Here is a 131,166-nt window from a genome sequence, read left to right on the forward strand (position 1 = left end):
CCAGGGCGCACACAGGCTGTGCCGAGACAGCCTCACTCAGTCCCCGTGGCCTTGCCCAGCCCCTCGTGCGCAGGCCATGTGCAGCATGGAGGTGCCAGGTGTGGGCAACCCCCTCCGCACACACCGCCAGCTGCTACCACGCGGACGTCCTGCCCCGGGAGCCTCGCTCCGGGCCCACCCCACCCCGCTCCTTCCAGCCCCCTGCCCTCTCAGCCAGGGGCACGTCTGCCTGGTTTGAGGATGGGCCCTCACCCCCTCCCTGTCCTGAAGTGTCCACCGGCTTCTCTGCAGACGCGCTTCTGTCTCAGAGAGGCCCGCACACCGTGGGTGGGGCCCCTGCAGACATGGAGGCCAGTGACCCACGGGCCCCGCGGCTTGTCTGCCCCCCACCCCGTCCTGCTTAGGCAAAGGCCAAGTGGGGGTGGGTGCTCCTGGAGGGAAGGGCACGAAGAAAACAAAAAGCATCACCTCACGACCCCACTTTCGTTTAAAGAAAAGGAGAAAGTCCCAATTACAACCAGCAAAACCACACGTGACCCAGCACTGAGACGCCCACGGAAGTACAGGCCCCGCAGGAGGGAGATGAGATGGCACGGGGCGCTATCAGGGCCCGGGCGGACCGGGAGGTGCGCAGTGCTGTCGCGTGGGAAGCCCTGGCACGGCGGAGCCAGCCTCTGTCCCCAGCGTCACACCCAGATGCGCAGAATTGCGGTCAACACACCCGGTGTTATTCTGCAACTGGACAAATGGATTCCAACATCCATCTGTCAGAATAAATCTCAAGAAGTGGTGGTCAGCTTTTACAGACGCGCAGGGGGGCCTGGCCTCACCGGCTGGTGAACCTGCACGGACGCTGCTGGAGGCACACCCAGGGGCACACGCAGCCTCGCGCGCGGAGCACTCCGTTTCCAAGGCGGATCTTGGAGTCACCAGGAAGGGCGGGTGACGTCATGAATGGCGCAAGGAGGTTCTGACACCTGCCCAAGTGGCGAACGGGCTCCGGGTGGACCGGACACCTGAGGTCGTAGCCACATCTGTAACCGGATTAGAATACAAGATTGTTTCCTAAGATAAGGGCAGGGGAGGTTCTCCTAAGATCTGAAACCCAGAAATGTAAAAGAACACTGGGACTCAAGCCCGCGGACTTGAGGACGCGCACGTACGTACCAGGGAAACGCCAAGCACGAAGCTGCAGCTGCGTGGCAAGCAGGGGCCCCAGGAAGCCTCGCTCGCATCTGCAAGAAAAGACAAAAGCCACGACGGCAATTCGAGCCAAGGGTGGGACCTGCAATTACAGAAGACACACTCCTAGTCGTGACACACTCGTGCCATGTCTGATCTCATGCTACGTTTCCCAATGGAGGTCGGGAGAAGGTTCTACCCTTGTGTGCCAGGCTGACGGAAGCCCCCGCGCCCACAGCAAAGCCAGGGGGAGCCGGGGAGGGACCAGCCGCGGCCGTCCTTTGGGGACATCTGCTCCTGCTGAGGGGACATCCTCCTGGCTCAGCCGCATGCTCCCCAAGCCCGCCGGAGATGGAGAAGCACTTGAGCCCATAAGGACACGAGGACGAGGGTGGTCACGGCAGCGTGTGACCAGAGACGCAGGGGGACCCCTGTGCCCTCAGGTGAGAGGTGATTAGGAAAAGCGCGGTTGGCTCGCTCAGGAGAACAACAAGCAGACGCTGAAAAACAAAAGGTCCGTGTGGACCAGGAAGGATGCCCTTGGAGGCTACTTCCGGGAAATAACCCAGCGGCACACGGTTTATTCGCACTGTCCATGCGCCAGCCGGACCCCGAAGGCCGCACGCACGGTGGGGCGCCGCCGCCAATGACCGCGCTTCGGGGGAGATGAGGCAGCTGGGGAGCAGAGCGCGGAGGTCAGGGCAGGCTCTCCCGGCCTCGCTGCCCACCCCCCGGGCCCTCTTCACCTCGATCCCACGGCTGGGAGAGCTCCCGGTTTGTTTTATACATTTCTCTCAAATAATAAATTCAGCACACACGGGGGGACCTAGAAGTTGGTTTGAAGCTGGTGCCCGTGGGTGGCCCCTCGTCCTCAGGGACCCCCCGGGGCCTCCACTGCGCCGCATCCTCGCTGGCGCCAGCTTCCCGCCTCTGAATCCTCAAGCCGCTCTTCGCCCTTGCCTTAGGTGACAGTGCCCGGTCCCTACGCTCCCCAAACGGCAGACACAAGCGGTGGGCAGCACACTTTACAGAGGTCGGGGTGGGGCGGCGACGGGGTACATCGCAGAGCAAACTTGAAATGTCAGGGGGGACAAGTCCCCAGCCGTTTCCACCAGTGGGGAGAGGACGCGGTCTCCAGCGACCCCTCTCCTCTCTGTTCACCCCGGGTGTCAGCAGAGGAGCCCCACTGGGAACGCCAAGGCCGGCTCTTCAGCGAAGCCACTGGCCTTGCCCAGGAGTCCAGGACCCAGGAGCGACCATGGTCTGGGTCAGCCACAGGAGGACGAGGAAGAGCTGGCCAAAGACCAGACCCCAGAGAGGCCTGGAGGGGCTGCTGACCTCACTGTGAGCCTGGGCCAGAGACGACCCACGTGGCCGTGGAGTGCGGTGACTGGGCTGCACCCAGGGCCGTAGGGACAACTCCAGAGACCCACCGCTGGAGCAGGAGAGGCCAGAGGGGCACCCTAAGATTTACCTGTGTATCCTCCCCTGCCTCCCCCACCCGAAGCACCCAGTCCCTCTGCGCTTCCCCACAGGGCCCGCCTCCAGGGCCTGCCAAGGAGGCGCCCTTGTGTGGGGGAGGCAGGGGAATCCCGTTAAGAGGCAGAGTCTGGGCACAAGAGCGCTCCCAACACTCTGGGGAGCTGGCCCCCGAGTTCGATCACCCCAGGGCTGTACGAAAGAGCAGGTGAGAGCAGGACACGCAAAGTGTGGGTGCATGTGTGCTCCTGAAAGTGCAGGACACCGAGGGCCAAGAGTAGTGTGCACACAGATGTGCTCGTGTGGGGGCATGCCAGTTCAGGAGCTGCTGTGATGTCCGTGTTTCAGTGTCCACACGGGCGGAGTCTGCAGGAGCGAGCATGTGGATCTGTGCACGTGCAAGTGTGCATATCTGCACGTCTGCTGTCTGTGTGCATGGCCTCACCTCCTATCCCGGCCCCATGATTCCGTCCACTCTAACCCCCTCCGCCTCCCCACCGCCTGCCAGGTCTGAGGCACCCCAGGCAGCCCCGCACACCCACAAACCCCCAGTCCCAGCACCCCGCACCTCCAGCCCGCAGCCTGGGCTTCCTCAGAGCCCCACCCCACACCCAGGCTCAGACCCGGGTCTCTGGACCAAAAGTGAGTTTATTTCTCTGCGGAAGATGCCCTTGCAGCCAAGCTGTTGGGCTCAGCCTGGATCTGCCTGGCTTCCCCTCAGAGACCTGGGGGTCCCAGCCCCCAGCCCGCTCCCCTGGGGCCTCCTGCAGACACTGGGTTCCCTGGAGGCATCCTACTGGCCGGGACTCAGAGCTGGTGGAGAGAGGGAGGCCTCACGTCTCAGGGAGGGGCCAGGGCCAGTAAGCTCGGAGCCCTGCTGGGGCAGGGGGGTGAGGGGGAGGGCCTCAGGGCCCAGCCCCGAGGAGGGCAGGCCCCAGGCTGAGCAGGAGCCCCCCAGCCAGGGCCCAGGGACTGCCCCCCGCCCCCGGGCCGCCGTTGCACAAGTCTCCCCCGCAACAGTCCACATCCACTTTTAAGATCCCCGAGTTAATGAAGCCCATCAGATAGTCTGAGAAGAAGTGCCGCTTAACGAAGTCACAGGACGAGGCACACATCTTGTTCACGGAATGGTCCTTCCTGCCTGGGGAAGAGGTAGCAGAGCTGAGACGGCGGGACCCACACCGGAGCCCTCTCGGCCTCAGGGCCCAGCCCAGGACCCAGCTCAGGACCCCTGAACAGCAGAGCCATGTTTTCCAACCCACCCATGCCATCTCAACTATACAGAAAGAGCCACACAGGGGCCGAGGCAGGACAGGCACCTGCTCACCTTCACACAGCAGGGCAGTGTCCTGCGCACAGACCTGTGCTCTTGGCCAAGGACAGAGGGGCTCAGATATACCCCCAACCTCTCCCCACCCAGGCCCAGGTCCTGACTCACTGCTACTGGGATCGGTGATCCGGACGCTGGCACACACTGTGTCCGATGGCTGGCACTGCTTTGGGGTGCAATGGCTTGAGTTGGTGGTCAGTGTGCAGTCCTGGCACCACAAGCCATGAGCTGGGCAGGGCACAAAGATGAGCATGACCAGAGGAACTGGGGACCAGCCGTCCCTCTTGCCCCCTTCCACCCGCCTGCTGCAGGCACTGCTAGGACAACCAGGCCCCTGGCCAGGAGTGACCAGGCCAGACTGGCACCTGGAGGTCAGGCCTTGGGAGAACCTCTGCCTTCCAGGCGGTTTGGGGGGAGGAGCCCACCGCTGGAACTCTGGGAGCCCCCAGCACCCTCTGTGGCCCCACGCACACACGCACACACATGCCAGCCACGCAGCTCACACCTGCGGTGCTCTCCGGCACACCCCCACCCCCCACCCCTCCTGCAGAGTTCAGGTAGTTCCAAGCTAGAAAGGACGAGGCAGGACTTGATGGGAGGCCAGCTGGGGCTCCAGAAGCCAGGGAGGGAAGGGGCGCCCGGCAGGACCGGCGGCGCTGGGAGCCCCCGAGGGAAGTCGCTGGAAATCGCTTGCTTGCTCAGTGCCCTTTGGAGCCAGGAGGGCCCCGCGTGGCCTGGGCGGGTGCTGGAGCGTCACGAGTGAAGGCGACCGGCGCGGGGCGGCTGCCGTCGCTGGGGTCCGGGCGCAGGTGTGCATGTGACGGCCCCGTCGGAGGCCGGTGGCCCAGCAGCCCCGCAGGCCACCCCCAGACTCACCGGGCGCCGAGCACAGGAGGGTGGCCAGCAGCACCAGGCCGAGGCCCTTCACGGCCGCGGGCAGCATGCTCCAGGCGGGCTCGGGAGGGCGCGGGCTTGCTGGCGCAGGTCCTGGGGCGCGGGCCTGGCAAGGAGAAGCCGCGGTCAGGAGCCCAGCCGCCCGGCCAAGCCCCCCCGCGGCCCCCGAGCGCCCCCTCGGGATCGCAAGGCCCCTCCCCCAGCCCCTCCCCACAGCGCCCACCATCACCGCCTCCCTCCGGGGAGAGGTCCGCCGCCTCGGGCGGGGTGACAGCTCGAACGGCCCCAAGCCGCTCCTGGCACCTGTGGGTGCGGGGGGAGGGCGCGTCTCCTCCTCCCTGGGGAGCGGGAGGCGCGTCCGGAGAGAAAGGGGCACGGCCAGGTGCGAGCGCGCGGTACCTGCCGGTGGGGGAGGGGCGCCGCCGCGGCCCCCCCCCCGCCACCCCTGGGCTGGGGGCCCGGGAACCCCGCGCCGCCCCCCCCCCCGCCTCCTGCGCGCGCCCGGGCGCTCACCGCGGGTCGGGGCGTGGAGCGCGGGCCTCGGCCGGAGCGCACTCACATCCCGGGGGGCGCACGGGCTGCGGGAGGCGCGGGGAGCGGCGCCCTTCGGTCTCCCTGCGGACCGGAACCCGGGCGCAGCCTCGTCTTTCGGGGAACGCAGCCGCAGACGCGGACCCCGCGCGAGGGGCGGAGCGGAGCCGGGGCGGGGGCGCGCGGGGGCGGGGGCGGCGGGAGAGGCGCGGGCGGGGCGGGGCGCGGGGCGCGGCGGGTCGTGGTCCCGGGCGGTGCGCGCCCCTCGACAGCCGGCGCCCGGGCCGCGCGTCCGCCCCTCGGGTGCCCGCCGCCGCCGCCCCGCGCGCCCCGCCCCGGCGGCCGCCCTTCCCCCTCCGCCCGGCAGACGTCCCCTCGGAATTGCTCGGAAGAACGTTTACTGCGAAAGGAAGCGAGCGGAACGTGCGGGGACGCGGAGGGGGGGAGGCGCCAAGGTGGTTGGCGCAGGGCCTCGGCCGCGGCGCGCGTACCTGGAGCACCCCCCAGCGCCGTGGTCCGGCCTCGGGGCTCCGCGCCCCCGCCCCAGCCCCGCTGCCGGGGCCTGCGGGCCCCAACCGCGCCCGCCTTCCAGGGCCGAGTCCCGAGTGCTGGTCGCGGCGTTCAAGGCCCTCCGCCGCCGGCTCAGCAAGTTGCTCAGCTTTGTCTCTCGCCTTCCCGCCCCACAAAGCTGTTAAGCCCTGCGCCCTTGTCCTTGCTGTCCCCGTGCCTGGAATCTATGTCTGCTGAGCACTAAGCCCCGGCTGCTGTGCAAGGGTTGGGGTCGTTCCTTTCTGCCCTGCCTTCCTCCGGCCGGCAAGCACTCATGGAGGAGCCCCGTGAGCCCGCCCGCCGCTGCCCTGGGCCTGGGCCGGCGCAGTGGGGAGGCTTCTGCCCCCTTCCCCAGTCTTGCTTTACACAAACGATTATCACAGATGTGCCCTTGTGAGGTGTCGTCGTACTGTTGGCGGAGCACCTAGTGTGTCTTCTGTTCCAGACGCAGGTACTGTGTCCTCACAGCCTCACCACCCCCCCTGCTGCGAACTATTATTGACATCCCCACCTTATAAGGAGGAGACCAAAGCACAGAGCTTGAGCTCCCTGCCCAAGGTCACACACTGAGCAGGTGACACAGCCCAGGTTGGAACTGGAGCAGCTTGGCCTCAGAACCTGTGCGCCTCGTGCCCCGCCGGGGCTCCGGGGGAGCAGAGGCAAAGGACACAGACAGGCAACCCACCTGGGAGCCTGTGGTTCCCGAGGGTTCCATTCCAATATGAGTTCAAAGTCAAAATCAGCAAACATCCAAAGAAAGAGGCCTCCAAAGACACCACAGAAGCAATGAGGAGGAACAGGTTTAAGTCTCCACAAATTTTCTAATCTGAAAGTGTTAAATATAGAATATAAAATTAACCTGCCTTGTGGGTTTAGGATATATTAAGGGAAAGAACAAGGAATATCAAAACTGACAGTGCTTAGCTGAAAAACGGAGAGCCTCTGGAAACGAGAAACTTTTCACTGAAATTAAAAGGTCATCAGAAACTTTGATTAATGCTAAATGAAAATAAAATCCTTTTGAAAAACATACATGGTGTGGCTTCATTTGTATGAGACGCCCAGAATGGAAAAATCCAAAAAAGAGAGAAAGTAGACATGCGGTTGCCTCCACTGGCGGGAGGAAGGAACCGGGGCTCCCGGCTAATGGTCAAGGGATTGCTTTTCAAGTGATGGAAGTCATGCAACACGTGGATGTACTAAAACCCCCTGAATTAGAAACCTTAAAAGGGTGAATTTTACAGCAGGCGAGTTACGTTTCAGTAAAGCTGTCGTGTAAAAAACAACAAACAGCAAATGCAGGAGGCGGCATAGGCGCAAGCGAGGAAGGAGCTTGCGAACTGGAATGTGAGTCCACAGAAATGATCAAGAACACGGTGCGAGGGGCGCGGAGGGGGACACGGAAGGAGAGGGGGCACACGGCAGGCAGCACAGAGGAGAGAGCCAGTGTTTGAAGACCCTCTGCCTCAGAGCCGGTGACAGGGGGCCTGGTGGCTCAGGGGTCAAGCATCTGACTCTGGATTTCTGCTCCGGATGGGCCCCCGTCGGGCTGCACACTCAGCGGGGGAGCCTGCTTGAGTGTCTCTCCTGCCCTCTCTGCCCCTCCAGCTCATGTATCTCTCTCTCTCTCTCTCTCTCTCTTAAAAAGAGGAAAAGAACTGGTGAAAGAGCATCGGGCTCCCTGCATGGAGCCTGCTTTTCCCTCCTCTTGTGTCCCTGCCTCTCTCTCTCTGTGTCTCTCAGGAATAAATATATACAATCCTTAAAAAAACAAAAAGAAACAGCAGCTAGGCAGGCAGCAGGACTTGAGCAGCAGTGGAAACCAAGACAGTGAGGTGAGTCCCCATAAGGTGCTCAGAGGACAGTAATGGTCCATTGAGAACTTTTCACACTGTTTTCCAAAAAAAAAAAAAAAAAAAAAAGTGCAAAATAAAATTTTCAGATAGTTAACAGCCCAGACAAATTTTTTTCAGATAAAATTTTGGAGATGTTGAGAGAGTTTGCCACTAGCAAGAACTTTTATTTTTTTATTATTTTTTAAAGATTTTATTTATTTATTCATAAGAGACACAGAGGGAGAGAGAGAGAGGGGCAGAGACAAGGGCTAGGGGGGAAGCAGGCTCCATGCAGGACTCGATACCATGTCTCCAGGATCATGCCCTGGGCCCATGGCAGGCGCTAAACCACTGAGCCACCTAGGAATCCCCCTAGCAGGAACTTTTAAAGAATGTACTACAGGAGGAAAAAATACCCCAGAAGGAAGGGCCAGCTACAAGAAGGAACCGTGTGCAAGACACTGGCTTACAAGGGGGAAACTGAGTCAGCCTCGTCGTCTAGGACAGCAGGAGCTCTGTGAAGTTGGAAGACTGAACCGGGAGCGACAGCATGTGGGGCGGGCAGCAGGACTGAGTCTCAGGGTCCTGAGCCCCTTGCGCTGTCTGAGACATGGCGCGGCTCACAGGGAGCTCTAGGTCGTGCTCAGACGTTGAGGATGCAGGGAAAGTTTCCATGGGACCAGCAGAAGGGCTGGGGTGCAGCGTCTCCCGTGGGAATCCTACTTGTGCAAAGGCTGGGCACGGAAACAAGGTCGGTGTGTCTGGCAACCAGTGACCCGGGGGACCGGAGGGACCCTCCGTGGCTTTGGAATCCTGTTACGGATCGTGGACCGTGTCCCAAGCACCGTAGTGGGAAGTCTCCGAGCTACACGTCACATGATACCCATCCGTGAGTGGGATGGTCAGTTGTGTGTCTGCTTGGCTGGTTCATTGAGCCCAGATATCTCGTCAAACATCGTTGTGCGTGTTGCTGTGAGGCTATCTTTAGACGAAATGAACATTTGTATCAGTAGACTTCGAGTGACGCAAATTGCTCTCCATGGTGTGGGTGGGCCTCGTCCAATCAGTTGAAGGCCCAAATAGAACAAAAAAACTGACTTCCTCTGAGCAAGAGGGAATTCCGCCCGTGGATGGCCTTTGAACTTGAACTGAAACACTGGCTCTTCCTGACTCTCCTGCCTGTTGGCCTGTCCTGCAGATTTAGGACTTGCCAGACTCCAAGTTGACGCACATGAGCCAACTCCTCAAAATAAATCTGTCTGTATAAATATACACATCCCACTGGTCCTGCTTCTCTGGAGAACCCTGGCCATTACAGGGCGCGACTTACGCCTGGGAAGTAAGGGCTGTTGGGCCCAAGCTCCCCGGGGGCTCTGTCCCTTTCCCCTGACGCCCCAGCCCTCCTGAAAGGGAGCTGGGATGGCTTCGAGTGCAGTGGTCAGCAGTGTGGCAGGAGCAGGGCCGGGAAGGGCTGAGGCCGGGCACACACATCAGCTGACACTTTGGACGATCTGATCCCTCTGGCTGCTGAGTTGAGCGTGGCCTGGAAGATTCTAGATCAGAACGAGGGGGCCAGTGAGGATTGTGGCTCAGACAGAGGGGCGGCACAGACACGGAGTAGGGGTACGGGTTCCCAAGACCTGGTGGGGCCAGGATGCTGCCTTCGGCTCTGGCTCGGGAAGCAGGTGGGCCCAGGGCAGGACGCTTCTCAAGTGCCTGCGGGGCTCAGAGGAGGGTCTGGGGTGGAGATGTCCAGCTGGTCCCAAGGGAGCAGGTAGATCACCAGGTGAGAAGGTGGGGGGAGGGCAGGGCTACCCCATGCCCCTGAGGTCACGCCAAGTCGCCGCACAAGCGCCTGGCGTTCCTCGGGTGGATGAGCGCCTCACCGCACGGCCTTGTTGCCCGACTCCCAGCAACCCTGAGTCCAGGAGCTGTGTTTCCATCTGTTCTCCTCTCGAGGCAACCGGTACCACTTTGGCTCAAGTCCCAGCAAGGGCCTTTCCCCACTCTGGTGCCACTGTTCTGCGGAGCCAGTCCCCCCCAGGCTATGCCCCACACCTCCAAGTCCCCCCGAGCCACCTGTGCCCCCGCTGTGCCCGCGGGACTCCCAGCAAAGCCCCAGTGTCCTCCCAGCTTTGGGAGACTCCTTGGCCCCATGCCACCCTCCCCCTCCCGTTCCTCCTCAGCCCTCCTCACAGCTGAAATGCACCCCACGCGCCCCCACCCCTGCCCAGGTCTGCATCTGCATCTCGCACAGGGGTGGTCATCCCCCCTCACCGCGGCACAATCGGCCCCTTCCAGGCTGGCGTCCTAGGGGCGTTTCTGCCACCAGCATCCAGCACCTGCACGGTGCCACCTGCCACCTTCCTCTGCACCCTCCCCGTGCCAAGGGTCCAGACGATCTGAGGAACATTCCTGCAGGGGGAGGTGCACCAGCAAAGCCTCAGATGGCCGTGCTCCTGCGCTTTCCTTCCTCTCAGCCCTTGCTCGCTCCTCACCTGGAACACCCATCCTGATACCTCACACCGGGGACACCGAGGCCCTCCCACCCCGCGCTTTCTTTTTGCCGTAAACGGTTCTGGGCCCCTTCCCGAGATGGACCATCCGGTGGCCCTGGACCAATCATAGGTCCTCCCATCCCCTCCTCCAAAGGCACTGCATCTCTAGGAGCCTGCCCCTGCCCTCATCCCGGCGCGGAGCAGCTGGGTGACCCTGTCCCCCGTGCCAGGGCTCCATGGTTGTCGTGCCCAAGGCCAAATCTCAGCACGTAGAGTCTCCTCAAAGACACCTGAACTTTCTGGATGCTCAGGTCTGCTCCAAACAACCCCTTCCCACACCTGAGAAGCTCCTGGGAGCAGCTGCACCGAGGAAGCAGCTGCAAGAAGCCCTCGGGGCCCCAGGGTCCAGGATGGGAAACGGCTCCCAGGGGGGCCCAGACTATGGCAGGGAAGGCAGGTGCACTCAGGGCTCCTCACAGCTCCCCTGCTGCCTGCACTCATGCACACATGCGCCCACACGCAACGCACGCACTCTCGTGTGCACACCGATGCCTTTCCACTGCCTCTCCTGCACTGGCACACACACGCTCACTCACACGCTGAGACCTCGCTCCCGGGGGGTGAGCCCTCTGGCTCCCGACACTGCACAGGGCTCTGTACTCTCATGGGCGGCTCATGTGTCACCGTGTCACCGTGTCATTGTAGCTGGCCTGGCCGGGGACCTTTCTAGGAGGCAGAGCAGAGCAGTGGGGAGCGCCAGGCCCCGGGCGCAGATGGCAGGCGACCACGGCCAGTGTGTGCTGCTCTGGGCTCTGGGCAGGCCGTGTGCTCTCCTGAGCCTCGGTCCCTCGTCTGCGGGTGGGGCAGCGCTGGTCACCGTCTGGAAGTGTGGCAGGGATCGCACACGATGCCGCCGGGGAGTGCTCACTGGGCGTCTGGCCCAGGCCCTGGGAGGTCAGCACCCAACATGGTCATCCGTTCCCGCTGCGCCAGAGACAGTGGGGCCCCTGCCCCGTGGAGGCGGGGATGACTGGGCAGACAGAAAGGTGGCTGTGGAGCCCTGGGAGCAGTTCTGGGAGCCATCGGGGGCGGGGACAAGGCCTTGGAAGGAGACACTGAGCCAGGGCCTGGGGGGATGGGGCTGCCAGGAGCTCCCAGAGATGGGAGAGCAGGAGTGTTCCGGAGAGGAGCCAAGTGATTTAAGGGGAGGGAGGAGAAGGGAGGGGCAGGAAGGGTGGAGGGGGGAGGAAAGAGGGCCCCACTGCCCTGTCCTGGGGCACTGCCCTGGGGCATGGGCTGTACTCAGCCATTTGCTCCTAGTGAAGAGGGGACAGAGAGACAGAGGGACAGACGTCACTATGAGACAGGATTATAACAAGACTGACGCAGGCTCCCTCCCACTCCTGGACCGCTCACCCTGGGGAAGCCAGCTGCCCTGCGGAGGGAGTGAGGCTCCCCAACGACCCCCCAAGGGGGCTGGATGCTGACCCCCCCCCAGGGCCCCCTCGGATGAGACCACAGCCCTGACAACAGCGGACAGCAGCATCCTGAGGGCCCAGCGAGGCCGGGCCTGGATTCCTGGCCCTCAGACACCCACCCAGGAGCACGAACCGTATTGTCTTAAGCCCCTGAATTTTGGGGTAAGTTGAAATGTAGCAAAGGATAGCACGGGCGGGTAGGGCCTGACGTGGGCATGACGTGAGGGAGCAGATGTAGGCGTCTGAGGACTGGTGCTCTGGAGGCTGGCGCCAAGGCCTGGGTGCGGCTCTGGGCCGTTCCCCAGAGAGCACAGCCGTTGCCCTCGCCCTCCCGAGCTGGGTGGGCTTGGTTGCCAGGGAGATGCTGGTTCCTAACCCAGTTTCCAAGCTGCTCAGCTTCCTCCCAGTGCATGTGGGTCAGCTTCACCCTATCAGGATCTTTGCAAACAAAGAATAATAATCAGTCCTGATTAGCAGCTGATTAGAGAGGGCTTTCTTGGAAGAAGCCTTGAGTAAGCGCTGGGTAAGCGCCACCGAGGAGTCCCTGTGCCGCTGGCCCTGCCCTCTGGAGCTGGGGAGGCTCTGATCTCTGTCCTCCCAGCCGCACCCCCCCCAGCCCCCGGATCCTGGGGAGGAGCCGAGGCGCTCCCCCTGCCGGGCAGCCCAATCCCCAGCTTACCCTCAGGGCCAGGGTGATGCCAGTGGGCCGTCCCACAGCAGAGGCAGCTCCCAGGTCAGGACCAGGGACAGCGTCAGGAGGCACCGGAGCCCCTAAGGCCACAGAGGCAGCAGGACAGGCGACTGGGCCAGGCCCTGCAGGAGGGGCCGTTGCTGGGGTCCTGCCTGAGACAGGCTCCCAGAGCCGCCTTGTGTTTTGGCCAACCCTGTCAGAAGCCCTCCCAGCCAGCCACGGTGGGCGACATGGCTGCAGTTCCCCAAAGACTGCCCTGCCTCATGGGGAGGGCCAGCCTCTCTGCCAAGGGGCGGCAGGGACACGTGTGCCACACGTCAAGCCTTTCCCGAGGCCATCCAGCCTCAGGGAGGGAGAAGGCTGCTGACCCCAGGAGCCCCCCAGAAGAGTGGGGGCACGCTGTGTGCTGGGCTGAATGGTGGCCCCAAAAAGATGTCAAATCCTGACCCCCAGAATGTGAACTTCTGTGGGAAGGTCTTTTGTGAAGGAGAGTAAGTTAAGGACCTGGAGATGAGGTCCCCCCGGATTTAGGGTGGGCCCTGCCCCCAGCACCTGGCGCCCTTGGCCAGGAAAGGAGAGAGTTGAGGCATAAACACACGGGAAGGGTGACACGTTCTCAGGAGGGCTGTGGCCATGGGCCGCCCACCGCCTGGAGCCACCAGCTGCCTGAAGGAGCAGGAAAGACTTGGCGCATCTTTGCGGTTTTCAGGCCCCACGACTGTGATTTGCTGCGGGAAACAGACTCAGGGTCCGAGGCGCTGCATGAGGTGAGGCGCAGGGATGCCTCCAGGCCAGACAAACAGCAGAGTGAGGTCCTGGCCAGGCCCCAGCTGGGGTGAGGGGCGTTGGAAGGAGGGCAGGCAGCAGAGCCTCCACGTGGGAAAGAAGCAGGGCTCCAGCTCCGGGTGGGGGGGCTCCCCCCAGGCCCCCCGGGACCCGCAGGGCCGCCCCCAGGGCACAACCCCAGCCAGCCAGCTCTGCCCACCTAACATGGCCTCCAGTCCCCTACCAGAGCGACACTCACTTGGCATGGGGAGAGGGCGGGCCACTCTCAGAGCCCTCCAGCTCCTCTGCCCCCACCTCCGCTGCAGCCCTACCCCCTGGCTTTCCCATGGGGTCCCCCCACCAGGCCTGACCTTTCCCTGCCCCCGCCCCTGGGAGGAGCTGGCGCTGAGCTCCCCCGGGGTCCATGTAGGGACCCCAGCAGGGACCCCAGGCAGAGGAGCGTGTCCCCTGCTCTCCACTCCCCGGTCCGCCGTGCAGAAAGCCAGCACACAGGCCCGGCTGCAGGGCCTCAGCCCCCCTGAAGCTCCCAGGGGGTTCAGTGGAGGGACAATTGATGTTGAGGATTTTTGCTCCCTGAACGAGGTGCTCCAAGAGCGGTGTGGGGAGGGCAGGAGACCCTAGGACACCCTCTGAAGAACCCTGCACGCACATGTGCAAACACACACACATGCAAACACATGCACGGAGTCAGGCACTTGTCCCCAAAGACTAGAAAAGCCCACATCTTTGGGGAACACCCCCCGGTGTGGGACGGTGGGAGGGTGGCCCCAGCTGAAGGGAGAGATGGGGGCAGGGGTCGAGGCCCAGAGGGGAGACCGAGCCAGCTCCATCTGCCTGCTGGCCCAGCAGTATTCTGGGAGCTCTCCATCCATCTGTCATCCTCCCCAGGCCTCACCTGGTGGGGACTCAAGCATCCCTCACCTGGACCCCTACCTGGGCCTCACCTGGGCTCCTTGTACCCACTCCCACCCACGCCGACCCATCCTCTAGGGGAGGCCAGAGCGGCTTCGGCAAATATCCCTGTTTAAACATTTTGGGGGCTCCCGACTGTTGTCAAGATAAAGTCCAAAGTTCCCTGCGGGGCCCACAGGGCTGCAGGGCTGAACCCACTGCCTCAGCTCCAATCACAGTCCTTTTTTCAGCCCCTTGGAACTGCCAGCCTCCTCTCGCACTCAAGCCCCAGGTCCCAGAACAGGAGTGTGTGGACGGTTGCATCAACTCTGGGATTGGGGCCCAGCCCACCCCCTCTGGGGTCCCCACCCCAGTCTCACCCTGGGATCCACCTTGTGCCAGAGAGGGTGAGCCCCTCAGCTCATCGCTGTGGGCAGACACCCTAAGTCACATGGGGCTGCCCCACAGGGACACTGCGGTGCACCCTCCTCCCTGTTGGGCAGTCGGCTCTGACATATGCATTCAGGAGGCACTGTCCATGGCCAGCCTGGGTCACCCCAGGCCCGTTTCCAGTGGCTAACATGACCAGGCATCAGACTCAGAAAAACACATTGAATCCTGGGAGGAACCACGAGTAAAATAATGTGCCAACCTGTCAAGCACGAGCACCCTGAACATATGAGAACTCAGCCCAAGGACACCCTGACCAGGACTGACGTCCTAACAAAAACAAAAATAGAGGGATGCTGGGAGGCTCTGGGGTTGAGCGTCTGCCTTTGGTTCAGGTCATGACCCCAGGGTCCTGGGATCGAGTCCCGTGTCAGGCTCCCTGCATGGAGCCTGCTTCTCCCTCTGCCTGTGTCTCTGCCCCTGCGTGTATGTGTGTGTCTCATGAATAAATAAGTAAAATCTTTTAAAAATTTCAGTAAACCATGCTGTAAACAGATGACACTCATCGCGGCTTTCTTGTTCCATTGACAGGGCCCTAGGACTTTCAGAATGGTCAGTGAGCACTGGCTTCACTGAGGGTCACCAGCTGCATTAGCCCCTAACAAGGGAGTCGGCTTGTAGCGGCAGCTTTAAAGCCAGGCAGTGACGTCTCCTCTCCAACCACACCGGTCCTAGACGGCACCTCCTTCCAGTACATAATCTGTTGCTTAGTGCAGCACCCTCAGTAATTATCTGAGCCTGATCTTCTGGAGAACTGGTTGCAGCTCTGATGTCAGCACTGCTGGTTTGTCTTGTACTTGCCTGTTTGGAGACAACTTCTCACTTCTCTCCTTCAACCTCGAGAACCTCTGCTAGCTTACAGCTTTCCCCTGCAGGCTCCTCATCTCTCCCAGCCCTCCTGGAATTGAAGAGAGTGAGGGCCTTGCTCTGGGTTAGGCTTTGGTTCAAGGAAATGCTGTACCTGATGTGATCTTCTATCCAGACCAGGAAGACTTTCTTCCTATCGGCAATAAGGCTGGTTTTCTTATCCTTCATGTGTTCACTAGAGAAGCACTTGTGATTTCCTTTAAGAACGTCTCCTGTGTGTTCACAGTGTGGCCGTGTGGTGTAAGAAAAGAGGGCTGGCTCTCCACCCGTCTGGGCTTTCCACATGCCTTCTCACTAAGCTTGGTCATTTCTAGCTTTTGACTTAAATGAGATATGTGACTTCTCCTTTCCCTGGAGCACGAGGGGTTATCGTAGGATTATTAACTGGCCTACTTTCAATACCAAAATATGACACAGAATCACAAAGTGAGCAAATGCTATCGGATAAAGTGTGAATAGACTTGCTGGCAAGGTTGCCACAAACTCATTTGTAAAAAAAAAAAAAAAACAAACAAACCACAGTATCTACAAAGCCCAATAAAACAAGGTGTTCCTGTCGGTATTTCTTGTTACAAATCACAATACCACAATGCTCTACTACTGTGACTCTTGGAGATTTTCATAACGAAACGTTTACATGTGGAGCAGGGCTAGACCTTGTCCCCATGCATCTCCTCGACTGCATAAGGAAAGTAAAAAAACAAGTTACCTAAACTTCTGTCACTAACTGAATCTGTTTTCTTTAAAGTTAGTACACAGAGTCCCAGACACCAGAAAGGGGATTTTGGGACCAGTCATGGGAAAACAGGAACATGGGGCACAGAAGAGCTTGATCCCAGGGCCCCGCTCGGCTGTAATAGTGTTTATTATGCAGTTTTGACCCAGTGTTGAGTCCCGGCTGTCAGTTCCCTCTCATGGGCACATCCCAAACACATCTCTCATCAGGCTTCCACACTTCAGACTCTGGTCCCAGGGCTGGGTACCAGACAACCAGGATCTGCCCCAGTGCCTAGAGATGCCAAAATTATTAAACAAGCCAGTCTGCAGGGATCGTGTAAAACCCAGCTACCCAGCCCTGATGGCCATTCAGTAGCCACTCCTGCAGCCTCCTGGCTGGCACAGCCCCTGGTGGTGCCCCTATAAGTCACAGAGATCTGACTTCCATCTTTCCCAGTGTCACCCTCCTGTGTCCCACCATCAAAAGAACCTTTACATTTTATAAAACTGATGTAGAAGGACCAGTGTTCAGGTCCCAGTGGTTCTGCTTACCAGCTGTGTGACCTTGAGCCTGCTCCCTTGGCTTTCCCATGTGAAGATGGGAAACATGCACAGGGTCAGTACCTGCACTAAGTGAGCAGGTGCAGGTAGAAATCTTGGTAGAATGCCTAGCTTCATAAACACTTACATGATTCTTCCCTACACCCCCAGCTCCTGGCATGGAACTGCACCCCTAACCTTGCCCTAGAGGTCATGCACGCCAGCATCATTCTGACTGGACATTGGCAATGAGCACCACACCACCCCCTTGCTTCCCTGATGGCTGACTTCTCAAGGTAAAGTCATTGCAGTGGCTAATGCTCCCACTGACTCCAGAAGAGCCAGATAAATCACAGAAACCATCTTGTTTAAACTCTAGAGAACTAGGGAAATAATAAAGACAAGAGGAATGAAAATCCAGACACAGCAGATCTGCAGACCAACCCTCTAAACAGCCAGTCTCCCGAGTGCATGATGCCTTGTGATTGCTGATACCTTGAGGATTTGACCTTGGTCAAGGTCAAACCTCAGTTAAAGCCGAGGCCACCCCTGGGTGACAAAGAAACAAGCAGGCAAAGTTAGAGAGTTGAGAGGACTCCAATGTATGGTTGGTCTCATATAAATTTTGGAATCTGCTTATCAGTTTCCACACACAAGAAGTTAAAAGCACTGTGAAGCACTACTACACCCGCTGGAATGGCTACAAGTTTAAAAATTGACAATACGAGTGTTGGTAAAGTTGTGGAGCAACTGGAGCTCTCCTACAGCACCAGTGGACACAGTGGGTAAGATCGTCCCTACAACACCAGTGGCGACAATGAATAAGAACTCCTACAACATGGGTGGAGACAGTGGGTAAGAACTCCTACAGCACCAGTGGAGACAGTGGGTAAGATTGTTCCTACAACATCAGTGGAGACAAGAGTAAGAACTCCTACAACACAGGTGGAGACAGTGAGTAAGAACTACAACACCAGAACTCCTACAACTCTTACAACAATGGGTAAGAATCCTACAACATGGGGTGGAGACAGTGGTAAAAATTCCTACAATATGGGTGGAGACAATGGGTAAGAACTCCTACAACACCAGGGGAGACAGTGGATAAGAACTCCTACAGCAGTGACGGAGACAGTGGCTAAGAACTCCTATGACACCAGTGGAGACAATAGGTAAGAACTACAGCAGCAGTGGAGACAGTGGGTGAGAATCCTGCAGCAGTGGTGGGAGGTGAAAGGCAGTCCATAACACAGCTGGCACCTGCAAGTCTCAGCCCCGTGTTCACCCAGTGGACATGAGGGCTTGTCTACACCAAAGCACGTGTGCCGTGTGTGCAGAACAGCCTGCTTCATAAAAACCCCAGACTGGAAACAAGCCCAGTGCACCCGCATTAGATCAAACACCAGCCTGGAGTTCCCGCACCGCGTAACACCCCCTGGCAACAAAAATGCATGTGGACAAACCTCGGACACACGTGGCCCCAGGGTTGGTGGAAGTGGTCAGACACGAAGCAGCTGATACTGTACGAGGCCATTTACATGAAGTTTGGAAACAGAACCAACATATAGTATTCGGGGTCAGAGCAGTGGTTACCTTCAGTGCTGGACACTGACCGAGGGACCCTTCTGGGTTCTAGAATGCTCTGTTTTGGTATGAGTGGTTGTTACTGTATATACGTGTTTTCATCAACATGTACACTTAATGTTTGCACACTTAGCTGTATGAACATTTTATCACAATCTTTTTCATGTAACAAAAAGACATGTGCTAGAATGTTCACAGACAAAAACCAAAAACTGCCCGCAGCTCAGCAGCTGTAGGGTGGATATAAAAACCATGATGTGTTCCCAGGACACAGCAGTGTCCAGCACTGAAATGAAACGAAGGACATTGGGACTCCTGGGTGGCTCAGTGGTTGAGTGTCTGTCTTCAGCCCAGGGCATGATCCTGGGGTCCCAGGATCGAGTCCCACGTCGGGCTCCCCACAGGGAGCCTGCTTCTCCCTCTGCCTGTGTCTCTGCTTCTCTCTCTCTCTGTGTCTCTCATGAATAAATAAATAAAATCTTTAAAAAAAAAAAAAAGAAGGACGTCTAAGCTCCACAATGTGGATGGACCTCCCAAGCCAGACCGCGGTAAAGTCCAAACACGAAAGGGCACCTGCGGTCGGCCTCTAATTAAACAAACAGGTTTCAGATAAAACCTTGTTTTTTAAGGCTAATAGCTTACAACTTTCCCACCTCACCCTCCTTCCTGCACCCTCCTTCCTGCGAGAACCCTCCGTCATGCACAACTTCTCCCTGCTTCCCTCTACTTGCTAGACGATGGGATGGTGCCTGAATCACGCATCGCTTAATCAAGCCAGCTAGATCTTCACATTTACTCCATCGAATTGTATTTAACACTTAAAAATAAAACCACCAGTTATTAGGGGCCAGCAGGAGGCACCTCCACAGAACAAAGCAGGGGAGGCTCTTCCATAGGGAGAGGGGCAGGCTGGCAGGAAGCATAGTGGCCCCTCATCAGCTGAGCCGTGACAGTCTCTCGTGGGGTTTGGGAGGAGGACCCCTCCCTGTGTGGGGTGGTTCAGCACTCACTGCCCGTGAGGTGCACCTCTCGGTGCTGGGCCTGCAGTTGAGGAGAGAAGTAGGGCTGAGGCACCCCTGCTGGCCTCCAGGCTCCACTCTCAGGGGGAGGCTCCTTTTATTAATTTGCACACCATGCAGGTGAAGACCTGCCACCGCGGCTGCCACGAATCCACATGGGACCTCTCCGGGCCCGGTCACCCCCCTGGGGGCAGTGTCACCCCCCTGGGGGCAGTGCAGCTGCTCTGCTGCTGGGAGGAGCTGGGCAACCCGCTAGGCCTGCGGTCCGGCCCCAGCCCGGAGCCCTAGGAGGGAGCTCGTGCTCAGCCTGGGGCTTCCCTGGCTCCGTGACCCCCGCCACGTGCAGACCCCTACCTGGAGCTCCACCATCAGTGTCCGTCTTCCAGGCCCCCAGGGCTTGCACAGGCACACACACACTCCTTCCTTTGCAGGCGGTGCACAGGCCCAGGGGGGTAACTCGAATGGAAGACGGCAGCTGGGAGACCTGGGTGCAGGGTGCTGGGAGTCCTGCACGGCCTCCTGTTCCTCCCCCTTCATCCAAACAGTAGAACGTGCGCGTGCTCCTCAGCGCCTGCTGTATGCAGGTAATACTTTCCTGACTCAGGACACAAAGAGCTTCTTCGTGCCTTCATGTGGCTGCAGAGAACCCCTGCCACATTCTTTTCAGTTTTTCTTTCTTTCTTTTTTTCTTTTTTAAGATTTTATTCATTTATTCATGAGAAACACAGAGAGAGAGGCACAGACACAGGCAGAGGGAGGAGCAGGCTCCATGCAGGGAGCCCGAAGCAGGACCCAATCCTATGACTCCAGGATCACGCCCTGAGCCAAAGGCAGGCTCCAAACCGCTGAGCCACCCAGGGATCCTTCTTTTCAGTTTTTCTGTCATGTCAGCATGAGGGAGATTGATTTCTATCGAGACAACGTAAACAACACGCTCCATGTGCCCCCGACCTTAGATTTTCCCAAGGGAACCCCAATGTAAAGCACTGGCACCCCAGGCGTCTGGGGGCTGCCAAGGAGCCCCTCCGCAGGGGTGGGGGGTGGGGAGCAGGTCTCGGGGAGGCAGAGCCCGGGGTCCCTCCAGCGCCCCAGGAGCAGCGGGGCGGCCGGTGGGCAGGATGCTCTGATGGAGGCCTGTGCTCAGTGCGGTTTCACGAGACCCGCAGGCGTGCTTACACGTGAGAGGAGAAGAACCAGTTAGCCATAGCTCGCCGTCTACCCCAGCAGCTGCACCCCGACTGCCCCCTCAGGAAGTGAAGCCAGGGTCCTGACGGGGTCCCGGGTCAGGTCCGCACAGCGAGTCACCGCAGCCAAAGCCAGCCAGGGTCCCAGCACTTCCACTACAAAATGCAGTGGATCCATCAAATGGAGTATTATCAGCGTTAAAGAGGAGGGGAAATTTGCCCCACGCTCCGACCCGGGTGCACCTGAAGGCATGACGCCGAGTGACAAGAGGACACACATTCCCGGTTTCACTTCCACAAGGCTGCGAGTCACCAGGTTCAGAGACCGCAGGGAGACGGTGCTGCCCGGAGCTGCAAAGGGAGCTAGTGTTTCCCGGGCAGAGCATCGGTCTGGAACGATAGAAAGTTCCAGAGGTGGATGGTGGGGAAGGTGGGGCAACGGGAGCGCTGACAGGAGCCGCCGGGGGCTGTGGGCAGCCCTGCAGAGCTGGTGCCAGACACCAGGGACCCCCGGACCCCCTCCACGTGGGGCTCACAGGGAACGGGGAGCTGGGAGTCCCGGGGTTGATATGGGGGGCCCGGGGGGGCGAGGACTAGAGACAACTGGGGTGCGGATGTGTGCCAGGGGGGTCGGGGACACAGGCTGACCGAATGAACGACTGCAAGCCCGAGGGAACCGATGGCTGAGCTTCTGAGACCCGGAGAGTCAGCTCACAGGCTCCTGGTGTGGCCTGTCCCTGGGTCGCCCCCCACGGCTGCTTGTCTCTCAGGCCTGGGTTCCCGGGAAGAAGGGGGCTTGTGCCGCTTTACAAACCCCAGGAGCGGCCTGCCTGGATGAGAGAGACCCCCCAGGAGAGACCCCTCACGGCCCCCTGCCCGCCTGGGTGACAGGCTCTGGCCTCTGCTCCAAGAAGGAAGCCTCTTCCTCTGCTCCTGGGGACCGAGAGCATTATCTGCAGAGAGGGTGGGGAGCTCCTCCCCGGGGCAGTTGCAGCCCACACGGCCCCCCAAAGCCCCATTCCCCCGTGTCTGTGCACAGTAGCCAGCCAGGTGCCCCTCCTGTCCACACAGCTGCTAGACCTTTGCCCCTCCGTCAGAAACATTGTTCACCCTTCTCCGGGTCTGGGTCTGATTCAACGTGGGGAGGCTGAGGAGGTACAGAATAGGGACTCAGAGCTTGAGACAGAGCAGCACCGTATCCCTGAGGAAAGCAGGGCCCACGCCCCCCATCTCCTCTGCCAGGCCAAGAGCAAGTACGGCTGGCCGGCATGCCCTGCCCACGGTGACACTGAGGTCTGAGCCAAGGCTGCTGCTGCCAGGGAGAGCAGGGTGACCCGCGGGCTTCTCTCGGCTGGAGGACAGCAGGCCTGGGGGGCGGGGGAGCCCCAGACCAGCAACATCCACAAGGCCGCCCCCTAGAGCCAGGTCTGCCAAGCTGGGCGGAAGGGGCAGGGCCGGGTCCACACTGTGCAGGGCTCTGTGGGCAGGGTCTGGGGCCCTGGGGCTGCCTCTGGATGTGGGCTTGGCTAAGGGACAAGGGCTCTGAGCCCAGGGCCCAGGCCAGTCAGCATGTGGGCTCTAACATGGGCCTCAGCTGCCCGTGGGGCCACCAGCCCAGAGTCCTGACTCTGGGAGTGTCTCAGGAGCCAAGTCCCTGCATTGAGGGTCTGCAGGAGGTGCCCCTGCCCCAGAAGCCTGGGATCAGGGAGGGGCCCCTATCAGGCATGTTTTTGGACCAGAACGTCTGAAGAAGCCTGGGTCGGGAGAGGGATGGGCGCACACACACCCCGACCTGGGGGCCTGGGGTCCCAAGGATGCCAGGTGTCTGCCATCAGGGTGTCGGGTAGGGGCCCTAGCTCCCCCAGCCTCGACGGACCTCGTGCACACACATGGGCCAAAAGCCCTGGCCACCTGCTGCATCTGCATGGGCAGAACTGGACCTGCTCCTACCCTGGATGGGGCAGGGGGCACCAGAGTACCTGCAGGGGGCGGGGCTGAACGGGGGCCAGGGGGGTAGCTGGGCCTGAACCCTACAGCCCCTTCAGCCCCTCGGGCTGCTGAGCAGCAACAGCAGTTCATTTTAATCAGTGAAGTAGGCGGGATTGTTATGATCCCTGCAGGCTCCTCACAAGTGCTGGCCTGTTGGGGGGCAGGGGCACCGGGGGCACCAGGGACACCGGGGGCAGGGGAACCCCCTGGGCCTTCCTGGGAACAGCCCAGGGGCAGGGGGCGCAGCCTCCCCTTGAGGAATGAAGACGGGGGGTACAGAGCCGTGACCCCCAACAGATGGGACCCTGGCTGGGGAGTGTCCTCGGCCCCGGTGTGAGGATGGACTGGGGGCGGCTTCCTCCAGAAACTGAGGTGGCTCTGGGGACAGCGAGAGGGCTTAGCTCCCGAGGACTCAAGGAGGGACAACACCTCGGGGAAGCCAAGACTTCAGAGAAGTGTCCTGAGGGATGGAGGCAGGCGCTGTGCTACAGGCCCACGGGCACCGCTCCCAGGGCCGAGACATCCTCTGCCGACCCTGAGGACCAGGGGACCAGGGGGCGGTCCCAGGCTCAGGGGGAAGGAGCCAGGCCCCAGGGCCAGCTGGCCTCAGCCCTGCTATAGGTGGCCGCACAGAGTGTCCACCCGCCTGCTGACAGAGACAGTGGCCCCAGGGGAGCCAGGGGAGGGCCAGGCGCTGAGGCACCAAGCCCCAGGCGGCTCCCCGATAACCCAGCCCCACTTTTCCATTGCCCCCAGTGGGGGGAAGCGGCTCTCAGGACGCCTTCAGGCCTGTGCCCGCAGAGAGAGAGCTGGCAGGGGCCAAGGCGCCGGGAAGGCAGGCCCGGGGTGCACTCACTCGCAGGCAGCTTCACCCCTCCACCACCTGCTCCAGCCAGCAAGCAGCACGGAGAGAGCTCCCCAGGGCAGGGGCACCCTAAGGTGGCGGGGACAGGGCAGGGGATGGGTGATGGCTGGAAGGAGTCTGGGAAGTGACGTGTAAGCAGGTGAGGGGATGAGCCATGGGGATCTAGCCCTCCAGGCAGGGGTGAGGGGTGAGGGGACAGGGGACAGGGGACAGCAGAGGCACAGGGAGGACACCCCCTGTGTTTTCATTTCATTTCATGCATCCCTGGACAGTGGGTGAGGCTGACTGAGTCTCAGGGGACGGGTGAGTGATGTGCAACCAGAGGGTCCAGGAGGGCAAGGTCCGGTGACCACGTAGCCAGGGCCTGGTTCCCACGGGTCCAGGTTTGCTGGCCGTGCCCCCCCAGCAGAGGCCGGGCCAGCCGAGCATGCAGGGGGGCAGGACGCCCCCCGCGATGGCTTCCTGTCCCCCAGGGCCCTGAAGTCAGGGGGGAAATGGCCGTCCCTGGCCTGCTGCCTGGCACTGGGGTCAGTGTCAGGCCCATTGTTTGAGGCTGGAGCTGGGGGGGGCCTCCGGGAAGCCCCTGAGATGGCCTCTGTCCCACTTCCCACAGATCCAGAGCCCGAGCGAGAGCCGGACCGCGCAGACCCCGCAGCGCCCGGCGGGATGACGGCGCTCCCGACTGTCCTGCTGGCCCTGCTGCTGTGCGGACGGCCAGGTACCGGGCAGGGCCACCCCTGCAGCGAGAGGGGACAGCTCAGTGCGGCCAGCGGGGGCCTCGGGGTACCCGGCCTGGGGGCAGGACGCGGCATGGGGAGAAGGGGGCGAGGCTGGAGTCTGAGGCCAGAGGGAGGTGGACGTGGGTCCCCAGACCCCACCTCTTTGAAAGGCAGGCTTCAGGGTTCCCTGCCTGTCCCCCCTCAGTGTCCTTTTCTGTCAAACAAGCAGGGTTTACGGCGGGGGGGGGGAACAGGTGCTGGAAGGGACAGGCCCCCACAGCCAGTGACCGGCAGAATTGGCAGGGTCACCAGCTGGGAGCCCACGGGGAGGACAGAGTGGGGAGGAGGCGGCGGAGGGGGCGCCGGGCAGGGCAGGCGGGGACGCAGCACTGGGCCCCGGGCCAGCCGTGGGGGTTTACGGGCGTCCCTGTGTGGCACCGCACAGGGCGGGCGCAGGACAAGGAGGAAGAGGACGACGACGCAGACTTTGGGCTGGACGGCTACGACGATGACGACGACGACGAGGAGGAGGAGGCAGCCAGTGTGAACGCCGGCGGCAGGGGCCAAGGTGCCCACCCCCCCAGGGCTCAGGCACCCACCCCTCTTTGGCAACACCGACCGAGCCTCCGCCTGTGACCTTGGCTTGGGGGCCGGAGGGCAGGGGAGAGGAGAGAAGAGCCCTAACGGCGCGCACCAGCTGTGACCCTCGGCTGCCACCCAGAGCAGGGAGCCCGGAGCAGGGGTGGCTTCTGGGCAGGGAGGCTGAGCAGGAGTTCCCGGGGCAGAGACGGGCGCAGGGAGGCCCAGCACGGGTGACCCCCCCCCACCCTCGAGGCTCCGGGCTGGTGGGCAGGGCGGGGAGGGGAGGGGGGACAGGCCAGTCCTGAGGAGGGGAGCAGGAGGGCCTGGGCCTGGGCCTGACCCCCCCGCCCCCACCCCGTGCCCCCAGCGCTGCTGCGGTGCTACTCGTGCCAGTCCCTGCACAGCGGGGAGAGCTGCGGGCGAATTCAGAACTGCATCCGCAGCCACAGCTTCTGCAAAGCCGTCATCTCCCACGGGAACACGGGTGAGCCCGTCCCCTACCCCCACCCCCACCCCCACCCCCACCCAGAAGGCCTTGCACCCCGGGAGGACCTGCTCCCCATGCCCAGCCGTCCAGCCTGACGGCGCCTTTGTCGCCCCACTCCATCCCTCCCAGAGTCGGGCCCTCTGACCACTTACTCGGCGTGGTGTGCGGATGCCTGTAAGCCCATCACCAAGACGCTGGAGGGGACCCTGATGACCCTGACCTGCTGCCAGTCGGCCCTCTGCAACCTCCCACCCTGGCAGGACCCCCTGGGCCGCGGGGCGGGTAGCCCCCAGGGCGACACCGCAATGGTGGCCACTGCTCTGCTGCTCAGCCTTCTCCCCGGCCTCCAGGCCGTGGGGTCCTGAAGGGGGACCCGGGGACCCACCCCCACCCCCACCCATACCCCCACCACGGCCTGGCTCACACCCTGGACGGGTTCAACCACAGGGTTGTCCAGTGCCTCACCCACCCGGCCCCCACCCCAGCTGTGGTGAATAAACTCGGAGCATCGTGCACGGTCCCGCCAGCCCTGGTTCTGCTCAGCCCCTCGGCGTTTCCTATTTCCTGCCCCTCTGGCCTCCCGGCCACTCCTCCTCCTCCTCCCCCCCTACCACTGCCGGGGGCAGGGTGAGGGGCCAGGGCCAGGCCTCGGGGGCTCCCAGGGCAGGTCCATATAGCCCGGGTGCAGAAAATACGCATCCTATGCCGAGGAAGGCGGCCACATTCTCCTCCCACCCCTGAAACACCTCCACCCACGACTGTTGCCAGGGTTCCTAAGATGAGGACTGGGCGGGGGGTGGGGGTGCCCAGTGCCCTCTCTAGCCAGGCGGCCACCACTGGCTGCTGGGCTCGTGGCCTTCCTTGACCGGTGCCCAACAGGACCCTGGGATAGGAGGGAGGAGGCCTGGGTCTGGGCCTCAGTTTCCCCATCAGAGCAGTATTGAACAGGCTTACAGGACCCCTCGATCCCCACCAACTCAGCAGCCCCTGGGGAGGGAAGCCCCGAGGCCTGCCCTGCACATCAGGTAGCTCCGGCAGGTGGAGAAGCCTCCCACTCTCCGCTTTCTTCTTTCCTTATTAATGAAAAGCTCAAGGCCTCCCTGGGGGCAAATCCCTGGGGTGGAGGAGACAGGGGTGTTTTTCCTCTCCTTCCTCCCTCCTGCTGCTTGGAATGCTGGCTGGGGCTCCGCAGCCACTTTGCACCATGAGGCAGCACAAGAGGCTGGTGGGGCAGCATGGAGGAAGGGGTGGAGATCGCTGGTGACCAGGAGCCCCACACTGCCTACCCCGGGACCCCTCTCCCTGGGAGGGAAACCAATGGCTGTGGGGTTGAAGCCAGTCTCACGTCTCTGCCATTGCCTCCTTGCACACTGTCACACACGCACTCCTGCAGGTACCTACACTCTCGTGTTCCCTCCGCCAGGGCGCACACTCACCGACACACGCTCACCCACACAGTGCCCACTAAAGCACAGCAGATAAAGCACAGCTCGGGGGTCACCCTGTCTGGTTTAAATGTTCGTTAAGGCCACGCCCCACGCCCCCCCACCTGGGTGAGCCGTGCCCGCCTGCGCCGTGACCCAGACGAACCCCTTCACCTCCCTACGCCCCCACTGCCCCAGCTGGGTCTCCTTGTCTGCTAGGTGGCAGGTCGGTGGCGCCCCAGCAAGCCCGACACAGGGGTGGGGCCAGACGAGGGCCAGGACGCAGCTGGATCCCAGGCCAGGTCCAGCCCGAGGCCCCAGTGCACTGTCCCCAGCACGACATTTAGGCCCAGGAAGGAACTGCCGGCCGCAGGTCAGGAGGTGGTTCGTGGGGCCACTGCCTCCCAGCCAGCCGCATCCTCCCGGCCTGGGAGCACGTCCTGCTGGGTCGCCACATCCGTGTCCCAGAACTGCCATCGCTGTGAGCGCGAACCCAGGGGCCCAGCGCGCTCCCTAGGGCTCTGGAGGTCAGAGGTCTGAAATGAAGGGCCATGTTCCTCTCGGGGTCTTTGAGGGTCCACCTCATGCACTAGCCTCCCTGGGTGGAGGGAGGCCCGTGAATCAGCGTGTCTGGGACAGCTTTCCAGAAGACATTAGAGTCTGAGTAAAAAGAGGGCCCCTGCCCACGCGGGTGGGCCTCACCCAACCCACTGAGGCCCAAATGGAACAAAAAGCTGGAAAGGGCAACTCCACCCTCTGGAGCTGCCCCAGACCCCGCGGCTCCCGCTTCTGAGGCCTCCAGGCTCCAGCTGGGCCAGTACCCACGCTCCTGGGGCTACAACCTGGGACCCCTCGCCTCCACGCCCCCTGAGCCAGTCCTGCGGCCACCGACCACCCACACCTGCCCTGCACGCCCCACAGGCCCGCCTCTCTGGGGAGCTGCGCACCTCGCTCTAGGGGAGCAGGGCCTCCGGCCTTCCCTCCTGGCCGCCTGACCCGCAGCTCCCAGCACTTCCTCCACCCTCCCACCCCTCACTCCTTCTCCCTCAAATCTCCCTCCACCCCCATCCTGAAGGCCTCTGTGATGACCTAATCCAGGACAATCTCTCATCCCAAGAGACCACATCTGCATCACAGCTGCAAAGTCCCGTTGCCCGAGAGCCCACACATCCCAGTCTGCGGGGACTAGAACGCGGGTGTCAGCCAGTCATTACGGACTCCGCACCCCCCAACAGCAGACGCCCCACCGGACACCTGCCGCGCTGGCTGTGTGCTGGGCCTCGGGCCCACGGCGGGTAAAGCCCAGGCCCAGGGCCTGCAGAAGGGCTCACCTGGTCACAGGGGCCACAGCCCGAAGTCTCAGCCGCGGGTGGCCCCTAGCAGATCTCCTGCCGTCCGGACGCGCCTCAGCTACCCTTGCCTTGCCTGTTGCTAGATTCAGCTTCTAGAGAACCAGGATTTTCCAGGTTGAATATACGATGGGTCGGTGGGGGAGGGGAGACAAACCATCCAGGGGAGGGACAGGCTCCCCCACCCTGCCCCCGGGGCATGGCCCCCCTGTGTCACCCTCCGCCTGTGGTGGCAGAGTTGCCGGGGTTCGCGTGTCTCCAAGAGGCAGTCCCCCAATTCGCACACACCCTTCCCTCCACCTGGTGCGCCAGCGCCCACCCCCAGCGCTGGCTGTCGCTGAGCTGGGTGTGGTGCCTGAGGCCAACTCGTGGGACCAACCCTAACCACACCTCCCTCCCCGGAGCTCTGACCACCTGGGGACCGTGGGTATCTAACACCCCCAAGGAAGATGCCACTGAGGATGCAGGGCCCCAGGGCGGGGGTGGGGGTGGGGAGGGTGCCTGGCGCAGGCAGGTCCCAGGGGTGCAGGGGAGACAGTGACAGAGCCAGAGGGTGACAGGCCCCCCCTGAAGGCACTCCCCTTCGGGCACTGGGGCTGCCAAGGTTACCCCAGCGCTCACCCTCCCTTGGAGCGCAAGTCTGGGGAATGGGGCTGGTCCACACCTGCGGGTTGTCTCTAACTCACTGACCTCAGCGTGCATAGGCCTCCCCAGAGAGGCGGGCCTGTGGGGCGCGCAGGGCACGTGCGGGTGGTCGGTGGCTGCAGGGACTGGCTCAGGGGGCGTGGAGGCAAGGGGTCCTAGGCTGTAGCCCCAGGAGCCCGGGCCCATCTCCACATTCCCGCGGAGAAGCAAGATGAAGGAAGAGGAGAAACACAGGTGGCACCACCCCACCTGTGCCCACGCTCCCCACGGTCCCGCCCCGCCCATGCCGCCCTCCCCCCCACCCGTGCCCGCCTTCCCCACGCCACGCCATGCCCGTGCCCGCCCTCTCCACGCCCCGCCCCGCCCGTGCCCGCCCCTGAGGTCTGGGCCCCAGCAAGGGCCTTCTGGACCTCAGGCTCTGTGCTCACCCAAGAGGACGCCTTGGCTCCCCTAGTCTGCGGACTGGGACAGTCCCCAGTGCCGTCAGCTTTGAGGAGCGGGAGACCCATCTAATTGCACCCGGAAGGACCCCCGTCCTGGGAGCATGGAGCCCAGCAGCCCAAGCACCGGGGTACCCCCGGGACTCAGCAGGGGAACGCTCTGGGTGGACTCCATCTCCTGAGCAAGCGTGTGGTCTTCGTGGCCGCCGTGGAGGCAAACTCCAGCCCAGCCTGGACCCTGGGAGCCTGGGCCGCGGAGCTCTTCGCCTCAGGCCCTGGGTATTCCAGGGCCCGGTTTCCAGGTCCGGGGATTCACCCCGGGGCCCGGATCCTCACTCAGAATCCACGGAGTCGGCTCCTCCAGGGACCCCGCTCCTGGCCCGAGACCTTACCCTGGGCTGCAGCTGCCCTCCATCAACCAGACCTCAGGCTCAGGCTGGCACTGGTGGGGGGCAGCCCCAGGGGACCATGACCCCCCGAGGGGCACTGATTCAGACCACGCCTCTCCCGGGTATGCAGACGGCACTGCTGCATGTGGGGCCCTGTGTCACCGGAGTGTCAGGGGGTACCCTGCCCTGCCGGAGGCTGAAGAAGGAAACTCCAGGGTTGAGGGGTACACTAGTCAGCTCCGGCTGCCGGGAGCACCAGACCCTGGGGGCTGAAATGACAGAAACGTCCCATCCCACAGTCCTGGAGGAAGAAGGCTAGGATCAAGGTGCCAGCGGTACCGGTCCCTCCTGAGGGCTCTCTCCTCAGTGTGTAGACACCGTCTTGTCCCTGTGGCCTCACAGGGTCATCCCACGGTGCTTGTCTGCATCCTGGTCTCTTCTTGTAAGGACACCAGTGGGCGTGGATCAGGGCTCTCAGTGACTTCCTCTACCTTGATCACCTCCTGCAGCACAGTCACCCTCTGAAGTCCTGAGACCAGGACTCAGCAGATGGATTTGGGGGACACAATCCAGCCCCTAAGGAGGGCCTGAGACAGAGCTAGCTCCATGAGGGCGCACAGAGTGGCGTCAGGCCTGAGCTGAGCTTAGGGTGGTGATTGCCAGGATGGGGGAGATGGGGCCTAGTGGTGATGGCCTGGCCCAGGTGGGGACCTGCACAGAGATGGGGGGCCGGAGCACAGGAATTCAGCTCGCAAGCACCAGGCCCTACCCAAGGCCTCCTGCTGGCCTCCTCAGTACTGTCCACCTGTCTATCAGGGTGCCCAGTGACCTGTCACGGCTGCTTGTCCTACCTATAGCCCCCACTTCAGACCCCCAGCAACCCTACCCCCACCACCAGGATTCCCCAGGGTGCCCCCCCTGCAGAGTCGGTGGTCTCTACGGTGACTGGGCTGGCTCCAGCTGCAGGGGCTGTGCTGCCGTGTGCCTGCGGACCCCAGTGCTTGCCCCACAGGGGCCCCTCCCGGCCAGAACGACTTTCCTACCGGGGTCTTTCCCACCGCACCCCAGGCCTACTGAGAAAATTCGTAAAAGGAAACCTCACTAAAAGGGAAGTCGGGAGTTTGGGCAGGGGGAGCTCTCATGCCCTCCCACCCTCACCAACCACAAATCCGAACCACAAATCCGAACCACAAATCCGATGGGAATGGAGCGGCCCTCCCCACGCTACTGCGTTCCTGCTCCCTCACCTCAGGGCGGGAGGAAGGAAGGTTTCCTCCTCCCCTGGCAACAGCCCAGCCAATGAGAAGCCGTCACACATCCAGCTCCCAGTTTAGTCCAATGGGCTTTCAGTTGACAGCAGCCCCTCGGCGCTCCACTTCATCCTTTGCGGGGCACACCTGCCTGTGGTTTTGCTGGCTTTGGCTTGCAGTTCTCTGCCATTCCTGAAAAAACAAAACAAAACAAAATAAAACAAAACAAAACAAAACATTTTTACTGGTAAAATAACTGGAAAATGTATTTTATTTTTTATTTTTATTTATTTTTATTTTAAAGATTTTATTTATTTATTTTTTTTATTTTATTTTTTTTTAAGATTTTATTTATTAATGAGGGACATAGAGAGAGAGGCAGAGACATAGGCAGAGGGAGAAGCAGGCTCCATGCAGGGAGCCCGATGTGGGACTCGATCCCCGGACCCCAGGATCACGCCCTGAGCCCAAGGGAAGGGCTCAACCGTTGAGCCACCCAGGTGTCCCTGGAAATTTTACTTTTAAGCTGGAATCATGCAGAGGCCCCGCCTCTGCCCTGGAATCAGCATCACGGCACTCCCGCCCCGCCCCACCCCCCTAGGAAGGTCGTGGCAGCCGTGGGTGCTGGAGCCCCGCACTTTCCCTCCTCAAAGCAGCAAGGATGTTCAGCCTCCATCGGCACACCCCTGACCCCGCGGCTACGCCCAAAGTAGTCTGTCCTCCAGACGCCAGAGCCCCTGGTCTGGACAGGCCTCCTGGGCAAAGCGTGCCCGGTGCTGGTGCTGCAGTGGGTGACCGCAGGCACCTGCGTCAGATCCTCTTGTCTAGACTGAGAGCTGGGGGCACGAGGCACCCCTTCCAAGAGCCCTGCCTACCCGTGGACGAGGAAGGACACCTGTGTACCACAGGCTGGTAGCACAGGACAGGGAGAGGCCGCAGGGCCTTGGCCCACCTGGTGAGCCTCCAGAGCCTGCCCTTCACCCCAGGACACGTGCAGGTCCTTGAACCCCCGAGGGTGCTCCTTAAGGGCCTAATGCTGGAAACTTCTGGAGTAGATGGCATGGGTCAAGGCTCTGCCCTGCGGCTTGGATGCTGTCGAGAATCTTCCTGGGAGCTGCTAAGACAATAAGGAGCCCGTGCAGCCCCAGGGCTCACATGCTGGCCAGGCCTCACGTCGGAACAGGCCACTTCCCAGCTGGGTGATCTCGGCAAGCCACATAGCCTCTCTGGGCTCAGTGCCCTTTCCCACAAAACTGGAGGAAAGCAGGACCCATCTTCTGGGATCCCCGTGGAGGCTGCCAAAGGTACCAGCAGCCAGGCTCTGGTGCTCTAGTGCCAGGGGTGATGTGGTGGTCCCTGCTCTGACCCCTGGAGCTGTTCCTGGGAGGGGGCAGGGGGTCCAGGCTCTCACACTCTTGCCCCTCCCAGCATTGAGTCCATCCGGTCACCCCCCTCCCTTCTGCTCCCCTACAATGGCCCCTGACCTGGAGAGGACAAACAAGCACACTGGGCTGAGGGGCCCCTACCCAAGCTGTCTCACCACCCCTGGGGCCACCTCAGGGCCCTGTGTGCCCCCATCCAGTCCTGTCCCCCGGAGCAAGCCCAGGACCTGTCAGCTGGAACAAGGGGCGCAGACACTCCCTGGGCACTCTGCCCCTGCAGCCTCCATCCTCCCCAGGGGTCGCTGGGACTCCTCCCCTCTCCGGCCCACCCTTGGCTCCCTTGGGTCAGCTGCCATTGTCCACGCACCCCCCTCACCGCCACCTGGGGTGGTCTCAGGACTTCCTTTCTCCCAAAACAGGAAGCAGGTGGCCACGGTGCATTTCCTGTCCTTGTTCCCCCTATGAGAACCAAGGATGAGGTGTTGATCCCAAAGCAGGACGTCCCTGAGGATGCAGCTTACTGAACGCTGGCCCTCTGGTGACCACCGGGTTTGCAGGAGCTGATGGACCCCGGGCCCACCTGGAGCCTCCCACCTCCCGTGTGGCTCCATGTCGCCTGACACTCAGGCCTTTGGGCCTCCGGGGAGGCTCGCAGCTCAGACGCGTGTCCTGCCTGAGGGCGCACCAGGGAGGGTGCACAGGGCTCTGTGGGGGGCTGGTGGGGCGCTGGTGGCTGGCTGCAGGGTCTCAGAGAACAGGGGGCAAGGGTTGGGGGGAAGTCTCTGCATGGCTCCCCTCACCCCACATCCTCCCAGAAAGAGCCCAAGATGAGCAGTGAACACGGCCGGCCTGTGCCAAGACTCAGCTCTCCTCCCCGCCTCAGGGGACGCCCCTGAGGGGCCCAGTCCCCTAAACCCTGACCTGGGAGCATTCTCTGATGAGCCAGCTGTGGAGACGACGGCTGCAGGAAAGCCTTCCGTGCCAGATGGCTGCCGGCCACATGGTCACACAGCCCCACAGTCAGGGAGAAAGGGAAGCCGCGCAGGCGCCACCAGGCCTCTGGGCCCAGGGCGGGCCTGACCGGGAACTGGGAGTCCCCACTGGAGGGAAGTGGGCAACGCCCCCTGGCCTGCTGCCACTCTGCCAACACCCTCATAATGCCCCTCCCTGTGAGCCTGTCAGTGGGGCGCCCACATGGTGCAGATGGGTGAGCATCGGGCTCCTGATCTCATCTCGGGTCCTGATCTCAGGGTGATGAGTTCAGGTCCCGGGTTGGGCTCCGTGCTGGGTGTGGATCCTAGTGATGAATGAATGAATGAGTGAGTGAATGAACGAATGAATGTTAAGCCTGTCAGCCGATGAACACGGGGAGGATCGTGTAATTGGAGGAGCATCCTTCCCACTCGGCTTGTCCTAAAGTGTAGGCTCGAGGGGTAAACGGGTTAGCTTTTCTGTGTAAACGGGTGTGACCCATAGTGGAAGAACGTGCCCCCAGGTGAGGGACCAATGTTTCTTGGAAGAATACGAAACCTGAGGGCGCCACTCCTGGGTCTCCCCCTGCTCGGCGGCCGAGGTGTCACCGAGCCCCTGCTTGCATCCCGGCCTGTGTCGGGACAGCGGTTCTGGATGCTGGCTGCTCAGTAGAACCATCTGGAGCGCTCTCAAGTTATACCAGTGCCACTTGGGACCTCTGGAGGTGGCATCGGTAGCACCTGGAGCTCTGCGGGGGTTTCAGAGACGGCCTGACCAGCACACCTGCTCCATGGGGCCTGCTCACCGACTGCGGCGGCCACCGGGGGCCTCCACGGCCCCGGGGCAGACTTCACCCGCTCTTACAGGGCACCTGCAAAAAAGGTTTTTTAAAGGACTCTAAGATGATTCTAAGTGACCGTTTTACCGCGGTCCAGAGTGAGATGCTGTCAAACAGCATCACTCGCCACAGAGACAGCGTTCATGAAAGGAAGCGGCCGTGGACGTGGGAACCTCATTCTGCCGTATTTCAAGAACTTGCTCCCCACCCAGCTTGTGCAGAGCCTCCAGCAGCAGGAGGGCGGGCTCCCTAATAGCTCAGGTGACCGTGGCCGGTGTCAACCAGAGGGCGCCTTCTGGGACCAGGGCGTGGACATCGTGTTTTTGCAGCCGCAGGCTTCACGGACTAGAGTTCAGTGTGAACACGACCCTGATTCCCCGGGGACCAATCATTCGCGTGGCCGCCCTCACTGCGCAGGTCTGCAGCGCCACCTGCCCCACGCTCCTGGTGGGCCTGGGCCTGGGAAACCCGCTAACCAGGAGAGGACAGGGTATGTCACACACTGGAATGTGCTCTGAAAAAATTGCAGGGCGGGGTGGTGGAGTGTGGAGGCTGGGGAGGCTGTGGTGTCTAGAGCCTGCTGCCCTCCCCAAGTGCGGGCGGCACCTGCGACTTGCTTCTGAGCCAGAGTATGGCGGCGGGACAGACAAGATGTCACTCCTGCAGTGGGGTGGTGTTGTATGATGGTGACCGGAGGTCACTCCTGTAGTTATGTTGTTGTATAAGGACGGTCACGAGCAGTCACTCGCACTATGTTCTACAAGACTCCCCCTCCCCGCGAACAGCCACGCTGGGAGGGGGCCGCATGGCAGGGCCCGGTGGGGGGGGGGCCAGGGCCCACCTCAGCCTCCAGCCAACAGCCAATGAGAAGCAGGCCCTCGGCGGCGCGGCCCCCAGGAGATGGGTCCTGTCCTGTCAACCACCGGGGGAGGCGACACTCGAGCCTCCCGCTGAGACGGCAGCCGTGGCGCGGCCAGGGGAGGGCAGCCGAGCCTGGACACCCGTCCCCCGCGAACGGGGGATCAACAAGCGTTGTGAGCGGCGCAGTTCCAGGGAACCAGGAAACGAGTACACGTGGGGTGGTCCCTGGGCTCGGAGGAGCTGAGGGAGCAGGCGGGCGGCACGAGGGTGTGGGGCAGACGCGGCGGGGACGCCGGGGCACCTGCTGTGCGGAGGGGGGGGTGGGGGGAGCGAGGGGCGGGGCCTCGGGGGCGGTCCTGGCAGAAACGGAAAGGAGGCGGCGAGCTGGAGGGCGGAGCCGTCCGCGGCGTACCACCGAGAGGCCGGGCGGGGCCCCTCCTAGAGCGGCGCCGGAAGGGGCGGGGCCCCCTAGAGCGGCGCCGGAAGGGGCGGGTCCTTCCGGGGGCGCCGGGCCGGGCGGCTGGCGCGGGGGTCCAGGCTGCGGCGGCGCTGCGGCGGGGCTGCGGCGGGGCGGGGCGCGGAGGTCGCCGGTTCCCGGACCCCTGGCATCCAGCCGGGGGAGCCGCCGGTTCGTCCCGGGCCCCGCGGGGCGGCTGCGGCGTCGACGGTCCCATTGCTGGGCGTCCTCCTGGCGCCGGGCACCGGGCAGCTTGAACGGGGCCGACCGGACGAGTATCTAGGACGATGCCCGAGCAGCAGCCGTGCGGGCGCCGGCCCCTAGCTAGGGGTGCGGGGCTGACACGGCCGAGGCCCCGGGCCGCCGCCCGCCGTCCCTCGGGGCCCCGCCTGCAGGAGCCGGGAGCGCGGAGGAGCCGGCCGGCAGCGGTGGGTACGGCGTGAGGCGTCTCCGCGGCGGCTCTGCGCTTGGCTGTCTTCCTGCCGACCGGACACCGGCCTCCGGGGGGTCGATCGGGTGCCGCGGAGGGCCCCTACTTCTGCACGCTCCCCAGCCCCTGGGCCTCCGGTGCCCTCAGCTCCGGCTCCCGCCTGGTGGGCACCGCAGCCTCCCGGAGCCGGCCTGCAGCAGGGCCTGCGGGCGACGTGGCCCGAGGCCAGCCTCCCACCCCCCTGTCCCGACGTCCTGGGCTCCCTGCCTTTGCCTGCGGGAGACGAGGGAAGCCCAGGCACCTCCCCGGTGGCTTTGACGATTCAAAGCATCTATTCCTTAAAACATCACTAGGGGGCGCCGGGCTGGCTCAGTCCGTGGAGCCTGTGACTCTTGACCTTAGGGTCTTGAGGTCGAGCCCTATGTTGGCCATAGAGCTTACTTTAAAAAAAAAAAAAAAAAAAAAAAAAAGCAATGGTGTTTTCACGCACAGCAGTTGGATAGACGCAGATTAAAAAGGTGAATCTACATCACCGGGAGTGTTACTAGGGCATCACACAGGCCACGGTGCCCTTGCTGAGAACCCTGTTTGCAAGGAATGTTCGGAGGATCAGAACAGGACCGGCCTGTGGAGCTTTAAAAAAAAAAAAAAAAAAAAAGCGGTTTTTCTCAGTCTCCTGGAGATGCCTTCCACGAGCACGTGGAGAGTCTGAAGTGTGCGGAGGCCATGCTGGGGTTCCGTTAGCACGGAGAAGATGCAGCTCAGGAGCTCAGGGATGATGCAGAAACAAAACAGACGAGAGATCCCAACCAAGGAAATAGGAGCCCTGCGGGTGATGCTCCTGCGAACCCCGGGGGCTGCTGGATCCCACTTGAATTTGTAGCGGAACTGGGCACCCGGGGGGGGGGGGGGTGGAGGCGGGGCAGCGCCAGAGAGCAGGCCAGGTCAGGGTATAGGGCTCTTCAGTATGAGGGAGGCCCCTGGGGACCGCCCCTGGGGACCGGGGCAGGTACATGGTGGGGGTTTGCGGCCGCCGTACGGAGACAGGCCATGGGAGGAGGGCAGGGGCGCCCCTAGGGAGCCAGCCCCAAGTTTGGTCCATCTCAGACTCCAGGCTCTAAGTGACAGGAGGGCAGCTCCCAAAGGGGGGACGCAGGTGCATCCTGCAGCCTGTGGCTCCAGAAGCACATCATCTGGTCCCAAATACACGAAGTGGAGGAGGAGGGGGGAAATGAGGGGAAACCTCCAATGTGGGGACCACACAGAGTTGTTGGTCCCCTGGACACAGGCATGGAGACCCCGTCCCCCAGGAGAGGGTTAGGGCGAGTGTTCTGTTTGGTCACGTCCAGTGTGAAAGGCTCATGTCCAAGGGAACACACGGACAGGGAAGGGGCCAAGGTCCCCGGTGGCCCCCGTCATCCGTCCCTGAGCTCCTCCGTACCGCAAGAGCCCACAGCTATGTCCTCCCCACACACGCCTGTAATCTAACCTTCATGGTTTGGCTTCTCCGGCAGCACAAGGATTGGTGGCGTCCCCTCTCTGGTGCAAGCTTTCTGCTCCGGAGCTCTCGTTACAAGCTCGGGAAAACGAAGAGCTGTGTCTAATGGGAGAGCTTTCCGAAGAAGTGGGGAGTCCAGGCCCTGGCCTTTCTCCCTAGCCCTTCCTGGCTTCCGGTGGTCCTTCCTCTCTGCTGGGAACAGAGAAAGATGGAGAAGCCCACGGGCAAAAAGAAGGCACAGACCCCAAAGGAAGAAGTAGAGGTGCTGAAGGACGCTCCCAAAGAAGAGAATGTGTCTGGGGGGAAAAAGCCCAGGAGGTCCTCTGTGGCGAGGAAGCACAGCAAGGAAGCCAGCCTGAGCCCCGAGGATGAAGAACATTTATTTGACGCCTTCGATGCTTCGTTTAAAGATGACTTTGAGGGGGTCCCTGTGTTCACTCCTTTCCAGAGAAAGAAGCCCTACGAGTGCGGGGAGTGCGGCCGCGTCTTTAAGCACAAGACAGACCACCTCCGCCACCAGCGGGTACACACAGGAGAGAAGCCCTTCCCGTGCGACGCGTGTGGGAAGACGTTCCGCCACAGCTCCGACGTCACCAAGCACCACAGAATCCATACTGGAGAAAAGCCCTTCAAATGCAGCGAATGCGGGAAGGCCTTCAACTGCGGCTCCAACCTCCTGAAACATCGGAAGACGCACACCGGGGAGAAGCCGTACGAGTGCCAGGAATGCGGGAAGACCTTTGCCTACAGCTCCTGCCTCATCCGCCATCGGAAGCGTCACCCGCGGAAGAAGCACTGAGTGTAGGAAGCTGCCGAGCCACTGCCTGTGCCGATGGGGCCCGTGGGGGCCGCGCGCCCGCTGTCCCTCCTGAGTGCCCGATGGGTGCCGGGCAGCCCCGAGCCCCATGCACCTGCGCGCCGCCCCGCCGTCATCAGGAAAGTCAGCCTGCACAGTAAGCAAGTGCCCGAGCGTGGTACAGACCTCTCCGGTGCGAAGCAGCCCTGGATCAAGATCCCGTGATAACGCGGGAGGCACCTGTGGCCGCGGCACCAGAGACGGGGTATCCCCCGCTGTCTGTGCCCGGAGGCCGCGGCTTCCGGGGAGCGGCCCAGCACCTGCAGCCTCTGCCCGTGGCGTCTGCTCTGCTTTCCGCCCTCTCACCTGCTCCTTGGGGGGACTCCAGTCTGCAGACTGTGGACCTGCCAGGCCCCGAGCCCATCCCTGTGCACCAGGCAGGAGCCTGCAGCGCTGAGCTAGACAGCGGTGCTCCGCGGTCGGTGCCCTGGTGCCACGCCACCCACCTGCTGTCCCTGCGAGGCTGGCCGTGGTGACAGTCCTGCGGTTTGTGCCCCGGCTTCCCCCCTCCAGCCGTGCAGCACCAGCCCTGGAACCCCTGCCCTCACCCCGTGTCCCTGGGAACTGGCCCCTCCTGCCTCCACCCAGCCCAGCCCCTGCCACGGTGAGCGGCCTGACGCGCCGTGTGGATCACCCAGGATCTACGGGCTGCCATCGCGGGCAATTCCTGCCCTGGACATGTGGGGGCCCCAAGGATGTGAGGGCAGCTCAGGCCAGCCTGCATCTGCCACGGGGGTGTCCAGAAGGGAGCCAGTGCGCCCTGCCCCCCAGGGGTCAGCGTCCAGGTCAGTTTCACGTCTTCTCACCTGGTCCCCAGGCCCCATCTCCCCCGGGCGAGTCCCCACTCCGTGCCCACCCTAGGCTGCCCTCCAGGAGTGATCCACATGGGGCTCCTCGCTCTGCAGAGAGCTGCCAGGGGTCCCAGAGTTTCCAACGGTGTGAGGAGGGTGATGTGACAGTCACTTAGGAGGCAACAGGGCTTTTACTAGGGAAATGATGCACTTCCAGCTGTTTGGAGCCCCAGAATGGCCTTGGTCTTTGGGGAATATATCCTGCAGGAAGGTCCTGAATCAAGAGAGACGTTTCTCCATCAGGTCACAGACGCCAAAGGGCAGATGCTCTCAGCGGAAATGCTTCTCCAGGTTGGTAGGTGTTTGCTCCTGTTCTTTCTTTTCTTTTTTTTTTTTTTTTAAGATTTTACTTATTTTCTCATGAGAGACACAGAGAGGAGCCACAGGCAGAGGGAGAAGCAGGCTCCTTGCAGGGAGCCCGATGCTGAACTCGATCCCGGGACCCGGGATCACGCCCTGAGCTGAAGGCAGACCCTCAACCGCTGAGCCACCCAGGCTGCCCACTCATGTCCTTTCTAAAAGCTGTGCTGTATGACACCTGAGCTGGGCACCCCTGTCCCCCAGCCCCCGGGCACAGCAGGCCCTCCCACACCCGACTCAGATCGCCCCAGGTGGGGCAGGAGATCCCGGGGGGTGGGGGCCACAGTGTGTGACCCCGGATGGGAGCATAGCTGTCAGGGACCTTCCTGGGACCTTTGGCAAACCTTATGTCCATGCTGTCCACTGGGTGGCAGGGCTGCATCTGTCTCCGCACTCCGTGCTTGGCTTGTGGCCTGTGGTCATCCCGGGCCTCATCCTGGTTGTCAGAGACGCACACTAAGCTTTCCAAGGACACGGGCACGAGGTCTGCAATTTACTCTCAGATGTTCGGCAGAGACAGTAAGGAGACGTGTATGAGCACCGGGTGCGAGGAAGCACACTGCTTGGGTGTCAGCGGCTCCTGCGTCCAGAGCACAGTTGGCAGACGCTTTCTGTAAAGGCCCAGGTGGCAACTTGTCAGCTCCACGGCCCTGATGCCTGTCACCACTCCTCTCCACTGTGACCTGGGGCCACAGTCCCCAATGACACAGAAGTGAGCGAGTGTGGCCGTGTGCCAGAAAAGCTTCATTCACAGAGACGGGTGGTGGCCAGAGGGGGCCGCTCTAGGTGAAGGGTGCATGAGGGTCAGAGTCCCCCCCCCCAGGTTGTGCTGGAGGCCTGTGGAAAGAGACCGGGGGTGGGGGGGCTGCGGGGGCTGGGTGCTCATCCCAGGGTGCCGGAGGACGGGGTGGGGACGCTCACCCTGGGTGGGCGTCCGGACCCAGGGGCATCCGCTTTGCCTTAGCCCGTCCCAGGATGCATGTGCTGTGTGACATGGGTCACGTGTTGCAGCATGTTCCCGGCCGCCAGCTTCCTGGGCACCACGGCCTCGCGGTGAACCCAAGAGAAAGGTCTCCTATGGGGGGCATGTGGGCTCTCTCTGGTTCAGGGCGTTACAAATAGTGTGGAGATAAATACCTTTTCTGTATTCAGGGCAGCAGGATGGGTCTCCAGACGTGGTACGACGGTGGAGATGAGCCTGGCCGGGACCCTTCTCCGGGCTGTGGCGGTTGGCGCCCCGGCAGCGCACAGACAGCGGGTTTGCCCTCCTCTCCAGCGGCAGGCAGGTGCGTTTTCGTCCGTGCCAGTTTGTTAGGAGACAAAGAAATAGACTCCCACCCAATATGGCTTTGCTCTCTGGAGAGGAGGTGGGTGGTGAAGAACACAGGGGTTAGTGACCTTGCCCAGGTGGGACCTGGGCCTCTCTTAACCTCGTGCTGCCTCAGTTTCCGCAGGCATGACGTGGGATGCTGACGGTGCTTAACCTGACTCGGTGACTCACGTGAAGTCCTCAGGGCACTGCTGCTTCACCCCAACTGTTTTAAGGATGGTGGCTCTGGGGGCGCCCGGCAGGCTCTGTGGGTGGAACCTGCGACTCTTGATCTCCGGGTTGTGAGTTCAAGTCCCACAGTGGGCGTGGGGCTTCTTGCCGGGTGTTCATGTTCGTAGCGAGGCATGGGAGGTGGCCATGCCTGCCGACAGCCCTTGGCGCCTCCTCCAGGAAAACCACAGCTGACTTCACCTGCATCAGCAGGAAAAAAGAGCAATGGGAAAATACTTATTTTAAAATGAGACTTGGAAGTCTTACAGTCATGAGAAAAATCACGAAATCAAACTCAGATCAGTTGGTGGTCTTGTTTGCCTTGGCACGGCTCTGGCAAGGCAGGGGGTGTCTCCTGCGCTCCCCGCCACCGCATCCCGCCACCACACACCGAAGTCAGATCTTCCCCGTGAATCTGTTTTGAGGGTTTCTCAGTTCAAATGAAGCTCCTATCCTAGGAAAAGGAAAACCCTCCCAATAATGAGACTCAAACGAAAAGACATAGCGAAGGCTCTAAAATACTGAGACCTTGCTGACACTGAAACAGGATTGGCCAGAGCTTCCCCAGGAGCCGTTAAAGCCACGTGGGGACATGCAGCCCTAAGCACTCAGGACTCATCAGCAGAGCAGCTAGAGACCAGAAGCTGAGCCTCTGGCTTGAGAAGTTATAAAAAACACAGCGGAATAAATGCAGAGTGACAGAGTAGCAAAACCAGTGTGTCGGAGGCTGTCGTGGGAAGGAAACAGGGGGGCCCCGTCCTGGCCGGCAGTCCAGTGTGGGGCCAGGAGGCCACGGGAGCAAACGCGCCACCGCAAATGCTGAGAAGTGACAGCAGGGGCGTCAGAGATCAGAAAAGACAAAACTCCGCGCCAGGGAATGTGAGCACAGATGAGCTGCGGAGGCCGCCCGAGAGCCAGTGGCCCAAAGACCTGTAAGCGCTGCACACGAGTGTCCGGAGCTTAATTCTCCCCCCCAGCCCCCCCCCCCCCCGCCGCGCAAGGATGCGAGTCCAGATGGCGCACAAGTTGAGTTCAGGCACCTATTCCAGTCTCCTTCGGGCTCAGAGATTGAAAAGCGGAGACACCTCCCCTTACTTTATGAGCTGGGACAGCCGCGAGTGTGTGCGAGTTTCAAGCCCAGAGCTGGAAACTGCCTCCAACGCGGCAGGAAGGGATGGTGGAGTGGGGCCAGAGGTTCTGTCAGGAAGGCAAGTCAGGCTCAAAACTGATGTGTCACATCAACAGATTGAGGGAGGGGCATATTATCATCTTTTATGTTTTTAAAGATTTTATTTATTCATGAGATACACACAGAGAGGCAGAGGGAGAAGCAGGCTCCCTGCGGGGAGCCTAATGTGGGACTCGATCCCAGAACCCCGGGATCACGCCCCGAGCTGAAGGCAGACGCTCTACCGCTGAGCCACCCAGGCACCCCCCCATATTATCATCTTAAATGTTGTGAAACTATGTCCCAAAATGCACCATCCTAGAATTGTCTAAACCTGGTAGAGAACATCTATCAGAACCTGGGACAGCACTGCAGCCTGGGGTCCCGGGTATCTGTGTCCCCTTCGAGCGCAGGAGCCAAGAGACCCACCCTCGGGGCTCCCCCCGCACCCCCCGCTCGCGCTGCCCAGGGGCCACACGAGGACGAAGAGGCACACCTGAGATTATAATGGAAAACCCTTAGTGTGTTATCAGCAGATGATACCACGTCTACTAGAATCTGAAAATCGACTCCAAGTACGGAGATTAGTAAGGGCTTAGCAGGCTTGCCAGGGCAAAGGTCAGAATCCGAATTCCCAGAGGCCCAGGTGCAGAAGCAGCGAAGCAGGAGCCCCCAGGCGCCGTGGCCTGTGGTACCCCCTGGACGAACGGACACACGGTGCGCGGAGCCCAGACGCGGGGACAGCATCGGCCTGGACAGGGAATGAGGCCCAGATGGTGACGAGCTGGTGACGAGCTGGTGACGAGCTGCTGCCGAGCGCAAGAAGCCGGCTGGTGTGGCCCGGGCTTGGAGGGCCCAGAGCACCGCGCACAGCAGCATAGGAGAGACTCCTGGGCGGACAGTGCAGGGGGACGGACGCAGGGTTTCTGTTGGGAACAATACAGAGGCTGCGGGTGTCGGTGTCGGCGCGGGGGGGTGCCCAGCATCGCACTTGCTGCTGCTGCTGCTGTGTTCACTAAAACAATGAACAGAACGTGTATTCCCCACAGCGGAAACAGCTAATGAATCTGCTGTGCTGTTAGCAAAATGCAGTTTTAAAAAGCTATGGATCGGGCAGCCCCGGTGGCGCAGCGGTTTAGCGCCGCCTGTACCCCAGGGCCTGATCCTGGAGACCTGGGATTGAGTCCCACGTCAGGCTCCCCACGTGGAGCCTGCTTCTCCTTCTCCCTGTGTCTCTGCCTCTCTCTCTCTCTCTCTGTCTCTATGAATGAATAAAACCTTTAAAAAATAAAAAGCTATCAATCTATTTTTAGCAACAAAAGTAGCTTTTTTTGGCAAGTTAAGGATGTGCCATAGGGTGCTAGCCCAGAAACTTGGGTCATCAAAATCCCGTGGGGGCACTCTGGTATGTGCGCCCAGAGTCCGTGCAGCGATCTGTAGAGCGCGTGTGGGATGTCAGGAAAATTGGAAATAACCCACATGTACGTCAGCAGCGAAGCAAGCAGATGCCCGTCCATGTCTGTGGCTCAGAACAAAGGAAGTCGGTCGCCCAAGATGCTGCTGATGAAGCGCAGAAGCCAACGGGGCGGAGCAGCGGCCCGCGGGGACTGGGCGCCCGGCTTCGGTGGCCTCCGGTGTGTCCCGTTCACCCAAGGGCTACGTGCGTCTGCAACACTCCTGTTCTAACTTTAACTTTGCGGAAACGAGCGCTCTCCTCCCGGGTCTGTCCGGGCCCAGGCCTGGGGTGCGTGGGTGGAGCCCCGGCCAGTCCCGCCTCCAGGCCTCTCCAGCCCTCCCCACCTGTGTGCTCGCAGCTTCCCTGCAGCCAGCCAGGTGATAACTGCGTTTCTTTGTTCAGAAGGTGTTTCCGTGAGAGCAGCTCACCTGTCAAGAAGTTCCCGATGAAGCGTGCATAGAAGGGAACCTCCCAGCTAACAAGGTTCCCCAGTCCTGAGCCCCGAAGAGGCGCCCAGGCCACTGAGGAGGCAGCCAGGAGGCCCCTGGGTGAGCAGAAAGGCAACGCCCGAGGGCGGTGGGATCGGGGCCCGGCCAGGAAGTCCACGGGGGGCGGGGGTGCTGCAGGTGGGCCCCGTCTGCCTCCCACCTCCTCCCAGAGCCCCGTGAAGGCGCTGAACCCCCCAGGGGCCTTCGCTGCTTCTCAGCCGCTCCAAAGGCCACCATATCCACCTTGCTCACCTTGCACCGCTGCCGGCGCTGCCGGCACACCTCTGGCCCCGCCCACCCAGGAGGGGTAATCCTGAGCCTGCCCAGCCTGGGAGGGACCCCACCAGCAAAGTCAGTGGCTTCCCTGGAGTCCTGGGAATGTCCCAGAGAAATGCTTCTTCCACATGAGAACCTTTGGGGTGCCCCCCGCTGAGCATGGTTCTTGTTGCCGGAGGGCAGTTACAGCAGCATCCACGGAGCACCTCGGCACCTGGCCCACATGGAGGGCGCTGGGTTGGCGGGGAGCCACGGAGGACCTCGAATGGAATGGACACGGGGACGCCAGCAGATGTCCCAGGGACGTGCCGTAGATCGCCCTTCACGCTGGGATCTGTTCCTACGGGCCTCATGCCGACCTCGATCTGAGGGAAGGTGGGAGCCAGCGCTGTGGGAGACTGGGCAGTGAGTCCACATCGCAAGCGGGGCTCTGCTTCCTCCCCTCCCTACAGACTGGGGGGCTGACCTCTGGTCACCCTTGCCAGGTCCTCTGCATTCCTGGGGAGCTGTAGGCACCAGGGTGTCACCTGGGCTTGATTTCTAGTGACCTCTCATGTCCATCCCGAGTCCGGACACCAAGACTTGTGACCATTCCTTTCCCCAAGACACGCTGCGGAGGACGGCTGGACTGAGCGCAGCCTTGCGGCCTCGGTTCCAGGGAGGACAGCCCAGGGCGCCCGAGTCCTGGTGCTCATGACAGACGCCTGTGACACTGGGGACACATGGACATTTTCTCTGGAGCAGGACAAGTGAGGGCAGGTTCGCAGCCAGGTAAAGGAGGTGTCCCCAAGGGCCAAGGGAGCAGCGCTGGGACCGGAAAGGGAGTGGGCTGAGGGCCAGCGCAGGGTGGGAGCAGCCACAAAGATGATGGGCAGGCTCCGTGTCTCCTGCCTGAGGACACAGCTCTGCTCCGAGCCTCCAGGGACCTCTGCGCTGAGCTTAGCAATTGTGTCTCCCGCGTCCGCCTCACAACTGCCTGTTCCACAGCCCACAGCGCCAGTGGCCCTCTTGACCAGAGTCCTGCCGGGATCCAGGCTGGCCCACGGGGGCAGGTGGACGCTGCTGCCCGTGGTTGTCTGCAGCTTCCGGAGGCGTGGGCTTCCGAGGCCTGTAGGGTGAGCACCCAGGGTCCCTCGGCCCCAGCGCACACGTCGCCCCCGGACTGGGGTCCACAAGAGCGCCCTGTCCCATTGTGCGCCCCAGGTCCCTGCAGCAGCCCGGGGCAATCTGGTTTTATCACGCACTTGTTTACTTGTCAGCTTGAGCACTGGGCGTCGTGGGATTCTCACACCCCGCACACCTGGCAGGTGGAGGTGGCTGCGGGGCTAGATGCTCTCACTCCGCTGGTGGTCGTGCACACGGGAGACATGACTTTCCAAGCACGTCAGATGAACTTTGACGTTATAATCTCTTCACTTCTTCAGTCTTTAGAAAGCGAGTATGTTGCACGTCTGGGGGACGTGTTGTCCTCGTTCTGTGGTTTCTGTGGTTCACCTTTCACGTGGTGCTTTCTTAATCCAGGTGAGTGTTGCACTGGTTCGTTTCTGGCTGCCTCCCCAGCACTCATCCCAGAACGTGTCCTTGTGCTGCTGCTCATGGATAAGGTTTTCTTCTGTAATAAAAGTCTGCTCTAAAAAAAAAAAAAAAAAAAAAAAAAAGTCTGCTCTGTTCACTGGGTCCAGTCATCTCCCTGCAGTTTGGGGGTGCAGTCAGGACCCCCCAGGGAGGTGCTGGGTCTGGCCTCAGGCCTGCAGAGCCAGACACCCAACTGGCCACTGCCTCAAGGTAACCAAACTTGTAAGAGACTGACATAATCGGAGAAGGAATCCACTGACTTAGGATGAGAGTGACTCCTGTGGGACAAAATACTGTGTCCCTCTGTAGACACAGCTGTCCCGGCCCCAGGTTCTGGGGGACTAGAGGTTCCTTGGTTGCCTGATGCCTGCGGTCATAACCCTGGAGGGGGTCTGGGAGACCCCGACCTCGTGAGACCCTGGGATGATGCCCTGCAAGCACTGAGTGCTGAAGAGCCTGGGTTGGGCCCCTGTCCCATACCCTTGCTCGTTTGCCTTCCAAGGAAGAGCTGTCCTCTTGAGGGCAGCCCTGCCCCCCAGAAGGGTACACAGGAATACCTGGAGACATTCTTGGTTGTCTCCGCTGAGGGGAGGGGCCACCAGACCCTGCAGAGCACAGTATGCCTGGGGGCAAGGACCAGGCCAAGGATGGGACTGCAAAGTCCCCGCACAGTCAGGTGATGGGGAGACGCCCGAGGGCAGACAGAGGAGCAGCACTGTGGGCCAGGGCTTTGGGTGGCAAAACCAGGGGCCAGGCAGCTTTCTGCAGAGACCCAGACACTTGACAGGAGGCCTGTTGAGGCTGAAGAGCGGGAGCCGAGCCTCCAAGGCATCTGGCACCCCACTAAAGGGCCACACAGGAGGGGGTGAGGGGAGACTGAGGAGGGGGTGGGAGAGGCGAGCCCCAGCCACCTCTGTGCGTTCGTTGGGGGCCATGTGTCCAGAACAGAACTCGGCTGTGGCCATTGCCCCATCCCAGAAAGTGGGCCAGCTGCCACACTCCAGCCCAAACGCCAGGTTGTCGTGCCCCACATCCCAGCAAACAGCAGGTAATGTCAGTTTGGTCCCCAGCACGGCCCTACCCAGCCCACACTCTAAACCACCTGCCTCCTCCTGCCTCCCTAAACAGATCTTAAAATGTGCATCAGGCGTCACTCCCCTGCTCAGGACCCTCAGTGGCTCCTGGTGCAGATCAAATCCGGGCTCCTAATCACGGCTTCAAGACAGCTTGCCCCCCATGTCCCATTCTCCTTCCCTCACCCCCGCCCCCGCTTGCTTGTTCTCCTCCAAACCCTTGGGGACACTCATGCCTCAGGACCCTGGCACATGCTCTTCCTTCTGCTTTGAATCTCCTCCCTCTAGTGACTAGCTTGCCCTACTCTCCTCCCTCTCCTCTCGTGTTGCTTGCTTAGGGAGCCCTCGTCGGACCACTAGGCGCTTCCCTGCGTGCTTCCTTGGGGCGCTTACGCCGGCGTGGGTGCGGCCGTGTTCCCGTTTGTTGTGTGCTTTCTCCCGCACCCCGCACACTAGGAACGTGGGCTCCGCTGCGGCGGGGACCTGCCCTGCTCCCAGCGGCACCCCGGCTGCTGGCCTGGGCCGGGCATTAGGTCGGCGGAGGGGAGCAGCGCGGTCCGGCGGGCGCGGGGCTGCCCGGGGGGAAGCGGCCGCCCAGGGCTTCGGCCGCGTCCCACCCACGGAGGCGGAGGCGGCGCCTGCCCGCGGTCACCGGGCCCTCCTCGCCCCGACCACCCAGCTTCTCTCCCGCCTGGCCCCGCGCCGCGCGCCCCGCGGCCCTGGCTGCCCTGGCTGCCCTGTGCTGCCCGCCGGCCGGGCTCGGGGCTCAGGGTCGTCAGAACAGGCCGGCGGGGAGACTCCGGCTCCGGGGGACCCCGCGGCGGGCTCGGGGATGTTCGGCCGGCCACGCCTCGGGAACTCGGGGGGCCGCCGGGAGGGGTGTTTGGGGCCCCCCGGAAGGAAGAGTTCGTTCCCCGCAAGCTCTCCAGCGACTGCCGGCCGGCGGCAGCAACCCCGCGAGGGGAGAAGGGCGGCACCGAGGCCGCTGCCCTGGGGCACTTGGCCGTGGAGCCCGCAGCCGCGGGCCCGGGCCCCGCCCCGCGCCACCGAGGCGGGGTCCTCCGGCGCCCAGAGCGTCCCGGAAGTGCGTGCGGGGGGCCGGGCGCGGGCGCACTTCCGGCCGGCGCGCGGGCGGCCGCCTCCCGCTCGGAAGGTGAGTGGGCGCCGGGCGGCGGCGGCGGCGGGGATGCTCGGCCCGCCCGCGCTCGCGCGTCGTCCCCCCGGCCCCACCGCGGCCGTCGCCTCGCCCCCGCGCCGCCGCGACCTCGGCCCGGGCCCGGCCGGGGGTCGCGGGTGGGCACCCCGGGGCGCAGACGAGGCCTCGGTGGGGCGGGCCGCGGCGGGGTCCATGTGCGGGCCGGCCGGCGCCCCGAGTCCGTCCCTGCGGGGGGCCGGTCCCTCCCGCAGCCCCGCCGCGCGGCGCCGGTGCCCTCCGGGTGGCCGGGACCGCCCCCGCCCCCCGAGGCCGGTGCAGCTTGCCCGCGGCGCCCCGTGCCCGCTAGCGGCGTCCTTCTCCGCCCCACGGGGAGCCCCGCGTCACCACAGCGCCAGGGAAAACCCTTGTCACGTCGGACCGGACCACTGTTGCGACCGAGCTGGAGCAGGGGACCGGGCGGCTCGGGGCACCGGGGCCCGCGGCGCGGGGTCAGAGAGGCGCTGCCTCCCCAGCGCTCCGTCGGCGTTGCGGCCAGGAGCCCCGCGCCCCGCACCTCCCGACCCTCCAGGGCCCCTTCCCCGGAGTCCCCGCCTGCTCCAGGCTCTGGGCTGGGGCCCCGCACACCCGCTCCTACGGGGCCTGGCCTGGCCCCGCAGCGGCGCTGGTGCCGCCCGTGTGGCCCGGCTGCCACCCCAGGTCCCACACGGCACCCTGGCATCCTTGGCCCTCTCCCCGCTCCCCTGGGGCTGATGGGCAGCTGGCCTTGCCCTGGCCCCCCTCAGCCTGCCATGGTTTTCGTTTCCCCAGGTCCCAGGTGTGCACACCTTCAGCAGGCCCCAGGGAAGATGGCGACCCTGGGGGACGGTCAGGAGCCCCCCCGTGTCCCGTCCCCTGTCAATCTTGCATCACCAGGGACACCTGGACCCCACCACAGCGAGGCCCGGCTTCACCTGCACGGTCGTCAACACGGTACTCACCCTGCGCTGCACTCCCTCCACCGCCGCCCACCACCGGCACTGCAGGCTGGACTAGAGGCAGCTCGCTGGCCACTGGGGCTCCTGCACCCTTGCACTGGGGTCGGGCCGCGGGCAGCAGTGGTTGAGGCTGCAGACCGAGCCTTGTGAGCAATGGCTCCCCGTGGTCCCCCAGGGCTGTGTTTGGGGTTCAGGGAAGAGCAGCCCCCGTGCAGGGCCCTGTGTACTCCCATCTCCCTTTGTGAGCCTTTGCCCCTGCCCCAGAAAATAGCACCCAGAGTTCTGGGCAGGCTGGTCTGGATTGGGGCCCCCAGGGATCTGCAGGGGTGGAGCTGCCAGCCTGTCCCACTCTCCTGACAGGGTCTCAGGATGTCAAAACCATGGAAGTAGCCAGTGCCTGGTTGATGCCCATGGGTGGGTCTTGCTCACTTCAGCCATCAGGAAGTCCCAGGGCTCTAACCATGCCACACGTGCCACAGGAGCCCAGGCCTCACTCCTCACAGCTGACGACACAGATGAGCCAGTGACAACAGGTCAAGAGTCTGGGCATCCTAAAGAGCTAGCCCAGGGGGCGGGGCTCGCTCTGCGTGCGGGGTTCTCACCCTTGGTGAGTGCTGGCGTGACACAGTGATGTGATGACAGCTGAGACGTGCTAGCTCTGTGCCGAGGGCTCTGTGCCAGGGGCTCTGCGCAGGTTATCCTGAATCCCAGTGACCACCCTGTCAGGGCGTTAACAGATGAGGACGGTGAGGCTCACAGGTTGCACATGGCTCAGTGCAGGATCCGAACAGGAGCAGCTCCCAGCCTCCTGCCCAGCCCTGTGGTGGGCCACACTGGGGATGTGGGGTGGGCATGGAGCTGGGCGCTGCCCAGGAGCAGCACATACTCTGCAGGCCTTCGCTGGCAGAGAGGCCTCTCCCTGAAGGGCGGTTTCAGGGCTTTGCCCAGGGCTCCCCCCCCTCCCCGAGGCTGTGCCCTCCGTCCCCACGCAGTCAGGATTCCGGGGCCCGCTCTTCAGCTCCGGGTTCCCATGCCGCCCCTCACAGCAGCCTGGCAAGGCAGGACCTCCTATTCCTGTGTTCCTGACAGGGACATGGAAGCCCAGACAGGAGCCTGTGGATGCCAGTGGGATTCAGAACACATCAGTCTGGCTCAAGTCTGGCTCCTGAACCCCCCCCCCTCCCCCAGTGCGCCCAGCAAACAGGAGCGGGGAGGGGCTGTCTGGAAGACCCGCTGACCCGGCCAGTTCTGCTGGAGAAGAAGACTGGTGCCCGGGACACAGGTCCTCACCCAGTGCAGACTGGAGCTGCCCCTGATCCAGCAAGAGCCTGGACGGCCAGGCTTTGTCCTTGGGTCACAGCCAAGCGCCCTCAAGTGCCCAGGGGCCCTGCCCAGTGAGAGGGAGTGGGGGCTGCAGCCAACAGCTTCAGCACTCCTTGTGCTGATCAGAAAAGGGGGGGGAAGGGGGTTGCGTCTGCAAGGAAAACCAGGATAGCCCTGAGGAAGAGACCGTGGGGCCTCCAGCAGGCTCTGCAGGAGGGCCAGAGGGAGGAGTGGAGGGTGCCTTCATCCCGTCCTCGTGGAGACCAGCCCAGCGTGGAGAGCTGGGCCCCAGGACCAAGCCCTTCTCCAGGACAGAGGCTACCCCTCGCTGCCTCTGGACCTCGTTTCCTCCACTGGTGGGTTCCTTGGTGCTTGGGTCCACAGACCCCCTCAGAAGAAAGACCCCAGCATCTCAGGAGCCTGCCCCAGGCCCTCCAGCTGGTGAGGCCAGGCCCCCTGGAGCCCCAGCCTCCGGCTCCCACACCAGAGTGGGTGAGGTGGGGTCTGCCCTGTGAAGCCTGGGGTCCCTCCCCGGTCAGGGTCCCATCGTCTCCCACATCCACCTCACACGAGAGCCAGTTTCTAAGTCTCTAGCTGGGCACAATGCTGGAGGGCGTCGGGGGCAGAGGGCATCCTGGAGCAGGGAGCAGCACAGGGCACTTGGCCTGGGCCCTGGGGATGGGGCGGGCATGGAGCGGGTGAGGTGACGCAGCAAAGAGCTTAAGGCCACCTCGCTCCGGACCTCCAGAGCAGGGAGTTAGGCAGGTGGGCTGTGGAACAGGACAGACTTTGGGAGCCAGGGCTGTGCTGGGCTGGCCGAGGGGCCTGGCGCAATGCTGTGCCCGCCATAGCTTGTGCTTCCAGAGCAAGTTCTGGAAGGTATGGTCTGGAACCCTGCAGCAGGAGGGGCAGTCTGGGCAGGAGCAATGATGGAGAAGGATGTGCAGCTCCTGGGGTGGGGAGGAGCTGCGTGCCTGGCCTTGGCACCTGAGACCTGAACTCTGTCCCCGTGTCCAGGTCCAAGCATGCACTTTCTCTGCCATTTTCACCTACAAAGAGCACCCCTTCCAGCCAGAAAAGTCCCGTCCCCCCCCCCCGCCCTCATGGCCCCAGAACAACACCCCCTGGAAGGCCCGCCCCAGCAGCGTGGTGTCCAGGAGCGGCCCAGGCTGGGGGCCTCCCCTGAGGCACAGCAAGCCTATCCCGTGCTGCGTCCCAGCCTCCCTGGAGGTGCCCAGGGTTGGGGGACACAGTGGGCGGGTGCCTCAGAATGGCACCCCAAGAGCAGGTGTGGGGGACAGCCCAGCCAGCACCCAGGGCTTTCAGAGATGGTGGCAACCGATGGGGGGGCCAGGGAGAGGAACGTGTGGATGTCGCAGCCAGAAAGCTCACGTTCTTGGGACTGCCCGACCCTGGGGAGGTGCTGGGAGCGTTTGGAAGGCTCTGGTGGCTCTTGCTGGGACACACCCCCGCCCCCAGTCCAGAGCAGCCAAGCGGTGCCCTGGGGCCCCTCAGGGAAGGCTGTCCCATGGCTGCACCCCTGTCTCCCAAGTGCCTCGACCCTTGGGACGCACGGGACCAGCAGGAGGGCGAGGAGGTGCGTGGTGTGAGGAGCAGGTGGCGTTCTACAGGCAGCTGAACGAGGCCCGGGCTAGATTGGGAGGAGGGGGAGATGAGCCCCCGTCCCCTGTGCCCCCAGACTCCCCTGGCTGCAGCCCTGAGGTGCCCTCCCAGCCACTGCAGGAGGAGGAGCTGTCCGACCTGGATCTCCAAGATGTGGAGGAGGTCCAGATTGGCAGAGATACCTGCTGGCCAGGTGAGTGAGCGGAGCCCTCCCCATCCCTGCCCAGGTGGACCTACCTGTGCTGCCACATGCCAGGCTCCGCGCAGTGCCCTGGGTGCTGGGCACCGTCGCCAGGACAGTGTCTCGCTCTGTCCCCGAGGGCCCCTGCCTTGTTCAATCGCGGTCTGCCGCTGAGCCCGAGCTGTAGCCCTTTGGCAGCCCCGGAGGCACGGGCCCTTCCCCCGGCCGAGCCCTCCGCCTGCAGTAGTCCTCTAAGTCAGGCTCTGGTCTGCGTCCCCTTTTCCCCACAGCCCCTTGCGGCACCCCCCCCCCCCCCCAGGGAAGCCCTTGGGCTCTGCCTCCCCTAACCGGGAGATCCTAGAGGTGTCAGGTCAGGGCCCTGGAAGCAGACCCTGCCGGTGTCTGGAGGTGAGCAGCGCAGGGGAGGGGGGGGGGCAGGAGACAGTTGCCACCTAGACTTGGTTCCTGGAAGTGCCCTGTTGCGGCCTAGGCTGCAGAACCTCAGGAGAGGGGCAACCCACCCCACATCCCTGCCAGGAGCCTGGGTGGCACCTCTGGGAGCAGAGGGCTTTGCTGTCTCCCTCTGGGTCCAGGTCGGTGGGGGCCTTGCCCACCTAGGTCTGCGCTTCCCGCTAGTCCCGGCACCCCCCGGCGGAGGGAGAGGCCGACGCCGGGGATCCACCCGCCCCTGCGTGTATCGTTTCAGACTCGGAGGCAGAACCCGCGCAGGCCGCGTCGTCTCCCCGCCCCCGCCGCCCCGAGGACCAGGTGGACCAGGCCGGGGGGGCCCTGAGGACCCTTCTGAGGAGCCTGCCCCGTAGACCCAAGTGTGGGGACCGCTTTGGGCAGGAGGCCAGCCTGGAGCGGCCCGCAGGCCACCAGCCTCCGGGCCCGGCGCCCCGCCCCCAGCAGAGCGGCCCCTGGTGCACGACGCTGCGCGCCCCCGGGGCCTCCGGGATGGCGGGGGAGCCCGCGCGGGCCGCGGAGCTGGGGGGCGGCCGGGACGCGGGGCCCGGGGCGCGGCAGGGGGGCCCGCGGGGCGGGAAGCCACACCGCTGCGAGGCCTGCGGCAAGAGCTTCAAGTACAAGTCGCTGCTGCTCAAGCACCAGCGCATCCACACGGGCGAGAAGCCGTACGCGTGCCACGAGTGCGGGAAGCGCTTCCGCGGCTGGTCGGGCTTCATCCAGCACCACCGCATCCACACGGGCGAGAAGCCGTACGAGTGCGGCCAGTGCGGCCGCGCCTTCAGCCACAGCTCGCACTTCACGCAGCACCTGCGCATCCACAACGGCGAGAAGCCCTACAAGTGCGGCGAGTGCGGCCAGGCCTTCAGCCAGAGCTCCAACCTGGTGCGGCACCAGCGGCTGCACACGGGCGAGAAGCCGTACGCCTGCAGCCAGTGCGGCAAGGCCTTCATCTGGAGCTCCGTGCTCATCGAGCACCAGCGCATCCACACCGGCGAGAAGCCCTACGAGTGCGGCGACTGCGGCAAGGCCTTCCGCGGCCGCTCGCACTTCTTCCGGCACCTGCGGACGCACACGGGCGAGAAGCCCTTCGCCTGCGGCGCCTGCGGCAAGGCCTTCGGCCAGAGCTCGCAGCTCATCCAGCACCAGAGGGTCCACTACCGGGAGTAGCGGGCGGCAGGCGGCGGGCCCCCGCCTCCCCCGGCCCCTCCGCACCGCCAGCCCCGCGCCCCCCGCCCAAATAAATGCTTTTTCATGGATGGAAATAGGGGTCGCCCCTGCCTGTCTCTACAGAGGAGCGGCCGACCTTGGGTCCTCACTGACCCGCCCGAGGCCTGGAGCCCCCCTGACTTCCCTGGACGCGCAGCCAGGTGTTTCCCGATGCAGAGAGCCGAGGAGGGGCAGGTGGGGTCAGCTGGTGGCCGCCCAAGGCAAGGTGCCCCTCCACTACCCGAGCCACGTGAGGAGTTGCCCAGGCTTGGCAGCTGCTTCCAGCCCCTGGGAACACGCCGGGCTTCCGCCTCCGGACAGGTGCAGGCGGCTGCAGCCAGGCCTTGGCTTAGACCGTAGATCTGCCCTGAGCTCTGGGACGTCAGCCCAACACAGCGCAGGCCTGGCTGGGTGGGGGAGCCTGTGCCTTCCCGCCCCACCTGCCCCCTCCTGAACACTCTGGGACCCCACCCGCGCCCACATTGAGGAGCTGCCCAGCTCCTGCGGCCGCAACTCCGAGCCTCCCCTCCCCAGTTCTCAAGACTTCGGGCTGGGACTCCGTCCCCAGGCCTCCGTGGTTGAGCTGCCCACCTCTCTGGGCCACACCCCCATCGTGCGCCCCCACTCACGGTGGGAGCAGCCATGGGGGACAGGAGCAGACATCAGGCAGTCTCTGGACATCAGCTCCGGGGCTCAAGGCAGCTGCTCAGGCGCCTTTGTTGGTGCACTGTGGCCTGAAAGAGGCGGAAAAGCCGCCTTCTGGCTCCTTCCGCCCCATAGCTGCTCCCCCAGCCGCTGGGCTTCACAGGGAGCCCAGGAGCCTGGCTGCACGCAGATGCCAGCACCACCACCCAACCCGGTCGGCGGCCACCCAGGGCAGGGCCTGGAGGTCCTCCACTTGGCCCTAGACCGTTCCACAGACGCCTGTGCCCCGTGCACCTGTCTAGAAGGATGGGGCGGGGCAGGGCCTGCATGGGTAGGAGGGGACCTTTTATGCTATTCAGCCCTTCAACTGATTGCGTGGGGCCCACCCACATAGGACAGAGCGGCCTGTTTCAGTCTACTCACGGAAATGTTAATCTCATCCAGGAACAGCTTCACAGACATACCCAGAATGGTTTGGGTTTTTTTGTTGTTGTTGTTGTTGTTTTAAGATTTTATTTACTTATTCATGAGAGAGAGAGGCAGAGACACAGGCAGAGGGAGAAACAGGCTCCACGCAGGGAGCCCGACATGGGACTCGATCTGGGATCCCGGAGTCACGCGGTGAGCCGAAGTCAGGCACGCAACTGCTGAGCCACCCGGGCGTCCCACCCAGAACGGTTTGGCCAGATATCTAAGCACCCCAGGGCTCAGTCAAGTGGGCACATAATATTCACCTCCACAAGCACGGATGAGAATTCTACTGAGGCCGCAATGTTGGCCTAGTTTCTCCTGCTATAGGTGTGCTCTCACCATGACACAGCCCCAGATGAACGTCTTTCTAGTTCAGCCACGAGAGGGGCATGGGCTCCACCATCCACCCCTGGGCCAGGGGCTGTGACCCGGGGAGCTGGGCTTACTGACTGCTGCGCAGCCCGACTTCCCGTCACCCCGCCTGCCAGCTGGGCTGGCCGGGATCTGTGGACTGAACCAAGTGTCCTCCAGACGCTGGTCTTCAGTTGATTTCCACACTGGGCTCCCCCAGGATTTGTCCTTGGGACCCTGATTGATGAGTGCGAGCGCAGAAGTGGAAACTGGCGCCAGGCGCACGGGATCACCTGCTGTGTGATGTGCCCCAGGCAGGCGGGAGCCCCGGCCCTGCATCCAGCTCCTAGGACATTCAGGCTGCGTGGTGGCCCCGCCCTGCCACTCGCCTCCGTGCCGTCGTGGGCAGGGTACACACCCTGCGCCTGCGCTGGTCTGGGCATGATTCTCCACCTCGTGTTTGTGTGAGCGCTCCACGGGATTAGGTGAAGCAGCAGAGCACAGGCCAGTCAGGAGGTAACAGCAGGAGCTCCTAGCGTGCATGGCCTCCACCTGGAATTACATCTTTCCCAAGATCGTTTATTAGGTCTACGCATTCCTGGCTCACCCGCTCAATAAGCCCTTCCTGAGCACCCGCACTGGGCTGGGGGTCCCCACAGCAGGTCTCACCCCACGCGGGCCTCAGGGCCCCCGGGCTGGTGCTCTGTGCCTCTGCTGCACCACAAGCACTCACTAGGGGTCACCCAGGCCATCAGTGCTCGGATCCCCCGCTTTAACTGTTACGCCCAAGGCTCTCCGCTAAACCAGGTCCGGCGGGGTTTTTCCAAGCCCGTGGGAACCAGGCACGCTGCCCTTCCCAGAGATCCCTGTGGAGGAATGTCTGAGTGGGGTCTGAGCTGGACCCTGACCCCCGGAGGGGTGAGGCCGGGGCCGGGTCTCGGGGGCGCGACTGTACTAGCTGCGACGGCGGAGAAGCTGCATCCTGGTCCGCAGGTGCGGAGGGCAGCGCCCGAGCGGGGAGGAGCGCGGCCCGGCCGCCAGCGACCCGGAAGCGGCGAGGCGGCCGGGAGTGCGGCGGCAGGAGCGCGGCCCCTCCCCCCTCGCCCGCCGCCCGCCCCTCGCCCCTCTGGCGCCCCCAGCGGCGGATCCTCGCCGGGCGGGCGGCCCGGGCCGCGGAGGGGGCGGGGGGGGGGCGCTGAGCGACAACATCCCAGGCCGGGCGCTCGCTGCATCTAAGCGACCCCGGCGGTGCGTGCTGCAGGCACAGCGGGGTCACTGCGCGGGCGGGCGGCCGCGGGCGACGTGCAGGAGACCGGGCCCGCCTGCAGCCAGCGCGCGGCCCCGAAGGCCCGGGGACACCACACGGGACGCCGCGGCGGCCGGGCGCCCGGTGGAGCTGGAGACCGAGGTGCGCTCGACAGTCCAGGCGGCCGTGGTGACCGCGGGGGCACGGGCCGCTGGGCGGCTGGGCGGCGCCAGAGACCTCTGGGCACAGAGGAGCCCTGCGCCCGCCGCCTAGGGGGACGGAGCCTTAGTCGGCCAGCAGCTGCAGCGACGCCCTGGAGAGTCGGGGGGCGAGGGCCTCACCAACGTCACTGACGTGCCAGGGGTCCAGCGTGCTCGCCTCTGCCGGCTCCACATCTGAGAATCCACACTGGAAAGAAACCAGTGAGTGACGAGGACCTGGCGGAGCCTCTGGTGGGGCTCAGGCTGTGGGGGCCCAGGGTTCACGTGGACAGAGACCCTGTGAATACTGTGCTTGTGGGAAAGGGGGCTGGCTCACAGCGGAGCTGGGCGCGGGGAGCGTGCAGGTGCGCGGCTACACAGGCTCTGGTAGGCTGTGCTGGAGGGAACCTCATCACTGCCACCATGCAGGACAAAACCGTCACTGAGCAGCTTTAGCATCTAAGTGTCACTGGGAGGACGCGCCCCCGCCCCCCACGGTGCGGGGCCACAGCAACGCCTTCAGGCAGAGCCCCGAAACAGCGGCACCTTCTGCAGGGAAGCAGCTGGGGGTGAAGCTCTCCTTCCCTCGTGGTCACGCCAATGCCATGGCCAGAGCACTCCTTCCAAAGCGAGCCTGTGGGAGAAAGGCCTGCAGGCCGGAGCGCTGCATCAGGTGGTGGTCTAGAAAGGCGCGTGTTCCGTGGAGACCGGGTGATTTCTGAGGCATGGTGGGCGCGCACTGCCAGTTGACAGGACCGCAGAGATCACCACACTTGGCCTGTCTATTGTACATTGGATGCTGGGAGCCCACTGGGGACACTCAAGAACAAGAGTGGAGACCCCAAAGGGCTGTGACCTCATTCCCACACCCAGTGCAGCTACCCTCACTTGCAGGAAGCAGAGAGCTGTCAGGCCACTGCGACAGGTCCCACCAACCAGCCCGAGAGAGGGAGGCTTGTCTACAGTCTTCTCACACCCTGGGTACATGTCCAACCACCTTTTGCAGCCTGCCCTCCCTTTTGCCCAGGCTGGGCCTCTTCCTTGGAGCAGCCCCACGCACCCCCTATCTTGGCTTTGGAGATCTCATGCTGAGCTCAACGAATTCTCACGAGGCACTGGCCTCCCATAAGGCCCCTTGGCTCGCATTTTCTAGGATCTTTTTTCAGGGATGTGAGCACCCACTGAGGTGCCACACGGTTACTTCACCTGGAGGGCCTGCTAGATGCCAGGGGGTGGGGGGTGGGGGGACAGGCCCAGGTCGAGTGGGGAATCTGGGTTTACTTACAACACCCCCCAGTGATAGTGACGGCGTTCCAGGTCTGGGGACCTCTGGTCTCACCTGCCCTGAAAGGAGGAGCACCTGCACAGGAGCCCGGATACCACCGGCCAGGCCCTGGAACTGCTGGACGCTCAGCTGGGCTTGGGCCAGAGGCTGTGCTTACGTCCAGCTGTTGCAGCCGAGACTCCTTCCCAAGCACTCAGCATCTTCAGCAGGCCGCAGCGGTGGACAGCGATGCGCCCCCCCCCCCCCCCCCCCCGCCGAGCCCAGGCTGCAGGATGCGCGGCCCCCGCCCTCCCCCCAGAGCACTGCAACCACCGGGGCTCCTTCCCAGCCACATACCGGGGGCCCTTCTAGAGCCAGACGCCCGCTGGGGCCCCTGCTTGCCTCCTTCCTGCAGCCTTCAGGGCCCTGCCTGCCCGGTCCCCTTGCCCATTCGCTCCGGGTCTCCGCGTCCCCGACCATTTCTCAGAGGCTCCACGGCCGCGGGCCACCCTACACCTCGGACAGCTCCGGGCATGCGCAGTCGCCCTCGGGCGCTCCGGCGCCCCAGGCCGCGCGGAAGTGCCGGCGGGGCGGGGCCTCCCGTGGGCTCGGGCGCACCTGCGGCTCTGCTCTGCGGGCTCGGGGGCTCGGGGCGGCAGAGAACAGCGGCTGGAAGACTTGAAGAGGTGGATGGCGGACGACCTGACCCAGGCCTTGAATGCCGAGTAAAGCTGGGGCAGCAGGGGGGTGGCGGTGGGCCGCAAGGGAGACCCGCCGCTGGAGCCTCCAGAGCACCCGGCTGAACAAGCAGTCCGGCACCATGCTGGGCACCTGCCACCATCCCATTCACCTGAAGCTCCAGCTCCAATAGCCGTCACCTTGGGAGTACTGACTGCCCAGGAGGTTCTGGAAAGTTCTGTCTTGACCTGAGTGGCTTTACAGGAAGAAGAAACGTAGATAGAGTCAAGCAGGACACTTAAGTTGTGGGAGTTTTAAATATGTCAAATTATATCCTAATAAAAAACATTTAAAAATATTAAGCATGGGCAGCCCTGGTGGCTCAGCAGTTTAGTGCCACCTTCAGCCCAGGGTGAGATCCCTGGGTCCTGGGATCGAGTCCCACGTGGGGCTCCCCACGTGGAACCTGCTTCTCCCTCTGCCTCTCTCTGTATCTCTCATGAATAAATAAATAAAATATTTTTTAAAAATTAAAAAAATAAAAATATTAAGCAGTACATCTCAGGAAGAGTCAATAGTGTCCCACGGAGCTGATGACGCTCAAGTTCAGGGGCAAGGAAAGAGTGATGACATGGGACAAGCTCAGGAGACACCTGCGAGGAAAAACCCCAGACCACAAACACGCCCCAAGAATGTTACAGGCACCTGAGCTGCCCGTCAAGTGTAAGGACCATGGAGAATGTTCTAGAGCTTTCGAGGCTTAAATGAAGTCTCCTCTTGCTCCATGCCATGGTGCCCTCTCCCAGGCAGGTGGTGGCAGACGGACCTGCTGGGTGGACAAGTGGATCGGGGACAGGAAGCAATCTGCCCCCTGTGCCCACAGATCACTCAGTCTCGTTCCCAGCCGTGGTTCACTGTCCACCGTTCGGTGACTGGTTGCTGCCCCACGCCAGGGGGTACCTCGTCCCATGGGGCAGCCTGAGGGTCAGGCGTGGAGGGGCGGCGGCCTTGCCGTGGTGCTGCTCTCAGAATGCAAGGTGGCAGTAAGGGAACCTGGGTCAGATGCTGGCAAGGGCAGCTACTAGCTGCATAGTTTGGACAGATGACTTCACCTGCCTGAGACCTAGGACAGGGCGGGCAGTCCTGAGTTACCGGCCGTGGGCACCTGTGCACACCTGTCCCGTTAGCTGCCCTGAGCCCCGGGGCTGTGTGGCTTCCCCCCGGGCAGGGGCCAGGGCTTTCCACCTCACACCTGGGGCCTGGCACCCGGCGCAGGTGGGGCGCAGGTGGGAGCGCACCCAGGCTGCGCGGTCCTCTCTGAGCCAGTTTCCCGCCTGGAGGTCAGGGTGCTGGGGGCGCAAGGCGCACGGGGGCTGCGGGCGTGTTCCGTTCCTCCCCAGGGTCCAAGCGTCTGGAAAGGGCGTGACTGCCTCTCAAGGATTAACGAACTCCCAAACCGCTAAAATCTGCTCCTGCAAGACCGGACTTCGGTTTTCTCGGACGAGCGGCCCCCGGGCTCCCGCCGTGAGGCATCTGCGCAGGGGCCGGGCGACGGGGTCGGGGTGGGGGTCGGGGTGGTGGTGGGGGGAGCACCTGCCGCCCGGGGCGCTGCAGACCCGGCCCTCAACACCCTGGGCGGGCGCTCTCCCCGAGCTTCAAGTCGGACCCCGTGGCCGACGCCCCTCCGCGACTCGGTCCCGCAGGCCCGAGGACGTCCCCCACCTCTGCGTCACTGTGTGAGGCTCCTTTACAGTCATTCAACGTCCTGTCGCGTCTAATGTGGGTTTTACTTCTGATGCCTTTTCGTCTTCTAGGAATAAACATTCATCAAATCTAACCATTAAATACATTTTCCTTTTTCACAAAACTAGCTTAAGGAAGCATCACCGGGAAATGAACATACAGTGAAATCCTAGCAAACTATTCTAACTTGTGTTTCAAAGAGGATTTTAAAAATTCTAAATAGCTTCTCAACAAGGACACGTGTGCTCGGGGCGCCGCTGCACGTTTCCAGGTGGTTTCCCCTCACTGGGTGGGCCCACTGCGGCCTGTGGCTGGCCGCTGTCCTCTGGGGCGCAGGAAGCACCCCAGGCCCTGCCGCTGTGGGGCTGATCCCGGGGTTCTCCTCCCGGAGACCCGAATGCCTCTCTGTCCATTTCTTCTGCGCGTCCTGCTGACTCAGGGTCCTCTGCATCGTGGGGTTCCTTTGTCTGAGATCCTCGTTTTTGTCAGTAGCACCAATTGTGATGTCATGGTCGCGTGTGGAGCCATGGCGCCGGCTCAGTGCCTGCCCCTGTCGCCAGCCGGCCAGGTCCCCGGGGGCGGCGGCCTCCCTCCTCACCGCTGCACAGGTGGGCGCACCCCCGCAGACGCATGGGGTCCCCGTCCGAGGCCCGCAGCCCGGGGGCAGTGCCTGGAGCCCACCGGTTGAGCCAGCAGTGGCAGGGGGGCCTCTCAGGCTCGCCTCATGCCTCCATTCTGTGTGATCGCTTTGTGTTTTCTGGGGGGAAAGTGAGGGAAAGGCCGGCACGCGGTTCTCTCTGAGCAGCAGTCCTGGTTTATTTTTAAGAGAAGGAAGCAGATCTTAGATGTTTTCAGAGAGCCTGCCTTGTCACGTCGGCGCGGAGGGCAGGAGGCAGACCAACAGCCGTGGCACACCTGGCGGCCCTGCTCGGTGCCGGGAGGGGGGTGGGGGGGGCAGACCTGGGCTCTGGGGCCCGCGGGCTTCTCCGCTTCCCCGGCTGCTTTGGCTGCTTCGGGGGCTGCCGCACCTGCACCTGCCAGCCCTGCTCCCATCATAGCAGGAGCCTCGCAGGCGGGCGCAGGCCCTTAGCATTCCGGGTGCCACCTGCCCCGGCTCTTCTCCATCCTGCCTCTGGCCTGGCCTCCTCCCCCCACACCCGCCCCTCCTACCCCGGGTCTGTCCTTGCCTCCTACTCCCTCCCCCGGCCCAGAGGAGACACTGCTGTCCCCAAAGCCGCTCCAGCTGAGGCTGAGTCTGGTGAAGTTTACCTCCTCCCTTTCGGCTTTCAGACCCGGACCCGGCACCCCAGAGTGAGGAGCCCATTGTTCTGTGGGAAACCCTGGAGGAGACAGCCCCGCGGTGTAGGGCGTGGGGGGGCCAGCAGGCTAAGCACCTGCTGGGTCCTGCAGAAGGCCTTGGGGCCCCAGGTTGGATGCAGCCACGACCGTGAGCCGGGGGAGGGGGACAGCCTCCCCGTGAGTCTCACCTGGTGCTCCCCCCCACCGCCCCGGAAGCCTGGACGGGCCACTCGGGACTGGCAGGTGCGGGGAGCCCAGCTCCGCAGCTTCCCTGGGGCAGCGGCTCCCACGGGTGGGGCAGTGCAGACAAGCTTTGGAGCCCAGCCGCCCACCGCCGCGGCTTGCCCTCCACCCATGAGGACCCGGCGGCCAGCCGCGCACAGGCACCCAGGGGGCGCAGGATCCCTGCCCCCCCTTGGGTACCCTCAGCCTCGGGTTTTCCGAGGGTTATGACAAAGGCTGCGATGCCACCCGCCTGTGCTGTCCCACCCCTTGCAGAACGTGTGTGCCCCAGGGTCCCGTCCTGCCCCAGCCTGACACTGGCCCCCGCGCAGCTTGCCCGGGCCCATCGGGGGTGGGAGGAGGCAGGGTCGCTAACCTGTCTGGGCCCCGTGCGACGGAGGCGGAGGCGGGGTGGAGGGGGGACTGGCCAGTGGGAGGGGGGACGGGGGAGGAGTGGCCTTCTGGAATACCCGAGGTGATCCACCGGAATGTGGAGGGAAACCTTCACTTCTTCGAGATCATCCTTTTAAATTTTTGTTTTTGTTTTAGGATTGTGTGTATTTATTCTTGAGAGGCACAGAGAGAGGCAGAGACCCAGGCAGAGGGAGAAGCAGACTCCCTGCGGGGACCCTGGTGTCACACCCTGAGCCAGAGGCAGGTGCTCAACCGCTGAGCCCCCAGGCGTCCCTAATGTTTTATTTTCTGTGTCTTTTAATAATTAATGAGAAAGAAACACTGCAGAGCGCGGTGGGGGTTTCCGGGTGCCACCTGCCGGGAAGATGCAGGGTTGGGGGGGGTGCCTGCAGGCGGCCCTTGGGGGCAGGAGGAGGAGAGGCTGCAGGGCCGGCCCAGGCGGTGCGGGAGGCCGCAGGTGCTGCAGGTGCTGAGGAGGCTTCCGGAGCCGCCCCCGTCCTGCCCCCTTCTCGGACATCCTGGGAATGGGCACTGCCCTGGCGGGGGTGGGGCCTCAGACCGGGGCTCATTCCGCCTGCCAGGCGTCCTCCGGGGTCTGGACCACCCTTTCCCTTGGCCCCGGGGGGCTTGCACACACCTCACCTCCCTGGGGCCCGGCTGTGCTGGCGTTGCCCAATAGGGGACTGGGAGGGCCGCGGGCCTTCTCCCAGGTTCCCACGGCGCCTGTTCCCGGCCCGGCCCCAGAATGAGGCGGGCGCCCGGGCAGAGCCCGCCCACGGGGCCTGAGCGCCAGCCTCTGTGGTTTCCAGCCACGGAGACTGGGAGCGTCTGTGGGCACAAAATAGGATATCCTGACCCAGGGAGGGCCACCTCCGTTTTCCCTGTGCCAGGTCCTTCCTCTCGAAATCCCCTCTTCCACATCTGCAAGGTAACCCCCCACCCCCACCCCCACCCCCGTCCATCTCTCTCTCCCCCTCAGGGTTCTTAATATGAGGAGAGGCGACTGACGCAGTGACGGGGTACAGACGGGCTGCGCTAGCAGAGGGACAGACCCCATGCGTGGCTGGGGCACAGGCCAGTCGGTGTGTTTGGCCTTCAGCCCCGCCAGGCCCTACTGACCCAGGGCCGGGCCCTTACTGTCCAGGACCCCCGCCAAAGCAGCAGCGTGAGCAGCAGCAAGTCCTTGGCACCGTCCGGGGCGCACACCGACTTGGAAGCTGGGGGGCAGCCCACAGGGTGAGGAGCTGCTTCAGCAACGCTGGGCAGGCGGGGTTCCTGGCAGTCACCTCTCCTCTCCCCTGCAGGCCCGGACCTGTGTGGCCTCAGACTCCAAATGACCTCGGGGAACAGAGGGAGGGGACCACTGCCCGGGAGGAAAGGGCTGCTCCAACCAGAGGGTCCCAAGCAGATGCAAACAGTGGCCCCCTCACACACACACCCTGGAACCTGCCAGAAAATAACGTCAGGATGGAGTCACGGCTGTGGCCGGCAACAAAAAAGCCCTCTTCTGGCCCCTGGTTGTCAGAGTAGTTCATGCAAGCCAGGAGGGGAACCCAAACCCATTTTTCCCTATTATTATTTTTAAAGGTTTTATTTATTTGTTCATGAGAGACAGAGAGAGAGAGAGAGAGAGGCAGAGGGAGGAGCAGGTTCCATGCAGGGAGCCTGAGAAGGGACTCGATCCCAGGACCCCGGGGTCACGCCCTGAGCCGAAGGCAGATGCTCAACCAAGGCAGATGCTCAACCGCTGAGCCTCCCGGGCGTCCCTCTCCCAACCCTTTGTAGAACGGTTTGGGAACCCTCGGCCTCGCAGTGCCTTTGTGCGCTCCCGATTCTCAAGGGTGTTCTCTTACGAAACCACAGGACAGTCACCAAATTCAGGCGCACGGATCCAACCCTTGAGCCCAGCACAGCCTCCAGTTCTGCCTCGTGGACCGTGTCCACTGGGGTCACCGGCAGTGTCCTTCCTGGCGTCATACCCTGCCCTGGCCGCGCTCCCTCGGCCTTCCTCCTCCAGGATGGCTTACTGGTTGAGGAGGGAAGACAACAGGCGACATCTGACCACATGTCACAACGATCACTCGCCAGTGAAGAGCTGATGGACACGGTGGGCCTCCGCATGGGGTGCTGTGGGCACCTCTCTGCGGTATCCCCTCTGCAGACGCCGGACCCTGTCCAGTGACGAGGAAAAGGAACAACCGAGTGAGCTTATGAACAGGGGCTCCCCCAGGAGCCTCAGGAGGCCCCAGCCCCCACCCACACCTTCACTGGGCCCTGGGGGAGACCCCAGCACAGGCCTGGCGAGGCTGGGGTAGGGGCAAAGGGAGAAGCCGATGTCCCGCTGAGCAGGGGCCCATGCGGGGCTCAGAGGCTCACCATCCGGAGCCTAAGCGGCTGGCCCGCCAAGGGACCCATGATCTCTCTGCTGCCTTTCTGCTAGGCCCATGATCCGTATTTGCCTCTAAATAAACCAAAGGAGCCCTGTCCCCACTCCGAGGGGGCCGCAGGAAAGCTAACCATTCTCTGAGGTTGTCCTGGCCCCAAACCCGGTACCAGATCCCACATGGGGCCCAGGACAAGAGCTGAAAACCCACCTGCCCGCTGGCATCATCACAACCCCTGATGATTGATGAAAGAACACCTGTTGTCCCCTGACACCACCTCTGTCGGGACCATACCCTGGAGTCCCGAAGGAACAGCACCCGGGCCCCAAGGGACGACGGCCGCCCTGCCCCGGGGTCTCCCAGAAGCTGTGCAGGCTCTTCTCTGTCACCCACACCCGGCAGGAAGCCGCCCCACCTGCTCTGGCTCACGTCTGCCTTTGGCTTGTGAGAGGCCTAGAGCCCTCTCGGCTGGTCCTGGGGCCGCCCCCAGGTCCTCGGGCCCTGACTGGACGGGCAGTGAAGGCCAGTGGTGGCCGGGCCTGGGTGCAGGTGGGGGGTGCCGGGTGGAGGTGGCGAGTTTCAGGCGCAGGTGGGGGGTGCCAGGCGCAGGTGGGGAGGGTGCAGGGTGCAGATGGGGGGTGCCAGGTGCAGGTGGGGAGGGTGCCGGGTGCAGGGTGCAGGGGGGCTCTCCGCAGCCGAGCAGGGTCCGCGCGCCAGGAGGGAGCGCGGTCCTCGGAGAAGGGGCCGCTGCGGTGCTCCGTCCTGTCCGTGGACCCTCGCGGCCCGGGTCCCTCGCGGGGGCTTCCCTTCCCCAGTCCCGCCACCCCACCCCCGCCGGGGGCGCCTCCACCTTTCTCCACCCGCACCGCCTCGCCCACTCGGTCACCGCACCCGGGCCTGGCTGGAGGCCGGCGGGCGGGAGCGGGGGGTCCCGGCTAAGACCCGCGCGGGAGGAAGGACCAGCGCGCCTGATGCGGAGCCCGCGCGGGGAGCAGCCGAGTGCACGGCCTCCCGCGGCCTAGAGCGTAACCGGAAGTGCCGCGCCGCCGCGCTGGGGATCGAGCGCTTCCGGCGAACGGTGGGGCTGGAGGTGAGTGTCGCTGAGGTGCTGCGGGCGGTGCCGGAGCGGGAACCCGGGGCCCGGGCGCGGGTCCGTGTGCTGATGCGGGGCTCTCGCTTCGAAAGAGCTGCACGTGCGCCGTGCGGAGTGAGAGCCTCAGGGGAGTCCCCGCCTGACCAGCGCGGCGGCCCCGACCTCCTCCCCCGACCATCCTGAGGGACCCCGACCTCCTCCCCCGACCATCCTGAGGGCCCCGGACCTCCTCCCCCTGACCATCCTGAGGGCCCTTGTACCTCCTCCCCTGACCATCCTGAGGGACCCTGCACCTCCTCCCCCGACCATCCTGAGGGCCCCGGACCTCCTCCCCCGACCATCCTGAGGGACCCCGACCTCCTCCCCCGACCATCCTGAGGGACCCTGCACCTCCTCCCCCTGACCATCCTGAGGGCCCTTGTACCTCCTCCCCCTGACCATCCTGAGGGACTCTGCACCTCCTCCCCCCGACCATCCTAGGGACCCGACCTCCTCCCCCGACCATCCTGAGGGACCCCGACCTCCTCCCCCGACCATCCTGAGGGCCCCGGACCTCCTCCCCCTGACCATCCTGAGGGCCCTTGTACCTCCTCCCCTGACCATCCTGAGGGACCCTGCACCTCCTCCCCCGACCATCCTGAGGGCCCTTGTACCTCCTCCCCCTGACCATCCTGAGGGACTCTGCACCTCCTCCCCCCGACCATCCTAGGGACCCGACCTCCTCCCCCGACCATCCTGAGGGACCCCGACCTCCTCCCCCGACCATCCTGAGGGCCCCGGACCTCCTCCCCCTGACCATCCTGAGGGCCCTTGTACCTCCTCCCCTGACCATCCTGAGGGACCCTGCACCTCCTCCCCCGACCATCCTGAGGGCCCCGGACCTCCTCCCCCGACCATCCTGAGGGACCCCGACCTCCTCCCCCGACCATCCTGAGGGACCCTGCACCTCCTCCCCCTGACCATCCTGAGGGCCCTTGTACCTCCTCCCCCTGACCATCCTGAGGGACTCTGCACCTCCTCCCCCCGACCATCCTAGGGACCCGACCTCCTCCCCCGACCATCCTGAGGGACCCCGACCTCCTCCCCCGACCATCCTGAGGGACCCGGACCTCCTCCCCCTGACCATCCTGAGGGACCCCGACCTCCTCCCCTGACCATCCTGAGGGCCCCTGACCTCCTCCCCCTGACCATCCTGAGGGACCCCGACCTCCTCCCCTGACCATCCTGAGGGCCCCGGACCTCCTCCCCCTGACCATCCTGAGGGACCCTGCACCTCCTCCCCCTGACCATCCTGAGGGACCCTGCACCTCCTCCCCCTGACCATCCTGAGGGACCCCGACCTCCTCCCCTGACCATCCTGAGGGCCCCGGACCTCCTCCCGCTGACCATCCTGAGGGTCCCCAACCTCCTCCCCCGACCATCCTGAGGGACCCTGCACCTCCTCCCTCTGACCATCCTGAGGGCCCCAGACCTCCTACCCCTGACTATCCTGAGGGACCCCGACCTCCTCCCCCTGACCATCCTGAGAGCCCCGGACCTCCTTCCCCGACCATCCTGAGGGACCCTGCACCTCCTCCCCCCGACCATCCTGAAGGACCCCAACCTCCTCCCCCTGACCATCCTGAGAGCCCCAGACCTCCTTCCCCGACCACCCTGAGGGACCCTGCACCTCCTCCCCCTGACCACTCTGAGGGCCTCGGACCTCCTCCCCCTGACCACTATGAGGGCCCCAGATCTCCTCCTCCTGACCATCCTGAGGGACCCCAACCTCCTCCCCCTGACCATCCTGAGGGACCCCGACCTCCCCCTGACCATCCTGAAGGACCCCGACCTTCTCCCCCTGACCATCCTGAGGGACCCCGACCTCCTCCCCCTGACAGTTGAGGACCCCTGACCTCCTCCCCCCGACCATCCTGAGGGTCCCTGCACCTCCTCCCCGCGAACATCCTGAGGGACCCCGACCTACTCCCCCTGACCATCCTGAGGACCCCTACACCTCCTCCCCCTGACCATCCTGAGGGACCCCGACCTCCTCCCCCGACCATCCTGAGGACCCCTACACCTCCTCCCCTTGACCAGTGCAGCAACCTCTGGGACAGCCTCACCTGATATTTGTGACGGTCACCAGGGGTTGCTTCATTCCCAGCTGTTTGCACACTTTAACCTGCCCTATTTTTTAGTTAAGATTACGTTGCTTCCAAGGTTTGTTCCAAAGCAAGTCAGAGGTGCAGTGTCATACAGTGAGCACCTGTGATCTCTGTGCGGTAGCTCCCCACCAGCGAGACGTCGGGGTGCCTGGAGGCCCCGTGGGTCGTCAGCTGCTGGGCGTCTCCCGCATCTCCTTGCTCTGCAGGTGTTGGCCATCCTGAAGTCTCTGCTACCTTTATTTTTAAATATTTTTAAAATTTATTTATGATAGTCACAGAGAGAGAGAGAGAGAGGCAGAGACACAGGCAGAGGGAGAAGCAGGCTCCATGCACTGGGAGCCTGACGTGGGATTCGATCCCGGGTCTCCAGGATCGCATCCTGGGCCAAAGGCAGGCGCCAAACCGCTGCGCCACCCAGGGATCCCCTCTGCTACCTTTAAAGTACAAAGTGATAGTTATGTTACCTTTCTGAATTACAAATGAGGGAGTTATATTTAAAAATACAGTGGCCTTTTGTCAGCTTTTTTGTGTGGATTACTTGACCCTTACTGATTTTTCTTGTTTTCTCATTAATACGTAGTGGTCCTTATGTATTAAGTACATGAATCTTTATGTTATAAATATACCTTGTCCCTCGGGTTTTCTTTTTTCATTTCTTTGTTTTTTTACATTAAATTTCCTTGTGTAGTTAAATCTGTCAGACTTTACCTTTGGTGTTAATCACAGCAAAAAACATTCCACAATCCAAAACTGCACTACTCAAATTTTTATTTTTTTGGTTTCATATTTTTATATTCAAACCTCTGTAATTATCAAGAAGCATTTTAAATCCCTAGCTATGTCTCCAGACATCTGAGGACTGACCAGAGATGTGGGGCAGGACCAGAGCAGGCGGCTAGACCTGTGCTCTGCACCTGCCTGGGTGGGCCCAGGGGGCCAGCCTAGTCAGGACAGCATTCCCAGAGGGTACCTTATGGAACACTACTAACTGGGGAGTCTGTTTAGTCATGACTTTGATTTCTGGCTACAGAACAGGCCCAGTGGAGTCCCCAGGAGAAGGGACTTTTTTCCCTTCACTTCCCATCACTTTCTCCCCTGTCTTCTTTCTTACTCAGGCAGGTGTCCCCACTCCTGGTGCTTCTGCAAGGCACAGCAAGGAGAGCCCGCAGGCCTGGGTCTCCAGAACACCATGGACAGGGCTACCCTGGTGGACACACATGCAGGTGAGGGGTGGACAGCCAGGTGGGGTCAGGGAGGAGGGGACAGCTTAGGAATAGGGGCTCCAGAGCCTACCTGCCTGGCTGCTAGGGGATGTAGCTGGGCTTGGGCAGCACCTCCCTGTCCCCTTCTTTGCCTGGCACAGCTCCCACCCCTTCAGCCTGCTGGCCTCAGCACTCCCTGTTCCATCCCTTTGCTCCCCTGACCAACGTCTGCACCCCTGTCTCTTCTCTGGCCCCCCTGCCTGGAGATTTCTTAGAATGAGATTATCAGTTCTGGCCCTGTTTCTCGGCCAGCCTCAGACTAGGTGACCCTGAAGAGTGTGATGAGTGAAAACCCAGGCCCCTCTCTATTCTGAAGGTTTAAGGCCATGTTTATGGGTCGTCGGAGCTGAGGACTCCTATCCAGTTTATTGTTGTTGGTGTTACTACACCGTGAGACAACCAGTGCACAGGACAACAATGTCCTCCCCTGCGCACGGATGCCCGCACTGCCTCAGGCTCTTCACTGTCATACTCTGATGTGTCGGGTTCGGCAGTGGGAGCCTGCGTGGAGTACGGCCATGGCTCCTAGAACACACTGCACACCCCCCACACACCTGTACCTGTTCTCCTTTGAAGTCAGAGAACCCCTGTGTCCCGTGATTCAGCTAACCTGTGTCTACGAACAGCACTCATCCCTACTTTGGGTTTTGCCTTGGAGCTGCCCTTCCAGTCCTGGACATCTAGGCTGTGCCTCTCCCTCCCTGCCTCCCTCCTCTGACCTTAATCCTGGCCCGGCCCAGGCGCGCTTCTCCACAACCCTGTGGTTTGAGACTAAATAATAATGTAGCAAATATCAACTTACCCAGAGAGGTGGAAGAGAAACAGGTTACAACCAAACACAGAGTTTTAAAGGGAATAAAGAGCACCCTTCTTGGTTGCTGGCTCCTCGCACCTGCCACAGGATCCGTGGCCTGGAAGTGGAATAGAAGCAAGTGTGAGGCCAGTGGTGGGCCTGACAGGTCTGGTGTGCGTCACTCTGGAGACTGGCTTCTTGGCCAGGGGACTGAATTTCTTAATTAGAAACCACGTTGTAACCTTTGGGAAGACTTCCCTCCGTCAGGGTTTCTCAGCCTTGGCAGTGGACATTCTGGGATGGAAGACTCCTCGTTGTCAGGGTGTGTTGTGCATCATGGGATACTTAGCGTTCCTGGCCTCTGCCCACAGGATTCCAGTAACGCCCCCTCCCAGCTGGGACAACCAAAGATATTTTCCGATGTAGCCAAACTGCCCCAGTTGAGAATGAGGGCTCCAGGTTTAGGGCTCCTCGGTGCCCCCTGGGAGGTTGTCACTGTAAGAATGCCCTTCCCCTACCCACCCCCCCCCCTTGCTGGTGCCTGGGATGGCCTCGGGGCAGGCAGTTCAGGGACCTGAAGCCTGACCCACAGGAGCTGGAAAGGGTGTGTGTGCCCCTCCCCCCATTTTAACTCTGAATAACTCCTGCTTCAGTGCTAGGGGTCAATTTCTGGAACATCTAAGTGTGCCAAACCACAAGACCAGACACGGGGGCGGGGGGGGGCTCCCAGAGGCCTCCTGCCTCGGCCTGTGCCTGGGGCCTCTCCCCATCTCCAGGTGCTCAGTGGGACAGCCCCTGCATTAGGGAATCCATGGAAAGTGGCTGTGGGTGCCTGCCTGTGCTAAGCTGCCCCGGGGACCACTGGCCTTGCCCCTGCCCCTGCCCTGCAGAGGCCTCTACCCCCTGGGCTGCCGCAGCCCTTGAGAAGTGTGGCTGCGGTGTGGGCATGGCCCCTGTGGAAAGCTGCTCTTGAGGTCAATGGGCTTGCCCTGGGGGGTGCCCTCCTTGAGCCAAGTGCAAGGCGGCATCCTTGTCTCACCTCCCAGGTGCCCCTGTAGGTGCAGCAAAGGTGGCAAGAACTGCCCAGTGTTTGGCGACCACACCCCTAAAGTCATTTATTTAAATGGGTGCGCGGTCTGTGCCCAGGAGCCAGTGGGGCCAGGCTGTGCTCAGCCAGGACGGGTGCCCCTCAGCCCAGCCGGCTCTGTCTCCTGTCGCTGGCTGTCGCTTACTCTCGGCACTGACCTCTGAGTAAGGATTCTCTTGTGTGGACCAGAGGCCCTTTGTGCTGGGCTGTGGGGAGCTGTCAGGGACAGAGTTGTCTTGGGAAGTCCAGGGTTGCAGAAGTGAGCTTCTGGGGCCGGAATGTGTGCCACCCAGGACCCCTGCTTTGCTGCCAGTTGTCTTTGCCTTCCAGGCCGTACAGCAGAAGCAGGGGCACCCAGAGCCTTCTGGGTTTCTGTCTCCTGCTCTCCTGAGCCTGAGGGTAGAGGCTCAGGCTACCGTAGAGTCCCAGCGGAGGGTCCTGATTGATTAGCTTCCTGCCCTTGCCCACTCCTGGGACCATGGGCATCCGGTGCTGGGGAGAACTGGGCAGGGATGGGCTGGCACTACAGGTGTCTGCCGCCCGCCCGCCCACCCTTACTGTCAGCGGCGTCTTACCCAGATGGCCACCACCAGTCCACGTGGCTGCGTACCATCAGAGCTTCTTTAGGCCCCCAGTCATACCTGTCTGACCCTCTCTTCCAGCTTCCCTGGCACCGGCATCAGGTGACAGCCAGGCTTCTGGCTGTGCCGCTTCAGTGGCCGAGCGTGGGGCGCAGGCGCAGAGCGCAGAGCTGACGGTAAGGCAGGAGGCTTTGGAGGAAGAAGGGACATGGCATGGAGAGAGCACACAGGGGCCTCCCTGGACACATGAGCCCCCGGACCGCTGTGGGAACGAGGGGGCCAGAGACAGCCCCAGAGGTTCCCCTAGGGTTCCAGAGGTTTCTAAGACACCCGGAGGGGATACTGGCCATGAGAGCAGTGCGCCGCCGGGGTCAGAGGCCGCCCTGAGAGCTCTACCGGACACGGGCGGAAGAGGCCCTGGGAGGGGGCGGCCTTACCAGTGCAGCACCTGCGACCGTAGCTTCAAATGCTATTCGGATGCGGCGAAGCATCAGAGCATTCACTCCGGGGAGAAGCCATACTCCTGCAGCGACTGCGGGAAGGCCTTCATCCACAGCTCACACGTGGTCCGCCACCAGCGCACGCACCACGGGGAGAAGCCCTATGTGTGCAAGGAGTGCGGGCGGGCCTTCAGCCAGAGCTTCAACCTGGTGCGGCACCAGCGGACTCACACAGGCGAGAAGCCGTATGGCTGTGCCGAGTGCGGCAAGGCCTTCGGGCAGCGCTCCGACGCCGCCAAGCACCAGAGGACGCACACGGGCGAGCGGCCGTACGCCTGCAGCGAGTGCGGCAAGGCCTTCCTGCACAGCTCCAACGTGGTGCGTCACCAGCGCACACACCGCGGCGACAGCCCCTATGAATGTCAGGAGTGTGGCCAGGCCTTCAGCCAGAGCTCCAACCTCCTACAGCACCGGCGAGTGCACACGGGCGAGAAGCCGTACGCCTGCCCCGAGTGCGGCCGCGCCTTCAGCCGCAGCTCCTTCCTCAGCGAGCACCGGCGCATCCACACGGGTGAGAAGCCCTACGCGTGCGGCGAGTGCGGACGCGCGTTCCGGGCCCTGTCCGGCTTCTTCCGGCACCGGCGCGTCCACACGGGCGAGAAACCCTTCCAGTGCGCCCAGTGCGGCCGCGCCTTCCGCCTGAGCTCGCACCTGATCCAGCACCAGCACATCCACGGTGCGGAGTGAGCACCCCCCCCTCCCCCGGGGGGACGGGGAGCAGGCCCTGGACCCTGCATGCCCGGGGGGGGGGGGCAGTGGCCCTCGTCCTACCCGCGGGTGGAGGGGGAGGGAGCCAGTGCCCCGAGGTCTGGCCCATGGGGAGCCCCCCGGGGCATCTGCTGCCCCGGCCCAGCGGTCGGGGCCAGGAGGAGGCCCAGGGAAGGCTGCTTTCCTGGGCGGGGAATGCGGAGTTCCCCGCAGGAGGAAGAGGTGTCCACCAAAACGAATTTCACCTCTTTAACACTTCTTGCTGACGTGCAATTCACATAGGGTGAAGTGCATAGAGCTGAAGGCCGGGTTTTATGAGATTTGACAACTATAGCCTGTTTTGACCTTGAGAACTGCCGTGAGGTCTCCATCCCACCTTCAAACCAAACCCCCTTAGCCTCCAAGGCAACCAGTGATCTTTCTGTCACTCTTTCTGCTCATTCTAGAACTTAAATAGAATGATTCAACATCTACTTTTCCGACTGACTTCTTTCCCGCTGTTTAACGTTTTTGAGACTTATCTATCAGGAGTTGTTTGCTTTGGGTTTTGTTGCTGGTTGCTGGGGTTTTTGGTTTTTGTTTTTTTGTTTTTCTTAGTTCCATAGCACTTTTTAAAAGGCAAGAGTCACTTTCTACTTTGTATCAAAGCTCTGTGTTTGTATCTGTGTGTCTTGTCAAGGTAGGAGCTCCTGTAGCCAGAATGATTTTTATTTTATTTTATTTTTTTAAAGATTTTATTTATTATTTATTTATGAGAGACAGAGAGAGAGGCAGAGACACAGGCAGAGGGAAAAGCAGGCCCCATGCAGGGAGCCTGACGTTGGGACTCCATCCCAGGTCTCCAGGATCAGGCCCTGGGCTGAAGGTGGTGCTAAACCACTGAGCCACCCAGGCTGCCCTATTTTTTTTTTAATATTTTATTTATTCATTCATGAGAGACACAGAGAGAGAGAGAGGCAGAGACACAGGCAGAGGGAGAAGCAGGCTCCATGCAGGGAGCCCGATGCAGGACTCCATCCCGGGACTCCAGGATCATGCCCCAGGCCAAAGGCAGGCACCAAACTGCTGAGCCACCCAAGGATCCCCCAACCAGAATGATTTTTAACACAGCCCTCCATACAGAGTATGCCAAAGCAGAATACCTTCCACCAAAGGGTGTTGGTGAAATATGTAGGGGAGTATGTGAAAGATGCTTACAGAGGAGACAGCGAGCTTGAGCAGAGGAGGCAAGAACACAGATCTGCTGTGTTTTCACACCAAGTATGTAGCTTGAAGAACTCTGCTCAGCCTCATAAAGGCAGTACAAGAAAAGGAAGTTTAAGATTTAAAATTTGTCCTTTTTTTTATATTTTACTTAACATACAGTATAGCACTGGTTTCTGAAGTAGAATTCAGTAATTCAATATTTGTAACTTCTGGCTGCCTGGGTGTCTCAGATGGTTGAATGTCTGAACCTTGTTTTGGGCTCAGGTCTGATCTCAGGATCATGAGGTGTGATCTCAGGATCATGAGATCAAGGCCCGTGTTGGCTCCATGCTCAGCAGAGAGTCTGCTTGGGATTCTTTCCCTCTCTCTGTCGCTCTGCCCCACCCTGCTAGTATGCTCTAGAAAGAGATAAAAAAGAAAAAAGAAAGGAAAAGATATTTGTACTTTCAATAAATGTTTCCTAAGCACTTAATTGCCCAGGCTCTCTGCCACTGTTCTGAGACAAAACCACCATGACACGTGCATTCAGGGACTCTACAGGTTAGAGAGTGAAAGAGATGAGGAAAGCCATGCGTGTCATGCCCAATAAAATGCCCAGTAACAGGAGTACCTCCAGGGAAGTAAACATAGGATATGCACACAGATGATCAGGGCCGGGGAAAGAAATTGGGATGAGCTCCCAGGAGTGGTGATTCCTGAGCCGGTTCTTCAGAATATTTAATCAACAGATGGACTAAATGTTTTGTATGAAGCAGAGGTCAGGGTGTGCTGGGGGTGTGAAAGGGTATGAGAAATGTGCTCACTCAGGGAACCTTGGAATCTGCGGAGAAACCAGAAAGTAAAATTTAAGTGAATTCATTATTCATAACTTAACATTTTACATCACATCATGACAGGGTCGTGGATACGGATATTTGTTATTTGTCAGGAGGGGCAAAGTGTCTTCGTTGAACATTCTAGAACTCTGCCGTAATGAATTGGATGAGGTCATTTTGTTGAAAGTTTACTGTAACCACTAAGGTCAATCTGAGCAGTCACCTGGCCATGCGTCCTAGGGTCCAGCTTCATGATCCCAGTCTGCCGTGGTCAGGCTATGGTTTGATGCTACTTCATGGTTATTATCTGCTCTAACTTAACCACTGATTGTGAGTTACTGTGGGTCCTGTAACTGGCTGGGACCTCCAAAATAGCAGTACAAGTCTAGGGCTCTTGTGGGCATCGATTTCTTTTTCAGATGTGGGCTTAGGCCCAGGGTTATGCAGAGTTGCCCTCAGATTGGATTCAGTGACACCACAGACATTGGGCTGCTGACTCTTGGGCCAAGGGTGAGGTAGAAACAGCCCAGGACTCCCACACTGAGCCAAAATATTCAGATAGGCTGAAGGGTCCCAGGTTCATGGTTCCTCTCAGATACCAGTAGAAATCAAAGCAGTCACTCTGGAGGAGAGCTTGTGCTACTTAGACCTGCTGTATTCCTGTTGAGAAGGTCAAGCAATGACCTCAGAGAGCACCCAGCACCCAGGAAGGTCTCACTGAATGAGGGTCAACAAAATAGCAAACAGACATAAACCTCAAAGAACTGCAGATAATGACATTGCCAGTAACGTAGGCAAGAGAATAGTTATGTATGACGTGTGTACAGGAATAAGACAGTCACAGCAGTGAGAAAACAATGAGGGACTATCAGGCATGAACAGGCAGTTTTTTTTTTTTAATTTTTATTTATTTATGATAGAGAGAGAGAGAGAGAGGCAGAGACATAGGCAGAGGGAGAAGCAGGCTCCATGCACTGGGAGCCCGATGTGGGATTCGATCCCGGGTCTCCAGGATTGCGCCCTGGGCCAAAGGCAGGCGCTAAACTGCTGCGCCACCCAGGGATCCCAAACAGGCAGTTTTTAAAGAACTTTTTAAAGATGAAAAATACAATTGCTGGACTAGAACTCAGTGGGGTGGGTTAAATAATGGATTAGATGCTGCTGAAGAGGGCATTAGTGTGGGGGAAGATCTATCCAAGGAAATCGAATACCACACAGACAAGGAGAGGAAAAATCCAGAGAGAATGTGACAGGATTTGTAAAACAGAATAAGGCTCAACGTGGAGCTGATAGGAGCCCCAGGAGGAGAGAGTGAAGGAGAGGACACAGGTGAGGCCCTGCGATGATGCACCCCATGATGATGCAAATCCCAACTTTATTAGCTCCTGGCTACCACAGCCCACCCCGTCCCATTCTCCATCCAGGCTCAAGTTCTCATACTGTGCAGGGTTGAGAATGGAGCTGAAGGTGAGGTCAGGCAGCGAGACAGCAGCGAGCTCCACCTGGGGAAGATGAGTGTTTGCATCACAGTGTTAACTGGCCCAGTCTCCCCATAATCCGGAAACCAAATCATGAAAGGAGAGGACACTGAACTCGTTACCAGTACACTGGAAGTTCCAGCCCTCCTCCAGACCCGGAACCACCACCTTCAACATGTGAGTCACAGAGGACAACTGCAAACAAATAGTGCCAGTCTTCAGCTCAGAGTGCCTGGAGGGGCCTGGCATCTGTACAGGCTCATTTCATTCCTCACAAGGACAAGATTCTGCATTTTACAGGACAGAATTATTCTGGGCCCCTGTTTATAGTGTTCCTACAGGCTTTTCCTTATTTAATGAAAAACATAAATTCACAGATCTGGGAAGCATAATGTATATGAAGCAAGAAAACGAGAAATCCACACCCAGACACAGCATGGTGAGAGCACAGACTAGAAGAGATGTTCACGTCCGAGAGAAAGGCTTTGATCACCCACAAAGGAGCCACAGTCACACCATCAGCAGACTTCTGTGAGCAACACAGAAGTGGCATTTGGCTCGGCCTCTTCGATGTGTTGGGAGGAAACACTTGCCAACCTAGAACTGCACGCCCTGCAACATTATTTTTCGTAAAGAAGATGGAAACAGACATTCATAGATACATGAAATACAAGATCGTTTATCAGTAAGGAACTTTCACTGAAACAACCTCTGAAGTTTATACAGCAAAGAGGGAAAATGATCGCAGGTGATGGTCCTTGATAGGAGACAGAACGGGGAGCAAACAAAATGACCAAGTGGACTCCATCCAAACACTCCGTATATAAGAGCAATGTCGGCTGAGATACAGGACCACAGTGTAAGTGAAGGCAGGAGCAGACGGAGGCGTGAGGCCACCAAGGGAGCGATGTCGCACGCAGGCGGCCGTACGGATGACGAGCTAGGCTGCAGCGGGAAGCGGGCGGTGCCTGACGACACCTGGAGTCCGGGTCCTTCACGGGAGACCGCGAGCCGCCCAGAGACGGGCCGGGAGCTGCTGTGCCTGTACCGGGGGCTCGTGGCCAGTGAGCGTCGCCTGTGCCCGCGGACTGCTGACCACCTTCGCTCCTGCGTGGTGGGGAGCCAGCGTCCCAGGCATCCAAGCAACGTTCTGACGTGCAAGTGAGAAATTAATCCAGAGGGAGGGCGTGCCCGGGCAGCTCCATTGCTGGAGCGCCTGCTTTGGCTCAGGTCATGATTCTGGGGTCCGGGGGTCGAGCCCACATCAGGCTCGCTGCTCAGGGGGGCATATGCTTCTCCCTTTGCTCATGCTTGCTTGCTCTCTCTTCTCGCAAATAAACTAAGATCTTTAAAAAATATTACAAAAGGGAAAAGGCAAAGAGGCCAGTGAGGAGGCAGACAGATTATGACCAGCGAGAATTCCAGGAAAAAACAGAAGGTGGTGGGAGTGGGATGTCCAGGGACCTCCTGCGATCCTCCCCAGGACGGACGACCCGTGTCGCTGCGGTGGGAGCACCTGCCGGCACCCCTGTGAGTAAGCAGCACGGCACTGCAGGGCCGGCGGCTATGTGCAGAGGCCTAGAAGCACACTCGGGGCAACCCCTGGGGGACCTCACACTGTGCAGATAGAAGGCAGTGGACGGAGGCTTTAAACATTACACGTGAATGGGGATCCCTGGGTGGCGCAGTGGTTTGGCATCTGCCTTCAGCCCAGGGCGCGATCCTGGAGACCCGGGTCTCCAGGATCGAATCCCACGTCGGGCTCCCGGTGCATGGAGCCTGCTTCTCCCTCTGCCTATGTCTCTGCCTCCCTCTTTCTCTCCGTGTGTGACTATCATAAATAAATAAAAATTAAAAAAAAAAAACACATTACACGTGAAAATAACCTGTAGCCTAAAAGCTGCCGCGTACTCGTGATGCTGGTGGTTAAACGTTATTTTCCAGTCCGCAAATTGACCAAAAAATGTGTCATGACTTCTTGTGAAACATCTTTCCAGGAGGCGCCGCGAGAAGATCTCCAGAACACGGAGGACCTGTGCGAGAGGAGCGAGGGGGCTCCAGGGAGCAGGGCTCCACAGGTGGTGGAGGATGGCCCCGGGGTGGCGGGAGCAAAAGCAGAGGTCGGGGGCCAGGTCTGGTTGCCAAGCTCACTTGCAGGCACTGTTATTTACTGTCCTTCCACATGCAGAACACACTTACCCCCCTTTCTTTAAGATTTTTTTTTCTAAATATTTTTTTATTTACTTATGATAGAGAGAGAGAGGCAGAGACACAGGAGGAGGAAGAAGCAGGCCCCATGCCAGGAGCCTGATGTGGGACTCGATTCTGGGACTCCAGGATCGCGCCTTGGCCCAAGGCAGGCGCCAAACCGTTGAGCGACCCAGGGATTCCCCCCTTTCTTTAAGATTTTTACTTATTTATCAGAGAGAAAGAGCACAAGCCAGTGGGGGATGGAAGCAGAAGCAGAAGTGGGTTTCCCGCTGAGCAGGGAGCCTGACACGGGGCTCGATCCCAGGACCCTGAGATCATGACCGGAGCCAAAGGCTGATGCTTCACGGATGGAGCCCCCAGGCGCCCCGACACCTACCCCTTTTATGGCACCAAAAGTCCCACCCAGCTGCCATATCAGGCACCAAGGCTAATCGAGTCTCATGATTTCCATCAGGTCTGGAGGTAGAGGAGATGCCTCTTAAGACAGAGACCTATAAACTACAAAGAAAAAGTATCTGACCTTCAGCAATTGGATTTTTTTTTTTAAAGATTTTATTTATTTATTCGTGAGAGACACAGAGAGAGAAAGAAGTAGAGACACAGGCAGAGGGAGAAGCAGGCTCCACGCAAGGAGCCCGACGTGGGACTCGATCCCAGGACCCTGGGATCACGCCCTGGGCTGAAGGCAGATGCCAAACCGCTGAGCCACCCGGGGATCCCCCTGCAACTGGATTTTAAAAACCTCCCATCCCTTGCCCCCCTGGAGCTACAGAACCTGGAGGGAGAGCCTGGCGGTGGGTGCGTGGCAGCCCTGCCCCGGGGCCCTCCTGCCCGCCTGTCTGGGGGGCCCTGCCCACAGTGGGATGGGGGGAGGGGTGGCACACAGGCCTCGCACGGACCGTCACACTGTCCCCCGAGTCAAGGGCTTGGGGTCCACCCTCACTGGGGACGCCCTCTGTTGGTCCCGGGCAGGTTCCCTGTGTGGGAACCGATGGGAGCACGGCCCGGCTCCTGGCCAGGCAGCCCATCGGGCACAGCCTCCCCCGGTCCCTCTGTGAAGAGAGCCCGAGAGGCAGCTCAGTGGAGGGGACACGCCGCAAAGGACACAGCACGGGGTCGGCGACCCCCCGCGTGATGGCAACAAGCAGTTCGTTGTACACGGTCCCCAGTGCTGCTTCCACAGTGAGGAAAACACAAAGGACGTCCTACTGAGCAGAGCCGGGCACTTAGAATGCAAGGTGTTTGCTTGCGGCGTCCGTCAGGGGGCCACACCAACGTCCCCTCCAATCCCGTCCGTCTTCTCCATGGACACCCAAGCCCCCAAAACCTGCCGAGAAGACCCAGGTTCTCGGGGAGAGCCCAGGACACAGGGCAGGACCCCAGGGCGGCAGGACCCACTCCTCCGGCCCCGGGGCACAGCCACACACCAGGGCTGCACAGGGGCCTGGGGACCAGCCTCCCCGGGTCGGCCAGGCCCGCGGCCACCTCCTGGCGGGGGTGCCACCCCCGATGCGCAGGTTCCCAAGGCTTTGCGGGAGGGAGGTCCGATGACAGGCATGGCGTTGGAGGCATGCCAGTTGGGGGCACCTGTGCGGCCCACGAAGCAGGGGACGCTGAGCGGGGCTCCAGGCAGCTGAGCATGGATGTGGCCGGGGCCGCGCACTCGCTGTCCTCTGCCTGCAGCCCGCGTGCTCCATGTCAGCAGCGGCCCCTGCCGCGTCTCCAGGAACCTGGCAAACGCAGGGAGGCCACGCTTCCCGAACTAGGAGGGGGACAGGGCCCCTCAGCGGGGTGGAGGCCTCATCCTGCACCAGACATCACAGGTGGGAGAGTGTGGCCATTGGCCACACGACAGGTGAAGGCCACATCCAGAGAGAAAAGGAGCAAACAGAAGAGCCCTCCCGAGCCCAGGTGCTCAGCAACGTTCCCCTTTTGTTTTGTCTCGCATGTGGTGGGCAGCAGGGGGAGGTTCGCTGAGCCATAGTGAGTGGTGGACAAAGCCCCGCGGGGAGGGGACCTGAGAGGGCTGCCCTCTGTTCCACCTTTTTTATTTCATTTTTAAAAGATTTTATTCATTTATTCATGAGAGAAACAGAGAGACAGAGGCAGAGACCCAGGCAGAGGGAGAAGCAGGTTCCACACAGGGAGCCTGATGTGGGACTCGATCCCAGGACCCCGGAGTCAAGCCCTGGGCGGAAGGCACATGCTCAACCGCTGAGCCACCCAGGCGTCCCTCTGTTCCACCTTTTTATGTATTTACTTATTTATTTATTTTTTGGTTCCACCTTTTAAAAGAAAACCAAATGTCTCAAAACCAAGGCTGCTTTCCTGGTGGTGACTGGTGAGGCAGAGGCCGAGGCAGGGGGAGGGACAGGGGCAGGGGCCAGGGTGAGGGCAGGGGCAGGGCCAGGGGGCAGGGGACAGGGCCAGGGGGCAGGGAACAGGGCCAGGGGGCAGGGGACAAGGCCAGGGGACAGGGCCAGGGGGCAGGGGACAAGGCCAGGGGACAGGGCCAGGGGGCAGGGGACAAGGCCAGGGGACAGGGCCAGGGGGCAGGGGATAGGGACAGGGAGTAGGGCCAGGGGCAGGGGCCAGGGCAGGAACAGGGACAGGGTGCAGGGGGCAGGAACAGGGGCAGGGACAGAGGACAAGGGCTAGGTCAGGGGCCAGTGCGGGGCCAGGGGCAGGGGCCAGGGTGGGGGCAGGGGCAGAGGCAGAGGCCAGGGCAGGGGCAGAGACAGGGCAGGCCGTGCATGGGCTGCGGCCCATCCTCCCCCAGGAGCTCCGCCTGACTGCACAGTGGATGTGACGCGCTGCTGCTGAGGCCAGCGCAGCCCCAGGAGCCACCGCAGTGGACTGGTCGTCTGTCCCAACCGGTCAGGCCATGGTCAGGCCACGGTCAGGCCACGAGAGCTCTGGGCACAAAACAGCGAGGGACCCAGGGCTGCTATTCACAGGGAGGAGAGGATGAGGGCGGAGGGAGCAGGTGGGGGACCGGAGGGCGGGGTGGCTGCAGCCTGTTCACCACTGAATACGAACAGTCTTTGCTCTGATTCTGACCTTCCTTACACACGCCCCAGACTAAGAGCTCCCCTCCGGGGCGCTTGGGTGACCTGGCGCTTGAGCGTCAGCCTCTTGTTGTCGGCTCAGGTCATGGTCTCAGGGTCGTGGGATCGCGCCCCGCGTTGGCTCCGTGCTCAGCGGACAGTCTGCTGAGATTCTCTCCCTCTGCTCCTCCCCCTCCCCTGAAATAAATAAATAAACCTTGAAAAAAATTTTATTTATTTAAAAAAAATTTTTTATAAAGCTGATTCCTTTTATTTTCTAATTTTTATTTATTTATGATAGTCACACACACACACACACACACAGAGAGGCAGAGACACAGGCAGAGGGAGAAGCAGGCTCCATGCACCGGGAGCCCGATGTGGGATTCGATCCCGGGTCTCTAGGATTACGCCTTGAGCCAAAGGCAGGCGCTAAACCGCTGCACCACCCAGGGATCCCGAAAAAAATTTTTAAATGAAAACTCTCAGGGCACCTGGGGGGCTCAGCGGTTGAGTGCCTGCCTCCAGCTCAGGGCGTGACCCTGGGGGTCCCAGGATAGAGTCCCTCATCAGGCTCCATGCAGGGAGCCTGCTTCTCCCTCTGCCTGTGTCTCCGCCTCTCTCTCTGCGTCTCTCATGAATAAATCTTAAAAAAAAAATTAAATAAATAAAAAGGAAACAAAAGCAGGCAGCTCTTCCCAAGTCTGAGACCACCATTACCCTGATACTAAAACCAAAGACATCACAAGAAAGCCACAGACTGGTCTCCACTTAAGTACAGAAGCCGAAGTCCCCCACCCCACCCTAGTAAACCAAATCCCACAATACACAGCAAAGATCCTACACCGCGACCAAGTGGTGCAGGGGCGCAGGCAGGGCTCCCAACGTGAGACCCCCTGTCGATAGGAGAGACAAACACAGGATCATCCCAAGAGATGCAGAAAAAGCAACTGCCAAAATCCCCGGGAGACCGTAACTGTCGGGGTGTGAGTACACCTGCAGCAAGAGAACATGGGGTGTTTGTGATGACATTTTATTTTGTGGGTGCTGCACCCCCGAATATAGCATAAAATGGATATAAAATGTTAAATGCTTATAATTTCATCAACGCTAGAGGGATCATCCCAACCAGAAAAAGCACCAAGAGAACACCTAGTGGAACGCCACAGCCTTGCTTGGCGCAGCCAGTGGAGGGTCAGAACTGAAACTCTCAGTCCCCAAATGATGGCTTTTTAGCAGGCTGTCGCCGACCGGAGTCTCTGGGGAAACAGGCCCTGTGCCCAGCTAGAGAGCCCCTGGAGTCCCGAGCTGCTGGAGCTGGGCTCTCGGGGCAGATGGAGCAGGTCAGGCTCTGGCCTCCGGGCAGACGCGCCCACCAGGGAGGGGAAGGCTGCGAGGTGTCTGCTGTGCGCTGCGCAAGGGGAGCCCCGGGTCTCCCTGGAATCCCCAACGCACAGACCTGGTCTGGACCAGCTCCCGGGCACAGAGCCAGCACTGTCAGCTGTGGGATGTCGGCGCCGCAGGGCAGGCCTCAGGCCCAGGGGACTGTGCAGACTGGGGACAACCCTCCAGGGGAGCTAAACCCCACACAGCTGGACGGGCAGGAGCACCTGCAGATGCCCATGGGGGGGCCGGGGCAACAGAAATCAGGTGTGTGCGATGAGCCATGTGGACAGACATGGACACTGAGCATGTCCCTGCATGAGTCCTGCAGGTGGGCACCCCCCCCGCCCCGCGTCTCCCCCTCCACCTAACACTTTCCAGGTAAGTACCATCCGCAGGGGTGGAGGCAGCGCTGGTGCCGCGCACACCCAGGGGGCGGTGACTGTCACATGCAGCTGAGCTTATCTCCACAGCTCCTGGGTCATCAGAAGAGAGACGCACACACATTTGACAGAATGCCATTGTGAACCGTGGGGACTCAGCGTCTGTCCTGCCCATCCCTGGGAATACTCGTGGAGAGGCTTTCATCCCCGGTGCACAGAATCCAGACAAAAGGTCGACCCTGGAAGTTCACACCTGGCTTCTCGAGCTTCGTGCCTTTGCCCTTTCCCCGGAAGCAACCTTAGTGGTGCCAGGTCCTGGGAGAACTGGGGTGGTCTTGGGGACGCCGCAGAGCTCACAGCCAAACACCCAAAAAATGAAGTCAAGGAAATTCCACTTAAAACAGCAGCAAAGGGCAGCCCTGGTGGCTCAGAGGTTTGGCACATGCCCCCAGCCCAGGGTGTGATCCTGGGGTCCCGGGATCGAGTCCCACATCGGGCTCCCTGCATGGAGCCTACTTCTCCCTCTGCCTGTGTCTCTGCCTCTCTCTCCCTGTGTCTCTCATGAATGAATGAATGAATAAATAAAATAAAACTTTAAAAAAAAAAAGCACCGGGATCCCTGGGTGACGCAGCGGTTTGGCACCTGCCTTTAGCCCAGGGCGCGATCCTGGAGACCTGGGATCGAGTCCCACGTCGGGCTCCCTGCATGGAGCCTGCTTCTCCCTCTGAGTCTCTGCCTCTCTCTCTCTCTGTGTGTGTGACTATCATAAATAAAAAAATAAAAATAAAAAAAAGCACCAAAGACAGAATACTTAACAAACAAATCTAACCCAAAAAAGGTACAGAACTTATACTCCAAAAATTTGTTGAAAGAAATTTTAAAAGAAATAAATATCTTGGGATCCCTGGGTGGCGCAGCGGTTTGGCGCCTGCCTTTGGCCCAGGGCGCGATCCTGGAGACCCGGGATCGAATCCCACATCGGGCTCCCGGTGCATGGAGCCTGCTTCTCCCTCTGCCTGTGTCTCTGCCTCTCTCTCTCTCTGTAACTATCATAAATAAAAAAAAAAAAAAAAAAAAAAAAAAAAGAAATAAATATCTTGAAAGATACCCCAGGGGTTCCCTAACAGAACCCAGCTCGCGGAACCCTCAGATTCAGTGGAATTTCAAGCGACCCTGAACGGCTGAAAGAATCTTTAAAGAGGGGCGCCCGGGTGGCTCAGCAGTGGAGCATCTGCCTCTGGCCGGGGACGTGACCCCGGGGTCCTGGGATCGAGTCCCGCAGGGAGCCTGCTTCTCCCTTTGCCTGTGTCTGTCTCTCTCTGTGTCTCTCATGAATTAAAAAAATGTTAAAAGATTCAGAACAGATATTTCTGCAAAGAAGACCGACAAACGGCCAATCAGCTCAGAAAAGATGCCCATCGGGGAAATGCAAATCAAGCCCATGAGAAATACCTGGCCACGAGGCCAGCAGCCGTTCTCCCCACCTCCGGCTGAACACAGCGGGTGCAGGGGGTGCTGGTGGAGACGTGCCCCAGGGGCAGGTGGGGCTGAGCAGAGGCGCCCGGTGCCCCCCCCCGCCAGGAGCAGCCCCCCCTGCAAGCCTGGGGTCCCACAGGCCTCCCCGCGGAGACGTCTGCTCCTTCCCGCGCGGTGCACACGCAGGGCTCAGCGCCCGCAGCCGCCCTCCCCAAGCACCATCACCGGACAGACAGATGGAAGCGGGTTCGCAGCGCACAGGGCAGCAGCGGGCCGGGCGCCCTGCTCCAGGGAGGTCCCGCGGGTGCACGTGGAACTCCATTTTTTTCAAAAAGATTGATTTATTTATGATAGACATAGAGAGAGAGAGAGAGAGGCAGAGACACAGGAGGAGGGAGAAACAGGCCCATGCCGGGAGCCCGACGTGGGACTCGATCCCGGGACTCCAGGACAGCGCCCTCGACCAAAGGCAGACGCTAAACCGCTGAGCCACCCAGGGATCCCCCAGAACTCAATTTTTTTAATGAGAAAAGAAAGAACAACTTAACGTGGTCCTCTGTCTTCAGGAGCTTCCCACCCGAGCTTCTGTCTCCCGGGGCCGGTCCCTCCCGGCCTGTCTGCAGGCCCCGTCATCAGGCACCCCTCAGGTCCACCAAGGGCCATCCTCACCTCGTGGGTCCCCAGAGCAGGAGAACACTCTGCGAGGGGGACGATGCAGCGGCAGAGCCTCCAGTGGGAGCTCCCAGGAGCGCTGGGCCCCATGGTACCTGCCGCCCCCCCACAGCGCCCCTGTCAGAGGGGCGCACGAACCAGCAGGTGCAGCGTGGTTCTCAGGGCGGGGAACCCCTGGGTCCGGGCGGCGCGGCAGACTTGGGACACACCCGGGGCCTGGACCCCCCACCCCAGGCTCCCCCGCAGGCCCAAACCCCCATTTGCCACCCAGCCTCCACCCACGTACTTCACAGAAAATCCCCGCTAGAAAGTTAGGCACTAGGTTCACGCACTCCCTTCCCGTATTTGGAAAAATAAACCTCATGCCCCTGTGAGTGTTTATAAAGTTGGTCATGAGAACCACACTTTAAGATGCTTTCATGGCGTTTTTTTTTTCTTGGATGGCTTTTCATGGTTATTCATCTACATTAGCTCAGTGACCTATGCAGATCTAAAACACAAATTTGTACATAAATACATAAACCTGCTGCTCACGTGAAAGGCTGTCATTTTAGGAACAGGGAAAGATTCAAAATCTTCTAGAAGTCTGCAGTCTTTTCAACAGGCTTTTTTCTGTTTTTATAAATAGGTTTGGTAAAGAGACAGCAAATCTGTGAAGAGCACAACTCTAGTCAAAGCAGAAAGGAGCAGGAAGCTGCAGGAGCATCTCTGGCCGGCCCACAGCCGACCTCCTGGGGCTTCAGGAGAACCAGATAACGTCAATTTAGAAACATGGTCCTTCAAAAGGAACTTCTATTTTTATTTTTTTTAAGATTTTATTTATTTATTCATGAGAGACACAGAGAGAGGCAGAGACACAGGCAGAGGGAGAAGCAGGCTCCACGCAGGGAGCCTGATGCGGGACTCGATCCCAGGAACCTGGGGTCATGCCCTGAGCTGAATGAAGGCAGACGCTCAACCACTGAGCCACCCAGGGATCCCGTTTTATCACAATTAAAAGAAACACAAAATAAAGGCTTCTGGAACTTTCTGACATTTTCCATGAGAGAAAAAGAGAGCTGGAACGGAACATCAGGCACAGAGGGAAACCGAGCCTCCGCCCCAGCATGAGGCTGAACACAGTTGGCCCAGGAGCCGAATCCACGGCACACGTGTTTCCATCCGGCGGACCAAGCAGCTCCGTAAAATGTCAGCAGTGTTCACCGTTTGGATCATGTCCTCCTTACAACCGCATTTCTGCCACCTGCACAAATCAGCAACCTGGAGGGTGTGAGCCTTGATGCACACATGCCCACGCGGAGGTGAGCACACACCTCCCAGCGGGGACACGCAGGGTGCCTGCGGGAGGCCTCAGCCCACCTCCCGGCCTCTCCTCGGAGACTATAGAAAACTAGTAAACTCAACTTGACGTAGCTCTGAGAACACATCAAATTAAACAAGTCTCCTAGTTCAAGGCCAGGCGCCTCATTCAAAATGAATATGAAACACATGAAATACACTCAGAGCGACGTAAGTCAAGCTACCGGATTCTAAAGCGCACATCCCGGTCAGCGCGAGGCGAGCCCTGCGCCGGCCTCGCTCACAGCTCACAGCACCAGACGGTTCAAAGGAGACTCCACCTCAGGCTCGCCATCAGGCTTCCTCTTTGTCTCCCTGGACAAAAGGAGCTTTTCAGGCTATCACCTGATACAAGAAGGAGGCAGAGAACAAACAGGAGAGGGAGAGAAGGGTCAGGGACAACACGGTACCTCCTGCTGTGTTAACCACGTTTGGTTTTATTCTTTGGAAAACACGTGCTTACACCTACTGTTACCAACTTTACAATTGTTTCTCGCAAAATCATTTATTTCAAACAAAAACAAAGCCAAAAAGGGACCAATGGCAGCTGAGAGAGGGCAGGCCTTTAGGCTTCTGTCTACATTCTAGTTGGACTGGAGTCTTCCTTCTTCTTCTTTTTTTTTTTTTAAAGATTTTATTTTATTTTTTCACAAAAGACACAGGTAAAGAGAGGGGCAGAGGGAGAAGCAGGCTCCATGCAGGGATCCCGGGTCTCCAGGGTCACGCCCTGGGCCAAAGGCGTCGCTAAACTGCTGAGCCACCCGGGCTGCCCTGGATTCTTGCTTCTGCTAGAGTCAAAGCAAAGTCTAAACACAGGGGTGCAGGTCCCAGCCCCACGGCGGAGGACCCTCCCAGCACTCACCTCGTCCTCTCCGGCCTTACCCCCGCTCCTCCAGAGAAAGAGGGCTGTGAACAAACCCTACCTGATAACAAGATTATCCTGGCCCGGATTCTCTTTTGAGATGGAGGATGTACTTTCAAGCACCGCTGCAAGCCCCAAGATGACCGGGCATCCATTCCCCATGAGCATGTTCCCGTCACCATCAGTGGTTAGAACTTCTGTGAAAACACCAAAAAGGCCACCACTGATGTGGCCCCTGAGATGTGAGACACGCTCCAGGTCACCCTGACCCCCTGCCCGTGGCTGCCCACCCCCCCCAGCATCCGGCCAGCGGGCAACCACACCCACCCCTCCGAGGCCTGATCCCGCCCCGCATACAGCACAGAGGCAGCACACCTTCTGAAATTTGAAATAAATGTACCTTACACGAACACAAAGTACTTATTTTTAAATTAACAAGATGACCTGTAAACTAAGAAAGGCTCAGAGCTTAAAAAAAAAAAAGAAAGAAGAATGCAACGCACGAAGACTGTGGCTTTCGGGATGAAACACTGAGCGCGGGTAACAGACCCAGACCTGGTGTTTCCCACATCTTCCCGGGTTTCCTGTTTGGCTGCTTCCCTTTCTATTTCTTTGAGTTTCTAGCTTCATCCCCTCAGTATTCTCTTCTTCCTCTAATCAAAGAAACGTTTCAACGTGACTCCCAAGGGGAGAAACGCAAAGCCAAGGCTGGAACAGTGTCTTTGGGGGGAAGAAACACAAACTACAAGGAGAAGTGATAAGGTCACTTCGTGGCGCACCTGAGGCCCCCCGTCCCCCGCCCCCCGCTGCAGGCAGGGCTCCTTAGCCTAGGGCCCTGCGAGAGCCCGACAGCTGGCGAGCAAAATCCACCAACCACCCGGCAAAGGCCACTCTGCTTCCCCACGTGTCCTGTTACCTCAGGAGAGCAACTTTATTATCCGCCAAGAGCGGCTTCAAATCCGACACCTGAGCCTGTCCCACGGCCCCTCCTGGCCTGTCACTGCGTATCCCCGACTGTAAGACGACACACGAGCTGCGCAGCCTGGAAGACGCCAGGGCAAGCGCCGGCCAGCTCCCAGGGGAGCCGGGCCCCACGTGGCCCACCCGCCACGGCCTGTCCCGCGGGAGCTGAGGGCGCAGCCAGCTGGGTCCCGCCCCAACACGGCCACAGCTCTCGGCCGCAGCCCGAGGACAGCCAAGGCGCAGGGGCCGGGAGGCCCGCAGGCCCCGACGGTGTCCACAGGGGGCCTTTACCCCTGACCCCCGCGATCTCCTTACCTAAGGACGGTTCCGTGGATGCGTCCTGAGCATCTTCCCGGGTTTTCTAGGTTAGCACACCTGTGTCTTTAATCCCTACAAGCAAGTATGGGAATGCAGGCAGGCGGCCCTGAAAGCCCATCTGCCAACCCGAGCTGAGTACTTGCGGCTTTAGAAGCGTCAGATCAGGAGAAAAGGGGAAAACGCCTGTAAAGTCAGGGTGCTGCAGGGTTACAGGGCGTGACCAGCAAGGCCCGGAAGAGGAGGGAGGCCGGTGGGCGTCAGGGAGGGGCCCACGGGGAACACCAGCTCCCTAGCAGTCGGGGGGCGGCGCGGCTGGGCGGGGGAGTCAGCGTCCCTGGGAGGGGACCCCCACCTGGAGCTGGGGGGCAGGGCTGGGGGGAGGGGCTGTTGCCAGGGCAGAGCACAAGGCCGCGACAGGGTGCAGAGGAGGGGAGGGCTCGGAGCAGGAGGCACCCCGGGGGGCGGCGGGCACGGCGGGGCCACCGAGAGGGATGAGGTCAGCGCCGGGCACAGGCCTAGACTCCCCGGTGCCCCTCGCCGCCCCCGCCCCCTCGGCCCGGCCCCACCCGCTCGGGGCACCGCCCACCCGCCACGTGAGCCCACCTCCCGCAGCCGGGCCCGGCCTTGCCGCCAGTTCTGCGCTTGCGCAGCCTCCCCCGCCACGTGCTGCGCCTCCGGCTGCCGCGGAGGCCTCTGGGAAAGTGGCGGGCTGGCGCATGCGCAGGCGAGGCGGGGCCACACGGAGGGGTCGGAGGCCGAGCCCCCCTGGCCGGGCGTGCAGGGTGCTCCCCAGGGGCGCGGAGCAGGGGGTGGGGGATGCAGGGGTGAGGCCAACCGCTGCTCCTCAGGGTCCCCGAGGCCCGAGCCCTGGGACAGTCGGGAGAGGCGACGCCTACTGAGTCTGGGGGGCGGAGTGGGCTCCTGGCAGGCGGCGTGCGGGTGCGGGCCGAGCCGCGGGCATGGCGGGCGCAGGTGACGCTGCGGTCCCTCGGCCGCACGCTGTCTGTGCAAGTACTTTCCTGGGGAGGTGGGCCCGGGAAGCGCGGGTAAGGGAGCAGGGCCCCAGACAGAGGGCCGGCGAGGCCCAGGGCCGCTGGGTGCCCTGGGCTGGGGCCCCGACTCGGGCTGAGGTCCCCGTGAAGGTCACAGGTGCCTGCACAGGGAGGGGGAGCGCGTGGGGACCGTGGCCAGGGTGCTGGGAGCGTCGGCCGAGCTGCGTGTGAGTGCGCGTGCGCGTGTGCTGGGGGCTCGGTGCCCCGGGCAGCACCCAGGGAACAGAAGCCCGTCCCCCTCCCTTCCTGGGCCCTCCTGGGCGGCGCTCCTGGGGCCGGGAGGCCCGCGGGAAGCTGGAAGCCCGGTCAACGGGACGCAGAAGTGAGGGCGGAGGCGCCGGGGCCAGGAGCGCAGCAGGTGCCAGTCCGCGAGGGTGGCCGGCGGCTGCCCCCTGCCCCCCCCAGGAGAGCCTCCTGACACGACGGAGGAGGCCCGCACTCGTTCCCCGCATTGCAGCTGGAGTGTTTCATACGTTCTAGTGCCTTTTGTGAGGTTATTAAAGACCCCGTTTTCCTGCCTTCCGAACAAATGGACGTTCAGTACGTAGCTGTTTTCCTGCCTTGGTGAGCAGTGGCCGAACGGAGGCCTTCTGTCCGGCCGGGCCGGGGCTTCACACCGCCTGCCAGCGGTGCCGCCAGCGCTTTGCATGAAGATGGCATCTAATCTGCAATTGTGCCTGCATTTGCTAGAGCCCCGCGGAGCCTGAACTCATTGTATTCAGGACGCCACGAGAGCAATAACCAAAAAAGGGTACCGTGAAGGCAACATCTATCATATGCTTCTTAAAAAACCCCCTTGTCAGCATCAGTGACAATGGCATTACCGCTCAGTCACTAAGATTAAAAATTAGTCATACGTGGAAAATAGAAACAGGTTTTCAGAGAGAAGGAAGCTTTGGTTCCACTGAATAATGCCCCCTTTTTTGCTCGGTAGATGAATGATGCATATTTTCTGATGATATATGTTTTTGCGGGTGGCTATGTCTAGGTGGTCCCAGATTTGGGACATGGTAAGGTAAAAGCCTTGTTCTCAGGTGACTGGCTGGGCAGACGTCAAAGACATGTTATAAATCGTGTCCCAAACTATCTGACAACAAGGTATGCGGTGGTGACGTCAGAGTTCCCTCCCTGTGGAATCTGAGTCTTTCTGGCTTAGGTTGCAAATGAATCATGGTTTTTTGAAATTGAGGGGTTTCTTTCCTCCGTGTCACGAGCTATCAGTAGGGTGCAGTCACTGTCCAAGGCATCATCTGGCTGGCCCGTGCCCTTTCGCCCCCCACAGAGCACCACCCTCCTACCACCTCCCCTGTCCCTCCGAAGCCCTCTGTCAGTGGGGACCTTGCTTCCTGTGCCACCAGCACATAGAAACAGTCCACAGGGCCCCTGCACCCTCCCAACCCACGTGCGCTGTGCCCGCATCCCCCTTTCCACTGCCTTCTGTTCTGTGGGTGGACTGCTAGGACTTCAGTTAAAGGCCAGCCGGCCATGTGGCCCTCCCTGACCCCATGGCCTGGGGTCACTAGTTCTGTGCTCCCGCAAGAGCAGAACTCCCCAGACACGTCTTCACTGCCTGTGTCCACTTCCTCTCCAGCTCGCTTTTGATCGTGATCAGAGCAGCCTTTTGTGCACACTCCCCTGAGAAGTCTCCAGCACATTCCTGGTCTCATTCCCGCACATTCCTGGTCTCATTCCCGTACCGGCCAGCAGCATGACACGAGGCAGCAGTCACTGGCTCTCCTCGGACTTCGTCCCTCCACAGGTTTCTGGGTACCATCTGCCTTGGTCCCTGCTGCTCCAGGCTGCCCTTCCTCCTCCTGACCACTGTGGTGAGCTCACCCGCCACCTGTACCTGAGTGTTCTCTGATGGCTACACAGCACAGATAGCCACATGTGGCTCTGCCCGCACCCTCACCCAGGCTCCAGCTCAGCACCCTGTTCCGCACCCATCCGCTGCCCCTCCAGAGCTCCCTGCCTCCTCCAGCCCAAGGTGGTTCCTCAGCAGTAGGATCTGCTGCAGGGCTCAGTGGTGGAAGCCGACCAGCTGTTGGCTTGTGGTCAGACCAGTAAATGCCAACCACTGACACCAGTGCTCAGCCTTGTGCTGTACTAAGGATGGAGCCAGTTCCCCACAGTGGCCAGAAAAGTGCCCATGGGGCCCAGCCACTTGGACAATCATTCTTCCCCACTCCCTATGTCCTCAGACCTCAATCCCAAAAAGTGCCATTTCCCCAGAAGTCAGCAGGCAAGCCAACTTCCTCGCCCGGAGCAGGACTCCTCCCTCCTTCCCATGCAACACCCTGCACCTTTATATCCAGGAGAGAAGATTCTAGAGTGTGGTGGGCTTTCAGCGCCCACAGACCCCACTCCCACCAGGGCCCTGGGTACACACCCTGGGAAGGGGGCTTTAAGGACTTCTCTGTGTTCCCAAATGACTTTTTTTTTTTTTAAGATTTTATTTAGGGATCCCTGGGTGGCGCAGCGGTTTGGCACCTGCCTTTGGCCCAGGGAGCGATCCCGGAGACCCAGGATCGAGTCCCACATTGGGCTCCTGGTGCATGGAGCCTGCTTCTCCCTCTGCCTGTGTCTCTGCCTCTCTCTCTCTCTGTGACTTTCATAAATAAATAAATAAAATTAAGATTTTATTTATTTATTTGAGAGACAGTATGAGTGAGGGGAGGCAGAGGGACAACCAGGGAGCCCGACGTGGGGCTGGATCCCAGGACCCCAAGATCATGACCCGAGACAAAGACACACAACCGACAGCCCTCCAGGCACCCCCAAACGGCTGTTTACGTCTTGCCCACAGCAAGCCATTCTTCCCAGTGGCTCTTCCTGCTCCCCTCCAAATGACTCTCAGCTCGTCTTCAAATAAGAATAAATATGTGTGTCTGTCCTCTGGGGCCTTTGACAGCCCCGAGCTGGCCCCCTGACTTGGGTGGGATTGATTGCGCCGTCTCACCAGGAAGCCAGGTGCATCTTTTACTGAAGGCGGTCTCCGAATGATGAATGGCTCGCTCACAAACACAAAATTGTTGATAGTATTTACAAACAATTCATTTTTCACGTTCTGTTGATTCTCTTCCAGCGTCCCTCCATGACACCCCCAGTGCTGATGCATCGGGGGCGATTACTGCCATTGATTAAGGCTTCCTGTGGTCCTGCGGAGCCCGCTACTCCATTTGTCACAGACAAGTGGCTCGCACGCTGCAGTACATCATGTCCTCTTCGTGCTTCACCATTATTTGTTTTTCAATTTGTGTCGTGTACCCTCTAAGTACAGGTGCACAGCGAAACTCCAGAGTCTGAGCGCGCCACACTGTAAACAAACACATGTGTAATTAAATTATCTGGCTTTCCCCCGATCCTGTGTCTCCCAAGCCTGCCTCCCCTGCCTCCCACTCAGAAGAAATGCTAGTGTAAATGAACAGGGTCGGCACCATCGCCTGATGGAGACTCGGGAGGAGAGAAGGTCACTGAAGGGCCACCACTTCCTTGACATTCAAGATTGAGCCGAAACACCCAAACCCGAATCTCTTAGCACCTCTGGGGATAGTCCTGGAAGTGGCCCAACCCAGGCACTGGGAGGATTTTTCTGGAATCGGCTGCTTTCTTTCTTTTCTTTTTTTTTAAGATTTTTATTTATTAGAGAGAGAGAGAGAGGCAGAAGCAGGCTCCATACAGGGAGCCCGACGTGGACTCGATCCCGGGCCGCCAGGATCATGCCCTGGGCTGAAGGCGGCGCTAAACCGCGGAGCCACCGGGGCTGCCCGGAATCGGCTGCTTTCACCTGAATTTCTCTATCTACACCAGTGGCCCCCGACCACGGTTCTCCAGCGGCCTTTCCCACAGCCGGTCCCTACCAGGAGGGGGGCTGGTGCGGGTAGCAGGTGCTGGACCCGGCAGGGATCCAGGTTTCAGTTTCCTGCCACGTGGCTGCCGGGCTGCTTCGGGCAAGTCTCTGAATTGCCGCCACCAGGTCCTCTCATGGGAATTGCAGAGGCTCAGAAAGGAGCCGGAGTTTCCTCCTGGCTTGGCGGGCTGAGTGTTCACGTTCCCGTCAAGAGCCTCTTGGGTGCGGGTTTGTGAAGTACTGATCTGTGTGCAGGCATGAGGCGGACTCCCCAGCACGGCCTCCACCTGCGGAAACCCCCCGTGGTGGCCTCCTCCCCTCCAGCTGCCGGCCCGCCATCCCCTCTGCCTTTTCTAACCAAATTCTCCACGTCCTCATTTCCCATTCTCTCGTTTTCTCCTCTTATTTTTTTTTTTAACTTCAGAGGTACAGTAGTGCATTGTTGCTGTAACAAGCCCCATAACACAGAAGGGTGTGTAGCCAAACTGGGCGGGCGGTGCTGCCAGTTACACAAACAGAGGCGTATTGGGAGTCATCGTCCTTGTCTGTCTTCTAAAGATTTTATTATTTATTAGCACGAGGGGGGTACCGGGGGAGAGGGAGAAGCAGGTGCCCCACTGAGCAGGGAGTGTGATGCGGGGCTCAATCCCAGGACCCCAGGGTCATGACCTGGGCCAAAGGTGGGTGCTCACCCACTCGACCACTCAGGTCTTTCTTTTTAAAATAAGTGGGATTTTTTTTCCCATACAGATGGTATTCTGCAGTTTGTTTTACTTTTGTATTCTGACATTTTTACTTCAGAAGATGTGATTCCTGGGGGCACCTGGGGGGCTCAGTGGATGAAGCATCTGCCTTCAGCTCAGGTGATGACGTCGGGGTCCACACTCAGAGGGGAGCCTGCTTCTGCCTCTGACCCTCCCCACTGCTCGTGCTGGCTCTCTCAAATAAAATCTTAAACCAAAAAACAAAAAGTGTGATTTCTAAAAGCAGGTTCGTGGAAGCAGAGTGTGCATATTCTAGACGTCAGTAGCTCCTTCCAGACGACTTACCTGGAAGGCGTTACCTCTTCACGGCTGGGCCTGCCTTCCCGATGCCAGCAGCCCCTGACCGCCCTCCCCGTGTCTGGCGAGCCCATGGAAAAGCCCCGCGTCCCGCTGCTCCGGCTCGCCCTGCCTTGACCCCTGGCGCAGGAGAGCATGTTTTCGTGTGTATTTTGTGTTTGTATCCTGGGTGGGATGTCACCCGTTGGTCCCGGCCCCACGCCGGCCCCCCTCCACCTACCTGTACCGCACGGAGGCCACAGCTGGAGTCCGCCTTGCCCGGCGACCTCGGGACGGAGGGAGGGAGGTCACGGCCGCCTGCAGCTGCAGCAGCGCTGGCTCCCGCCCCCCGGGGCCCTGGGGCGTCCCGCCGGCCACCACCACCCTTGGGCGCTGTCCCATAACCCCGCACCCGTGCTGGGCTCGGTCTCCTCTTTTTGAAACAGCTGGGGTGGTGTGTGCTCTCCCGGCTCCACGCAGACTGACACCACCTTCCTCACCTTGTCTGTGCTCACCTTGGACTATTCTGGAATCAGTTTTAGAGGCTGTTATTAGGGGCGCTCACTCCTTTATTGCATGTGTTGCAATTTTCTCCTCTGTCTTCTTTGTCTTTTGACTTTTTCCTGATGTCTTTTGGTGTATAGAAATATTAAATCTTTATATCATACAACTTTTTCAACAGCATCCAGATTTTCTGTTTCGATATAAAGTGTTCCTCCAACCCTGGGTTCATTCAAATGATCTCCTTTTTCTTGTCACATCGTTGGCAGTCTGCTTGCTTACACGGGAATCTTTAAGCCACCTCTTGGGAGAGTTGACATTTTTACAGCAGGTCCATGTTTTCACCAAGGTGCACGGTACGTGCAACCACAATTCAAGTCTGGCTTTAAGGTGCTGAGTAAAAGGGTACACATCTCATAGATGGTATATTTCTTACTAAGTTTCTTCTAGACATCCTATAGACTTGTCACATGTGTGACAAGGTATTCCTGATTTCTGTTTTTCTATTTGTAGTCGTGTGTGTGTGTGTGTGTGTGTGTGTGTGTTAAACAGTTGGTCTCTATATAGTGTCTTAATCAGCTCAGGCTGCTGCAACAGGATCCCACAGGCAGCACGGCTTACAACAGCAGAAATTAATTTTCTCACCGTTCTTGAGGCTGAGGCCAAGATCAAGGAGCCCGCTGCTTCAGCTCTGGGCGAGGGCCGTCTCCCTAGTTTGCGGATGGCCGCCTTCTCGCCTGGGCCGGCCTGCTGGAGAGAGCCAGCCAGCTCTGAGTCTCTTCTGACGAGGCAGGGGATCCCTGGATGGCTCAGTGGTTAAGCATCTGCCTTTGGCCCAGGGCATGGTCCTGGAGTCCAGGGATCGAGTCCCACGTCGGGCTCCCTGCATGGAGCCTGGTTCTCCCTCTGCCTGTGTCTCTCATGATTAAATAAATAAAATCTTTAAAAAAATAAAATAAATAAACATGGATGGATTTAAGATTTCAATATGTAATATACTCATTGTCAGCACTTGATACATTGTCTTTATCAAATTTAAGGAGTCCCTTCCATTTCTGTTGTACTTGGACTTTTGTATAGAAGAGCGGCTGAATTGTTCAGATGTTTCGGGGGCCCTATGCCGGTTACCGCATGGCAGATTCCTCTGTGAACCTGTTGGTGAGATCGCTTTGGCTGGTGGGTTCCTGACGTGGGATCTACTTGGTCAGGGCAGGTCGTGCATGAGCTCACTGCTGGATCTCATTTGCTGTTATTTATATTCAAGGTGTATATATACATTGTGTTGGGACACATTTGGCTTCAAGTATCAGAAAGCCCTACTTGAAGGGACTGGGATGGGAAGGAGATTGGTTATCTCAGGAGAAGAGGAGCAGGGCCTGGGTTCTCTGCCACCCTCAGTATATCTGTGGCTCCCACCCAAGGTGCAAGGTGACCACACGGTGCTTGGCATTACACCTAATGTAATGACAGTGTCCAGAGGCAGGGAGACACGGCCTCCTCCTGTGGGACCCTTCCAGGGGTACTCTGAAGACTCCCCTCTTGACCAACTGCATCCTGAGCCTCTGGATGCAGATCCATCAGTGGTACAAGGCCCAAGGTGACTTCTTTGGGTCACTATGTCCTGCTGGCATCTGGGACAGTGAGCCTATACCTGTGTGCCCAGGCATCACAGGCCACTTCACAGCCCCAGCTTCTGACAGTGCCCCCACCCCATGGTTCCAACACCCTCTGGTTATACGGCTGTGGTCCCCCTCCGGGGACTGAGACTGGCCATCCTTCCCTAGAGCATGTGGCTTCACTAAGGAAGTGGTCACACAAGCCAAACAAAACTCTAATGACAGGGGCGAGGCAAGTGGGCCAGACCACCGACAAAGCCGGCAGCTTATGTTTGTTGATGAGAGCGATCCACAGTGCCTTGTGCCCTCTCTTCATCAGACCTGGGGTTTTAGGCTGGCAAGCTGTTGGGGGGAGGTGGGCAGCATCCCTTGGGTAATGGGGCTCAGTTCGAGGAGTGGAGAAAGCCCATGTTCTGGGCTGCCTGGGTGGGTAGACCCGCCGCATGCCTGTCAGAGTCCAGATCCCGTCTTAGCAGTTTAGTCCATGGCTACTGGTCTACTCCTCTTCTCTCTGCTTTCTTGGGTCAACTTTGACCATTGAAGTCTTGATACAGACTCTTACATTTTCTCTAGATCTTCCAGTTCACATTTATGATGTTTTCTTAGTTTGTAAAATCCCCCCTGTGGCTTGGATGGTGCTCTTTTCCCTCTCTTCATGCGGGGTGTATTTGTGTTTTCCCTCCAAGGCACGACTCACAGTCACCCCAGAGCCATTCTTGTCTTCCTGATCCACAAGACCTGACTCTGTTTGAAACAGCAAGGCGCCAGCTGGAACTCCTGGCCTCCCCTGCACCGTGTGTGGCCGTGTTTAACAAAGTGACAAAGTCATGGGGAGCTGGGACATGTTTTGCTTTCCTTTTTTTTTTTTTTTTCATTTATTTATGATAGTCACACAGAGAGAGAGAGAGAGAGAGGCAGAGACATAGGCAGAGGGAGAAGCAGGCTCCATGCACCGGGAGCCTGACGTGGGATTCGATCCCGGGTCTCCAGGATCGTGCCCTGGGCCAAAGGCAGGCGCTAAACCGCTGCGCCACCCAGGGATCCCCTTGCTTTCCTTTTTGACACTTCTTTTCTCTTTTTCCTTCCTGAAAACACAGAAATGAGGCCTGAGGAGGAATATCTGATCTCTCTCACGAGATGGAAAGCACAGGACAGGAGCCTGGGAGTGAGTACCCTGGGTCTCACCCCGTGCCTCTGCCACACACTCTGAATGGTGGTCTGGGGACAAATCATAAACATCTCACTCCCCGTAGACACAACTGTGTCCCAATCCCATGTGGTCAGAGGCCAATCCTCCTTGATCTGTCCGTCTCTTTTTTCACTGACGGGCCCCCAAGGATTTGTCATCTTTGTTTTTTCCCAAATGCTCAGCTTTTTTGCTATATGACTGATGTCAACTTTTAATCTTTAGTAATTTCCTCTTTGTATTTTCTTTTGATTTGGTGAATTGATGTCATATATACACACATATACACATTTATGTATATACACACACACCTGTGTATAGGCAGTAAAGTTACCTAGGTTTGCAGAATTTCCTTTGGTCTATTCCATACATTTTATATAATGTCATTTACCGTCTAGTCACATTTTAGGTAACATGCAGTTGTGTTGTAACTTTCTTTCAATTCAAACCTTTTTTAGAAATATCTCCTTGGGGCACCTGGGTGGCTCAGTGGTTGAGCATCTGCCTTCTGCTCAGGTCGTGATCCCGGGGTTCTGGGATCAAGTCCCACATCATGTTCCCCCTGGGGAGGCTGCTTCTCCCTTTGTCTGTGTCTCTGCCTCTCTCTCCATGTTGCTCATGAATAAATAAGTAGATAAACTATTAAAAAAAACAAAAGATCTCCTCACTTAGAATGGTTATGTTTTCCATTGGATGTTTTTTATTGCCATCTTCTAAACATTTACTTTCTAAAAACAAGCTTTGGAGTTGCTTTATTGTTGGAGGAGCACAGTTTCACCAACCACATAGTTCTGCAAGAACTGCTTAGCGAAACAGCAGCATCCCCCTGCGCCCCGCTGCCCCTCCCCAGGTACAACCCCTGTGACTCCTGGAGTTGGTGAGTTGGGACTGAGTCCCACAATTCTGAACAACATGCTTCTGCAGCGCTGTTTCTTAATTGTGGCTTCTCATTGACTTAGGCTCAGGAGGATGAAGTGTCAGCATCTCTCCCCTCCACCGTGCCCTGTCTTCCTCCCCCTTCACCTCTCCCCTCCTCCTAATAGACTCAAGTTCTAATTGCCCTGGGGTCAAGATGCCAGGAGGATGTCTGATTACATTATTAAGGCAATGGAAAGGAATGCACAGCTGACTCAGGTAGTATTTTGTGATTACTTTTTATTTTCCTCCTAGTCGTCACTGTCTTATTTTGTTGCTATTGTTGTGTCAGATGGCCAGGGCCGGCCAAGCAGCTTAGTGTGCAGGGCTTAGCCTGCGAGCCCGCGTGCGGGGGCGGGAGAGGAGCCCGGGGGCGCAGCCCTGCAGGACCCAGCCGATGGGTAGGTTGGAAAGCCTGCCCCGTCAGAGGGCCTTATGACCACTGCTTACTGCTTGTGCCCTGGTGTTTCTGCCCTACAAAAGGCGTGCCGTTAGGTGGGGCGAGCCTCACAGACAATCTGCGTGTGTTCCGGGGCCACCAGGGCCTCAGGGAAGTTATGGAGTGACATTGCTGGGACAACCCTGCAGGGAGCGCAGGCTCTGGACATAGTCTGATCCTGGAAGCAGGCCAGTTCTGCAGGCCGGGCTGGTCCTGGAGGCCAAGTTGGTTCTAGAAGGTGTTTGCGGAAGACAATTCTACAAGCAGGTTGCCGGGTCGGGTTCCAGGGAGGGGTTCGAAGGAAGGTTCTGGAAGCGGGTTCTGCCGCCGTGACAGCGGACCGAGCCGGCGTCTGCGAGCGAGCGGAGAGGAAGGATCCGCACCAGCTCTAACACCGCCGTTATATTTCCCTGGGGCGGGTCCAAACCGCGCGTGCAAGCTCGTGCATTCTCGAGAAAGCACAGTGCAAGCCGGTGGAGCGGCTCCGGAGGCCGAGCAGAGGCGCCGGGCAGGGGCGCCGGGCAGGGCGGGCCGGCTGAGTTTAGGAGTTGTCTTTTTTCCTCTTACTCTAACTTTTCCGCACGCTGAGAGGACGCTGCGGCGCATGCGCAGTCCACGCCCCGCGGGGCGACGGGCAGGGCGGTTGTCAGGGGCGACCGCATTCTCCCGGGACTCCGCGCCCGCGCGGGCGGGGACAGGCCGAGCGGGCCCGCCTCCCTCGCGCTCTGATTGGCTGAGGCCGCTGCTCGTTGGCGTCGTCGCGGCCGCCGATTGGGCAAAGGCAAGTTCGCACGCTCGGCTCGGGGCCACGCCCCCCCCCGCCGGCCCGCGCCAGCCACCCGGGAGGGGAGGACGCTTGGGGACTCCGCGCGGCCCCGGGAGGGACCTGCGCGAGCCTCGGCCTCCAGGCGGGCGCGGCCCGGGCGGTGGGCGGCGATGATCCCCGAGGAGAGGCCGGGCGGCCCGGGCGCCGGCGAGGACAGCACGAGGCTGCAGGCAGCAGGCAGCGTTCGAAAGGTGGGCGCGTCCGCGGGGCCGGGGGCCGGAGTGGGGGTCGGGGACCCCAGCCCACCTTGGCTGCCACCTGCCGCCGGCGGGCGCGGGGCTGCGGGGTCGGCGCGGCTTCTCAGGTCTGTGCGCTGCAAGACTTGTGGCAGCCTCCCCCCACCCCCCGCCCTCCCTCCGGAGGCTGCCCTCCGGGGAAACTGAGGCACGGCGCACAGGCCGGGCCCGCCCGCCTGCCTGCGCTGGGCGCCCCTCATCCCGTCCGGGGCACAGCCTGTGCGGCTCAGCAGAGCTCAGCGCCTCTCCGCCGCTCGGGGACGCCGCGGCCCCGCTCGGCAGGTGTTGGGCTCGGGTCTGAGGCCGCGGCCCCGTGCCAGCTCCCCGTGCCCGTCACTCCTTCCCTAGCTTCTCCCTCCCTCTCGCCGGGGCTGCTCAGCCTTGCCCCTGGCGCCTGGCTCTGTCTTGACCGAAACTTTCCGCGCCCGCAGCGGGAGCCTCCCGGGGACAGGAAGTGGCAGGAGGACCTCACAGCTGGGCAGTTTGTCCTTTCCTCGCTCACCGTGCACCTCCCCCTCCCCCCCCCCCCCCCCCCCCCCGTCTGAGGTCCCTAATCCTGGGGCGCTGACTAGGACTGCGGGCCATTCCCGGGAGTACTGGGGAATCTCTGCAAGGGGATGGGAGTGCTGAGAGGGAGGAGGCTGCCTGTCTGGGGCCTGGAGCCTAGGCGTTCCCTGGGGGCCACGAGGGGCTGTCCCAGTGTCCCTACCAGGCCCATGCGGGGCACTACAGGGCTCAGAGTAGCTTCTGGCTCCCAGGCTGCAGGTCCCCCCCCACCTTCCAGCACATCTCCAGGAGCACTCGACATCTGAGACCAGGTGAACAGTGTTGATGAAGACAGCCCTCCTGAGCTGATGGCCTCTGCCCAGCACATGGACCACCCCCTCCCTGGGCAGATGGACATGGCTGCTGGCCCCAAACCTCTAGAACCTGCTGCAGCTTTGCGGTCGCACCTTCAGAAGGGGAAGGATGGAGCTTTGGCTCTGGCCTGCAACCCCCCCCCCCCCCCCGCCCCTCCAGGGTCTCAGGCCTCCTGGAGGGGAGACAGCCCGGGAGGGCTTCCTTGGTGATCTCTCTTGAGAATGTTGGAGTGGGGGCGAGGCGTTGAGCATAATCCAAGGTGGCCATGTGCCAGGAGCCTTCAGCGTGGGAGGGTGGGAGGCTTTCTTTAGGATGCCCTCTTCGAGGGAGTAGAACAAGATATAGCCCCCAAAGCATCTGAAACTGCCCTGTGCCTGACTGGGGGGTGCACACCAAGGAAAATAGGCCCCATTTCCTGCAGCATGTGGAAGATGATAGACACCAAGGAGGCTGTCGCTGCATCAGGGCAGGGTCCTGGGAGGCACCGTCTTCATCCCCACTGTGTTCAGGGGCCATGTGACCATATTTGGGGACTTAGCTCAGGGAAGGTGCATCCTGAGAAGTTCTGAGCTCCAGGGCTGGTGACTGTCCCAAACAGAAGGTTCCTAACTGGCCAGGAGGAGGCGTGGTGGCCTGGGCCCTGCGAGCTGCTCCAACTCCCCATCCTGGGTCTTATGGAAGCCCCTGACCTTCCCTGCCCCCCCCCATTCTCCAGTCACAGAGTTGTGAGATCAAGCCCCACATGGGGTTCCATGGTCAGAGAGGAGTCAGCTTGAGATTCTCTCCCTTGGCCCCTTACCCCACCGTGTGTGTGCGAGCACACTACCTACCTCTCTCTAAAATTAATAAATCTTTTTTTTTATTTTAATTATCTGAGAGAGGGCAGTCTGGGTGACTCTGAGGTTTAGCACCACCTTCAGCCCAGGGCATGATCCTGGAGACCTGGGATCAAGTCCCATGTCGGGCTCCCTGCATGCAGCCTGCATCTCCCTCTGCCTGTGTCTCTCATGAGTAGATAAATAAAATATTTTTAAAAAAAAATAATTATCTGAGAGAGAGAGAGAGCACACATGTGTGTGCACACAAGCAGGGGGAGGGGCAGAGGGAAAAGCAGACTCCCCACTGAGTAGGGAGCCTGGCATGGGACTCAATCCCAGGACCCTGGGATCATGACCTGAGCTGAAGGCAGACGCTTGACTGACTGAGCCACTAGGTGCCCCAATAAATAAATCTTTAAAAAAAGAAGTGCAGAAGGCTGTATGGTGAGCAATTGGCCACTTCCTGCCAGGGGCTCCCAGAGCCCCGTTGCACTGGTGCTGGCCCCACAGTACAGGCCCAGCTGCTTCTTGGGGCCCCAGTCCCAGCCCTGTCCCCCCCACTCTGTCCTTTCTGGCCTGACTGCCCCCACGCCCCTCCTTTCTGGCATCACACGCTGTGCCCAGCTTCTGTGCTCATGCACCTCTGCCAGGCCTGCCTGCTGCTGTCCGTGGAGCTGGCTCACACTCATCTGTGGTGACCGCCCCCTTCCCTGCCTGCAAGAGTCCTCTGGCCCTTGGGAGCTGCTGGCAGAGGCCTGGCCTGGCCCCTGTGACCTGCAGCCTCTCCACAGGGCTGTGACCCCCTGGCCCAGACAGCGCCCGGCCGCCTGCAGAGCCGCAGGGCTCGGGTCCACCAGCAGATCACCAAGGAGCTACGGATGCGAACAGGTGCCGAGAACCTCTACAGGTGAGTGCCGGTGGCCATCCCCATCCCTCAGGAGGGTGGCGGCGCTGCTCCCTGAGGCCCTCTGCAAACCAGCCTGTGCTGAACACAAGGCAGTGGCCCAGCTGGGTGCCCGCTCCTGTGGTCTGGTTTGGGAGATGGACACGTGAGCAGGTGACTGTGGCCGCTGCAGGCTCAGGAGGAGAGGCTGGGCCTCCCCCTGGAGTCTGGGGCAGCCATATTGCACAACTGAAACCCTCACAGACCACCTGGGCTCCTGCCTTGGTGGGCCTCACTGGCGAGGGTCAGCTCAGGGTCAGCCAAGTTCCACGTGGGGCCGGAGGTGGCTGGGGTGTGGTGTGGGAGCCCCTGATTTGTGCGTGGAGACAGCAGGGGTTTCTTGGCAGAGGCAGTGTTTAGGCTGAGCTGTGACACATGCCCCAACATTGTGGCCCTGGGAAAGTGTCCTCTAGGCCAAAGAGGTGCGTCCCCCTTGGAACAGTGAGCTGCACGTCTGCTCAGACCTTCACCCGTGTCTCCAGGAGCCCACTCTATGGGCGATGGCCCAGGGACGTGGTCCAACCTGTAGAGCCACAGCCGGTGTGTGCAGGGCCAGCCGACAGGTTCCGGGGTGAGGGTCTGCTGGGTGCAAGGGGTCCTCCAACCCTTTGCCACCCTGGCAGCCCGTCCCTGCTGTCAGCCTGGCCTTCCGGGGACTCCCCGCCCCTTCTGTCAGGTGCTCCGATGTAGGCACAGAGAGGGTCTGACCCCAGCCTTCCAGGGAGGTTGGTTTTGTGTCGCTGTGGAGGGTGCCCCGGGGCCCGCCTCCGGGGGAGAGGTGGTGGGAGGTGAGAGCCTGTGCCCTGGGCGGCCTGGGTGTGAGCTGATGTGCCCGGGCCAGAGGCGCCATATGTATGCGTGCACGGGAGTCCCCCAAACTGCAGGGGGACTCAGGAGAAGAGGGAGGTGGGGGGGGGGCGCTGGGGCTGTGAGCACGGGGGTGGGGAGGCCCGGGGCACGCGTCCCCCTGCAGAGCCCTACCCCGTGCCTCCCGCAGGGCCACCAGCAACGCCCAGGTCAGGGAGACGGTGGTCCTGGAGCTGAGCTACGTCAACTCCAGCCTGCAGCTGCTGAAGGAGGAGCTGGAGGAGCTCAACGGCAGCGTGGAGGCTGACGGGCCCGGGAGGTGCGCGTGGGACCACGTGGCCCCGGTCAGGGCGGGGGTGAGGGGTGTTGTCTAGCCTTCGCGAGCGCCCCGCGGCTCTGCTCCTCTGGCTGCAGCCAAGGTATCACAGTCCCGATGATCCCCCTGGGGCTGAAGGAGACCAAGGAGCTGGACTGGTCCACGGCCCTGAAGGTAAGTGCTGACTGGGGCCCTGGGGCTGGCGGATGGGGCTGCACCCTAGAGCCACACGGGCTGCCCTGGCGTCCGAGGGGTCCGGGAGGCTTCCCGGTCCAGCCAGAGGGAGGAAGAGTGGCCCGGGGCCACCCAGCTGCCCAGGCTGGGGGGGATTCCAGTTGGCTGGGCTTTGGAGAGGAGCACCCCGGTGGGCTGGGCAGCGCGGGTCATCCCTCTGTCGCCGAGAGCCCGGTGCCTGGGGGCTGGGCCTGCAGTCAGAGTGGGCGCTAGCCGGACCAGGAGCCTCAGACCAGGAGCCTCGGCAGATCGCACGGCCTCGGGGGCATAAGGGACTGCGCCTCTGCACCCTGTGTCTGTGGGGCAGGAGCCCCAGGGCCAGGGAGGGGACCCACGGCCCTACACACCCTGCCCCAGGGCCCAGGGCTTCCTTCCACTGCTGACTGCCCGCCTTGCGCTGGGTGACCAGAGGCCAGCACCTGCCCCTCCCCTCCCAGGAGCTGATCTCTGGGCACTTCGGAGAGGACGGTGCCTCCTACGGGGCCGAGATCAGGGAGCTGGAAGACCTGCGGCAGGTGCCTGGGCTCTCCCCTCCTCCCCTCCCGCTTCTCCTCCCCTCCCCTCCCCTCCCCTCCATTCTTCCTCTTCCCCCTTCCCTCCTCCCTCCTCCCCCTTCCCTCCCCTTTCCTCTCCTTCCCTCCACTCCCCTCTCTCCATCCCTCCTCCCCCCCATACTCCCCCTTCCCCTCCCATACTCTACCCCTCTCCCCTCCCCGGAGACCAGTTACTCCCAGCTCACAAGGGAAACTGAAGCTCAGGAAGAGGAGCTCGGTATAGGCATTCACACACAGTGCAGGGGTCCCTGGCTGGGGCAGCTCTGGGGACAGCGCAGAGACAGGTGCACACCCGGGGCACACAGACGGTATGCTCCTTGCATACCAGGGAGGTCCTGTCCTCACCACACGCTGCTGGCCCTTTAGGAACGGCTTCCCTGTGGCTGTCTCCTCCTGGGGACCCTGCCCGGGCCTCTCCCTTGTGTTCTCCATCCCCAGGGTGGGGCCCCAGCAGCCCCAGAGAAGACAGGTGTGCCTCAGTGTGACCTTGTGCACCACCCCCCCCCCCCGGACCCTGGAGTGCTCCCACGGGGCTGTGACATCTGAGGGACTTTGCCGGGTGGTGTGGGTGCCCTGGGCTGGGCCCGGGTGCTGGGGCCAGCTGCTGCCTACCCCGCAGGCCATTCGGACGCCCAGCCGTAGCGAGGCGGGCCTGGAGCTGCTCATGGCCTACTACAACCAGCTCTGCTTCCTGGACACACGCTTCGTTGCCCCTGCCGGGAGCCTCGGGCTGCTCTTCCATTGGTAGGATGGGAGACCCATTGGGGGTCCCCACCACCACCAACTGCCCCGAGGCCCTTCTGAAACTCTCGGCTGCGGCTGCCTGCCATGGGAACCGCAGCCAGCCTGCCCCACCCACAGGTACGACTCGCTCACGGGGGTCCCAGCCCAGCAGCGGGCCCTCGCCTTCGAGAAGGGCAGCGTGCTTTTCAACATTGGGGCTCTCCACACCCAGATTGGGGCTCGCCAGGACCGCTCCTGCCCTGAGGGCACCAGGCGCGCCATCAAGGCCTTTCAGAGGGCTGCTGGTGAGGGCAGCCCAGACCCCGGACCCCATAGCCACAGCTGGGGGGAGGTGTGCATCTGCAAGTAGAAGAGCCCCTTCCCCGGGACCAGAGCTGGCGGGGGTGGCCCCGAGTGCAGGGGGTCAGGTGCGCACACAGCCCCTTCCTGGGGGATGCAGGCCTAGTGGGGGCACCGGCAGCCCTGGCCGCCTGCTGTGAGCGCCCCTCCACAGGGGCCTTCAGTCTCCTGCGGGAGAACTTTTCCCAAGCGCCCAGCCCGGACATGAGCCCCGCCTCGCTCTCCATGCTGGAGCAACTCATGACGGCCCAGGCCCAGGAGTGCATCTTTGAGGGCCTGTTGCTGCCGCCCCTTGCGACCCCCCAGGATGGTGTGGCCCAGCTCTGCCTGGCCCAGGAGGCTGCCCAGGTGAGGACAGGGGGCCCTCATCCCACAAGTGTGGTGGCTGCACGAGCAGGAGGGCCTGGACCGAGGGTCCCTGCAGGGGTGCGAGGTACCATGGCTGTGTCTCCTGTTGGCCTGGTCTCTGGGGCTAGGCAGGACCCCAGTGCCCTGAGTCCTTGCCCCTGGGGCAACACCGAGCAGAGTGGAAACTGGGGCCAGACCCCTGAGCTTGGCTCAGCTCGGGCTGTGGGGCAGGTAGGGGCCAGGCCCCAGGGTGGTGAGGGGCAGGGGCTGAGGCTGCTGGGCTCCTCCCGGAGCCCGAGATGAAACCCCAGTGTCACATGACGTGCCGGCAGGTGGCCGCTGAGTACAGGCTGGTGCACCAGACCATGGCCCAGCCTCCTGTCCGAGACTACGTGCCCTTCCCCTGGACTGCCCTGGTGCACGTCAAGGCTGAGCACTTCTGCGCCCTGGCCCACTACCACGCGGCCGTGGCCCTCTGCGACAGCCCCCGTGAGTGCCCTGGCCCCGCATCTGTGTGCCGCACAGGCCCCAGTGCGCGGGCTCACGGCCCTCTCCGTCTCTGACCCCTGCAGCGGCCCAGGCGGGGTTCCCGGCGCTCCAGCAGCCCCTCCGCGGGCCCCCAGCCACGTCCCAGCCCTGGGGCTCCGCATGGCCTGAGGAGCCAGAGGAGCGCAGGAAGCTTGGTGAGGGGGGTGCGGAGGGGACTGAGTGACCCAGCCTTCACGAGTCGCCTGTCACGGGCACACCTGGTATCCCAGCACCGGTGGGAACAGTCACCAGCTCACCTTTGGGATGTCCCCTGCGTGGCCCAGGCGGGGCGGGAAGGCCAGGCTTGTGCGGGTGCTTGCGGGGGGCAGCCCGTCCCGGAGTGGCCGGCGGGCCTTCGGGATGGACCCAGACCCTTCACCTGCCCTCTGGCCACGGCACCTACGGGCACGGGCCCGCTGTGTCCCCGCAGGCAAGGCGCACCTGAAGCGGGCCATCCTGGGCCAGGAGGAGGCGCTGCGGCTACACGCCGTGTGCCGGGCCCTGCGCAGAGTGGACCTGCTGCAAGCCGTGCTGGCCCGGGCGCTGCGCTGCTCACTGGCCAAGTACTCGGAGCTCGACCGCGAGGACGACTTCTTGGAGACCAGCGAAGCTCCTGACATCCAGCGTGAGCAGCCCGGCCCGTCTGGGATGACGGCGGGGGGCTGAGCCCTGGCGGGGAGCCCATGTGGGCACACTCCCTCGCTCTTGGGGGGCCTCGCCATCCCCGCCGCCGCTGGTTCCTGCCCCCGGGAGGCTGCAAGCTGCGGCCTGGGAGGCAGACCTGCACGGGGCGGCACCTGCTCCACGGGAGCCGGCTGGATGGCCAGAGGGCGGCGACACCCCGCCACCACCGGGCTGGGGGGAGCCGCGGGCCCAGGAATCCCTTGTGCCTGCGGCATGGCTCCTCAGGACACCTGCTCGGCTCCGGCTGACCCGAGTCCTGGCTGCGGCCCAGGAGCCTGAGGGTCCGCGAGTTCAGGCTTAGCCCTGACATCGCCTTACCTTTGTCATTTCAGCCAAAACACAGCAGAAGCCAGAGATCAGGGCGCCCAGCTTCTCCAGCGTGAAGGTGACCGACATCTTCCACCGGCTGGTGAGCGTCCCCTGCCCGGGCCACCCCTCTCCTTCAGCAGGGGCTCAGGCAGGTGGCCCTGCCCTGGGGGAGGACCCTGGGCCTGGTGGTGGCCAAGCCTGCCCCCGCCCTTTGCTGCACCTGGTTTCTGACCCAAGACGTAGAGATGGGGTGGCAGGTGTTGTGGGGCCCGGCCAGGCCGCTGACGCCCCGTCGCCCACCCCCAGGGACCCCTGTCCGTGTTTTCAGCCAAGAACTGCTGGCGGCTGGTGGGGCCTGTCCACATGACCCGGGGAGAGGCTGGCTTTGGCCTCACGCTGCGAGGAGACGCGCCCGTCCTCATTGCCGCTGTCATCCCGGGGGGCCCAGCCGCGGTAAGGCCCCTGCCCCACCCCCAGAGCTGAGGCCCCTGGCCTGGAGCGGGCAGATGGGACTGTGGCCGGAGGTGGCGGGTGCCCACTCCCAGACCCCCGTCTCCCCGCAGGCAGCCGGCCTGCAGGAGGGCGACTACATCGTGTCCTTGAATGGGCAGCCGTGCAAGTGGTGGAAGCACGCCGAGGTGGTGGCACAGCTGAAGGGTGTGGGCGACGAGGGTGTGAGCCTGCAGGTGGTGACGCTGCTGCCCCGGGCAGAGCCACCCGGCACGGTGAGCCTGGGAGGGAACTCCCCTGGGCCCCAACATCCCCAGATGCCAGGAGGGCCCTGGGAAGAGGAGGCTGCGTGCGGGTGACCCTCACCCTCACTGGGTGGCTTTGTGGGCAGCACCACCTGTGCTCTGGCCTCCACCCAGTGCCGTTTCCTGCCCTCTGTGGCTTGGTGTGCCCACGCTCTCACTGCTGGAGCTGCCTTCGCCCAGCCCAGCGTGGCCCACAGCAGGGGCGCTGCTGCGCTGTCGCCCTCATGACCCCAGCTTGTCCAGACGGCCACCAGCCGTCTACCCGGTCACACTCCCCGGGCTGGCCACAGGCAGGCAAGCAGGGGTGCTCACTTAATCCTTTCTATCTCGACTGCAGGGACACCACCGGCCAGCCCTGGGGGGGCTTCTGCGGAGCCAGAAGGAGTGTGGGGGTGGGACGCCAGCTCCTGCACGAGCCAGCCCCAGGCCCTTCCTTGGCTGGAGCCGCAAGGCCAAGAGGGGCAAGAGCAGAGGGAGGCTGTCCCCACAGCCCTGAGCCGCGGGCCGCCCACCCCCTGGGGGTGCCCAGGGCGGCAGTGAGGGGCCAGCTCCCCTGCCCCTATGCCCTCCTCCATCCCAGTGGCTGGAGCTGCCCATTAAAGACAATGTCAGGTACAGTGTGTGTGAGCCCAGTGGTGGTGGCCGGGCGCTGCACCCGCCACGGGGAGTGTCACCATTCCTCTGGGCGTGGAGTCCAGATGCCAGAACGCTGCCACTGGGCTGCCCTGTCCTCACGCATCCCCCAAGTGCCCCCCCCCCCCCCACCGAGGAGAGCAGCCTCCCCGATGGAGGAGGGCTGTCCTGGAGAGGTGGGGCAGGTCAGGTAATGTGTCGGCGGTGGGTCCCTGAAGCCCAGATGCTCAGTGCCCCGTCCCCCCGCCCCTGGACAGACCGTACCCTGGCCACATCCTACCTTGGGGCCGGCGCTGTGACCCTCCAGTGACCCCGCCACTGACCCAGCCCCACGGCACCCCAGCGGCCAGCCAGGGCTCTGGGCGCCTGCTGCACCACCCGCCCTGTGGGCAGCGTCCCCACCAGGCGCAGGCCTCTGCTTCTGCTCTGCACCCCAGTCATGCCTCAGCGCCAGGCACGGACCTTGAACCGCCCCACCACTGCCGTCTGGGCCTCCTCCAAGCCTCCCGCTGGGCCTGACCCCCACCCCGCGAGCCCCAAGTCCAGCAGGCCTCGGGCGTCAGGGTGAAGGACCGGCTGGCCCGGAGTCCGCGTGGCCACCAGGGGGCGACCGCTGTCCGCTGGAGGCAGCGTTTGGGGAGGGGCGGGCTGGGGCGGGCAGCGCGCCGCCACCTGCTGGGGCAGCCTCCTCCCTGCCACCACCACCACCACCACCCCCCCCCCCGCCCCCTCTGGTGGTAAGGGGGGGGCTCTGAGTGGGGGGCAGGGCTCCCCTGACTGAACCAGGCGAGGGCGGCCAGGTGCGTTCCTTCCGACCCACCTGCCCTCCTGGGAGGACGCCCCCCTCAGTGCCACCAGCCAAGGTCACCTCTGTGCTTACTAATTCGATTAATAAAACTGCGCGTCAAGGAGGCCATTACCTGCTAATCAGGGATGACGGGGTGGCAGGTCTCATCCAGGAGGATGCTGCCACCCCCTACCTCTGACAGGAGTCTGGACCCAAGAGGAGGACGCGGGCACCACAGGCCTCGTGCCTGGGGCTCCTCAGCTGGGGGGGCGGGGATGGGGGGGCTGGAGGGGCTGGGGGGAGCTACGAGGGTGCAGGGGCTGGGGGGCTGCGGCGGGTGGGCCACGTTCCATTCCCCCCCACCCCCGTCCATGTCAATGATCCTTGTGGTCGGGAGCTCCCCAAGGGGGTCTCTGAGGTCCTGCTGCCAGGCTCTGCCCCTGGGTTGGGGGTTCTGAGGGCCCCTGATTGCCTCTCGCAGCCAGGACCCCTTTCCCAGGGAGGGAGGTGGGTGGCGGGCTGGGGAGCGAGGGGCCCAGTCCAGCCGGGCGAGAGGCCTGCCGGTGTGTCCTGGGCCCTGAGGGGATGCCCCCCCCGCCCCCCCCCCCTGCATCCAGCTCACAGGGCCAGGGCCCCTGGCCGCCACCCAGCATTTCCCGAGGCTACCCTAGGAGGCGGTGTCCCAGAGCAGCTCCGGGAGCCTCGGGAATGCGCTCGGGGACCCGACGGGCCCGCAGCTTGGCCCCGCTGGTCAGTGGTGGCCGCACCCCACCCCGAGTGGCCTTGGTACTGGCCTCAAGGGGCGGGTGGTGGCTCGGTGCCCCGGGAGGCCCTGGGGCTTTGCTGGGTGTGCTGGCAGGGGTGGCCATGAGCGGGAGAGCCCACCGGGACCAAGGCCTTCCTCCAGTGAGCGGCTGTCCTGAGTGGGGCTGGCTCGTGGTGCCCGTGCCCCGACAGGTGTGCCCAGGTGTGAGCCTGGTGCACCTGCCGGTCTGCCTGCTGTGAGGTGTGTGGGGCGCCTGTGCTCTCCAGCTTTCTGGTCCTGCTGGAGCCCCCCAGCCTTCCTCATGGCCGGGGCTCTGGGCTCCCCACCCGACCCCCAGTTCTAGGTCAAGCGTACCACCTATGTGTGTGTCACAGACACGCCATGGGGGGCTCAGTGGCTGAATGCCCGGGAGGGTCCCGCGTGTGCCCCCTGAGGAGGGTGGGTCAGCACTCGGGGCACTTCCCGGAGTAGCAGCCCCCGCCTCCCTGGCGCCCAGCACCGCGCAGGGCCCATGTGCAGGGACACGTCCGTGTGCCACCATGCTCCATGCAGGGACATCTCATTTTCCAGAGCGGGTCCCCCCGGGCAGGGAGGTCGGGGTGAGTGTGCGCCGTGATCCTTTTTGCTTTGCCAACAGAAAACTGCCGAGAGGGGGAAAGGCAAACTCAGTTTCGCTTGGGTCAGCAGTGAGCCTCGCGGAGATTAATGTGAGCAGAGGCTGGTGGAAGGGAGCCCTGGCAGCAGGGGAGGCCAATGGACACGGCTGGGGGCAGGGCCCTAGAGGAGGGGGGGAGGGGGGCGGCACTCACTCTCCTCCGGGTCCCCCCACCCTCACCGGCTCAGCTGGGGTGCTTCCACTGCAGCCCGGCCCACCCCTGATGCCCTAAGACCTAAGAGGCGGGGTTGGTCCAGGAGCCTCCTTGCTGGGCCTAGATCGATGCCACTGCCCAGCCTGAAGGGACCCCGATAAGAGGGTGGCCTCACCCCCTCCTCCCTTGGACCCTGACCCTGGGGCTGAGGCCATGGGAGGTGGCACTCCGGGAACACACCACGAGTCCACAGGGGGGTGAAATGCCCTGAGCTCACACAGCACCACAGGGTAGTCCCCAGGCCCCAGGGGACCCAGAGTGAGGTGTGTGGGAGGTGGTAAGTAGGAGACGCAGCAGTGCCAACCCTGTGCCTGGGAGAGCAAGTGCAGGCGGATGATATCGTCCTGAATACTGGTGTCCCTCAGGAGGCAGAAGAGGGGAGCCATGCGAAGAAGAGGGTAGAGGCTGCAGGGCTGCGGCCACCAGAAGCTGGAGGGGACAGGAGGGAGCCCCCGAGGGCCGCGTGGCCCTGCAGACACTGACCTCGGACTTCTGGGGCCCAGACAGGTCTGTTGTTTAAAGCCTCTCGGTTTATGGTCGTTTGGTAGAAGCCTCACGCATGTCCTCATGTCTGGGCCTCAGTGTGTCCTGTGGGATAGGCTGCAACCCACGGGGGGTGGGGTGGGCTCAGCCCCGGCGGCCCCAGACACACACACCCGGCATCTGGAGGCGCGCTGGGCTGCGTGGCCTGAGCACCCACATCTGGGGGCGTCCAGCTAGAGTGACCGAGCGGTGAGATGGCCGCGGGCCTCCCACCGCCCGCCCCCGCGGCCTCGGAGCGCCTCCAGGAGGCTGCGGGGCTGCGGGCAGCTCCCTGCCTTGCACACCACCCTGCGTCCCCAAAGTGCTTCCTGTGGCCTCAGCACAGGGCTGGTGTCCGTGGGGCGAGGGCAGGGAGCAGGTCACGGCACATCGGGGTTCCTTCAGGCAGGGGGTGGCCTTCATTCGGGCCCAGCTGGAGGCTCCTGGGCCAACCCCACCTCTTAGGGGATCAGGGGTAGACTGAGGCAGGCACAGAGGGGCCGGGGCTGGGTGGCCGGGGAGGCCTCGGCCCAGGACTGTGCAGTCACTCGTGGCCTATGTGGAGCCACATCAGGGCCTCAGAACAGTCCCCCAACCCCCTGGCCGTGCGGGGGGCGTGAGGCCCGCAGGGCTGCCCGGCCCACTGCCCCCACCCCAGCCCCGCGGCCAGGTCCTCGCTTGCCGAAGGCCAAGGGTCTGTGCGCTTGCCCGGCGCACAGCTGAGTGGACTTCCCCAAACTCCCTGTGGGCTCACGGACCCAGTGGGACCGTCCGAGGAAGCGGAGCGGGGGTGCTGACGGCCCGGGCCTGGGTGGAGGTAGCGGTGATCGCGGGGCTCTCTGGGTGCTGGAGGGGCTGGGCTGGGCCCGAAGGCGGAGCCCGCCAGCAAGGGATGGAGCTCAGCGGGCCCCAGACCCTGAGGGGCAGGGGGGTGGCCCGTGTGGGTGGAGGGAGCCCCAAGGGCCCAGCCAGAACGGCCAGGTGGTCCAGGGGCTCCCAGGGCGGATCAGAGTTTGCCTCTGTCCGTCTGTCTGTGTGGCCACAGCTGGGGGGTAAAGGACAGGGACACGTCCGGAGGCCCATCGGGGAGGTGCCAGCTCAATGCTGCTGTCCCCGCGGGGTGAGGGCGGCCCTGCCAGGGCACAGAGTGCATGGGCCAGAGACTGCCACCGTTCCCAGCCCGAGGAGGCAGGTGGGGGGCCGCCCAGAGCCTCCCAGTGTCCCCCAGCCCGCTGCTGGCTGCGTGGCCATCTGCCTCCTGGTGCAGGAAGAGGCGACAGCCCCGGGCCGCCACCCTGACACACACCTCAGGGCCCTGGGAAGCCACAGTCCCCTGGGGACAGCAGAGGACCGCCGCCCCCCTGTGTCCGCCGCAGCAGAACCGCCCGTGCCATCCGTGCTCCTGTAACCCCCGGCCGACCCCGGCCGCACCTCTGCTTGGGGGGCGCTGAGAGGCTCCTGGGGCCGGGGCACCTTGGCTCCCAGTCCAGCCGGGAGGGTGGCGAGGACAGGGACTTGCCCGGGTTCTCGCTGACCAAGGCGCACCCAGAGCTCCGACCGGTTGGGGAAGATCTTTGACCCCTGAGGCCGCTCCCTCCCATCCCCGGAGGAGCGCGCCCCTTCCAGGCCAGGCCCAGGGGCCATCAGCTCCATGCCTCTGACCCGAAGCCTGCCTCCCACGCCAGTGACTGTGGGGGACCAGATGCCAGCCGTGCCCCGCCTGAGACTGTCCCTAGCCGTTCCCGCTCTCTCCCTGCCTTACAGCCTCCACCTTCCCAGCCTCCCCCTCCAGGGAGCCAGGACTCCCACTGGCACCTGGCTCCCCTCTGCCCGAGGAGCAGGCCTGCGGCGGGGGCCTCCTCCTCACCTGCACCCAGGGGAGTGCAGGCGGGATGTGGGAGGCCAAGGGCAGGTGGCCCCTGGTGGAGGGGGGCACCCACCTGGAGCCCAGGGTTCTGCTGTGACAGCCTGTCCCGGAACGGAGGGCGCCCTCTCCCCATTGAGAAAGCACCTGGGAGTGTGTGTCTGGGCCTCAGTTTCCCTGCCTGAGCTCCAACTGACAAGGGGCTGATGGGAGCTCTGCTGCAGGGGATGCCCTGAATTCCTCGTGAGGAGACAGGCTCCTCCCGAGCCCCCCTCATGCCCGGGAGTCAGCCTGCCCATCAGCCCCACAGACCCCGCGTCAGAGCCTGCACACCTGATGGACGGACGGCACGCAGACTCGGTCAGCTCCAGGGAGTGGGAGGGACCCCCCCACTGCCCTGTCCCCCCAGCCGTGCAGGCCGCACCAGGGCCAGCGGACAGGCGGGCCTCCACCCCCCCCACACACCCTCTGCACCCCCATGGCCTCCATCCCCCCACCGCCTCCGCTGTACCCCCACACCTCAAGAATCAGCCCCAGGAGCTGGCCGAGGCTCTGGGGTGCCTGGGCCAGGTCTGGGACCATGATTGCAGGAGGTCAGGCGCATTTGAAATGGGGTCAGCTCCAGTCAGGAGCCGGCTGCTGGGCACGGCCCCCCGGGGCGGGAGGGTCACCTGGAGCCCTGGGAGATGGTCAGGAGCAACCTGGAGACCTGGGGGCAGGAGGGGGCAGGGGCACTGACCGGAGGGAGGACACAGGAGCTGCCGAGGGAGGGGGGAGCCGGTGGGAGGAGAGGAGGGGTTAGTGGGAGGAAGCGGTCAGCTGGGCCCTCAGCTGCGGCCCCAGGCCCCTCCGGAGGATGGCGATAGGTGTGGGTCTCGGGGCCGGGCCCTGGTCTCAGGCTGCCCAGGGCCAGGCCGGTGGGCGGGGGCTGGGCCAGAGTCCTGGGCAGACCCCAGCGGCGGTAGGGCCCTCTGAGGCCAGCAGGCCTCCCCCTCTGGGAGTGGGGTTTCGCTTTCTCGCGTTCTCCCTGAACCCCAGGCCCCGCCCCAGGTGGCTGTGCTGTCAGCACCCTGCGGCCCCGGCAGCTCCTACGCCAAGGCCCACCCTGGGGGCGGGCTCCGCGGGGTGGCGGCGGCTCCGGGGCCATACATAATGCAGTATTTACCTGGAGGTGATTGGCAGCCCCCCAGCCTCCTGGGCTCCCCTGCTCCCCCACCGACCACGAGCCAGACGTGCATTAAGGCCGAGTGACTTATCGAGCTGTCAGGAGGAGCGTTTGAAGACAGAATTATAGGGGAGAGGAAAAAGATTTTTACCAAATTAATGAAAAATCAATCTGGCCTCAAAAATCCATTAGGCTTCATAATGTGCCGGTTACAGGCTGAGCCACGCAATCCGATGGCTGCCGTTAACTACCGCCCCCCCCCCATTATTCATTACCCCCGCTTACTTCTGAGAGGACACCTGCCGCCCCCGCCCCGGGCACCCAGGCCCCGCTGGCCCAGGGCTCTCTACCCAGAGCCCCCGGGAGGCCCCAGCCCGGGCCAAGGCTGCCTCAACCGTGGGTTCCCCACGCACAGACCCAGGGGCCCTTCACCCAGGTGCTGAAGGCGGTACAGATGGCAGCAGGGTGCTGGCGGGCGGGGTACGAGGGATGCTGGCGGCCACAGGGCTGAGGGGCGCCAGCCCCGAGGGTCTGGGTTTCAGGCGGTGGGTACAGGCGGTGGTCACGGGGCTGGTGGCCGTGCTGGCTGCTGATGTCCCCACATGCAGGTGGGCAGCAGGTCGTCGGGCCCGGGCACCTCGACCTGGGCACAGCCTAGCGGCGGGCAGGCCCTGGGCGCTGTCACTCTGCGGAGGCCGTGGGGCCGGGGCTGGGGGCTGGGACAGAGGCGGGTGCTGGCGAGCACCCCGTCCCCACTAGGAGGCAGGGGCAGGCCCCAGGGTGAGCTGCGGAGCCCCTCTGCCTGGAGCAGGGTGTGTGCCGGCCGGACGCTCGATCGATTTTCCATTAAATTGGCAAATCTCTCTCTTTTTCTCCTGGAATCCTGCCTTGAAACTGCCTCCCTGACAGCTGCATCCGTCAGCTGCCCTCCCACCCTGACCCATCCTGTCCCCTGGCGCCCACCTCCCTCGGGCCTGATCTCGGGCAGGGCGGGGAGGGGCAGGCAGCCCCCCCCCGGGTCCCTCTCCTAGGGGCTCCCTGCCCCAGCTTGCCCCAGTCCCAGCTACGCGGCCTCTGGTCTACCGTCCCCCCCCACCTCCCGTCCCGCAGTTTACAAGGAGCTCCTCTTCTCTGGGGCTCCTGGGGTGCTGCTCTCCCATGCTGGGTATGTCTCTTCCCACCTCATGCCCTCATTCATCCTGTCTCCTGGTCCTGCCCTGCGGGGGGCCAGCAGCCCAGGGGGGCCGAGTTCTGGCCCCTGCCCCCGTGAGCGGGTGGGCTGCTGGCCCCTGGCAGGTAAGAGGCAGGGCCCTTGGGGGCAGGCGGACTCCCGGGGTGGGGGGCAGAGTGGCCACAGCTGACGGGTGGGTTTGCAGCAGGTGTGGTAGCCGGGCTTAGGGCCTGGGGACGCAGGTGGAGGGTAGTGTTGGGGCCCCAGGTCCTGGGAGGCTGAGACAGCTGGAGGGACCCCACGGACCCCCGAGCTCACCCGCCAGCTGGGGTCTCAGTGCAGGAGACCGCCCGCTCGGAGCCCGGGTGCCGGGAGGGGGGCTCACCCAGGGGCCCTCCCACGGGGTGGCGTGAAGAGCCGCAGACCAGAGGGGTGACACTGCACTGAGCCGTGAGCACGTGGCACCGTGGCCTGGCAGGGGGCACAGTCCGCCCAGGGGGCTCCGCGGCACGGCTCCCCGGCCCTGCTGGAGCCAGACAGTCTCGGTTTCGGCGGGCTGCGGTTTTGTGGACCAAATCCCAATTCATTAGTGGCATAGGTGGGGGCGGGAGGGTGGGTGTGGGCAGGGGGCCGAGGCCCCGTCTGCGGTTTTCCGGGTGGCCTGGCCACCTGGCTCCAGAGGCTCCCAGGCCCCATCAAGCGAACCTGCCTCAGATGATCAATCTGGTGGACGACGCGCCAACCATGAATCACTGGGGCTGGCGGAAGGCAGGCGGCTCGAGAGGGGCCAGCGGGGAGCTGGCCCAAGGTGACCTGAGCCTGGTCCCACCTCCAAGGGGCACCTGAGAGCGGTGGGGGCCAAGCCACCCCCACCCTCTCCCTGCTGCCCTCCTGCTGGCCCCTGCTTTCTCTGGGTCCCCCCCACCCCGGGTTCTCCGCTCCCGGCTCTGCCCTCTCCGTGGCCTGTGGCTGTCTCCTGGGTGCACGCACTCCCGCTGCCCCAGCCGGGTCCCCTTCCCTCTGGCTCCCACCGGGTGTCCTGCCTGTACTTTCTGATACCTCAGGGGTCTTGGGTGCCCAAAGCCGCCCATGCAGGGTGTCAGGCCCTCCAGCTCAGGGGGCCCCTCAGAACAGGCCAGCAGTGTGGCTGCTGGGTGCAGAGGTTACAGTCCCATTCCTTGCCTGGGGTGGGGGTACCCCCCGCCCGGCAGAGACAGTGCTCCGGGGCATCTGGGGCTCCCGCCAGGCCTGGGAGCTGGGCCACTGCAGCCAGAGGAACACTGGCTTCCCAGTGCCAGACAGGCCTCAGCTCTCCCCACCGGGATGGAGCCAGGGCAGCATCAGGGACCCGTCCCCGGCCCTCACGGTGGGCCCCGTGGAACATGGTGGGGGCTGGGGCTCGGGGCGTCATCTCTACATCTGTACTTACCCGCTGATAATGCCACACGGGCGGCCCCCACCTCCCTCAGGTCCCAGCCAGGCCCGCGTCCATCCGATCAATGGCCGGGCACATCCTGAGCCGGGGCAGATCTGCTGACCCAGGCCGCCTGCCCCATCCTGTCCCTGCCTCATCAATAGCGGGTCATCCGGCGTGCTGTCCTCAGCCCCCTGGGGAGCCCGGCATGACAGCTGCTGGCCCTTCAGCCACCGGGGGTCTCGGCCCTGGGAGCAGAGCGGGCGTCAGCTGGAGGCTCCCAGCCTCACCACCCCACCCACCTCGCAGGTGGCCTCCAACGGCCTGGCAGGGTGGGCACCCCAAGGCTGCCCGGGGGCCTCCGATGGGCCTCACTCCCAGAACTCCTGCGTTCCCTTGGGACTGCTGACCGCCGGCCACTGAGGCATCACCCTGCGGTGGGAGGGACGGCGAGCCCCAGCATCCCACAGGCCCAAAAGGGGTTCCCAGGCCTGATCCGTCTCAGGTTGGAGAGAGTTCCAACCAGCAAGGCCGCCCCAGATAACGTGGGGACATGCAGGGGTGAGCTCCCCCATGGACAGGGCTGTCCCCAAGGAGACCAAATGGCCCTGATAGCACCCAGCCCGGCCTGGGCAAGGCCCAATGCCCACAGTCCCCAAGAGGACAGAGCTCCACACACAGCGTGTGCACAACATCCCTGCCTTCTGGGGAGCAGCCCTGGCCGCGCAGGTGGGGCCTTCCACCCAAGGACAGGGAGCACCCCGAGAAGAGATTGGCTAGCCTTGCATCGAGGCTACCGGCCAGGCGCCACCCCGGGCGGGCGGCTGCGGCCAAAGCCCTCGGCCTCCCCACAGGCCCCCAAAGGCCCACCGCCAGTGAGGAATGGGGTCACAGTTAGAGCCATGGGCAGCTGTAGGGTGTAGGCCACCGCCCCCCGCCTCCGGAGGCCCACACCCCGCCTCCGTCCCCTCTGGCCTGCTGCGCTGGCCCCCACTGAGCCCCCAGTGTTTCTCATGCCCTGGGGGATGGGGGACAGGGCCCAGGGGCCCCTCCCCACCCCGTGTGCCGCCCCTCCCCCTGCCTGACCTGACTCCCCGGGGGCATCTCAGGCACTTCCCGGATTCTGAGGAGGGCACCCTGATGGAGAAGCCCCCATGTCTGCCCCAAGCCCCAAGCTGGCCTGGCCATTTTGCCCGGGGACAGGCAGGGTCGCCCCAAAGCAGAGGCGCGGCCACCAGGTGGACCGTCATCCGTGCAATGGGTACTGGTAATAAATGAACTAACAAGGGACACGTTTGGCCCCCACAGGAGAGCCCGGGCTTCTGGGCGGCCGTCACCAAGCGCCCTGCTCTACGGGCCGGGGACACAGGAGCTGCCCAGGGACCAGCACGCGGCAGGATGGGTGACCTGAACGGGAGACCTGGGAGAGGCGCCACAAAGGGTTTGGAAGAATGAGTAGGAGCTCTGTAGGCTGGGCGCCCCGGCGGCTCCGCTAGTTGAGTCTCAGACTCTTGATCTCAGCTCAGGGCTTGATCTCAGGGTCATGGGTTCAAACCCCATGTTGGGTTCAAGCCCATGTTGGACTCTGTGCTGGGTGTGGAGCCTATTGAAAAAAAAACAACAAAGAAGAGTTCTGTGCGCTGAATGAAGAAGCTTGAAACAGGCTGGTGTGGGAGAAGGCAGGGGAGAGGTGGTTCAGGGGGGCCAGCTGGCTCCTGGCGGCCTCAGAAGGCCCAGCAAGGCTGCTGTGTCGGTTGTAGGTTGAAGGGGCAGCCGGGAGGTGTTCCGGAACCTTGGCCCGGCCTCTCAGGTCTGTGGGGCAGCCTTAGGCTCTGCTTTAGTGCTGGAGAGGTTCAGAGATCTGCCCAGGGTCACACAGCATTTGGGCAGGGCTTGGTACATTAGACACTCACTTGTGGGCCCATTTGGGGCAATTTGTTGGGGTTTGACTGGAATCCGTGTCCGGGGGGGGTTGGCAGGCCCAGCCTCTGCCTCCACATCCCCTGCCCTGGTTGATCCCCAGGTGCATGGCGGGCTTGAGAGGAGAGGCAGGACGGTGCCCCTGTGAAGGAGGGAGGCCGTGCGGGAGCTGTGTGCAGCTGCGACCACCTGGCTGATGTGACGCACGGACTGGGATTCACCTGTCCTTGGCACCAGTGTTGTGAATATTCCTAAGGAGGCAGGTCAGTTACCCCGGAACGTGGCTGTCGTCCTACCTGGGACAACAAGCAGCTTCGTAGACCCTGGAAGAGCCGCCGGGCTGTGATGGCTCCAGGCACGGGCCTGGACACCCTCCGCAGGCTGGTGGCATCCTGCCGTCGGGACCGAGAGCTGCGACCCTGAAAGGGGGGCCAGCCTGGGACGGAGTTTCTCCTGCTCAGTCCCAAATCCTCGGCCCAGGTCCGCCCAGGCCTGAGCACCACCCCCCAGGACCCCAGAGTCTCACGCTTGTGGGCGGATGCGGTCCCCTAAGGAGCCCCCCGTGGGGCCGGTCCTGCCTGTCCGGGGGCCTTGGGCCTGGGAGGGCCTGGAGGGGGTGAGACACAGGACGGCAGATTTTTTTTTAAGATTTTATTTATTTATTCATGAGAGACACAGAGAGAGAAGCAGAGGCAGAGGGAGAAGCAGGGTCCCTGCGGGGAGCCCGAGGCGAGACTCGATCCTGGAACCCCGGGGTCACGCCGTGGGCTGAAGGCAGACGCTCCACCGCTGAGCTCCCAGGGACCCCCTGTCCCCTGTCTTAAGCTTTTTTAAGTGCACAGCGCAAGGGCACTCAGCGCACTCACAGGGCCCTACGAGCTTCATCCCTGTCCAGCTCCAGAACTTTCCCATCTTCCCAGTGTTCAACGGCGACCCCACCCCGCCCCGGGGCCACAGCAATTGCCGGAGTGGGCACCTGCCACCTGCCCTGGGCCACAGGGAGGCGGCAGGTGTCCGGCTCAGGCCTGCGGGTCAGGCCCAGAGGGCAGGGGGGCAGGGGGGGGAGGGCAGAGGAGGGGCCCCGGGAACTATTGGGCGGCGGGTGGCGGCAGCAAATTGATGTCTCCGGGCGGCCAGCAGCCCAGAGCGTTTTTAATGGTCCCTAAAGCCCTAGGTCAGCCAGCGCTGAGCTCAGCATCCCCCTGTGAGGCTGGGGGTGGGGAGGCACCTAGCCCTCTGCTCCCAGCCCCCCGCCTCCCCCCAGGACCTCTAGAACCCGGCAGAGAACTGGGGAGGGGGTGTGGGGCCCCGTCCCGTGGTGTCCAGTCCAGGGCGAACCCCGTGCGGACCCCTTCTCGCCGGGCTGGAACCGCCTGCCCTTGGGGCCCTGCCGGGGGCAGGGCCGGATAGGAAGCTCCCTCGGCACCCCGTCCTATTTGTCAAGGGCCCATTAGGTGCTGACAGCTGCTTCTCGTCTGCCCAGCTTAGTGCGTGCTGAGCCCCCCAGGTCTCCATCAATCACGGGCCCTGGGTCTGCAGGCTCCTCCACCCTGCTCTGGGCTGGGGGCCTCTGAGGGCAGCCCCCCCATGGGTCCCCAGGAGGACTGTTTGGGAAGGATGTCATTTCGGACTCGGAACATGCCCGAGGGAGGTGGCTTCCTGAGCAGGGAGGGGCAGCCACAAGGCCTTCCCCCAGCGCTGGTGGGCGGGCGGACGGGCGGGCTGCGGGAGCAGGTGCCTGGGCCATGGGAGCAGGGGTCAGGCTGGCTGGCCACCTCAGGCTGGCCCACCCACAGGAGGGGCCTGGGGCCGCCCCTGCTGGGCTCTGGGCCTGTATGCCCATTGCCGGCCTGGAGGGAGCCTGGGAGGCCGGCCAGGCCCCAGGGTGCCCGGGACAGGGTCCAGCCACCAACCTCACTGGGCTCAGCTGCCGCTGGCTGTGGGGTGCGGGCCAGAAGGGGCTGGCAGCTCCCGCACTCTTCCCGGAGGCCACGGGCAAGCCGTGGGCACAAGAGCCGGCCTAGCCAGGCGCAGCAGCTGCCCCGGGTCAGGACTGCCCAGCAGGCTGTGGTTTATTTATACAACAGAGTTTATTTATTTATAGGGCTCTTGCTGGGTGGTGCCCAGACTCAGACTAGGAACTCCAGGCCGGAGAGGCAAGGGAGGTGGGTGCTAAGCCCTTGAGACGCTCGAGGCCCCACCGAAGAGGGGCACACTCACCACCAAGGTGGCTGATGTCCAGCACCCTGGGAAGTGGTCCCTGGGGTGCCCTCTCCTCCCTGTGGGTGGGGAAGCGGAGCCACACGAGTGAGGGCTATTTAGGGGAGTCGAGTCACCACGGTGCTCCCCACAGTCACGTCAATGGGGAGCCCACGGCCTGGCCCTGCTCCCAGCACTCCGGGGGGGAGGGGTGCTGGAGCCTCTCAGGCCCTACAGTCACAAGACTCCTCGGTGCTGGGTGGCCAGAGAAAGTGCACGCCAGGCAGGGCATGAGCTTCTTGGGGCTGTGAGTAATCGTTAGCATAGGTACCGCCCACCCCCCCCACCCCCACCCCGAGCATGGGAAATATTTATAATGAGGACGTTTCGTTGTTGATCTGAAACCTAGATGTCTAGAATCTAACTGCCTCCTGGGTTTTTACTTGTGCAATCTGGCTGCCCTCGGAACCGGAACCGGGGCAGCACCTGCCAGCACCTGCTGGGAGCCCAGGAGAGGCAGCCCGGCTGGCTGTCCTGCTGCGATGCAGGCCTGTCCTGCTTCCTCCTCCGGTTTCAACCTCCCTCCCGCCCTGTGCCCCCCGCCCCCCGCGGCCCGGATTAATTGGAGAAGGACAATGTTCATATTAGCCGTTCATGTAGCGATGTCTGCTTGCCGGGGCAGTGGCCAAATGTACTGTCTCACAAGATGGTCCTTGTGGAGCCGAATCCCTCCCTCCGACCCCAGCGGCCCTGAGGTAGGGGGATGCTGTCCACAGGAAGGCCACTGACCTTGGGCCTGCCCCTCTGTTGGGGCCGGGCTCCCCCAGGAGGGGCTGGGTTTCAGCGCTGCACCCCACCATCACTGTGGCCCCTGGAAGCAGCCGCACCCTTCCTCACGGCCGGGAGGCTTTGCCCCCAGGCCAGGGGTCTGACTCGGGCAGAGGAGGCCAGAGGTGCAGGGAGATGGGGGCCCTGGGAGATGTGGGACCACAGGCTGGCTGGGCAGCCACTCAGTGCTGGGGGGTGGGCAGCCTGCCTCCCCAGGGACCCCAGGGACCAGGGCAGCTCTGTGCCAGGGGAGGGGGGTGAGGAGGGCCTCAGGGCCCTGCAGACAGGGTGCCCCACCCCCACCTCCGGGCAGGGCCCCGGGAAAGCCCGAGACCAGGCTGCCCACCTCCGACACGACACTGGGCCGTGTGGACAGCTGGAGGAGAGGCCCGTGTCAGCCTGAGTGAGGACCCGACCAGGTACTGCCGAGACGGGGTGGCATGAGCACTGGCCTCCGGGACCCCTGAGCCACCAGGCCGGCCCACAGGGGGCGGACGGAGGGGCCTCGTTGGAGCCCCAGGGGGTCAGGGTGGTTTCCTCCCTCCCTCCATCTTCGAAGACCCTCCCAGGGCTACACACAGAGTGGGACCTTCTCGGCAGGAGGGGGGCACCAGGGGGGCGCTCAGTGGGCCCTGGGCGCAGCTCTGTGATCGCCATCGCCGGGGGTGTGCAAGGGGGGCCCGGCAGGGGTGAGGGGCAGGGCCACGGCGGGAAGGCAAGGGAGGATCCAGGGTGTATGAAGGGGGGGCGACCGGGGGCCCGGTGGCTGGGGGAGGAAGGGCGGCCGTCTGAGCACGTCCAAGACAAGGAGGCAGCCCAAGGTGGGGTGAGGGTGCTGATGGGGTGCTGCTTCGGCTGGACGAGTCCCCCCTGGGCTCTACCTGTGGGCCGAGGCATCCCTGGGCCTTCCCAGGCCGACCCACTGAGAGGCCACCAGAGCTGGGGGCAGGGCCCCTTGTGGGCTCATCCGTGGGCTCATCTGTGGGCGGGGCGTCCAGTGGCCGGGCGGCCTTGCTGAATGAGGCCCTGCACCCAAGTTAGACCATCCCGCAGACACGAATGAGCGGGGGGAGTGGGGGGGGTCGGGGGGGAGCGGCGAGGCCAGTCCACCCCCAGGCCTCCCCTGGCGGTTTCCCCTCCTGTGACTTGGGGATCAGAAGGGATGGGTGTCAGGTGGGTGGGTTTGGGGTAAGCAGAGCGCAGCCCCCAGAGCCCCCTGCTCGGGAGTCAGGCGTTCTGGAGCAGCCCTTGCTACGCAAGTGAGGAGAAAGCTGCTTCCAGGTGCCCTGGGGTAGGACTGGAAGCTCAGGTGGGTAGTGCTGGCGCTCAGGGAAGCGCCCCGCTCCCGAGGGCTCCCCCGGGGGCCGGGCCTCTGTGGGTCTGCACGTGTCCTGGCACTGGGGGGTCACACAGATGGTTTCAAGGCCCTGGACCCTCCGTGCTGACTGCCTTCCCCCAGCCCCTCGACCCCTCATCTGCCTCCACAGTGTCGCCATCCCCAGAACGTCGCGGACCCGGAGTCACACAGGCGGGCTTCTGTGACCCCCTGACACGAGCCGAGCCTCCCCACGTGGTCCCCGCGCGAGCTCCTGTCCTCTGAGCGCTTTGGGTCGGCCCGCGGTTCATCTGTCCACCTGCCCACGGGCGTTTGGCTGCTTCCGGGCGATCGTGAACAGAGCTGCTCTAAACACTGCGTGCAGGGGCTGTGTGGACGCAAGCTGGGGAGTCCCAGGGAGCACGATTCCTAGGTCTTATGCAAAGAGCGAGAAACTGCAAAGCCTTGGAGTGGGGGGCATCTGTGTGCCCAGTGCCCAGGCTCGCGCCCCTGCTGCTCGGCGTCCCCCCCTCCCCGCGCCTGGCGTGGGCTGTTTTCTCCATATTTCTGAATAATCTGTGGGTGTGGCTCTTTCTTGATTTCCCAGCCGCAGCCCCTCCCCAGCCCCTCCGCCTTCTCCCCGGAGCGGGGCCTTAGCCCCTCACGCTGGCTCCCCGTCCCATCCCCCCTCTCTGCCATCCGTGGTCAAGCACCGCCTCCGGTTGGCTGAGTCACTGGGACTGCACAGAGGGTCCCCAGCGTCACCCTAGGCTTCGCGGTGCCTTCCGGAGCCGCCCCTCCCTTGCCCCAGCCCCTCCTGAGGCTCACGCGTGTCCTGGCCACGCCACACTTGGTGTCTGCGCCCCCGCCCCAGGTCTTCCCAAGCCCTGCTGTGTGCAACTGGCCCCTCTCACAGGGTGACCTCTATCCTCTATCCTCCCTGCAAGCCTTGTCCTTCTCCTTCCAGGCTGTCACCTTTCCTGTCTTCCAACTTGCTCAGAAAAGACACATGGAAGGTGGATCTTTGGGGAGATTTTCATGCCCTAAAGTGTCATTTCCCCGCATTCTGGTGGCAGATCCGCCCTTCAGGCCCCTCCGCTGCCTCCTGGGGCCTCCCTTTCTCATTGTCTTCTAGAATGGGGCCTGCCCCCCACCCCCAAGCTTTTAGGATCTTCTAGCCCCAACGCGTGGCCTCAGCGGAAGTGGGCCCAGATCCTCCTGGCTGTCTGGAGGACCAGCTGTGGGCCCACTGGAGAGGCCCCAACCTCTCCATGCAAAGTGGGGCCCCACCGCCCCCAGCTGCCTGGTCCTGCCCCCTGCTGTCGGCCACACGCCTCCGGGGCACCTGGCTGGTGGCGGAGGGAGGCCAGGGCAGAAGTGGGCAACTGGTTGGATCCTCAGGCAAGGCTGGGGCTGGGAACCCCAGTGTCTGGGTTAGCAGCGGGGAGGCTGGGGCAGGCAGGAGGCTCTGGGGGTGTCCCCCACCCCCGGGCTGAGGTCACCTTCCAATCTCGGCCAGCTGCATTACTCATGGCCAGCAGAGCGGCCTGAAACCCAACCCTGAAGCTCCGGTTCCCTCCACAGGGAGGGAAGGTGAGGCAGGCGAAGGTGAGGTCGGAAACCATGGGACAGGGCTGGGGGGTGGGGGACACTGCGCGGTGTCACCCAGCCAGGGTTCTGCGCTCTCCCTCCACGGGAGGCTGGCCTCCAGCTGCTCTGCCCTGTCTGTGGTCACCTGTGAGGTCACTCCAGATGCCCATCCCCTGGAAGCCCTCCTTCTTGGCCCCTGGCCCTCCACCCTCCCGTCCCTCGCGCTCTCACCATGTGCTCAGCCCGGCCTCTGAACCTCCCTCTCCACACCCCCAAGGGCACACTTGGGGCAGATCCCTCGCAGCTGGCCTGCTCCACCACACGAGGCACCCCTGCTTGGGAACACCCACGGATGCCCACCCCAGCAAGACCACCCCTACCCCGAGGACTGGCCTGCGTGCCAGGCCTGAAGCCCGGTGTCCCCAGCAGAGTGGGGAGCAGGATCTCTGGGGTGTTTTTTTTTTTTTAAAGATTTATTTATTTATTCATTCAGAGAGAGCGAGAGAGAGGCAGAGACACAGGCAGAGGGAGAAGCAGTTTCCCTGCGGGGAGCTGGACGCGGGACTCGATCCCAGGTCTCCAGGATCACGTCCCGGGCTGCAGGTGGCGCTAAACTGCTGCGCCACCGGGCTGCCCTGGGGTGTTTCAAAGTCCTGTACCTTCCAGCTGCAGGCGAGGCCGGGCACTGCTGTGGGAGGCTCTGGGGACCCACCCAGCCACCCTGTGGATCCAGGCCCCACGGAACCACTGCATCTGGCAGGGTCGGAACCTACAGCCAGGAGACCTGGCTGCAGCCTTGGCTCCCCGCACTGCCTCCTGCAGCCCCTCTAAGCTTTGAGACCCCTGCTCGCTGCCACCCTCCCCAAACCGTGTTACGTGTGATAAATATATTCCACTGTGGTCAAATGGATTGGATTGGGGAAACCTATTGAGCTGAATTTCATTGCTTTGAGAAAACAGAGTAAATGTGGGTTAAAATTAAATTCTATTTGTTTTAATAAAAATGTATTGGTGCAAATGTTTTTTTTTAAATATTTATTTATTTATAATAGACATAGAGAGAGAGAGAGAGAGGCAGAGGAGGAGGGAGAAGCAGGCTCTAGCCCAGGAACCCGATGCGGGATTCGATCCCGGGACTCCAGGATCGCGCCCTGGGCCAAAGGCAGGCGCCAAACCGCTGAGCCACCCAGGGATCCCCATGTTTTTTTTTTTTTTTAAGATTTTATTTTATTCATGAGAGACACAGAGAGAGAGAGAGGCAGAGACACAGGCACAGGGAGAAGCAGGCTCCCTGCGGGGAGCCCAATGCGGGACTCGATCCCGGGACCCCGGGACCCCGGGACCCCGGGGTCACAGCCTGAGCCAAAGGCAGATGCTCAACCGCTGAGCCCCCTAGGCGGCCCTCGCAAGTGGTTTTTGAAAGAAGGCCTCACTCCAGAGGCCCTCCCAGGTGCCCTCTTCTGCAGCTCCTGGCCGCACACCAGCCACGTGCGTCCAAGCGTGTCACCCTGTGACCCGACCCCCGGCACTCAAGTAAGTGGCTAATCTGTCCCCGGGCTCTCCTTACAGGAGCCTTGTCGAGACGTCCTCATCACAGCCAGGGGCCCCCGATGCTGCTCAGGAGGCACGGGATGAGGCCCGAGACCAGCCTGACCCCAGCTGCCCGTAGCACCCACCTGGCCTGCTCCCCTCAGGCCACACCCACTCAAAGTGCTCCCCGCAGCAGACGCTGCCAACATCTCGTCCAGGCCCTGGTAGGAAGCCACCCCTCTGGGAGTCCCCGGCCCCCAGGCCCTGGCACGAGCGCCCCCCCCTCACTCAGCAGCACAGGGCCCCCCCACAGCAGCCAGCAGGGTAGGGGTGGGTCCACTCAGCCTGGGGTCCTGGAGGCTGGCCTGGCCTCCCTGGCAGCTCTGCCCTGGGGCCCTGCACACTGACCCCTCCGCACCCCCGCCTCTCCCTCCCCGGCTCCTGTGCTGCCGACTCCCTCCGGGAAGCCCCCTCAGCACACGGCCAGGGGGCGCAGGAGGCAGGAGGTGAGGCCTCAGGAGGCAGGCTCTGTGCTCAGGGAAACCCAGCCCCAGCTCTGCCCTGCTGCCGCCCGGCCCGCCGCCCCCACCCGGGGCCTCCGGGTGCTCACAGACACGGCCTTGCCCAGGCTGGCGGGGGGCTGCTTCTGCTGGACCCCCGGAGCCACGACACAGGAGCAAAGCCACCGATCTGGGACTCCCTCCCTGTCCCATGGTGTCCCTGCAGCCCTGCGCTAGCAGCTGCGCATCCCCGGCCCCCTGCGTCCCTCATACACCCCTCCCACCACCCTGGGCGCAGCTGGCAGGCCCAACTTCCACGCCCTGGAGGAGACATAGCAGCCCCCGCCCCCCGCCCCCATGGTGAGGACGGGGCTGGTGGAGTGGCTCACTTCATGGGTCCTCAGGGACCTGAGGCGGGGGCCTGGTACTCGAGGCAGGCCTGAGCCCTCTCCTTCCTGCCCGGAGGATGGCCGCTGAGCTGCCCGCTGACGCCTGTCCAGGGAGCTCTCCCTGCAGCAACTTCCAGCTGGGCTCAGCTGGACCTTCGGGAAGCTTCCATGGGACATGGTGGAGGCCACCCCGCACATCGAGTTTCCCTATGGGGTGTCTTTCCAGCGCCATCCTTGGTGTGGAGTGTTGGTGGGGACACAGCCCCCAGGAAAATGGGTGTGTTTTCCACTTGTGACAGAGAGGGTGACAGGGAGGGTGACAGGGAGGGTGACAGGTCAGTTGGGCGGCGGGAAGCTGAGCCAGAGAGGGAGGGGAGGTCCTCCTGGAGCCGCGCCAGGACGCCCCTCCACTCCCCTGAACACCCGCTCTACTCTGCCCTCCTGGGCCTGCATTTTCTGTTTTTATGTCTAAGAATCTCCACTGTCCTATCCTTTGGGTTTCCGAAGCATTCTCTCAAATCCGTACACCACCCCCACTGGGTCCTTGCTTGAGGCCTGGCGGGCAGTGGCCCCCTCCCCTGGGCAGACAGTGCAGCTGATGGGGGGCCCCCAGAGCGGCGGGGGGAGGGGTGCAGGCCACGGGCTGGGGGCGCTGAGGGGCCCGGGAGGTGGGGAGGGGACGCCAGCGCTCCTCCAGGGCCGCCCTCTCCCCCCCCTCCCCCCGCCCCCGCCGCGCCCCCCGCCGCGCGTGAGCACTGGCCTCGGGGCCGCAGATGCGGGGAGACAGCTGCGCCGCCCGCGCCCTTCCCACCTCGTCCCGCCCGCACGACCGCCCCGGGCACTGGCGGTGGCAGCTCGGCGGCGTGTCACCTCCCGTGCCACCCGCACGGCGCAGCGGGCACGCGGCCGCTCCAGATGCGCAGAGCCCGGGGCCCAGCGCGCCTCCTCGGCGGCGGGCGGGGGTCCCCGGGCCGAGCCATCTGACGCCCCGACGCCCGCCCGGCCCCACCCGCCCGCGCCATCTGTCGGCCTGGCCAGGGCCAGGACCCCGAGCGTCCCCAGCCGCCCCGAGTCCGCAGGCCTGGCCCCGCCGCTGGGCCTGACCATGGAGCCGTCTAGGGGCGGCAGGAGGGCGGGTGGGGAGAGGGGCGCCCCCCCACCCCCCGCAGCCGCCGCTCCTCCCCGGCTTCCTGGGGCCTCCTGCACCCGCTCGGTGCAGCTTGTCCCCCGGCCCCTGCGTTTGCGTGCCCCACCCCCGTGCTACCAGGCTCCTGGGGGGGGCCTGAGGCCTTTCACCTCCAGTGTGCACCCCGGGGCCTCCGGACCCCCCACCCCCCTCCCCGAGCCCGCAGCCCCTCGTCGGGCAAGGCACCCCAGGGCTTGGGTGCCAGCATCAGGCTGGGGGCCCTGTGCCCAGCTGCTTGTGGGGCTCCCTGCCAGCCCGCCCCCTTGGTCCTCACCACAGAATCAGGCTCAGCAGAACCCTGAGGGGCCTGAGTCCCGCCAGCTCTGCTCCCCTCCCCCCGCCCTGCGGGTTACCAGCACCCACTTCCCCAGGAAAGCGCTGTCCCGTGCAGGGCTCGCACAGCCCCTTGGCTTCTTGAGCCGGGAGGAGGAGGAGGAGGAGGTGTGAGGATACAGTAGGGGGGATTGTGGGACCTTCCCCGCCACCAGCCTCCCCTCTCATCCCCCCGCCCTCCTACCCCCTCTTACCGCTCCAGCCTCCCGGATGTGGGGGAGGGGCGGCGCCGAGGGGATGGCCCAGGGGGTTGGGCCCGACCACACCTGTCCCGCCGCTGTGTCCAGGTGCCTCATGGGTCTGTGGCTACCTGGAGTGGGGCAAGGGGATCCAAAGCCCAGAGGAGCCTGGGCGGTCACCGGTGGGCCAGGCCCGGGTAGGGGTGGCCAGGGGTTCCAAGACACAGCCTTGCGGAGATGGCGGCCTGAGAAGAGGGCTGTCACTGGGCCGGCGCACGTCACACTGGCCATGCCATAGGGAGGGATGCTGAGCAGGAGACTGAGCGGCCAAGGCGTCCCTGCCTGAGTCATCAGAGGGGGACAAGAGAGGCCATGGGCCCGGGGGCAGGGCCCTACAGACAGGGGCTGGCTGGAGGGCAAGGCGGGGCCAGGCTGGCAGGTGCAGAGAAGGCCAGGAAGGTGACTGAAGAGGGCCCAGGGAGCAGGAGGGGGTGGGGAGGAGGCAGAGGCAGGGGGGATGCGCTGAGGGCGGGGCCCAGAGTGCAGACCCCACCAGGAGGTGTGCTCGCTGGCAAGGGTGCCCTTCACCCTCCTTCAGTCTCAATCAAGCTGCTAATTAGCATCCTGACCACTCAATTAATTAGGCTGCGCGTACTTAATTATGACAGAGTGCGTTGGTGGGGGCAGGGCGGCGCCATCAGCCCCCACACCCAGGCCCCCCAGGAGCCAAGGTTTATTGACCAGAAAAGACACATGAAAAGACCCTGGCCATCGGCAGTGGGACGGGGAGACCCTCAGCCCTGGGTGGGGGGTGCATCCACATTCTCAGGCCAGTCCCCCCCAGGTCTCCGGGGTTGAGTCCTCCCCACTCCACTCTAGCCTCCCAGTTTCTACCTGAACCTGCCTTGCCCTCAGACTGCAGGTACCTCGTCCCAGGCAGATTGGGTGCATGGCCCGGATTCCCCCAGAGCAGAGGCCACGCCTTTACCCTCGTCCTTTTCTCTTGGATTCTGGAGCAGGCCTGTGTGAGTCTGCTTCCCCCTGCAGCCTCTGCCCTGGGCTGCAGGTTATCTAGAGTGCTCCTGTCCTGGGTGCTCTCTGACCTCTCTGGCCATGCCTTTCAATTCATTAAGTGCTCTTCCAGACTGTCAGCCGTAGTGGCCAGGCCCTCGGCCATCCCAGCTCCAGGGATACCTCCCTGTTTAATA

The 131,166-nt window shown here is 62.3% G+C and overlaps 6 protein-coding genes and 7 long non-coding RNA genes across 67 annotated transcripts; 6 read left to right on the top strand and 7 right to left on the bottom strand.

Annotated features, from left to right (window-relative positions):
- Window positions 1–3,291: 3,291 nt before the first annotated feature.
- On the bottom strand, window positions 3,292–5,573 carry LY6H (lymphocyte antigen 6 family member H). Its single transcript, XM_072774776.1, has 4 exons — window positions 5,399–5,573; window positions 4,868–4,991; window positions 4,100–4,219; window positions 3,292–3,802 (listed from the first exon to the last, which is right to left on the bottom strand). The coding sequence occupies exons 2-4, from the start codon at window positions 4,932–4,934 to the stop codon at window positions 3,567–3,569; spliced, it is 423 nt and encodes a 140-aa protein (XP_072630877.1). The 5' UTR covers window positions 4,935–4,991; window positions 5,399–5,573; the 3' UTR covers window positions 3,292–3,566.
- A 1,256-nt stretch (window positions 5,574–6,829) lies between these two features.
- On the bottom strand, window positions 6,830–33,547 carry LOC140603947 (uncharacterized). Of its 8 annotated transcripts, none has more exons than XR_012006977.1 (8): window positions 32,948–33,547; window positions 29,734–30,836; window positions 28,611–28,751; window positions 27,903–28,015; window positions 20,749–21,438; window positions 20,498–20,661; window positions 19,676–20,230; window positions 18,999–19,343 (listed from the first exon to the last, which is right to left on the bottom strand). It is a non-coding gene; the product is annotated as an uncharacterized lncRNA (long non-coding RNA). The 8 variants fall into 8 exon arrangements; XR_012006975.1 differs by having other exon boundaries at window positions 19,000–19,343; window positions 20,498–20,895; window positions 21,154–21,438; window positions 32,948–33,546; XR_012006978.1 differs by having other exon boundaries at window positions 19,001–19,343; window positions 20,498–21,438; window positions 29,734–29,897; window positions 30,583–30,836; window positions 32,948–33,545.
- GPIHBP1 (glycosylphosphatidylinositol anchored high density lipoprotein binding protein 1) lies at window positions 23,923–25,660 on the top strand. Its single transcript, XM_072774770.1, has 4 exons — window positions 23,923–24,077; window positions 24,524–24,646; window positions 25,028–25,144; window positions 25,277–25,660. Exons 1-4 carry the CDS (start codon window positions 23,948–23,950, stop codon window positions 25,510–25,512), a joined length of 606 nt encoding a protein of 201 aa, XP_072630871.1. The 5' UTR covers window positions 23,923–23,947; the 3' UTR covers window positions 25,513–25,660.
- A 627-nt stretch (window positions 33,548–34,174) lies between the features above and the next one.
- On the top strand, window positions 34,175–45,740 carry ZFP41 (ZFP41 zinc finger protein). Of its 30 annotated transcripts, none has more exons than XR_012006970.1 (7): window positions 37,881–38,723; window positions 38,997–39,084; window positions 39,664–39,861; window positions 40,302–40,435; window positions 40,595–41,621; window positions 43,351–43,861; window positions 44,261–45,740. XR_012006970.1 is itself a non-coding variant. In XM_072774772.1 (4 exons), exon 2 carries the CDS (start codon window positions 37,291–37,293, stop codon window positions 37,879–37,881), a length of 591 nt encoding a protein of 196 aa, XP_072630873.1. In that variant the 5' UTR covers window positions 34,175–34,326; window positions 37,099–37,290; the 3' UTR covers window positions 37,882–39,084; window positions 40,302–40,435; window positions 40,595–41,187. The 30 variants fall into 30 exon arrangements, 3 of the variants coding, with proteins under 3 accessions (XP_072630873.1, XP_072630874.1, XP_072630872.1); XR_012006969.1 differs by having other exon boundaries at window positions 38,997–39,080; window positions 39,653–39,861; XR_012006959.1 differs by having other exon boundaries at window positions 39,033–39,084; window positions 39,524–39,861.
- LOC140603951 (uncharacterized) lies at window positions 37,449–47,759 on the bottom strand. 3 transcript variants are annotated; one of them, XR_012006992.1, is made up of 5 exons: window positions 47,119–47,759; window positions 43,337–45,707; window positions 40,287–40,890; window positions 39,494–39,760; window positions 37,449–39,003 (listed from the first exon to the last, which is right to left on the bottom strand). It is a non-coding gene; the product is annotated as an uncharacterized lncRNA (long non-coding RNA). The 3 variants fall into 3 exon arrangements; XR_012006994.1 differs by having other exon boundaries at window positions 44,054–45,707; window positions 47,119–47,375; XR_012006993.1 differs by lacking the exon at window positions 47,119–47,759 and adding an exon at window positions 46,210–47,110.
- Window positions 47,760–48,707: 948 nt separating this feature from the next.
- On the top strand, window positions 48,708–53,712 carry GLI4 (GLI family zinc finger 4). Of its 3 annotated transcripts, XM_072774764.1 has the most exons (4): window positions 48,708–49,001; window positions 49,216–49,388; window positions 51,878–51,994; window positions 52,689–53,712. In XM_072774764.1, the coding sequence occupies exons 1-4, from the start codon at window positions 48,727–48,729 to the stop codon at window positions 53,615–53,617; spliced, it is 1,494 nt and encodes a 497-aa protein (XP_072630865.1). In that variant the 5' UTR covers window positions 48,708–48,726; the 3' UTR covers window positions 53,618–53,712. The 3 variants fall into 3 exon arrangements, with proteins under 3 accessions (XP_072630865.1, XP_072630866.1, XP_072630864.1); XM_072774765.1 differs by lacking the exon at window positions 49,216–49,388 and having other exon boundaries at window positions 48,716–48,850; XM_072774763.1 differs by lacking the exons at window positions 48,708–49,001; window positions 49,216–49,388 and having other exon boundaries at window positions 50,481–51,994.
- Window positions 53,713–54,774: 1,062 nt separating this feature from the next.
- Window positions 54,775–58,412, bottom strand: LOC140603950 (uncharacterized). The gene is made up of 2 exons (XR_012006991.1): window positions 58,191–58,412; window positions 54,775–57,218 (listed from the first exon to the last, which is right to left on the bottom strand). It is a non-coding gene; the product is annotated as an uncharacterized lncRNA (long non-coding RNA).
- Window positions 58,413–58,428: 16 nt separating this feature from the next.
- On the bottom strand, window positions 58,429–60,073 carry LOC140603954 (uncharacterized). Its single transcript, XR_012006998.1, has 3 exons — window positions 59,764–60,073; window positions 59,217–59,634; window positions 58,429–58,767 (listed from the first exon to the last, which is right to left on the bottom strand). It is a non-coding gene; the product is annotated as an uncharacterized lncRNA (long non-coding RNA).
- Window positions 60,074–60,769: 696 nt separating this feature from the next.
- LOC140603952 (uncharacterized) lies at window positions 60,770–65,157 on the top strand. Of its 2 annotated transcripts, none has more exons than XR_012006996.1 (5): window positions 60,770–60,862; window positions 61,545–61,796; window positions 62,325–62,433; window positions 63,169–63,425; window positions 64,053–65,157. It is a non-coding gene; the product is annotated as an uncharacterized lncRNA (long non-coding RNA). The 2 variants fall into 2 exon arrangements; XR_012006995.1 differs by having other exon boundaries at window positions 60,771–60,862; window positions 62,325–62,429; window positions 64,053–65,156.
- On the bottom strand, window positions 63,752–65,587 carry LOC140603953 (uncharacterized). The gene is made up of 2 exons (XR_012006997.1): window positions 65,465–65,587; window positions 63,752–64,360 (listed from the first exon to the last, which is right to left on the bottom strand). It is a non-coding gene; the product is annotated as an uncharacterized lncRNA (long non-coding RNA).
- On the top strand, window positions 65,529–88,000 carry ZNF696 (zinc finger protein 696). Of its 4 annotated transcripts, none has more exons than XM_072774766.1 (4): window positions 65,529–65,663; window positions 68,929–69,036; window positions 71,618–72,712; window positions 86,045–87,998. In XM_072774766.1, exons 2-4 carry the CDS (start codon window positions 69,003–69,005, stop codon window positions 86,170–86,172), a joined length of 1,257 nt encoding a protein of 418 aa, XP_072630867.1. In that variant the 5' UTR covers window positions 65,529–65,663; window positions 68,929–69,002; the 3' UTR covers window positions 86,173–87,998. The 4 variants fall into 4 exon arrangements, with proteins under 4 accessions (XP_072630867.1, XP_072630870.1, XP_072630868.1 ...); XM_072774769.1 differs by having other exon boundaries at window positions 65,530–65,663; window positions 71,618–72,547; window positions 86,045–88,000; XM_072774767.1 differs by lacking the exon at window positions 86,045–87,998 and adding an exon at window positions 73,027–74,422 and having other exon boundaries at window positions 65,530–65,663; window positions 71,618–72,719.
- LOC140603948 (uncharacterized) lies at window positions 87,326–89,591 on the bottom strand. Of its 10 annotated transcripts, none has more exons than XR_012006988.1 (6): window positions 89,501–89,591; window positions 88,895–88,969; window positions 88,533–88,630; window positions 88,120–88,269; window positions 87,678–87,839; window positions 87,326–87,542 (listed from the first exon to the last, which is right to left on the bottom strand). It is a non-coding gene; the product is annotated as an uncharacterized lncRNA (long non-coding RNA). The 10 variants fall into 10 exon arrangements; XR_012006990.1 differs by lacking the exon at window positions 89,501–89,591 and adding an exon at window positions 89,250–89,454; XR_012006987.1 differs by lacking the exon at window positions 89,501–89,591 and having other exon boundaries at window positions 87,678–87,813; window positions 88,172–88,269; window positions 88,895–89,243.
- A 9,964-nt stretch (window positions 89,592–99,555) lies between these two features.
- On the top strand, window positions 99,556–109,413 carry RHPN1 (rhophilin Rho GTPase binding protein 1). 2 transcript variants are annotated; one of them, XM_072774779.1, is made up of 15 exons: window positions 99,556–99,763; window positions 103,029–103,144; window positions 104,178–104,306; window positions 104,402–104,477; window positions 104,975–105,052; window positions 105,711–105,835; window positions 105,953–106,119; window positions 106,329–106,522; window positions 106,855–107,011; window positions 107,095–107,205; window positions 107,481–107,675; window positions 108,067–108,143; window positions 108,350–108,496; window positions 108,607–108,768; window positions 109,136–109,413. In XM_072774779.1, exons 2-15 carry the CDS (start codon window positions 103,116–103,118, stop codon window positions 109,292–109,294), a joined length of 1,806 nt encoding a protein of 601 aa, XP_072630880.1. In that variant the 5' UTR covers window positions 99,556–99,763; window positions 103,029–103,115; the 3' UTR covers window positions 109,295–109,413. The 2 variants fall into 2 exon arrangements, with proteins under 2 accessions (XP_072630880.1, XP_072630879.1); XM_072774778.1 differs by lacking the exon at window positions 99,556–99,763 and adding an exon at window positions 100,325–100,513.
- The last annotated feature ends 21,753 nt before the right edge of the window (window positions 109,414–131,166 follow it).

Source organism: Canis lupus, chromosome 14 (genome assembly GCF_048164855.1).
Source record: "Canis lupus baileyi chromosome 14, mCanLup2.hap1, whole genome shotgun sequence".
Classification (NCBI taxonomy): Eukaryota; Metazoa; Chordata; class Mammalia; order Carnivora; family Canidae; genus Canis; species Canis lupus.

Excerpts from the sequence above, each read along its gene's own strand:
- LY6H (XM_072774776.1), bottom strand. The coding sequence starts at position 4,934 with ATGCTGCCCGCGGCCGTGAAGGGCCTCGGCCTGGTGCTGCTGGCCACC. Across the intron at positions 4,220-4,867 it reads CCTCCTGTGCTCGGCGCCCG|CTCATGGCTTGTGGTGCCAG; the intron begins GTGAGTCTGGGG and ends TGCCCTGCCCAG. Across the intron at positions 3,803-4,099 it reads GATCACCGATCCCAGTAGCA|GCAGGAAGGACCATTCCGTG; the intron begins GTGAGTCAGGAC and ends CCTCTTCCCCAG.
- GPIHBP1 (XM_072774770.1), top strand. The coding sequence starts at position 23,948 with ATGGCCTCTGTCCCACTTCCCACAGATCCAGAGCCCGAGCGAGAGCCG. Across the intron at positions 24,078-24,523 it reads GCTGCTGTGCGGACGGCCAG|GGCGGGCGCAGGACAAGGAG; the intron begins GTACCGGGCAGG and ends GGCACCGCACAG. Across the intron at positions 25,145-25,276 it reads CATCTCCCACGGGAACACGG|AGTCGGGCCCTCTGACCACT; the intron begins GTGAGCCCGTCC and ends CATCCCTCCCAG.
- ZFP41 (XM_072774772.1), top strand. The coding sequence starts at position 37,291 with ATGGAGAAGCCCACGGGCAAAAAGAAGGCACAGACCCCAAAGGAAGAA.
- GLI4 (XM_072774763.1), top strand. The coding sequence starts at position 51,118 with ATGTGCAGCTCCTGGGGTGGGGAGGAGCTGCGTGCCTGGCCTTGGCAC. Across the intron at positions 51,995-52,688 it reads CAGAGATACCTGCTGGCCAG|ACTCGGAGGCAGAACCCGCG; the intron begins GTGAGTGAGCGG and ends GTATCGTTTCAG.
- ZNF696 (XM_072774766.1), top strand. The coding sequence starts at position 69,003 with ATGGACAGGGCTACCCTGGTGGACACACATGCAG. Across the intron at positions 69,037-71,617 it reads CCTGGTGGACACACATGCAG|CTTCCCTGGCACCGGCATCA; the intron begins GTGAGGGGTGGA and ends CCTCTCTTCCAG. Across the intron at positions 72,713-86,044 it reads CCAGCACCAGCACATCCACG|GTTTGGTAAAGAGACAGCAA; the intron begins GTGCGGAGTGAG and ends TTTTATAAATAG.
- RHPN1 (XM_072774778.1), top strand. The coding sequence starts at position 100,433 with ATGATCCCCGAGGAGAGGCCGGGCGGCCCGGGCGCCGGCGAGGACAGC. Across the intron at positions 104,307-104,401 it reads GAGGCTGACGGGCCCGGGAG|CCAAGGTATCACAGTCCCGA; the intron begins GTGCGCGTGGGA and ends CTCTGGCTGCAG. Across the intron at positions 108,497-108,606 it reads TCCCGGGGGGCCCAGCCGCG|GCAGCCGGCCTGCAGGAGGG; the intron begins GTAAGGCCCCTG and ends GTCTCCCCGCAG.